Consider the following 105,078-nt stretch of genomic DNA (forward strand, 5'->3'; position numbering starts at 1 on the left):
GCTGCTTGCAATAAAATCTGCAACATGTGGTTCTCTGACATGCCACAGGAGTCAATGGGCACCATCTGGTACCATACTGTAACTTTAGTACCCATGGGCGTCCCCAGGGCTCCTAAGGCCTGTGACTGGTCACGAAGATGCTGAAGCGAACCAGACAAATGCCCAGGAGAATTGAGGCTAGGTGAGTATAAGTGTTTGTTATTTTCATTCACTTCCCCTGGGCATATACTTATTATACTCTGGGATCTGAGGAGACCCAAGAGTATAATAATTGCACCGACGCATAGGGCTGAACCTCCCAAATATTCATCAAATTTCGTGGGGTTAACTTGAAGTTGCTTTAGGGGGCTCTTGGGAGCATTTTATATTGTGTGGGACCACTGTAGGGAGCATAGTATACTGTGTGGGAGCCACTGTGAAGCATTTAATACTGTGTGTGGGCCACTGCGAAACATATCATACTGTGTGTGGCCACTGTGGAGCATATAATACTGTATGGGGGGTTCACTTTGGAGCACGTAGTATTGTGTGGGGTCACTGTGGAGCATATTACACTGTGTGCAGGAAACTGCAGAGCATATTATACTGTGTAGGGGCCACTGTGGAGCATATTATACTGTGTGGGGCCCCTTCACTGTTCACATCTCACGCCATCTATATTTATAGCAGTCATGCACTATTTTAACAGGCTCTAATAACATTGCATGGTGATTATAAAACAGATGCTGTGCAATGTAAATAGTAAAGGAATCACGGCACACCCAAAAGCACCACATTGTCTTCAAAGAGTTGATCAACAGGGGCCCTGGGTGTTGTACCCCCGCTGATCGCTTACATTTCTTAGAATGTTGGGACCCTGCAGATCAGCTGTTTCCACTGCATTAACTGTCACTATCAAGAATATTTTGTAGGGAGGGGGGGAGGAAAAAGTTTAGTTATGCCACTGCCAGTTCCTTTATAGTTGTGTGTGTCCCTACTTGGGGTCTTAAAGCTAGACTCCGGCAATTCTATAGTAAACACAGGTTCTACTTCTTGGTAGATGAGCTAGTGATGTTGTCATAAATCTAAGAAAGGAAAATGACACATAAAACTTTTCTGACCTTCATAAGTAGGTAGAGTCCAAGCTAAGCTTCTTACAAGATCCTACAGATGTGGTATCACACCCTAATTACAACCTCCTAGTGTGGAAAGAACTGACACACACACAGCAAAAGTACTTATACCAGATGATTATATATATATACTGTATATATCTCTATCTATCTATCTATCTATCTATCTATCTATCTATCTATCTATCTATCTATCTATCTATCTATCCATCTAAGTATTTGTACAGTGACGCAATCTTCATGATTTGGGCTGTGCAGCCACCACATTGGATTTGAAATGAATGAGATGCAATTGATGTCTATACTTTTAGGATTACTGCCAGCGGTTGAACAAAAATAACCTGCAGAACATTTAGAAATTGCAACCATTTTTCTACAAAGCCTCCTCATTTCAGGAGCTCAATTGGACAAATTCATATTACTATAAATAAAATGTTGATTTTAGTACTTTGTAGAGTGAATCCTTTGCAGACCATGAATGCCTGAAATCTGGAACCCATGGACATCACCAAACACTGGGTTTGCTCCTTTGTGATGCTTTGCCAGGGTTTTACTGCAGCGGTCTTCAGTTGTTGGAGGTCTTTTTGCCTTAAGTTTTGTCTTATAGAGATTGGCAAACTTAAATATTATTTTTTTAATTAGGCAGGAGAAGGTGAAAAAAAATACTCACCCATTCATGGTGCCCTTCCAGTGCACTCCAGTCCTGTTGCTCTGCTGTCTTCTTTTGCCGGAAGTCCTCACAGGTTGAGATGTCCCTTCTGCTGATTGACCTCACTGGTCACGTCAGTGGCATAAGGAAAGCACCCATGGACATTACAAGTAGTGACATCCCATGTCCTTCGCTGAGGCCGCTGTTTGGCCTCAGGAATCATATGCAGCGGAGTCTTCCGTCTGAAGAAAGCAGCGGAGATGCAGGACTAGACTGCACCAGGAGACATTGGAGCACTAAGGACAGGTGAGCATGTTTTTTAATTTGTTTTCATCTCCTCAAGCCTAATTATATAAATAAATATCTAAGACAACCACTTTAAGCAAGTGAAAGCCATACTCACTTGTTGAGATCCTGTGATTGACTTCTCCATTGCAGAATATTCCATTTCCAGGGCAACACAGTGGCTCAATGACTAGCACTGCAGCCTTGCAGTGCTGGAGTCCTGGGTTTAAATTCTGCCAAGGACAAAACATCTGCAAGGAACTTGTATGTTCTCCCCGTGTTTGTGTGGATTTCCTCAAATACTCCAAAGACATACTGATAGGAAAAAATGTACATTGAGAGCTCTGTATAAAAAAACAAAAAAAGAATATTCCATTTCTTTGCCTTAAAATACTTTTGGTTGAATCTGAGCAGAAAGTATATCCTGGCACACAGTATCGGATTGGGGTGTCTAGGGCCCACCAGTGGAATTGTTTCTAGGGGCCCACCATTAGGACCCCTGCAGACCAGTGTTACTGAGACAGGGCGACTAAAGTTAAAAACATGTCGGGAGCCATGCAGCTCACTCACCACACGATGTGCACCGCTACAGTACCTAAACCCACTGCTACATACTGTATGGAATGTGAGCAGCGTGGCTCCTAGAAATGTTAGGGCCCGTTTACACGGGCACAGAGGGGGAGGATTATGGAGCGTAATCCACATCATAATACGCTCCCTCACAATGGTGGTCTATGTAGACCACCAGGCTTCTTTTTTCTGTGAGCGGCATGCTGCCGTTCACAGAAAAAAAGAAGCAGGCTGCCCTTTCTTCAGGTGGATTCCACGGCTCAGTGAGCTGTGGAGTCCGCCTGGTGGCAGCAACCTCCGGAGTTGGCCCATTCATTTGAGCCGATTCCGGGGGTAAGCCGCGACTGCAACAGTTGTGGCAGGCAGGCTTTGACCCAAGAGTGACGCGGCTCAACGCGTCACTCTCGGTGCCAAAACCCGCTATACTGCCCCCCGTGTGAACTAGCCCTTACCATTACCTGTAGCCACGCTGTCCTGGAAGAGCTGATCTGCAGAGGTCCTGCCTGTTGTATCATCACAGATGTAATATTGATGGCCTATCCTAAGGACAGGCCATCAATATTAGAAAGATGGATTAATAGGGAAAGTATAACACTGGCAGGAGGCCTCTGTGTAAGTGTCAGGGCCCTGGAAAACTGCCGGCCATCTTTAATCATTCAAGTGCTGCCAGCAGCCTGGGGCCCCAAGGTTACAGATCCAGCCCCGGACCACTATCAGTCCTCACTTTGTCAATGCAAATGCATCGGCCAGGGGCCCGAACCAGCCCCTGACATCCCGATCGGGCCCCTGGTCAATGCATCTGCATTGGGAAAACGCGTACTGATAGTCAAGGCTCGGGGCCCACCGGGGGATTCACCGGTTCCTCGGCGGGCCTGTCCAACCCTGCCTGCACACCTCAGAATTCATAGGGCTGCTTCTGTCACATCAACAAAAACCACTGGTGACCCAGTGCCATTGAAAGCCATGCATGTCCATGGCATCCTACTGCCTCCACCATGTTTTACAGAGGATGTGCTGTGCTTTGGTTCAAGAGCCGTTTCAAGCTTTCTCCATACTTTCTTACCCATCATTCTGGTAGAGGTTGATCTTAGTTTCATCTGTCCAAAGAATGCAGTTCTACAACGGGGCTGGCTTCTTTAGATATTTTTTTAAAAGTCTAATCGGGCCATTTTATTTTTGATACTGTGTAATACTTTGTACCTTGTGTTGAACCCTCTGTATACTTATGAAGTCTACGCTTTATGTTAGACACTGATACACCTACTTCCTAGAGACTGTTCTTTACTTGGGTTTTTCTTAACCATGGAAAGGATTCTATGATCATCCACCAATGTTAGCTTCAGTTGATGTCCAGGCCTTTTTGGGTTCCCAAGCTTACCAGTGAGCTCTTTTTTTATTCTTACCAGAATGTACCAAATGTTTGATTTGTCCACTCCTAACATTTCCATTATCTCTTTGATGGATTTCTTCTTTTTTTCAGCCTAATGATGGTCTGTTTCATTTACATTGAGAGCTTCTTTGACCACATGTTGTAGGTTCACAGCAACAACAGCTTCCAAATGCAATTGCCACACCTGGAATCAACTCCAGACCTTCTACCTGCTTAATTGATGATGGAGTAACAGGGAAATAGCCCTTGCAGCCCATTAAATAGGTTTTGTAATAATTTGGTCCCTTGAAAAAGAGGCAGCTACATATTAATTCCAGGAGAAGGGTGGGCAGGTAAACAATGCCGATGAATATGGAAAAGTCTTTGGCAGGAATGAGGCTGCCTTTATTGGAGTCGGGGTGAGGAGGGGGGAAATCCTGCTACCATTGGTGCTGTTCTGCTGTATTTGTGGTTCTAGGGAGGTATTTAAAGTAACATGAACCACTCAGAATGGTATTTGACTCCACACTGTATTATTTATTCCATTGGTTCAGTAGAAAAAGTTTGAAAAGTCCTGAATTGGAGACAGTAGTAACCTTATACACACCGAACCCTATATACTACCTATATGTACTGTCCAAACTAACTAGACCAATTTCAAACTGTGCTTGCTGGTGAGATGCAGTTGACCGGTTAGTTTTGACATGCAGTGACCATATACTACACAGGTCTTTTTATGGTTGCCCCAATGCAACCATACTGTAGTATGTGGACACAATACATAGAATGTGTTATGTAGACAGAACATAGGATTTCATATATAGATAGTACAAAGAGTCTGGGAATGGGCAGTACATGTTTAGTATATAGACATTACGTAGTGTTTCGTGTATTGATAGTACATAAGGTTTGGTGCATGGCTAGTACATAGGATTTGATATATAAATAGTACATAGGATTTGATGCATAGATAATACAGTGGGTTTTGTGGATGTGTAATACGTAATGTAATACATTGGGTTTGGTGTATTGCTAGTACATATAATATGCTGTTTAGATAGCACATTGGGTTTTTGTATAGACAGTATATCTGGTTCAATGCACTGACAGTACATATGGTCTGTAGTGTATTGGAGATGCGTGGCATTTTACAAGGTTATTGCACAAAGTATATTCCACAGATATACTTGTGGTGAGTTACAATAAACTGTAACCACTGTAACTTTCTCACAGTGGAAAGAACCGTGTGACATAGAGACAGAACTGGTCTGTAATCATTTCCGCGCCCCCATAAGGCACATATATCACATATACTCTGACAGAGCAGAGGAAGCAGTACAAGAGAGAAGAACTGAGTCTGGTCTGATGATTGTGGCGGCCGCTGTCTATGTCCTGCTGACACTGAGCAATGTGAAAGGTAAGAGGCTTCACCTCTGTGAACTCAGGTATGGGAGTAGAACCATGGAGGGTCACCTATCACCTCAATCATATAGAAAGGAGAAGGGCGACAGTGGGTCTACTCTCCTCATGCAATATCCAGCTGAAAAATAAGAACACAAATAGAGCCAGTATAGATCAAGTAGTAGACATTACCTGCAGTCCTATGTAATACAGATAACACAGACTGATAACTCACTGAATACAGATAATGTAGTAGATGTCACCTGCAGTCCTATGTAACACCACAGATAACACAGTGATAACTCCCTGAATACAGATAATGTAGCAGATGTCATCTGCAGTCCTATGTAACACCCCAGATAACACAGTGATAGCTCCCTGAATACAGATACTGTAGTAGATGTTACCTGCAGTCCTATGTAATACCACAGATAACACACAGTGATATCTCCCTGAATACAGATAATGTAGTAGATGTCACCTGCAGTCCCATGTAATACAGATAACACACCATGATAACCCCCTGAATACAGATAATGTAGTAGATGTTACCTGCAGTCCTATGTAACACCACAAATAACACACACTGATAACCCCCTGAATACAGATAATGTAGTAGATGTTACCTGCAGTCCTATGTAATACAGATAACACAGACTGATAACTCACTGAATACAGATAATGTAGTAGATGTCACCTGCAGTCCTATGTAACACCACAGATAACACAGTGATAACTCCCTGAATACAGATAATGTAGCAGATGTCATCTGCAGTCCTATGTAACACCCCAGATAACACAGTGATAACTCCCTGAATACAGATAATGTAGTAGATGTTACCTGCAGTCCTATGTAACACCACAGATAACACACAGTGATATCTCCCTGAATACAGATAATGTAGTAGATGTTACCTGCAGTCCTATGTAACACCACAAATAACACACACTGATAACCCCCTGAATACAGATAATGTAGTAGATGTTACCTGCAGTCCTATGTAATACCACAGATAACACACAGTGATATCTCCCTGAATACAGATAATGTAGTAGATGTCACCTGCAGTCCCATGTAATACAGATAACACACCATGATAACCCCCATGAATACAGATAATGTAGTAGATGTTACCTGCAGTCCTATGTAATACCACAGATAACACACAGTGATAACTCCCTGAATACAGATAATGTAGTAGATGTCACCTGCAGTCCCATGTAATACAGATAACACAGTGATAACCCCCTGAATACAGATAATGTAGTAGATGTTACCTGCAGTCCTATGTAATACCACAGATAACACAGTGATAGCTCCCTGAAGACAGATAATGTAGTAGATGTCACCTGCAGTCCTATGTAATACAGATAACACACCATGATAACTCCCTGAATACAGATAATGTAGTAGATGTTACCTGCAGTCCTATGTAACACCACAGATAACACATAGTGATAACTCCCTGAATACAGATAATATAGTAGATGTTTACCTGCAGTCCCATGTAATACACAGATAACACACAGTGATAACTCCCTGAATACAGATAATGTACTAGATGTTACCTGCAGTCCCATGTAATATACAGATAACACACAGTGATAACTCCCTGAATACAGATAATGTAGTAGATGTTACCTGCAGTCCCATGTAATACACAGATAACACACAGTGATAACTCCCTGCATACAGATAATGTAGTAGATGTTACCTGCAGTCCTATGTAACACCACAGATAACACACAGTGATAACTCCCTGCATACAGATAATGTAGTAGATGTTACCTGCAGTCCTATGTAACACCACAGATAACACATAGTGATAACTCCCTGAATACAGATAATGTAGTAGATGTTACCTGCAGTCCTAAGTAACACCACAGTTAAAACAGTGATAACTCCCTGAATACAGATAATGTAGTAGATGTTACCTGCAGTCCTATGTAACACCACAGATAACACACAGTGATAGCTCACTGAATACAGATAATGTAGTAGATGTCACCTGCAGTCCTATGTAACACCACAGATAACACAGTGATAACTCTCTGAATACAGATAATGTAGTAGATGTCACCTGCAGTCCTATGTAACACCACAGATAACACACAGTGATAACTCCCTGAATACAGATAATGTAGTAGATGTCACCTGCAGTCCTATGTAACACCACAGATAACACACAGTGATAACTCCCTGAATACAGATAATGTAGTAGATGTTACCTGCAGTCCTATGTAACACCACAGATAAAACACAGTGATAACTCCCTGAATACAGATAATGTAGATGTTACCTACAGTCCTATGTAACACCACAGATAACAAACAGTGATAACTCCCTGAAAACAGCTAATGTAGTAGATATTACTGGCAGTCCTATGTAATACAGATAACACAACATGATAACTCCCTGAATACAGGTAACGTAGTAGATAATACTGGCAGTCCTATGTAGCACCACAAACATTGAAAACTCAGTAAAACATAGTTATAACCCTGAGTACACATATAGTAGATTTATGTTACATAGGCAGACCCAGGAGTGGATGTTCTTGATCATTACTAACTCCTTGGTGCATTTAAGTTCAGCAGGTCGTAGCTACAGTTTGGGGTTTGCACAGGGCAATGAGATGCTGACAAAATAGCATATTTTATGTTGCACAATAGATGTGATCCCCAACAAGTAAACATTTGCTTGTTTGTCGAATGATCTTTTGCACAAGCAAATTATCGGGAACAACCGACAGTTCTACAGTATGTAGCACATTATCGTGTTACTATGAGTCGTGACATTTAACAAACTCAGCTCTGCTACTCCTTCCATGAAGAAATTATTGCATTATGTAACACACAGTCCGCAAGGTCCCAAAGATGCAAGTACGTAGTTCTTGTCTGCGGTAGAATCCACCTAAATATAGCAGAACTGGCTTACTTCCTGCGCTGCTGCTCTACTCACTGTCACTTTCATTTTAGTAATATTAATAGTAATTAATAGTAGTAGTATAAGTATCTTTAATCTGGCTGAAATCAATTTTCCTTCCCTATTGAACAAGTGACAGGACTTGTTGCTTTGTTGTGAGGAATCCCTAATCAGGTCTTAAGGAACCATAGGATTCCGGGGAACCATGTTTAGGGCATGATTACAAGATTTAGGTGTGACGTGGACATGGTGCGGTTGTAATATGGGTGGATTTGCCAATTACCACATTATTCATGAATTTATTACATATAACATAACAGTAGCATTATATTGTGTGGAGCCAGAGTAGGGGGCATTATACTGCATGTGGGGCCAGTAAAGGGGAGCAAAGGAGTATTATATTATGTATCTATGGGGGGACCCAGTCTTTCCTAGTTACACCCTTGATGGTGCCCTAAAGAACAAAGCCTTAATACACTGTAACAAACTATCAGGGTAAATCGTAACCTCATAAAGTATTATGCAGAGTAGAAACAACTTCAACAAGTTGTGAGAAGTATTTGCAGCATGTTATAAGGCAGGAGCTGCTGACTGGTAAGTATATAGTTTTGTTCGAAAAGACTATATTCACATGATTATATATTTGCTCTTTCTATGGTTAGAAACAGTCATCTAGTCATGAGGGCAGTCCTATCGGTGACTGACAGCAATATCTCCATGCACAGTCCTATACTGAGGACTGTCAATCACTGATAGGAATAACCTCATGACTACATGCTCATAAAAGCATAGAAAGAGCAAAGATATAAATCAATAAATAAAATATAAATGAAAAAGCTGTAAGGAGATGTAAAAATGTTCAGGCTGTCAGACTATGGCAACAAAAAAATGTAAGTTTTAGATTTTTCTAAACGTATTAAAACATTACAAAAGTGGTATAAATTTGGTATCAACATGATCGTACCAACCCAAAGAATACAGGAAGCATGTCATTTTTGCTGCATAGGGAACACTGTAAAAACAAACTCATAAGAACATAGTATAAATGCAGTGTTTTCTAGTTTCTTCTCATTCTGAATGTCTGTCTAGCTTCCTAGTACAACATTTGGAATATTAAATGGCACCATTGCAGGGTAAAATTTATCCTGCATATAATGAGCCCTCATAAGACTCTATGAACATCAAAATAAATAAGTTCTGACTTTTGGAAGGCTGGGAATAAAAAACAGCAATGCAAAAATGACTGCAATGGGAAGGATTAGAGAATGACCAAGGAAGAATATGCAGATCATATTCCTAATCAGCAGCTCCTAAGGTACAGAAATAGCTGAATTCCTTCAGGTCTACACTGTTTCCATAAATCCCATAAAGGTAGAAAGGAGCTACGCAAAGAACATAGCATAGCGAACTATTGGATGCAAAGTTTTTCTTTGTATTTATAGTTCTTGAAATCAATTTATTTGCCCAATTTTTATACTTCCTTTTTATTATTCCACTATACTATTATTTGTGGGAGAGACCACAGCAGAAACTGCTTGATTATAATACAGCGCCACCACATGGGAAAGGAAGGAATATGGCATGGCAATGGCTGGCAAAGACATAATATAAATCTAGAAAAACCCTTTTACAATCTCCCGCCTTTTATATGCTGTCAACAATGTCACTTGTTCTCATGTTCTCTGTGTTGTGTCTGCATATTCACTAATGTCACTGGTTTCTAACTTCTTTGTGTTGTCAATGATGTCACCTGTTCCTGGTCACTTTGTTGTTGGTGATGCAACTTTTTTTCTAGCTTCTCTGCTCCATTGGTTTCCATATTTTCTTTGTTGTCAATGATGTCTTTGGGTGCAAGTTTTTCTTTGCACTCAATGTCACTTGTTCCCAGCTTCTGTGTGCTGTCAGTGATGCTACTGGTACTTCCTGAATTCTCTGTGCTGTCAATGATGTTACTGGTAGTTCATGACTTCTGTGTGCTGTCAGTGATGTTACTGATAGTTCCTGGCTTCTCTGTGCTGTCAATGATGTTTTACTGGTAGTTCCTGACTTCTCTGTGCTATCAGTGATGTTACTAGTAGTTCCTGACTTCTGTGTACTGTCAGTGATGTTACTAGTAGTTCCTGACTTCTCTGTGCGGTCAGTGATGTTACTAGTAGCTCCTGACTTCTCTGCGCTGTCAGTGATGTTCCTGACTTGTATGTGCTGTCAGCGATGTTACTGGTACGGTAGTTCCTGACTTCTCTGTGCTGTCAGTGATGTTCCTGACTTCTCTGTACTGTCAGTGATGTTTCTGACTTATATGTGGTGTCAGTGATGCTACTGGTAGTTCCTAACTTCTCTGTGCTGTCAGTGATGTTGCTGGTAGTTCCTGACTTCTCTGTGCTGTCAGTGATGTTACTAGTAGTTCCTGACTTCTGTGTGCTGTCAGTGATGCTACTGGTAGTTCCTGACTTCTCTGTGCTGTCAATGATGTTCCTGACTTGTATGTGCTGTCAGTGATGTTACTAGTAGTTCCTGACTTCTCCGTGCTGTCAATGATGTTACTGGTAGTTCCTGACATCTCTATGCTGTCAGTGAAGTTCCTGACTTGTATGTGCTGTCAGTGATGTTACTGGTAGTTCCTGACTTCTCTGTGCTGTCAGTGATGTTGCTGGTAGTTCCTGACTTCTCTGTGCTGTCAGTGATGTTCCTGACTTGTATGTGCTGTCAGTGATGTTACTGGTAGTTCCTGACTTCTCTGTGCTATCAGTGATGTTCCTGACTTGTATGTGCTGTCAGTGATGTTACTGGTAGTTCTTGACTTCTCTGTGCTGTCAGTGATGTTTCTGACTTGTATGTGCTGTCAGTGATATTACTGGTAGTTCCTGACTTCTCTGTGCTGTCAGTGATGTTACTAGTAGTTCCTGACTTCTCTGTGCTATCAGTGATGTTACTAGTAGTTCCTGACTTCTCTGTGCTGTCAGTGATGCTACTGGTAGTTCCTGACTTCTCTGTGCTATCAGTGATGTTCCTGACTTCTCTGTGCTGTCAGTGATGTTCCTGACTTCTCTGTAATGTCAGTGCTGTTGCTGGTAGTTCCTGACTTCTCTATGCTATCAGTGATGTTCCTGACTTCTCTGTGCAGTCAGTGATGTTGCTGGTAGTTCCTGACTTCTCTGTGCTGTCAGTGATGTTCCTGACCTGTATGTGCTGTCAGTGATGTTACTGGTAGTTCCTGACTTCTCTGTGCTGTCAGTGATGTTCCTGACCTGTATGTGCTGTCAGTGATGTTACTGGTAGTTCCTGACTTCTCTGTGCTGTCAGTGATGTTACTGGTAGTTCCTGACTTCTCTGTGCTATCAGTGATGTTCCTGACTTGTATGTGCTGTCAGTGATGTTACTGGTAGTTCCTGACTTCTCTGTGCTATCAGTGATGTTCCTGACTTGTATGTGCTGTCAGTGATGTTACTGGTAGTTCCTGACTTCTGTGTACTGTCAGTGATGTTACTGGTATGGTAGTTCCTGACTTCTCTGTGCTGTCAGTGATGTTGCTGGTAGTTCCTGACTTCTCTGTGCTATCAGTGATGTTACTGACTTCTCTGTGCTGTCAGTGATGTTCCTGACTTGTATGTGCTGTCAGTGATGTTACTGGTAGTTCCTGACTTCTCTGTGCTGTCAGTGATGTTGCTGGTTCTCAGCTTCTCTGTGCCATGAGTGATATCACTGGTTTCTAGGTTCTCTGCATTCGCTGTCATTGATTTCTGGTTTCTCTGCACTGACAATGATGTCACTGGTTCCTGAACTCTGTGGGCTCTTATCGATGTCACTTATTCTTCAGTTTCTCCTCTGGTTCTCAGCTTCTCTGTGTTGTCATTGATGTTTTTCCTTGATTACCACTTTTTTTGTGTTTTTAGAGATATTACTGGTACCTAACTTCTCTGTGCTGTCAGTGATGTCACTGGTTCCCATGTATCAGCACTGCTAGAATGATCACAAGTTTGTGTGTTGAGAATGATGGCACTGCTTCTTTGCTCTGCTATTGATGTAATAGATTCCTGGTGTCACTGATTTCCAGCTTTTCATCTCTGTTGAGTCCTAAATTCTTTCTGCCATAAGTGATGTTACTTTTGGATACCAGTGTTTTTGTGCTGTCAGTGATGTTTCTGATTCTCAGGTTCTTTGTATTGCTAAAAATGTAACTAGTTTCCAGCCTTACTTGTCATTGATGTAATTGATTTTTGGCTTCTCTGAACTGCCATTGATGCCACTGGTTCCCAGCCTCTCTGTGCTGACATTGATGTTACTGGTTGTTCCTAACTTTGCTTTAGTGGATACCACTGGTATAGGGGAATTTCAAGTTCTCTGTTCCACTGGTTCCTAAATTCTCTGGGCTGTCGGTGATGTTATTGCTGGATCCCAGTTTTCTCTGTGATGTCAGTGACGTCATCGGTTCCTGACTTCTTTGTCATGTCAGTGATGTCACCGCTTCCTGACTTCTCTGTCCTGTCAGTGATGTCACCGGTTCCTGACTTCTCTGCCCTGTCAGTGATGTCACTAGTTTCTGAATTCTCTGTCCTGTCAGTGATGTCACAGGTTCCTGACTTCTTTATCCTGTCAGTAATGTCACTGGTTCTGGACTTCTCTGTCCTGTCAGTGATGTCACTGGTTCCTGACATCTTTGTCCTATCAGTGATGTAACTGGTTCCTGACTTCTCCGTCCTATCAGTGATATCACTGGTTCCTGACTTCTTTGTCCTATCTGTGATGTCACTGGTTCCTGACTTCTCCGTCCTATCAGTGATGTCACGGGTTCCTGACTTCTCTGTCTTGTCAGTGATGTCACTGGTTCCTGACTTCTTTGTCCTGTCAGTGATGTCACTGGTTCCTGACTTCTCCGTCCTATCAGTGATGTCACTAGTTCCTGACTTCTCTGTCCTTTCAGTGATGTCACTGGTTCCTGAATTCTCTGTCCTGTCAGTGATGTCACCGGTTTCCTGACTTCTCTGTCCTGTCAGTGATGTCACTGGTTCCTGACTTCTTTGTCCTATCAGTGATGTCACTGGTTCCTGAATTCTCTGTCCTGTCAGTGATGTCACTGGTTCCTGACTTCTCTGTCCTGTCAGTGATGTCACTGGTTCCTGACTTCTTTGTCCTGTCAGTGATGTCACTGGTTCCTGACTTCTTTGTCCTGTCAGTGATGTCACTGGTTCCTGACTTCTCTGTCCTGTCAGTGATGTCACTGGTTCCTGACTTCTTTGTCCTATCAGTGATGTCACTGGTTCCTGAATTCTCTGTCCTGTCAGTGATGTTACTGTTTCCAAGTCTTTCTGTAGTGCCACTAATATATCTAGTTTCCAAGTCACTTAATGTTACTGGTTCTCATGTTTTCTATGTGCCTACTTTTTTGTGCTGTCAGTAATGTAACTAATCCCTGACTTCTCTGTGTTGTTGCTAATGTCACTGGCTCCTTGATTCCCTGCACTGGCAGTAATATAACTAGTTCCCAGCCTCCTTGCATTATCAATAGTATCTCTGATTCTCAATGATGGCACTGATTCTTGTATTCTCTGTGATGTCACTGGTCCCCAAGTTCTCTGAGCTGACAGTTGTGTCACGGGCTCATAGCTTTACTGCACTTTCAACTATGGCATAGTTCCTGGTCTCTTGTTTTCCCTGCTGAAAACAAGTCTCTGGTCTTTGGATTCTCTGTTCTCTTGATGAAATCACTAATTTCTAGCTTCTCTACGCAGTCAATAATGTCACTAGTTAGGAGTTTCTCTGGGCTAAGTGATGTCAATAGTTCACAGTTTTTGGGTATATCAGTGATGTCGTTAGTTCTCAGCTTCTTTACACCTTCAAGTTTTGTTACACCTACAATATGGGGGTTCCTGTAATGGAGAAATGTGTTTATCATCACTTAATGAGACATATATAAGATCTGAGTATTGTATTGTGTGAAGCACATCCTGTGTGTGTAGTGTGGGGGGATTCATTACCACAATGTTTCTTACAGCGGAATCTCACACTTCACGTCTGTATGTGGAGGAAGGAAAAAACGTCACCTTAAGATGTGTGTTTCCAGGGGGCAATGGTTCAGACTTACAATGGTTGACTCCAAGGGGCTACACCAGTTATTTTAATGGGGAGAAAGGTAAGTACAAAAATCCCTCTTAATTGCTGTTGTGTAAGTGTCCACGTATGTTCATGTATACAGGTGAGGTAGAATTTAAGGATTAATATGTCCTACCTGCAAACAGAGATACCTCAAATCCTACTGCTAGTTTATGGACACTTACACTCCTATGCTTTATACTGCAGTTCTGCTCTATTAGGGTTGAGCTAAGAAGTTAATCCATTTCAGTGTGAGTTTGTATGTTTGCGTGGGTTTCCTCCCATACTCTGAAGGCATACTCATAAGGAATTTAGATTATGAACCCTATATGAGCGCTATGGAATAAGTTGGTGCTATAGAAGTAAGCAAAATATCTTAGTATCTTAAGTAGTTTTAAGTTCTCCTATGTCATCAGAGGGTCCGGCCGCTGATCTATTTCTCCTCTGTGCATTACACTCCAGTGCTGCATGTTCAAATTGACTGTGGTATATAAGCACAAGCTCTGCAAGTTGGGGATGGACATGGATAGCTGAGGGCCCTGGGTAAAAATGGTTATGGGCCCCTTGTTTTCCAATATCTCATTATAGAGCACCCCCTTATCCGCTGGTAATAGTAGGCCATGAAGTTCATTAAAGAGAACCTGTCATCTCAATTATGGTCCCCAAATACAATGTCAAAGATGCCTTACAAATATATCCAAAGCATATGTAATACTGTGCTTAGACTCCCCCGTTCCTGAAAACGACATCCCCAAACTTTTTCTGTACTATATGTTAATGACCCAAATTGAGTCCACTGGGTGTTTCTAGCGGCACCTGAATCTGGCTCTCAGATCAGCTTCAGCACTATATTCACTATATTCTCTTCTCCTTGCGATGAAATCCCATGATCACGCTAACAATCCTCCGCCACACCTGCGCACACAGTTACCGGATTTTATTATTACGTTCACAGTTACGGGATTTCATTTCAAGAAGAAGAGGCTATAAATGTCAGTTACAGAAAGGGGCCTGGTTAGCGGGCTCAATTTGGGTTATTAACATACAGCACAGGAAAAGTTTGGGGATGTCATTTTCAGGAATGGTGGAGTCTAGGCACTACATTTCATATGCTTTGGATATGTTTAAAAGGCACCTTTTACGTAGTATTATGGGTTTGGGTACCATAAATGGAGTGACGCTAGGTTCACACTAGCGTTCGGGTCTCCGTTCTGTGGTTTCCATCTTCTACATGCAGAACACGGAAACCTGTCAGAGCAGATACGGCCGTGAGTGGTGGTGAGCGTTTTAAGCCGTGAAACCATTTTTTAAAAATCAGACACAGAGTACTGCATGTCCGACTCTATCCGCTTTTAAAGAAACCGATTTCGCGGTGGAGAGTATAAAACGCTCACCGCCGCTCAAGGCTGGACATCTTTCAAACCCATTCAAATTAATGGGTTTGAAAGAGTCCTGCAGGTTTCCGTCTCCTGCCTCTGTTTTGTGCAGGAAACAGAAATCTGCAGAACGGAGATCGGGCGCAGATGTGAACGAGCCCTGAAAAGTTCCTATTATCTTATGATTTACCTGCAATCTAACAGGCAGTAGAATTCACTGCTAAGTTGATAGGACCTTCTAACCTACTAGGCCCCAGTGCACCTGCACAGGCTGCATCAATGGTACTGTATGTACTCCAATGCTGCAGGTAGTCAGTCACTCATATGCACTTTTTTCCTGTATCCTCTCAGAATGTAATTCATTGCATTGCTGGGATTTATTAGATTATGTGAAATATATATCCTCTGCTCTTCATGACCTTTAGTTTTATAAAAGGAATATCACATCTACAGTAAGTACAGGGAAAGCTGAATACATCTCCCATTCTCAGGCTATGACTCTTCTGTCTTTATAATTTTCTCATTAAATAAATATGCTTATTAGGTACCTTGTCATTACAGTTTTAAAAGACATAAGACACCAGCTAGTAGAGTCATCGAGGAATCGGCTGATCATACGTTTGTCCAATATGAGCAGGGCAGATGAGGGGCTGTACACTTGTCTGTATTACAGCTCCCCAGTGCAGACCAAAAGAGTCCAGGTCTCAGTATTGGGTAAGTGACTTTTATCATAATGATATACAAAAACATGAATTCCGAAACGGACTGAAGTTGCAGTCATTCAGGTCACTTGTGACACCGCATTTCATAACATGAAACTTCTTCAAACTTAAGAAAAAAAAAGGTTCTGCAAATGAAGGCACAATGCAACTTCAGAGTAGCGGCCTCTCATCTTACTGGATCATGTGGTCACTGATGCTGAAAGTAAAACTCCAGACCTTAGAAAGATGAAGTTTCTGCTGGTGGAAAGTACCTGATGGGAAGATTCTTATCTGTTGGAACAAACAACATCCCATTAGGACTGGGTCACTACTATAGGGGATGCTGACAGAGTCCGGAAAGTAAGGCTGGGGCAATGGTTAATAGCAGAGTAACAAATCATATATAGAATTTTCCATAACAATAGGCAATAGAAAGTATGATAACAACAAAGTTGTCTCAGGTTGTCCTTAGCAACGGTCAAGCCAAAATATCAAAGTGACTAAGATAGTGGTATTTTTTATATATCAGTTTAAGTTTGTAACATTTTATATTCAGTATCATAGTACAAGTATGAGCTGTCTGTCCTAATGGGTTATGATTACTTTCTAGCTCCTCCATCTCCACCTTCTATAGATGTTATCAGAATCCCTGGGAAAGGCCTGAAAGAGAAAATTCTTCTTACCTGCACAACATCAGGTGGCCGTCCCTGCCCCAGACTCACCTGGCTGATCAACGACCACACAGAACTTTTTGGTGAGACCATTGGAATCATTTACTTTGCCAAGCCCCAGAAATCTGCCACAGTGACTTCAATTTCAGTCCCAATTTCTCCATAATCAACCACATTGACACCATAATAGCGATCAGTGGCATAACTAGGAATGGCGGGGGCCCAAGACGAACATTTGACATAAGGCCCCCAGACCCACTTCCCCTGCACAAACTGCATTCCTGCACACACTATTATGCCCCATAGTGCCCCTACACACACAGCATTATGCACAATAGTGGCCCCTGCGCACACTATTACGCCACATAGTACCCCTACACACAGCATTATGCACAATAGTGGCCCCTGCACACACTATTATGCCCCAGAGTGACCACTGCACACACTATTATGCCCCACTGTGGACACCCATGAACAATTATTATACTCTGGGGTCTTTTCAGACCCCAAAGTATAATGATTGGAGACCCAAGGGAGATTAAAAACAAAAAACACTGTTACTTACCTCTCCCTGGCTCCGCCGAACTCCCTGCAGATCTCTTCAACGTTGGATCAGACGTCACCTGACCCAGGTCGGCATCGCAACGCATAATGACGCTGGCCTGGGTCACATGACGTCACCAAACAAGCCAAAGCCGTCCGGAGCACAGGAGAGGTAAATAACAGTGTTTTTTAGGTTACTTCACCTCTCCTAGCCCTCCAATAACTATAGTCAAAAGTCTGAAAAGACTGCTGAGTATAATGATAGCAGTATTTGTGGTGTTCGCGGGCCCGCAGCCTTACTTACCGATCCCTGGTCCTGTTCACAGCCACATCTGCAGAAGGGGAAGTGCAGGCAGCCGTTAATAGGAGTTAGGATTGGTAAGTAAATAAGGCCTGTTACCTGCTGGAGTTACTCCATCATGTAACGGCGTATTTAAAAAAAAACAAAAAACATTAGGGGTCCGCCAGGGCCCCTTATGTCCCAGGCTCTGTGACAGCAGCTACCACTGCTAGCCCGGTAGTTATGCCCCTGATAGCAATATAGTTTGAGTAACTTCAGCCACAGTGCCTCCAGTGCTAACTAGTGTTCCCATAATAAACCAAAGTGCCCCCAGTCCCAGCTGACAAGTGACATTTAATATTAATAAGCCGCTCTAGGAGAATATTAATGTAATGACTTCTTTTTTCTGGCACTATAAAACACTATAAAACAATGCCAACATCCATACATTTTCTATTCACCATGATGTAGTGAATGATGCATGATGTTTCCAGGCCTTTATGGGTTCCTTTTCTGTTCTCAAGGTCATCACAATCGCAGGCTGGAGAGTGATGGGAAGTGCACAGCGGTCAGCACCCTGAGGGTCAGTGCAGCGTCACACACATCAAGAGTTAGATGTGTAGTGAGACACAAGATACTGACTCGAGGAAACCTCACTACCTCTTACAGCTTCCATACATTATGTAAGTCATGGCAGGCATTAAATAGACAGAATACTAAGGGCTATGCACTTGTGCAATGTACTTGCAATCAGTGGCGTAGCTAGGAATGGCAAGGCCCCGTGGCGAACTTTTGACATGGCCCCCCCCCCTGACCGACACCGAAAAGACCCCCGAGTATAATGATAGCAGCGGTAGCGGCTGTCACCGGGCCCCTAATGTCCCCGGCCCTGTGGCAGCTGCCTCTGCTGCTACGGCGGTAGTTACGCCACTGCTTGCAATCACTATCTATTCCCACTTCTGCCAGTTGAATTGGAAAATAGATATTGTACAGTCGTTGCCGTAAGTGTTGGTACTCCTGAAATTTTTACAGAAAATGAAGTATTTCTCCCAGAAAATGATTGCAGTTTATGTTATACACATGTTTATTTTCTTTGTGTGTGTTGGAAGAAAACAAAAAAAACTGAGTAAGGGGGTGTTCACACTACCGTCGGTGTCTGACAGGTAGTGTCCGCTGCTAATGTCCGTTCAAAATCTTGTGTGGACATTAGCAGCGGACACTAGCTGTGTCCGTGACATTTTGCATATATTTAAATGGACGTCGGGTGCGTTCTTTTACAGTCCGTGTCTGTCCTTAACTGTCCGTTCCCAAAGATGTCCGACTTTTCAAGTGGACAGAAAAAACCTACATGTCGGGTTTTGCTGTCCACTTGAAAAGTCGGACATCTTTGGGAACGGACAGTTAAGGACACCCACGGACAGTTAAGGACAGACACGGACTGTAAAAGAACGCACCCGATGTCCACTTATATAAATGCAAAATGTTGCGGACACAGCTAATGTCCACAGCTAATGTCCACACAAGATTTTGAACGGACATTAGCAGCGGACACTAGCTGTCGAAAACCGACGGTAGTGTGAATGCTCCCTAAAAAAGCATATTGACATAATTTTACACAGAAATCCAAAAATGGCCTGGACAAAATTGTGGGTGAATAACTTTGTTTCAAGCATGTGATGCTCATTCAATCTCACCTGTGTCAAGTAACAGGTGTGGACAACATAAAAATCTCCAGAGATCTTGATGTTCCTTTGTCCATGGTGCAAAACATAGTCAAGAAGTTTACAACTAGAGATGAGCGAACATTGTTTGGATCAGCCGTTCCGAACAGCACGCTCCTATAGAAATGAATAGAAGCACCTGGCACGGTGACCGGCTGCTGGCAAAGTGTACATGCCAGGTGCTTCCATTCATTTCTATGGGAGCATGCTGTTCGGAACGGCTGATCCGAACAGTGTTCGCTCATCTCTATTTACAACCCATGGCCCTATAGCTATTCTCCCTGGACGTGGATGGAAGAAAAAAATTGATGAAAGGTTGCAACGCAGGACGGTCCAGATGGTGGATACGCAGCCCCAATCAAGTTCCAAAGAAATTCAAGCTGTCGTGCAGGCTCAGGTTGCATCAGTGCCAATGGCAACTATCTGTTAGGAGACCCAGGAGGACCCCACCGCTGACACAGAGACATTTTGCCAAAATATACATCAGTAAGACAAAATCCTTCTGCAAAAACGTCTTGTGGACAGATAACACCAAGAAACAGCTTTTTGGTAAAGCACAGCATTCTACTGTTTACTGAAAACAGAATGAAGCCTCCAAAGAAAAGAACACAGTACCAACAGAGTTTCAAAGATGTTTTGGGGTTGTTTTGCTGCCTCTGGCACTGGGTGCCTTGACTGTGTGAAAGGCATCATCAGTTCTGAAGTTTACCAAAGGATATTGGGTCTCAATGTAGGACCCAGTGCAGTGGCGTAACTACCGTGGTAGCAGCAGTAGCAGCTGCCACAGGGCCCGGGCCATTAGGGGGCCCGGTGACAGCCGCTACCGCTGCGTTTTTTTTTCAATAGGCAGTTACGGGCCCTATTCACTTGCCGATCCTGGCTGGGCCGGGATCGGCAAGTGACACCGCGGGCCCCACAAGGGCTATCATTATACTCGGGGGTCTTTGCAGACCCCCGAGTATAATGATCGGCGGACCGGAGAGGTAAGGGAACATAAAAAACTGTTACTTACCTCTCCGCGATCCTGCCAGGCCTCCGTCCTACTGCTGTCTGACGTCACATGAACCCGGCATGCTTCCCGGGTCATGTGACGTCCGACGTCATTAACGAAGGACGCGAGAGGAGGACAGCACAGGAGGACAGCACAGCACAGGAGCCGGGGAACAGGTAAGAAGCAACAGTGTTTTTTTTTTTTATGTTTTTATTTCCCGGGTCTCCGATTATTATACTCTGGGGTCTGAAAAGACCCCAGAGTATAATAATTGTTTATGGGTGTCCACAGAGGAACATAATACTGTGTGTGCAGGGGACACTATTGGGGTTAATACTGTGTGTGCAGGGGACACTATTGGGGTTAATACTGTGTGTGCAGGGGACACTATTGGGGTTAATACTGTGTGTGCAGGGGACACTATTGGGGTTAATACTGTGTGCAGGGGACACTATTGGGGTTAATACTGTGTGTGCAGGGGACACTATTGGGGTTAATACTGTGTGTGCAGGGGACACTATTGGGGTTAATACTGTGTGTGCAGGGGACACTATTGGGGTTAATACTGTGTGTGCAGGGGACACTATTGGGGTTAATACTGTGTGTGCAGGGGACACTATTGGGGTTAATACTGTGTGCAGGGGCAAGTAAGGGACATAATAGAGTGTGGAGGAGGGGGTCGGTCGAGGTCTTCGGCGTCAGTTGGGATGGGGGGGGGCCCCATGTCAAAAGTTCGCTACGGGGCCCCGCCATTCCTAGTTACGCCACTGACCCAGTGTTAGAAAGCTGACAATCAGCTGTTTTCAGCTCAATGTATTGAACCAGAAGCAGATGACTCTGTACACTGTGTGCTGGTGGTTTTGCACTACTGGAGCTCAGCCCTCATTCTAGAGGAACGGAACTGAGCTTTGATAATATGGCATAGTCACTTTGTACAGAGTTGTTGTTCACCCACCAAATCAATATTGCTAGCATGTGCTAAGGATAGGCCATCGATATATACACTAGTATGGGATAACCACTATATGATGAGAGGTTCTTCAACTTTCTAAGGGCTTGTTCACACGGTGGAAACCTTTTCCGCTATGTGACTTCTCCACACAGCAGTGCATCAGCATCCCTTTGCAGCATCCCACATCCCACTCCGGAGTCTAAGATCGGACCACAGACTGCTGTGGTCCGATCTTAGACTCCGCCTCCTCACAGATGAGCCTCCGGCAGAACCAGCGTTGATTGGCCGAATGCTGTACACTGGCCAATCAACGCTGGTCAATGCATTGCTATTAGAAAGAGAGTCAGCTCTCTCATAACAGCAAGCTGCCAGCTCTCCTGACTAGCAAGGACGAGCCTGCTGCAGAACCAGCGTTGATTTGCCGAATGCTATACACTGTATAGCATTCGGCCAATCAACGCTGGCTCTGAATCGAATATTTACTGCGAATAGCTAGTAGTATTCAATCGAGTACAAATATTTAGAATACCGTAGTATTCGATCGAATACCTACTCAATCAAATACTACTCGCTCATCTCTAGTTATGGATTGGTTTTTTTTTTGTTTTCTGTTGACTTGAGCATAATTCTATACTTATATTTCCCATTCATTATTGTTGCAGCAATGGTGACAGACTCCCAGATCAATGAAAACACCCATCACCTACAGTCTGGTAAGGGGTTAAAGCAAATCTCTATTTTTCATTTTTCCACTATTTCAGCTTAAGGCCTTGGACGTTCATTTTTCATGGACATGCGTTGTCTGTGTTCTCCAGCAGCACATTTAGGACAGCACAGAGTGCTATTGTTTGCACATGAATCTTAGTATACATCCTTTTTTTTCTCATGTGCTATTGATACACAGTAAAAAATAAAGCATGCTCTTTTTAGGTCCGGTTTGCAGACCAATCACACCCATTAAAGTCTATGGGTTCGTGAAAATCGCAGACAGCACACAAATGCCATCCATGGAATATCCAATTTTCACACATCCAACACATTGTCTAGCAGCTATGTTAGGGGGCATTCACACGGAGTAAAGTGGTGCTGATTCTGCTACGATAACTCGCGGCAGAATCAGCACTGATAAAAAGACTCACATTGACTGGGCTCCGTTTGACGCATGGAACCCATTGAAGTCAATGGGAGTCTTTTTATCAGCGCTGATTCTACCGCGAGTTATCGTGGCAGACTCAGCACCACCATACTCCGTGTGAATACCCCTTACAAGTGCTTTCTTTATGTTATCTTTATAATTACTTTGCTACAGAATGTCCGCAGAGTTTTCCTCTACAGACTTTCTGCCTCTATTATACCTATACAGAAAACAACAGCATTTTGTAGGTATAATTGACGTGTTGCAATTTGCAAAAACACAACCTTTTTGAAATTGCAATTCCGCAGCGAGTTTTTAAAATTTTTTCCGGCTTATCCCATCCATTTTGCAGGTAATGTAAAATGTAGCGCTTTTGCAAAGTGGGACAGAAATAAAAATAGATGTTTAAATTTACCACAATTCAATATATATATTTTTTTCAACATGTCTTTTGTGGATAGGGGGTAGAACATTGATGAGTTCCCCAGTGGAGTTCTAGCTTAAGCTGCAGTTTCTGTAGTGGCCACCAGATGGCACCATCTAGTTAGTAGGAAGCCCAGGTTATACACTGTAGACAGCTGTAGACATCACTGTGTCAGGAGTAAAGATGATAATTAATTACAAAATGAGGCAGGAATTTTACAGATCTAATTCATTCTGACTACTAAATAGCTTATAATGACCAAGTATTAAACATACAAGGTTATGGCGGGAAGAGGTTCTCTAAGGCAGCATCATGCATTACTGGATTAGATACAGCAGCTAGCAGACAGTATCACTATTGATAGGTTTAGATCATGCCTAGCAGAAAGTATCACATACTTAGACGCAGCAGGCAATAGCACATATTAGGCTTAGATATATTAACTTTTAGATACATTAGCTTTTATATTAAAATTCGACTTCTGCATACACTATGATACAAAGCCATGAATGCATCTGCAGTTTAGAGTCTATGCGGAATATCCCTTTAATCAATGAATATTTTGGGGGTTGCCCTCAAATACTATGGCAACTGCTTTTAAGCTTTGTATTTCCTGGAACTCCCAGATCAGAAGGGGTTAATGTATATTATGTGCAGTTCTGAGGCCTGGCTAAACCCCCTGTCATTTGGCTCTCGGAGTCAGGAGGGAGCTGCAGACATGTCAGTGGTCAGAGCAGGGAGCCGGGTACAGAATTAGTGATAATGGTATTGGCATCACAGTCAACTCGTACATTTCTAGAGTGAAATTGCTTTCATTTTCTGCAAATGTGCTTAATCCCAGCTGGTGGGGCCCAAACCACCTGAAAACAATCAATGGCAGAACGAGAGCTGAACACCTAGAGCTCGCGCTGAACCCAACTCGCTTCACGCCACTTAAATCAATAGCAAAAGAGCGCTTAGTGCCTGCAAAAAACACAATGTATTTGGCATTTCAGGTTGGCCACTTTATGCATTAAAAAAAATCCCCCTGAGATGCTGGTTATGGTCTGTGTAATAGAAGCCGCTTACAATATGGAGGGTTTATTAAAGGGAACCTATCATCAGTTTCATGCTGCTCTGACCCCGGGCAGGCTAAAACAGTGATAGTACCCCTTATTGCAAAGAACTATATTTTACACTAAAACTCTGCAGCATTTTGGCAAAAACATAGTTTTAAATAGAATAAGAAACAGGGAGAAGTATCCTCTGGTCTCCCCCTCCCCCCCCCCCCCCTTGCTTAAAGTTACAAACCTGTCAATCAAGCCACAGCAGGCAGAGGGGGGGGGGGTCATGCCTGAGTCTTAAGGGGGGGTCAAGCCATGAATCTTATCTGGCTGGAAAACCCCTTTAAGGCTAAGGCCCCACGGAATGTCCCGCAGCAAATAAGCGCTGCGGGGAAAACCGCAGCGGCAACACATAGCGGTTCTTCCTGCAGCGCTTTAAACAGAAAGTTTGCAGAGTTTTCCTCTGCAGACTTTCTGCTTCAGTTATACCTATGAGAAACTGCCAGCATTGCCGTAGGTATAATTGACATGCTGCGATATCCAAAACCATGCTGGTGTTGGGAACCTGATGAAGAACACAGCTGGAAAAAGACGCAATGCATTTTTTCTGCGTTCCCTGCAGCATTTTTTAGCTGCGTTTCGCTACCTGGGGCCTTAGCCTAAAGGGAACCTGTTAGATTTACTTTACCCCAAAACAGTCATTGGCATTTGGATTCTGGTGTGTTAGCAATGTCCATAATATTGCCCAAGTACCAACTCTGTCCTCCGAAAATAAACTTTTACTTCACAGTTTTAAGTCATAGGAGTGGAGAGCTAATGAAACAACCAACATGGCCCCTATGCTATTGATGTCCCTCAGCCTTGCTAATGTCACACCATGCGGGCAGTCACAGCAATTACAGTATAGGGTTGGGTTGTGTTGGTGCTTGGAGAGCTTGACTTGTTTTGTAAGGCTTGGTTCACATCTGCGCTCGGATTTCTGTTCGGGGGGGGTCCACTTGGGGTCCCCCAAACGGAAACCTAATCCAAATAAAGAAGCAGATACCTTAGGAAACCCGTGGACCCCATTTCCATTTGTTTGTTTCCATTCAGTTTTCGCCCGAAAAGGGCGAAAAATGTGGAGAGAAAAGAGCACTTTTCTCTCCACATTTTTCACACAGAGAGGGGACTGGAATCCACGTATGGAGTGGCAAGTGCAGATATGAACCGAGCCTCAGCCAATGACTTGCAGGACCTAATTGGAAAATAGAATAAAAGTTAATTGCGGGTCTTGGGCAGAAAACCATTGGACAACACATAAGTGGTACTGAGGTTGGATTGGGGGTGTTAATCTCTTTAAGCACATCCAATTCATTAAAATCCCTTCTTTTCAATAGATGTATATTGTGTAATGGATTTAATAGTGGTAAAACATGCTACAAATCACACTGAAATATTTTAGGTTGGATGCAGAATGCGGTACATTGAACCACAGAAACTATCCTGATTCCAAACATATTATCCCATGGCTAGTAAGAGATCCCCAGTGGTTGGGAAGGGGCTGTACTTCAGTTCCACCCTAGCATATAATTGTTCTATCTTATATGGAGGTTCCACCCAGCACAATTCGGCATTTGCAGTGCTTATTCTACCTCCTCCTCCTGTACTTTCCTGATATTTAACCATCATAATATTCTCTTTTGCATTCTCTCCGAGAGCTTCAAGTTCAATTAAATTAATTTGTCATAAAACAGAATCCGCCTTTCATGTGCATCACCTTTAATGTGCACCAGATGGGGACTTGAATGCGTCTAGACCAGGCAGATAAAAGAACCTCGCTCCCGATGACAGCCCACAAACGGCTGATTGCATTCAGTAATTGCTCGGTTGAAACAAATAGTTAGTAAATTAATTGAAAGTAATTTGGCGGATCATAGAGCGGTGTACTGCAAGTGTTACGTTAGAAGCGACCAGCAGGAGTAACTACTAGTAAAGAATCAGCTGAATCTCCAGTGGAGACACAAGTGTGATAAATAAGCATTATTAGACAGTATTATTAGGCAGATTTTACAAATAATGTGCGTAACTTTATTACTTTCCTATGTATGTCTGGATATATATTTGTATGTACAGTCATGGCCATAAGTGTTAGTACCCCTGAAATTTTTCCAGAAAATGAAGTATTTATCCCAGAAAATTATTGCCGTTACACATGTTTTGTTACACACGTTTATTTTCTTTTTATGTATTGGAACAACACAAAAAAAAAACTGAGAAAAAAGGCAAATTGGACATAATTTCACACAACAATCCAAAAATGGACCAAAATAAAGTTGTTGGCACCTTTTCAAAATTGGGGGTAAATAACTTTGTTTCAAACATGTGAGTCTTGTTAAAATTCACCTGTGGCAAGTAACAGGTGTGGCCATTATAAAAATCCCATCAACAATCTCAAGGTTACAAGTCCATCTCCAGAGATCTTGATGTTCCTTTGTCCATGATGTGCAACAATGTCCTGCAGGTTCAGGGTTCATCAGTGCAAACTATCTGTCGAAATTTGAATGAAATGAAGAGAGATAAAAAAAAAGTTAGATTGCAGTTTGCCAAAATGTTCATGCGTGAGCCAAAATCCTTTTAGGAAAATGTCTTGTGGACAGAAGAGACCAAGTCAGAGCTTTTTGGTAATGAAAGAACACAGTACCAACATCAAATATGGTGGAGGTTTTGGAGATGTTTTGGGGTTGTTTTGCTACCTCTTGCACTGGGTCCCTTGACTGTGTGCAAGGAATCATGAAATCTGAAGATTACCAAAGGATTTTAGGTCTCAGTGTAGGGCCCAGTATCAGAATGCTGGGTTTGCATCATAGGTCATGGGTCTTCCAGCAAAACAATGACCCCAAACTTACTTCAAAAGCCCCCAGTAATGGATGGAAGCAAAGTGCTGCAGAGTTCTGAAGTGGCCAGCAATGAGTCCGGATCTATATCCCATTGAACACCTGTGAAGAGATCTTAGGGCTAATTCACATGGTGATTCCGCGGTGCATGTTCCGTCGTGGCTGCCGCGACGGGATGCCGATGCAGTGCACGGCATCCTGTCGCGGCTTTCCACTCCGGATTAGGCCCAAATGAATGAGCCTAGCCCAGAGGATGTTGTCGCAAGGCGGACGCTGCGGCTGAATCAGACGCGGAATCCACTTGAAGGAAGGGCAACTCGCTTCTTTTTCCTGTGAGCAGCAACATACCGTTCACGGTCTACATAGATCGCTATTGTGAGGGGGCGGATTATGACATAGATTCTGCGCCAAAATCCGCCCCCTCTTACCCCGTGTGAATGGGGCCTTACATTTGCTGTTGGGAGAAGAGAAGGCGCCCTCCAAATATCAGTGACCTGGAGCAGTTTACAATAGAGAAGAGGGATCCAAAATTCCAGCTCATAGGTGTAAGAAGCTTGTTTATGGTTATAGGAAGTGATTGATTTCAGTTATTTTTCCCAAAGGGTGTGCAACCAAATATTAAGTTGAGGGTGCCAGTAATTTTGTCCGGCTCATCTTTGGAGTTTTCTGTGAAATTATATAATTTTTGACTTTTTTTTCTCTGATTATTTTGTATTGTTCCAAAACACACAAAGGAAATAACCATGTGTATAACAAAACGTGTAATACTTTTCTGAAAACATTAACATATAACAAGTAGCAAACATGTAATAACAGTGTAATGAACACATTGGGACTATGAAAAAGGGAAATCACATGAGCAGAATTGCAAGTGAGAAAATATCTGATTTGAAATATCTCATGTGTAGTTGGATGTATAAAATTTTGCATCAATGCACAGCTTACCTAGCCTAAACAAGGAAATTACCCCAATCTGAGTTTAGCCAAGAAGCCAAGCTTGCTTGTAGACTTCTCTTATTAGAACCAGTTTATGACTTCACCAATTTGTCCTTCAAACTGGAAGACCTGTGATAAGAAAAAAGTGGGAGATTTTGAAACTCAGGGACATTGAAAACATTCCCCCACCGTGGGCCAATGTCTACCAGTCATATTGCCACGCAGTTGCTGTTCATTATAGTTTGTAAACAAATGTATACAATTGTCTTTTTCTGTAATTCTACCAGTCTCAAGTATCTCACTTCTGGTCGTAACATCTATTTTATCCTTTTGTGTTTTTATAATACGTGATAAATAACCCCTCACCTCAAACTTCCCTTGCATTTTATCTAACCCTTGCTCAACTGCTTTTATATTACTAGTCACCCTTTTCACGCTCATGAACAGACTGTCTGGGAGACTCCTCAACATCTTTCTGGGATGGTTACTGTCAGAACAAAACAAGTTATAAACAACTGTTGATATATATATATATATATATATATATATATATATATATATATATATATATATATATATATCAGTATATGTAGGTATTACATTAGAGCCCATGGCAGTACCCTGCAATTGAATAAAATAATCTTCATGAAACAAGTACTTATATTTCGATACAACCTCCAGTAATAGGATAAAGTTTTGACTTTCACTCGTATATGGGGAAAGCACCAACAAAGATTTCACCACTTGAATACCATGTGCATGGTCTATTGATGTACAGAGACTGGTTGCTAATACACTTCATGCAGAGGATGACATTATAATTTCCATCAACTTCTTAAGAGTGTGACTGCAATACTGTGTGAGGAGAGGGGATAGGAGTAGATATTTGGTCTCAATCTCAGCACTAACATTGCACTGAGAGGACTCTGCCCCCATTAAAGACAGTATATAAACAGAAAAAATGTAGAGGAAGGAAAACACACAATAAGACATCTACAGATTCCTGAAGACATCAGGAGGAAACCAGGAACATAAAACCAGTGCTCAATAAACAGCATTAAGAGAATCATCAGAATGTGAATCTTCTCTCACTTCTCCATAGAGTCTCTTGTTCCTATTCCTCTCTCTTCTTGCCCCTTTCTTCTGCTTTTCCTCTTCTCCTTTTCCTCTTCTCCTATCATCCTGCCCTTCCTCCATTCCTCTTGTTTCTCCACTTATTTTGCTCTTCCTCTCATCTTGCTCCTCCTTTGCTATCACTCTACCACATCTCCTTTTGCTCTTCCTCTTCTCTTCATCCCTTGCCTCCTCTTGTTCCTTCTCTTCCTTATCCCTTGTCTCTCCAGTTTCTTCTCTTCTCCTTGTGCTCCTCCTTCCAGGGCTTGTTATCGTTCTGTTCTCCTTTAAAGTTTATTTGTTTAATATTAAATGTTTAGAAACAATAATACTATTTTATAATATATTTTTATTTATTTTTGTATTTTTCTAGTAGAAGAAACATCTTCATCAGCTCCAGATACAACTGATGTTTATCCCACCAGCACAATCAATGAAATGTCATCCACTGGTAAAATTCTGTGATTTCTGGGGATTTTACAACATTTATTTTCCAAAAATTACAATCTAATAACTTTGTGTATCATTTTATAGAACACCTTATAGCTGCAGAAACCACAGGGAGGGACACAACAGAAGGAGTTGATGATGGATGGATATCTGCAGGTAATATCTCCATGTGCAGAATGACATCACACTGGAGACAGGGTTTTAAAATAGGAGGCATTGAGTAGACATATTCTCTACGAATCTGTTCAGACACAACAAAAGCTATGGCGAGCAATGATAAATAAATCAAGTGGACGTGAATGTTTTAATGTTTGGGCTGCTTTTGATGGAGGCATGGCCATGATGTGAGGAGGGTGGAAGGCCACAGAGTAATACATGTAAGGAACAGAGCCCAATTCAGCACAAAGTATTTCAGGACAGTCATTTTGTTGACCTTATAAGGGACATTAGACTGGCTGGTTATTTGTTATTTCTTGTTTTACTCATTGTTTGAGTTTGCTTGTTTTTAGAAATGTCGACATTTACTGTATTGTCTGAAGAGAACTCCTCGCTGGTTACTGATGTTACTATAACAGGAAATTCTAATAACACCACACACCGGGGTAAGTGACAGAATACGACCATCATCACAGCTTTTCTATAGTTCACAATGCCAAATCTTATTTCACTCGTGTTCATACAAGACCAGAGGATATCTCGATAGTTCCATGGGCACTGAAGCTTCTGTCCTTGTTTTTCAGATGTGGAGTCTTCCAGAAGGGAATCTTACCGTACCTTCATACTGGTCTTGGTGTCTCTAATGCTTTGTGTCTTGCTGGTGATTGTGTATTTGTTCCTGTTAAAGCTCAGAAAAGCGCATTATACCTGGAAGAAAGGTCAGAGACGTCTGGAGCTGGCACATTTTACAGATGTATGAATTGACATAAAATTACAGGAGAGGAAAAGAGGATAGGACACAATAGTTGGCAGATACTTGAGGCCTCCTAAGATCTCATTCATATACTGTAAGATAGAGCCACTCAAATGTCCTGCACAAAAAAGGCACCATGATGTATTAGACTTGCAGTGGTATTTTATAATGTCATTTTAAAATTTTTCCTCTCCTGTACCACATGTATAATTGCATGTGATGTGTGGTCCCCTGCCAGAAGCGCGTGGGCACCAATGCAAATTTTGTTATGTGGCCCCCACTTACCATGTGCCATCTATAGTACTGGTGTCTATATTGTAGAGAGGCCATTGGGTTCCCTTAAGTTCCAAGACCTGATGCTACCTCTGCACGCCTTATGGCTATAACCTTGGCTCCAGATTTAGTTTTACACTAAGACCCTATCGTGTGCCATGATTGATTTAAGTGTGAATAGTTTAGTAATAATAATTAATAATTATCATTATGATTGTTATTTGAAAAAAAATGAACAACTAATATATTACTAATATTAATAATGATTAAAGCTACGTTGTTATTATACATTTATTTCTAAATATTTTTCTATCAGTTATTTCTTCTGATTCTTTCTTTGTTTAACTGATTACAATGCGCACTATAATCTTCCATCATATGAAGCAGAGATAATTCAGGCGCACTAATTGTTGTGATCTTCACAGATAGCGCTCTCCTCCACTTAAAAATCTTTCACTAATTTACAAGGATGTATTTTATGGCCTTTAATTTAAAATTTGGAAACCGTCTCTTTAAGAATCAGGCATTAAAAGCCCCACAATGTCTTGGGGATGAGGTGCAGTAATGAGTGAGGCAGCGCGGGCCTTACCCAGCTCCCGACTCCACTAATGGGATTATAATTAATTAATGGACGAGGCCTGTTTATATTTCCACCTTTTAAAGGACAAAACTTTCGATTAAATCCACCAACCTGACACAATCAGCAAATGAGCTGAGTTTGTGGAAATTAATGAATGAGACGTGAAGTCGGGGCTGCAGCTGGGAATTCTATGCTCCGACCATGTCTATGTAGCTCACTCTGCATACACCTGCTGCTCGCCATTCTCTGCTGCAGCACACAATGGACTGATGACAAGGTTTCTCCTGTTCCATGAATTATCCACAAGCTTTATGGTTGGCAGGTTCTCTTATGGTGTCTGTATGGAAGTGGAATGTTCCAGGGAGAATGTTCTGTAATGAAGGGTTATAAACTTTACTGTAACTCAGTGACTCAGAGTCTATTTTATTTTGTCCTTTGTCCAGAAAATGAAACATCAGAACAGACACTGGAAAGCACGAGATCTCGATCTAATAATGAGGAGATGTCCAGTCAGAACAAGAACGTCATCGCAGCTACAGCTGCGCCAGGTATAGCGCAAGTTCTTATTGGTACCATGTCAGCCATTTTATAACTGCTTACCTCCCAACTTTCAAAGGACAGAAAGAAGAATGGCATGTGCAGGGGAAAATTTATCCCCGCCCGCTTCTACTTTGTTTCCCCCTATTCCTCGCACTAACATGATATTCCCCCACATTATAACGCCTGCCTCGAATTGCCCCAACAGTATAAAGTCCTTCTCCTGGGGCACCCACAGTTTAATGTCCCCCTCCAGTTACCCCTACAATTTATGTCCACCTCCAGTTGCCTCCAGTTTAATGTCCCCTACCAACTACCTCCACAGTTTGATGTCCCCCTTCAGTTACCTTCAGTTTAACTTTGGACTTTGATGGTGGGCATTAGCTCTGGGTCTCCGCTGTACATTATAGCAGAGACTTGGTAGCTATGGTGGCCGCCGTCTTTAGTTTCAAGGATACTTATTGTATAGTGGCTTAAAATACAAACATACAAGCGAGGAAATGACAGTAGTAAAAACAATCAATAATGCAAAATGTACATAGCATAATACAAAAATAGAACAATGTTAATTCAGACAGTAGAAATTACGAAGTTAAGGGAGTAAAAAGGTGAACAACCAGGAACGAACAGCCAGGAATAATAAAAGGGGTTATCAGGGCCAGAGAGCATATGTCAGGGGTAGGGGGGGAGATGAAAGGGGAGGCCCCTGCCCAGAAAGAAGCATAGTACGCATACCGAGGTGAATATTAATGTTGGGGACCTGGTGTTTGCCGTAATAGTATGGCGGATGTCGGAAAGGGGTTAATGTCTCCCTCCAGATATCCCCACAGCTTCCACCAGATTAATGTCCCTCTCCATCTACCCCCATAGCTTAATGTCTCCACTCTAGCTGCCCCCACCTTTTAATGTCCCCCTACAGTTGCCCCCAAATATTATGTCCCTCTACTGGTACCAACCAAACATGAAAAAGAACACTAATACTCACCTCACCTTGCTCCCCTACTGTTCTGTCTGCTGTTTCTGCTTCCGGAGGCTTCAGAGAGCTGCAGGCATGATGTGAGTGATATTATCACATTGTGCCTACTACTACTACTACTACTACTACTACTACTACTACTACTGTTCCCATTCACTTGTATAGAAGCTGAGCTGCAGGTAGCTCAGTGCAGTCACTACATGCAGAACAGAGCTATCTGCTTCTGGCTCTGTTCTCCATATAGCAGATGGTGAGAGCAGCTCATCAGCGGGGGTCCCATGAACAAGATGGATGGGTCATCAATATCATTTGCCTGGAAAAGCCCTTTAAAAGGCTGTGTGACATGCTACATAAATGAAACTTAATAATTTTATATTAGATAATTCTATAGCGTTCTAATAAAGAATTAGAAAATGTTTATGAACACTGATGTCAATGGATAAAATCTTTGGGGGTGGATTTATGTAATCCGTCTAAAAGAAAATATTTACACTGAAGGGCTAAAATTGCTTACTGACCTAATACATCTGACATCTGAGAGTTTGTTACAATTATATCATGCGTAGATAATCCTCTGTGAGCTAAAGACAGCCGCACAAATCTCTCCTGTGCCCTAATAGTGTATTTCAGTGTTATAAAGTAAGAAATACTCTCCTCACCAGTCCTCATCTACTTGGATTGTTATGCTTCCTGGTCGCCTGTCATTCTTGGCATCCCATCAGGGCTGTTTAAACACATTGATGGGCCCATTGCAAAGGTTTCATAAGTGAACCCCCCCCATCAGCACCACTTAGGCGAGGGATCACAGGACTAAGTGTTTCAGTCTGAAGGCCAGGCTGCTAACCTTACAGAGGAAATCAAGATTGAATAATATTGTAAGTTTGTAACAAACCCTCAGCTGTGAGAAATATTAGGTTATGTATACCATACCATTATTAATGTCCGTTGCTTTCATCCATCATAGGATGACAGCAATGAACATTAAAGGGTTTGGTCACTTTCAGACCAATATTGAGAGACATATGTTATTGTTTGTATAATGAAAAGTTGTACAATTTTCCAATATACTTTCTGGGGCTCTGTCTGCATCTGTCATTTAATGTCCTTTGCTCTTATCCTGTAACCGATGGAACAACGGACATTAAATAACTTTGGAAAGTTGGAGAATTGTCATTATAGGTAAGCTCCTGTAAATCTTGGGAGGCCTCCTCCTGTTATATTTACTAATAAACAATGTTTCTTAGGTAAAGATTAAATACTTGGTGTAGAAACAGTAATTAAGACATTTGCATGAAACGTGGCTCAGCGGGGCTGCCATTGTGTCTCCAGCACAGCTCCATGAGCACAGAGGTCACTGATATCAGACATTTGTTTGTATCTCCCTCCACAGCAAATGGCAACCATAAAGTCACTGGAATCCAGTACAACAACCAAGTGTCCATGTAAAGTGGCCGGGAGCCTGCACACCACAATCTGGAGAAACATCTTTACCCTGTACAGTGACTGTCTATGTGTTTTATATATGTATATAATAATAAAGTATTTATATAGATTTTTTTTTAAGGTTCTGAATATCTGTCGCTCATTATTGGGATTTTATGGATTACAAGTGGTTGTTAAGCCATGTAAAAAAAAAAACATAAAAAAAATAAAAATTCTCAGGTTTTTTTAGTGGATTTGTTAAATGGGTCTGTTTTATTTTTCAGTAAAAATGTGCAAAAGTACAAACAATGTGTTTGCATATGTTACTATGACAATAATGTTAAAAAATGCTATGCTGGTATATTATTATACATATTATATATATATATATTGTGGGGAAAGTAGCTCAGTACAAGCAGTGGTGCGAACCCAACCAGTCAGAGACAGGAACACAAATCTTGCAGCAAAAACTGGTTTACTTAAAAAACAGCAAAATAAATAAACCTTTACATCAAGCACAGGATAAGCAAAATATAATACAGCCTTAACTTCAGGCAAAAAGGCAAAACAAAACCCTGCTTGTCTGAGTGCTAACTAAACAGTAACAAAACTAGCTATATGTGTGGCTTACTACCAACCACACGACCAAAACAAAGTAGCACAGTATCGTCTCACCAGTCTCTCATTGTTTCAGGACAGACCCAGGCGCCTCCTCTACTCCCAGGATCTGCCCTGAAGTGCAGGCTTTGTAGGGTTTTATGGCCCAGTAACGAGCCTATGACCCACACCTGGGCTGCAGCTTATTCAAGATCCATCCTGGACCAGACATATGTCAGGAATCTGGGGGAAACAAGGGGCCACAATGGTTAGCACTGCAGCCTTGCAGCACTGGAGTCCTGGTGCTCAAATCCTGCCAAGGGCACAAAAGCATCTGCAAGGAGTTTGTATGTTCTTCCCGTGTTTGCATGGATTTCCATCCCATATTCCAAAGACATACTGATAGGGAAAAATGTACATTGTGAGCTCTATGTGGGGCTCACAATCTACATTAAAAAAAAAAAAAAAGAAAAGAAAAAGGAACCTGGGGGAAACATACCGTGACGCCAGCACTCTGCCTGTCACCTTCTCACAATATATAAATATATTTTATATTTGATTAAAATTGGGCAATTGTGGACATTATATTATAAGTGGCCACTGCAGGGACATTTAACTATGTGTTGGGAGACTGGAAGGGCATTTTATTGCAAGACAAGTAAGTAAAGAGTTATCATGCTGAGTGAGGGCCATTATAATGTGGGAGGACCATTACAGGACATTATTAGCGGGCTGTTTTAAGGGGGAAACTGTTATATATAAGGAGGGCGATTGTAAAGGGAAACTGTTTTATATAAAAGGGAACTATTATATATAAGGAGGTTATTATAAGGGGAAGACTTGTCTATAAGGGAGCTATTATTTATAAGCAAGGCACTATTATATATAAGGGGGAGTCTGTTATATATATGCGGAATTATTATATAAAAGGGATGCTGTTATAAGGGGAAATTAATATTTATAAGGGTGAGTTCACATGGAGTAAAGTGGCGCGTGATGTGGCACGTAGACGCCGCGTGAGCTTTTGGGGGCCGTATACGCTCCCATTGATTTCCGCAAAATCAGAGCCGCAAAATAGCACCACATATACGATCCTGGCTCCCATTGAAATCAATGGGAGCATATACAGCCCGCAAAAGCTCACGCGGCGTCTACGTGCCACCTCACGCAGCACTTTACTCCGTGTGAACTCACCCTAAGAAGGATATTATAAGGGGAAAACTTATTTATAACTATTTATAAAGAGGTCTATAATAGCTAGGTGGCATTATTACGCACATGTACAATATGAGTCTAAAGCTGGGAGTGGTACCTCGACTGTGGAAAACATCTTGCGTGGTACCAGTCCCAAAGAAACCCAACCCGATGGGCTACAATGACTACCGACCTGTAGCACTGACATCCCACCTGATGAAGGTCCTAAAGAGACTGGTCCCGACACACCTACGCCCCCTAGTGAGCTCCGCTCTGGACCCCCTCCAGTTTGCCTACCGGCCGGGCATTGGGGTAGATGACGCCATCATCCACCTTCTTCATAGAGCTCTCTCTCACCTGGAGAAACCCGGGAACACTGTGAGAATAATGTTCTTTGATTTCTCCAGTGCGTTCAACACCATTCAGCCAGGACTACTGAGGGAGAAGCTGAACCTTGGTGGTGTGGACCATCACATGTCCAACTGGATCCTAGACTACCTGACAAACCGCCCTCAGTATGTGAGAGCCCAGGACAGTGTGTCTGACACTGTGATCTGTAGTACGGGGGCACCACAAGGTACAGTTCTTGCCCCATTTCTCTTCACACTGTACACTGCTGACTTTAGGCACAACTCACCCAGCTGTTACTTACAGAAGTACTCCTATGACTCTATAGTAGGCCTTATCACTGATGGCGACGATAGGGAATACAGAGACTTAAACCGGGATTTTGTTGAATGGTGCCAGCAGAACCAGCTCAGGATTAATGCTGGGAAGACCAAAGAGATGGTAGTGGACTTTAGTAAACGGAGAGGTGCTCTGACCCCAGTGGAGATCCAAGGAACATGTATTGAGATAGTCAAGACCTATAAGTATCTGGGCGTGATCCTCAACAATAAACTAGACTGGGCTGATCACCTGGAGGCGCTGCACAGAAAGGGCCACAGCAGGCTCTACCTGCTCAGGAGGCTGAGGGCCTTCGGAATCCAGGGGACACTTCTTAGGGCCTTCTTCAACTCTGTGGTTGCTTCAGCCATCTTTTTCGGTGTGGCCTGCTGGGGGAGCAGTATATCAACCAGGGACAGAAATAGACTTGACAGGCTAATCAGGAGGGCCAGCTCTGTCCTGGAGAGCCCCTTGGACCCAGTACAGGTGGTGGGTGACAGAAGGATACTGTCTGTGGTGACCTCCATGCGGGAGAACAAATCCCACCCCATGTATGGGACCTTGATGGGACTTGGCAGTACTGTAAGTGACCGTCTGCTTCACCCCAAGTGTGAGAAGGAGCGCTATCTCAGGTCCTTCCTTCCAACCGCGACCAGGCTGTATAATCTACATCAGACCAAGCGAAGATCACTCCGCACAGAGAACTAATGATTATGACTCTGAAGTCTTCCTCTTTCTCTTCCGTTCTTCCTTAGCTGCTATGGACTCCTAGTATATCTTCTCTTCTCAGCATATGCGTGATTGTATTATATTACTGTGTATTATCCTGTACCTGTATTACTATGCTGCTGTAACATGCTGAAATTTCCCCAATGTGGGACTATTAAAGGATTATCTTATCTTATAAGGTGGACAAAATTGTTGGTCCCCCTCGTTTAACGAAAGAAAAACCCACAATGGTCACAGAAATAACTTGAATCTGACAAAAGTAATAATAAATACTAATTCTATGAAAATCAACAAATGAAAGTCAGACATTGCTTTTCGCTTCAACAGAATTTTAAAAAAATAAACCTCCTGAAACAGGCCTGGACAGAAATGATGGTTCCCTTAACTTAATATTTTGTTGCACCACCTGTTGATCAAACGATTCCTGTAACTGTCAATGAGACTTCTGCACCTCTCAGCAGGTATTTTACCCCACTCCTCATGAGCAAACTGCTCCAGTTGTCTCGGATGTGAAGGGGGCCTTTTCCAGACGGCATGTTTCAGCACCTGCCAAAGATGCTCAATAAGACTTAGGTCAGGGATCATAGAAGGCCACTTCAGAATAGTCCAATGTTTTTTTTCTTAGCCATTCTTGGGTGTTTTTAGCTGTGTGTTTTGGGTCATTATCCTGTTAAAAGACCCATGACCTACAACTGAGACCAAGCTTTCTGACACTGGGCAGGACATTTCTCTCTAGAATACGTTGATAGTCTTGAGATTTCATTGGACCCTGCACAGATTCAAGACACCCTGTGCCAGATGCAGCAAAGCAGCCCCGGAAAATAACAGAGCCTCCTCCATGTTTCACAGTAGGGACAGTGTTCTTTTCAAGATATGCTTCATTTTTCCATCTGTGAACATAAAGCTGATGTGCCTTGCCAAAAATTTCGATTTTTGTCTCATCTGTCCATAGGACATTTTCCCAGAAGCTTTGTGGCTTTTCAATAATTTTTATGTATTATTATTTTTGTCAGATACAGGTTATTTCTATGACCATTGTGGTTTTTTCTTTCATTAAACGAGGGGTACCAACAATTTTGTCCACGTGTGTACGTCAGCTATTATAAGGGCAAGCTTGTATTTATAAGGGGGTTACTGTTAAAGTGACTATTATTCATTAGAGGGAACTATTATTTATAAGTGGGTATTATTGTTAAGAAGGCTATTATTTATAAGAGGTCTAATACTGATAATGGAGACTATTATTTATATGGGGAACTAATATTATTAATAATGGGTGGAGGGGGCTACACAGTTTGACTAAAACTGGTGGGGACACTAAAAGGGGCCATTATACATTGTGCAGAAGACTAAGGGGGCAGTATATTGTGTGGTGTAGGTATGGACTTAGTGTACGGACATTATTACTATATTAGCACACAATGGAACATGATAAAAATTGGCAGCATCAAAAAGGAAATGGACAAGGTTAGGAGCACAGTTTATAAAAATTAAAAAAAACTTGCTGCTGTACTGTGTGCACTTACAAACATATCCATCTTTGTGCTCTTTTAAAGTTGGGAGGCATGTCTAAGTGGTGGTGATGGGGGAGTTGCACATTTCTGAAACCTTTGCACTTGGCCACAAATGTGTTAAAATGGTCCTGGCAGGATGCTGAGAATGGCAGGGGACCAGGAAGCATTAGAATGGGAATGGTGGGGAACTGGGGAGGTGAATATGACTTCTTATTTTATAACATTTTAAGCTTTTTTTTTTTTTATTATTGAGCTGTCTCGAAAACCCCTTTAATATAAAAATGATTGTATGTGTGTGGGTGTTGTGTATTCTGGGGGCAGCAGGGACTCTTTTTCCCAAAGCATGACCTCCTGTGGGAACTGGAAATGATAAATCTTGATTGTTTTACATGTAACATACAGTTACTGTTGCATTGCAGGTGAAATAACCAAAGAGAAAATAAATTCTCTGAATGAACCTGACTAAGGGAAGCAGATATCTATGTACATTTTATGCTTACACACATAATACATACCTATCTACCATATACTACAGTGTTGGCCAAAAGTATTGGCACCCCTGCAATTCTGTCAGATAATACTCATTTTCTTCCAGAAAATGATTGCAATCACAAATTCTTTGGTATTATTATCTTCATTTAATTTGTTTTCAATGGAAAACCACAAAAAGAATTGTCAAAAAGCCAAATTGGATATAATTCCACACCAAACATAAAAAAGGGGGTGGACAAAAGTATTGGCACTGTTTGAAAAATCGTGTGATGCTTCTCTAATTTGTGTAATTAACAGCACCTGTTACTTACCTGAGGCACCTAACAGGTGGTGGCAATAACTAAATCACACTTGCAGCCAGTTGAAATGGATTAAAGTTGACTCAACCTCTGTCCTGTGTCCTTGTGTGTACCACATTGAGCATGGAGAAAAGAAAGAAGACCAAAGAACTGTCTGAGGACTTGAGAAGCAAAATTGTGAGGAAGCAGTCTACCGTGCGCAGTGTCATCAAGACGTTTAAAGTCCATGGCACTGTGGCTAACCTCTCTAGATGTGGATGGAAAAGAAAAATTGACGAGAGATTTCAACGCAAGATTGTGCGGATGGTGGATAAAGAACCTCGACTAACATCCAAACAAGTTCAAGCTGCCCTGCAGCCTGAGGGTACAGCAGTGTCAACCAGGGGTGAACCTGTCCCTCCCGCCGCCTGAAGCGAACGAGAGAAAGCCGCCCCCCCGCCGGGGAGGGGCGGGGCTTAGCGGAGGAGGTGGGGCTTAGCGGAGGGGCGGGGCTTAGCGCCGTTCACAGGCATGAGAGCAGGCCTGCTCTCTGCCTGTGTGAGGGGGCGGGGCTTACCGCCGTTCGCAGGCAGAGAGCAGGCCTGCTCTCTGCCTGAGTGTGAGGGGAGGCTGCCGGAGCAGCGCTGCTTCAGCGGCCTCCCCAATCCACCGCTCCGTATTAAGCCAGTCCAGGACAGCTTGTCCTGGACTGGCTTAGGTAAGAAAAAATGCCGCCCTCCCTGAGGCCCTGCCATAGCGCCGCCTGAAGCGCTCGCTTCAGGTCGCCTCATGGGAGGTGCGGCACTGGTGTCAACCCGTAGTAATCGTCGGCGTCTGAATGAAAAGGGACTGTATGGTAGGATACCCAGGAAGACCACACTTCTTACCCAGAGACATAAAAAAGCCAGGCTGGAATTTGCCAAAACTTACCTGAGAAAGGCAAAAACGTTTTGGAAGAATGTTCTCTGGTCAGATGAGACAAAAGTAGAGCTTTTTGGGAAAAGGCATCAACATAGAGTTTACAGGGGAAAAAAAAAGGCCTTCAAAGAAAAGAACACGCGTGTAATACATTGAAAGCATAGGGAAAAAAGCCTCCCATTGATTTCAATGGGGAGCTGCTTTTTACGCACTCATTCTGAACGTGTTTTTACAATCAGAATGAGCGCAGTGTTACATCGTGTGAAGGCTCCCAAACATGGCGGAGGATCCCTGATGTTTTGGGGTTGCTTTGCTGCCTCTGGCACTGGACTGCTTGACCGTGTGCATGGCATTATAAAGTCTGAAGACTACCAACAAATTTTGCAGCATAATGTAGGGCCCAGTGTGAGAAAGCTGGGTCTCCCTCAGAGGTCATGGGTCTTCCAGCAGGACAATGACCCAAAACACACTTCAGGTCAGCACTAGAAAATGGTTTGAGAGAAAGCACTGGAGACTTCTAAAGTGGCCAGCAATGAGTCCAGACCTGAATCCCATAGAACACCTGTGGAGAGATCTCAAAATGGCAGTTTGGAGAAGGCCCCCTTCACATCTCAGGGACCTGGAGCAGTTTGCCAAAGAAGAATGGTCTAAAATTCCAGCAGAGCATTGTAAGAAACTCATTGATGGTTACCGGAAGCGGTTGTGCGCAGTTATTTTGTCTAAAGGTTGTGCTACCAAGTATTAGGCTGAGGGGACCCATACTTTTGTCTGGCCCATTATTGGAGTTTTGTGTAAAATGATCAATGATTTGAGTTTTTTTTCATTCTCTTTTGTGTTTTTTCATTGCAAGCAAAATAAATGAAGATGTTAATACCAAAGAGTTTGTGCTTGCAATCATTTTCTGGAAGAATATGAGTATTATCTGACAGAATTGCAGGGGTGCTAATATTTTTGGCCAACACTGTATATATATATATATATATATATATATATATATATATATATATATATAGACACACATACATAATACACTCACATACAGTATACATGCATATATATATATATATATATATATACATACATACAGTGGCGTAATTACTGCTGCAGCAGCAGAGGCAGCTGCCACAGAGCCCGGGACATTAGGAGGACCGGCGACAGCCGCTACCGGTGCGGGGTTTTTTTTAATAGGCCAGATCGGTAAGTGATGGCGCGGGCCCCACAAGCACTATTATACTCGGGAATCTTTTTGGACCCCCCGAGTATAACGATCGGAGGCCAGAGAGAGGTAAGATAACATAAAAAAACTGTGTTACTTACCTCTCCAGGCTCCGGGGAGGCTTTGGCCTACTTGCGTGACGTCATATGACCCGCGACGCAGGGCCCCGGTCATATGACGTCCTGGAAGATGGCTGACAGCGAAGGAGAATGTAGGGGAGTCAGGAGATAGGTAAGTAACAGTAGTTTGTTGATTGTATCCCTCTGGGTCTCTGATTATTATACTCTAAAAAGACCCCAGAGTATAATAATTGTTCATGTGGGTCCACAATGGGACATAATACTGTGTACTGGGGCCACTATGGGGACATAATACTGTGCTCAGGGCCCAATATAGGATATTATAGTGTGCGCAGAAATGCGCATGGGGGGGGCAGCGTTAAGGGTCAGTTGGTGGAGGTCTTTAGCGTCAGTCGGGGGGGGGGGGGGCATGTCAAAAGTTCAAAAGTTCGCCATGGGGCCCCGCCATTCCTAGTTACGCCACTATATATATACAGTCCTATGAAAAAGTTTGGGCACCCCTATTAATCTTAATCATTTTTAGTTCTAAATATTTTGGTGTTTGCAGCAGCCATTTCAGTTTGATATATCTAATAACTGATGGACACAGTAATATTTCAGGATTGAAATGAGGTTTATTGTACTAACAGAAAATGTGCAATATGCATTAAACCAAAATTTGACCGGTGCAAAAGTATGGGCACCTCAACAGAAAAGTGACATTAATATTTAGTAGATCCTCCTTTTGCAACGATAACAGCCTCTAGTCGCTTCCTGTAGCTTTTAATCAATTCCTGGATCCTGGATAAAGGTATTTTGGACAAACAATTCAAGTTCAGTTAAGTTAGATGGTCGCCGAGCATGGACAGCCCGCTTCAAATCATCCCACAGATGTTCAATGATATTCAGGTCTGGGGACTGGGATGGCCATTCCAGAACATTGTAATTGTTCCTCTGCATGAATGCCTGAGTCGATTTGGAGCGGTGTTTTGGATCATTGTCTTGCTCTAATATCCATCCCCGGCGTAACTTCAACTTTGTCACTGATTCTTGAACATTATTCTCAAGAATCTGCTGATACTGAGTGGAATCCATGCGACTCTCAACTTTAACAAGATTCCCGGTGCCGGCATTGGCCACACAGCCCCAAAGCATGATGGAACCTCCACCAAATATTACAGTGGGTAGCAAGTGTTTTTCTTGGAATGCTGTTTTTTTTGGACGCCATGCATAACACCTTTTTATATGACCAAACAACTCAATCTTTGTTTCATCAGTCCACAGGACCTTCTTCCAAAATGAAGCTGGCTTGTCCAAATGTGCTTTTGCATACCTCAGGCGACTCTGTTTGTGGCATGCTTGCAGAAACGGCTTCTTTCTCATCACTCTCCCATACAGCTTATCCTTGTGCAAAGTGTGCTGTATTGTTGACCGATGCACAGTGACACCATCTGCAGCAAGATGATGCTGCAGCTCTTTGGAGGTGGTCTGTGGATTGTCCTTGACTGTTCTCACCATTCTTCTTCTCTGCCTTTCTGATATTTTTCTTGGCCTGACACTTCTGGGCTTAACAAGAACTGTCCCTGTGGTCTTCCATTTCCTTACTATGTTCCTCACAGTGGAAACTGACAGGTTAAATCTCTGAGACAACGTTTTGTATCCTTCCCCTGAACAACTATGTTGAACAATCTTTGTTTTCAGATCATTTGAGAGCGGGCTGTCCATGCGCGGCCACCATCAAACTTAACTGAACTTGAATTGTTTTGTAAAGAGGAATGGTCCAAAATACCTTCATCCAGGATCCAGGAACTGATTAAAAGCTACAGGAAGCGACTAGAGGCTGTTATCTTTGCAAAAGGAGGATGTACTAAATATTAATGTCACTTTTCTGTTGAGGTGCCCATGCTTTTGCACCGGTCAAATTTTGGTTTAATGCATATTGTACATTTTCTGTTAGTACAATAAACCTCATTTCAATCCTGAAATATTACTGTGTCCATCAGTTATTAGATATATCAAACTGAAATGGCTGCTGCAAACACCAAAATATTTAGAACTAAAAATGATTAAGATTAATAGGGGTGCCCAAACTTTTTCATAGGACTGTATATATATATATATATATATATATATATATATATATATATTTGCACCGTTGTATATCCCTTTATACATATTTTTGCATACATTATACACAAGCACATTCTGCATATTTCTATACATTTACATGTGTAGCATATATACACTTCATACAGTACATTGCACATATATAGACCTTAAAAAATCAGTAACCTGTAAAGCCCCCAGTTACCCTGTGGCAGGTGGTGACATTAGGGAACCAGCTCCATAACATATGATCCTCCACCTCCTAAAACTACTGCTCCAATAACTTCATTCATTTTATTACATTGTTACATTGGTTAAGTTGAGCCATTACCATTGTCAGTCCCTCATATCCTCTCTCTATATTTTGCAGTGATAACCCAGCAGGTGGCCCCAGGGGGCAGCATTAGGCCGGGCCCTCTCTGCTCTGAGGCTGAGGCCTACACTCGCACCTTTTGTTCCAGGAGTTTGTTGTCCCTTTGGTCACTATAGAAACCTCAGCAGCTTAGAGCAGATCAGCGCTGGGTGCGTCAGGGCCGCTGTGAGCTGTGGGATCAGGTATGTGACAACTTATCTGATCTCTTCTCATTTTATATAGTGTCTGAAATGAGTTGTTATATTGTTATTTTCTTATCGCACGTACTAAAATGTAGTAGAAGTCCAGGTGGCAGCGGGGTAATACTGCAGGCACTTGTTACATTGATCTTGTATCTTTTCAGTATCGATCCGTTCTGTCTGATGATATATTTGTATATCTGCTTTCAGTTTTGATTTCTTTATATGTAATTTCTTTTTATTAAAGCTGTAGACTGTGGTGGGTTATAAATGGCTTCCAGGCTGAAGACCTTCCTCTATAAACTGGAGGAAGCAATGTGTAGCCTTAGCTTAGGGATAGAGTTGTAGTTGTGACAGTGTCATCCATTCCACTTACATATCAACCTTGCAAAACTTTGTTCCATAAAGGTTTTGTCACAGGCTCTTATTTTCTGGCATTTTTAAATCTGCATTGTAAAAGTGCCAATATTTTTAAAAATATAACATGTTTTATTGTCATTTTTAAATTTCGGGTTATTTTGTACCTTTTTTTCCCATATAGGAATATGCCACTAAATCCACATACCCAGAGCATGCTATATTTTGAAACAATGCAGGGCAGATTCTTTAAGAACTGAAGCCTCTCTTTTGGCATAAGAAAGTCACAAACCAGTGGTAAATAGTGTTATGTATAAGAAACTGACATCAAAAGAAATGTGGATAATGTGAGATCACCCCCTCCCCCCCCCACTGGAGTACCCCCACCTCTGGATAAGGCTGTTCACGTCTCTAACTAGTATTAATGTGTTTTCCACCATCTAAGGTAAAGTGATTCCTGACATCTGTAATGGAGGCTGACAATACTGTGCGATCTCTGCAAGGCCCTCTGTATAATGGCGGTGACTTGGATCTAGGCCTCAGTTCCGATAGTCTGGACAACAGTGATACAGACAGTCTGGATGAGGAGATGAAGTATCAGAGTGAGCTCCAGAACAGGATACATAGTAACCATGAGGTCATCTTCCAGACCAAAGGGGGAACTGGAGAGTCCCAGGCTGTAGTGACCGCTGGAGATACTCAGGAATATACTCAGGAATTGTCTCATAAAGGGAAGGAAGCAAAACCCAACATCAGGTAAGACTGTGACGTGTGATGTAATAATATGTATTTAATGCAATGTGTACATCACTGGCTCAAGAGCAACGTAACTAAATAGTCAGAAGATAGAAGTGTTAGTGTACTTCCAGGGCAAAAGCGCAAATAAACAACTGGAAATGAATACAGGTGGATGCCCATCAATCTATCTGTATCAGTAAAGTCCTTACTAGTTGGGTGTCACGTTCCCCCTTCTAAGGCAAACTTCTTTGTTCCAGGGGCAATAACTTCTGTGGCTGTGGCCCTGGGTCAGTATCGACCACCCTTCAGGGCAATCATCCTCACGTGGTGTTATGATACATAATAAACAGAATCTCCTTGCTTGTTAGATATAGAGTGAGTGAAACAATTCATTCCCTATCCCTACAGTGGTATAATCCCATTAAATGTATACTCTGCAGATCTACAGCAAATTAACTAACGTAAAGGGTACCTGTCATTTTAAAATACTGGGGGGAGGTGGAATGAGGTACAGGTACACAGAAAGCTGATCAAATTGTAAATGAAGGGGCACAGCACTCAGCTCAGCACTTCTGACATTTATTTTTAGCAATCAAAGAGGGTCTCAGTCCATAGACCCCCCCAGATCAAATTTTTTCACATGTAACTATATCTCAAAAGTTACTTAGAATAATGGGTACCCTTTTATCAATCTCTCTATTAGGGCAATATGCACATGTTGGTTGTAGATGGTTTGGAGTGATGCTCTGCAGATCCCTATAGTGACCACTTATGTAATAATCTGTAAAAAAAAGAAAAAATGTTGAATTTAGCTGGATTGGAGTAGTTTTCTGTCGATCGTTGGTTCATTGGTTCTAACTTATGTAATAATCGGCAAAATATAGTAGTATCCACCTCCCAACTTTCAAAGGACTGAAAGAGAGATAAGATTTTAAATCCACGTATTGTAAGCCATGATTCTAGCGCCCCCCCATGTCCACTGTAGCCCTGCCCATTCCCAATCATGTCCTTTTGTGCCCCCAAACAGAGGCTTGACACATAGAAAACTCCATGCAGTCTGTATAATGTCCCCTAGTAGCCCCTACAATATACCGTATTTTTCGGACCATAAGACGCACTAAGGTTTTAGAGGAGGAAAATAGGGAAAAAAAAATTTTAAGGAAAAAAAAATTGGTGAAATATTTAATAACCTAATAATATAATATTTCACCAATGTAAATAGAACCGGGGGCTTTCGGACACAGGGATACCAAATGTGTATGTGTTTCACAGTAATGTTTTTGTTTTACATGTATTCTAGGGATATGGGGGTGATTTGAACATATCTATCTAATCTATCTATCTATCTCTGTCTGTCTGTCTATCTATCTATCTATCCAATCTATCTATCTATTCAATCTATCTATCTATTCAATCTATCTATCTATTCTATCTATCTATCTATCTATCTATCTATCTATCTATCTATCTATCTATCTATCTATCTAATCTCATCCATGGATGGAAAGAGACACCCTGCAGTGGTGTGAAGGAGGTGTGGTTTTCTAAGCAAACTTGAAACCACGCCTCTTTCACCCGTCTGGCTCGTCCCTCCTTCACTGCCTCTCAGATCTGGCTCCTGCAATGATGCCACACAGGCAGGGAAGGAGGGGCGGGCCAGACGGGTGAAGGAGGCGTGGTTTCAAGCTTGCCGAGAAAACCACGCCTCCTCCTCCCGTTTGGCCCGCCCCTCCTTCCCTGTCTGTGTGGCTTCATTGCCAGAGCCAGATCTGAGAGGCAGTGAAGGAGGGACGAGCCAGACGGGTGAAAGAGGCGTGGTTTTCTCGGCAAGCTTGAAACCACGCTTCCTTCACCTGTCTGGCCCGCCCCTACTTCCCTGCCTCTCATATCTCGCTCCTGCAAACACGCGACACAGACAGGGAAGGAGGGGCAGAGCAGGCAGGCACAGCACCGCTCTCCTTTTGATTCTCATAGACAGGACACAGACGCTGCACACGCTGCATTCGGACTATAAGACGCACACAAAAAAAGTGCGTCTTATAGTCCGAAAAATACGAACGAAATTATAATGCCCCAGACAGTAAATCTTCCCTCAATCTGACCCCCATAGTTAAATTACCCCTTCACAGTGGCCCCCATAGTATAATGCCCCTTCATATGACCCCATTAACATGGCTCCCACTGTATAATGTTCCCTTAATATGGCACATCCAGTATAATTCCCCTTAATATGAATCTCATAGTATTATAGCCCCTTTAATATGACACCCAGTTTATATAATGTCCCCTCCTGGTGCCCCCAAACTATAATGCACAAAAAATAAGAAGAAGAATCATACCCACCTCGTCTGGTCCCCCTGCAGTCTGTGGACTTTCCTGCATGCACCTTGGGTTAAGTGGGTGCCAGGTATTGACATCACTACATCACCCTTGCCTGCTTGCAAACTACCAGGAGCAGAGACAGGGCCAGACGGCTCCCTGCTTCACCATTGTACGCAATTCACCTGCGTCCAGAGGATGCAGATGAGCTGATGCCAAAACATACCTTCCATTGACAATAGGGACAGTAGGACAACACCAGAAATCTGGGACTGTCCCACTGAATCTGGGACGGTAGGGAGCAATATTGTGCTCATCTTCAAAAGATTAAGTAATGTAATAATCGGCACCTGTTGGATGCAGAGGGAGTGGAGTAATATTCACCAATGTAATATTCTGCAAAATATGCACCATTTGGATAAAGATGAAATGGAGTATGGAACTCAGTTACGATATGCAGAATATATCAGTATGTATTAGGACAGAATGAAAAAAGTAATGCTCTGCATATATCTACAATGATCAGTAATGTAATAATCTGCAGAACATGTAAATATGCAACTTTTGGACGTGAATGGATTGAAGGAATTCTCCATAGATTTTTAGAGAGGTCTCTAGAATAAAGCAGTTGAACCTGTTGAATATAGTAGGAGAGCAGCAGTGCTCTGCCAGTCCTTAGCAAAGTCAGTAATGTAATAATTTGGGGTCTATGGCATCACATGGATCTGACAAGGAGACATTTCTTTAGAATTTGTGAGCAATAAACATCAGAGAGGATTTTTGCAGAATACTATAAAGAAAAATAGATAAATAAATCTACCCCCGGCTGAATGGCTTCTACAGAATAGATTTTACTTCCTCTGAGCTGAAATCCCTGCACTATGGAAGTGTTGAATAGACCCCTATAAAAGACGCGGCCTGAAAGACCCCCGCAGGGCAGCATTGCTCTCATGAAAACCAATGGAAGAGGATAATAAAAATATCGGCAGGACGCTCGACTCGCAATGATCACTTACACGTCCATTTTCTCTGCCTGCAGAGCTATTACATAATCCATGAAAAGCTGCACACAGGAAACTAATCACATATTCTGTACTAAGCAATGTTTGCTACCAGGTATTAAAATAGCAAATGGAAGAGACATTTGGTGTGTGATCTCCATCCTTCCCTCCATGAAGAGACAGTTGGTGCATGGTCCATGTCCTTTCCTCCAAGACATTTGGTGTGTGATCTCCATCCTTCCCTCCATGAAGAGATAGTTGGTGTATGGTCAATGTCCTTCCCTCCAATACATTCAGTGTGTGATATGTTTTCTTTACTCCAAGAGACTTGTGTCTGATCCACATCCTTCCCTCCAAGACACTTAGGTGTAAGAGCCACATTCGTATGAGCCCTTTGAGACACCTGGGTGTGGGATCCACCTCCTTTCCTAAATAGACACTTGGTAAGTCATCTATTTCCAGTCCCTCTCAAGATACTTAGTGCAAGATCCACAACTTTCTCTTCAAGACAGTGTATTATCTTCGTAAAGACATAACTTGACACTCCTAGGCCCCAATGCAAAATATGTAATAGGGGATCATTCCCACCTTGTGCCATTTAGAAGAGTGGTATGTTTTATGTAGCAGTGGGACCTAAAGTCCAGAGGCCAGTAGTGACTACTACCAATGCACCCCCCTATAGTTACACCCCTGGATCTGAGTACTTGACTCTGTCATACTTGGTGTGTAATACACGTCCTTCCACCGTTCCCTAACATATTTGGTTCGTGATCCAAATCCTTATGTCTGAGTTAGTGATCTATGTCTTTCCCATTGAGATACTTGGTGCAAGATTCACATCTTTTACTTCTTGAGACTTATGGAGCCATACTTTTCCCTCCAAGACATTTAGATTTATCAAATTCTTCCCTGTAATACACTTTGGTGCATAATCCATATCCTTCCTTATAAGGAAGACACTTGGTAACTGAGCCAGGTCCTTCCCTTTGAGACATTTGGTGTGTGATCCCTGTGGCCCATGTCATTTACTCTAACAAACGTGGTGTATGATCCATTTCCTCATAGACACTTGGTGCATAATCCATTCCTTTTAGGCACTTTGCATATTAGCCATGCAGACAAGCATCTAGCAGAAAGTGAAAAGCGCCGCCCCCCCCAAAAGAAAATAAATAAAAAATCTACAGATCAGGACAACACTGCATACCCATAACAACCACTACCTTTACGCAGCTATAAGGTTGAGCCCTTGTGGCATAAATGTAGCGGTTTGGCCACAGTGTTTTACAGTCTAGTGAATCCCATCCACACATTCCGGAAGAATATGTGGAACGGAAACCTGCGATTTCCAAAAACATTGCACTTTTGGAAATTGCAGCATGTCATTTATAACTACAGAAACACTGGCGGTTTTCCTATTGGTATAATGGAAGCAGAAAGTCTGCAGAGGAAACCTCTGTGAATGCTATAAAATCAAACCCCAAAAAGCAATGGTGGAATTGAGGTTTTTGTTTCATTCACTTCCATAAATAATACTTGTTATACATCTCTCAATATACTAGATAAAGACATAAATACAATCATACATATAATTAAAATACAGTTTGTCCAATGAGGCGCGATAAAAACCACATCTAATAAAATTCATACAGATGTTGCCTTCCTCAGCTTGCATTTAATAACTAGTTGCACTGAGAAAAATCACATAAAAAGCCATTGAAAGCAATGAAAAAAGTTGAGTTAGGCTAAGTGAAAAGCAGCAAAAACACCCTAAAAAAACGCTGCGGGAAAAAAAACACATCACAAACTTAATTTCTCGACATCCTGGAATACTGTAACAATTCAATTAAATTAAAATAACAATTCACATACAATAATATTAGTACAAGTTAAGTATGGCTTATTTCTATGATTTGGAATACAATTGATCTAACCAAATTTACCAGTTCACTAAGTCACCAACCCAAGTAAAAACCTCAGTGGCAGCCAGATTGAAAATCAGTTTGTGAATCACAAACTTTTTAGGATTTTTTGGGTTTATTTTTGGTCCTAGATATCTCTGTAAAACAAAAATTTCTATGTATAATAAAGGCAAATTGGGTTTATCAGACCATTTATAGTCAGGAGAATATCAAAGTAGCACACTTTCCCATCATATTACCATAATAAAGGCCTTTCATTTGGAGATATTTTTAGAACATATTTTACATGTATTATCCTTCTCCAGTGCGGAATACCCACCAAGCCAAGCGCTAACCACACATAAAAAGGTGATTGTTCCTTTGTAACGTGTGATATGTGAGGTGGAGCTTCACCGGGGAGCGTTCAATGCCTTTTATTTTAATGGCTGCAAAAGAAAACTGTTTTCTGCAGAAAGCTCCTAATCTACACGTGGTAAATAGAAATGAGTAAATGTGGAACATATGGAGAGCAATTAACGTCCTCCACAGCAAATTGCAGAGGGCAATGATGAATATTGAAGAGATAATTCAATTTAGTGATTAGTATGCCAGGCTGTTAAGTAAAGATGGGGACCGCTAATTATTACCTCGCTGCCATTCTCCTAATAATTTAAATAGGCAATTGTTTTCAATTTACAGGCTATTAAAAGTGCATGGAAATGAAGGAACCATGACACGTACATGTGAGTGCCAAAGTGCATGTCTTTACTGAGCGGCTTGTATGCAACAGGATGAATGTAGTCTCAGTGTTATACATACTGGCCCTGTTTTATATACAGGCCCAATGCAGTCACACTGTTCTCTTTACAGGCCTGGTCCATTCACACTGTCATATATACAGCCCTAGTGGATTTAACCTGCATCATTCATGTATATATAATAGTATGAATACATCAAGTCTGTGTACATAAGTGTGAAGACACCGGGTCTATATATATAACAGTGTGACTACATCATTCCTGTGTGTATAACAGTGTGACTGCACCACGCCTGGTCATATTAGGGTTCGTTCACTTTTGTATTCCATCCGTGGAGAGTCCACATGGAGACCCCCTAAACGGAATACAAATGCAATTGAAGCGTTGTGCTGTAAAACCACATGGGTTCCAGAGACTATAATGGGGTCCGTGTGCTTGCCGCGCAGAGTCCGCACGAGTCATGTGGACAGAAAAGTAGTTCATGAGGTACATTTCTCTTGTGACTCGTGCGGACTCCATGCAGAAAACACACGGATCCCATTTTAGTCTATGGGGTCCATGTGCTTTCATCGTTTACCGCTTACCAATGCGTTCGGTATTCCGTTTGGTGGGGTCCCCATTCGGGCTCCCCGAACGGAAAACCGAACGCAGATGTGAACCAGGCCTAAGTCCTCCAAAATTGCGCTTGCAATTGCGTTAGTATTCCGTTCGGGGGATCTCCATGTGGACTCTCAATGGACGGAATACAAAAGCAGATGTGAACAGGGCATAAGAGTGTGAATATACTGGTCTTGGCCTCTATGTACAGGTATAAATGTATGAATGCATCTATATAACTGAATTGGTACTCGCAGTTTTGCAGCAACTTTTAGTTGGTTGTCAGTAATCGAGACCAACCAAGTATCTACAGTTGCAATAGGTGGCACCCCATGCATCTGACACAGCAGAGTTATGGTACAGACCTCTGCACAGTTCACCAACCAGGATCTGTATAACTATTTGGTGTGAAATTGCCTCTGTGAGAGTTTGCCCTTAGCTCAGCAGGTAATGTCACTCCTCAGTTACATAGGGACATCTTCCAGATTGAGCCTGGGAACATGGACCTACCTGCAGTAACAGATTGCACATTAAAGGGGTATTCCCACGTCACATACTCACCAGTCTTCGTTGCTGTAAAATTTTCTGTCTTCCTGCTTTGTTGCGTCATCGGTGGGCGGGGTTACAAAGCCAGCGGCGAGATGCCGCTGGCCCTGCATGCACGCTCATAGATGGTGAGACCAGTCTAGCCATCACAATGTGAATACAGACCCGGCATCCGCTGTAATAGAGAGAGGCAGATGCCGGGGAGTGTAGACGCTGGCACAGATGCCTGCAACATTGCTATGCTCCTGCCCTGCATGAAGCCAGCAGCGGCAGGAGTGATGCCGCTGCTGGCTTCATGCAGGGCAGGAGCATAGCGATGTTGCAGGCACCTGTGCCGGCGTCTACACTCCCCGGCATCCGCCTCTCTATTACAGTGGATGCCGGGTCTGTATTGGTGGCCCCCCCCCAAAGGGTAAACTGCCCCCCCACCCTCCAGGCTCGCTCCCGTGCAATTAGCCCCTCCTCCCTCCCCCCTCAGAGCAGCAGATACATCACTTGACTTATGTCCAGATAAGTCAAGGGGTGTGTCAAGAAAAAATGAATAAAGTAAGATAGTGGACAAACAAAGCAGTTTTGCTGAAGCAATATATTTAGGAAAAGTCTTACATCCACATTATCAAGCAGTATAGATAGGATCCTTGTGATGGGACAACCCCTTTAAGGCTAGGCTCATACTTGAGTTGGGCTTTCCGTCGTTCAGGTCTGCTAGGGGACCTGAACCACAGACAGCCCGTCCGCTATAACAGCACTTACTCATGGATCCCATAGATGTGCAGGACTTTTCACTTTGCCAATTTTAGGTGGATTCTGCAGCGGAATATTTTACGGAGATTCATTGCATGGGGCCTTAACCCTCTGTTACTCTCCATCACCTTACAAATACCCCAGACTGGTATATATGACAGTATGAATGCACTAGAGTCAGTGGTGCCTTCTTAGTAGTTTAATCACACAGGCCCACCCGTTGCATTAACTTGGAATTGAATAAATTATAGCTGAAAACATAATAAACTCTTGTACAGCCAAATAATCTGCAGATGATCTGTGCCCATGTCTGTGCCCTGTCACCCGTCTTATCCAGTGACACCAATAACCTGCATATAATATGAGCAATTGCCACTGCTCTCCCATGTAGATCATGTAGGATGAATGCAGCGCATAGAGATAACTAATAACCAGGGACAAATGACAACGAGCCCCATAAACACAGCCTATCTCATGCCAAACACACAGGGATTAAATGTCGCTAAATGTTTTAATAGGATTCTTCAATAGTTTGGCAAAGAATGGGCAAATTTCCACCCCAGGAGCATCTGGCAGCGTTGCCTTGCAAGTGTTTACATCCATTTACTGCTGCTCTTGAAAATGATTCTTGTAGATGAGCGGCAGATGCTCCCGAGAAGCCATCTGTAAATTCTCGCCTCTTCTTGTCTCAATCCAAACTGTGCAATGAATCCATAGCTCTGCCATGTTAACAATGTAATGGATACACAGTGCAGCTTATGTATCATCAATCAGCTGGCAATAAAAAGAATTGCAGAAGTATGTTAGTTGCTGTATTTATCAATGGGTCGCTCTACCAGTTGAACTCTCAAAACAGAGATGTGGCTACGATTGCATTGGAATGTAAGCATTATTCTACAGTATTTTACTTGGTACGCAGCTACAAAGGTAGAGCTCCAATCTCCTGTGTCCTCCCAAAAGCTGCATACCCCTTATTCCTCTGTCTTCCTCATGTGCAGGAGAGCAACCTTTAAGTCCATATGCAAGTCTAATTCTTGGACCCCTTATAGTGACACAACAAGCAGAGAAGTCATTGCAGCTTTAGAGGCATCCTGTTCACCACCCCAGGAATCCCACTTTATAATCAATGGAGCAGAGAGAAAGAAGCAGGACTGAGCATGTGTATTCATCTTTGCAGATTTACTGAGCTGGACACAGTAAAAGCAATTCCTAGAAACAGCAGGTGGTGCTATTCTAACATTAACACTGCTATGTGGCAACTGGGAGTGTAATCTCTGGCAGCACCTGCAGCTCCATAGTAGTATGGTCACACAAACCTTCACAAGGTTCTCCTTATCGCTGTTGGCTCCCCAGCAACATTTATTCCCTGTCCTGTGGATAGAGAATAAGTGTCAGTATTCTCAATTCTGATACTATACCTTTACAGTTACTTTTTCAACCTGGGAAACTTCTGCAGTTTCAGAAGGTTCCTGGGCTTGTCCAATTAGCAGCTGAGGAGGCATATACACTGTCTACCAATAAGTATTTGGACACTTGTGGTCCGAGAGGCAATTACAGCCTCAACCCTCCAGGGCATGCTTTCCGCAAGGTCCCAGAGGTGCTTGATAGGGTTCAAGTCTGGGTTCTGGGCAGGCCAGTACAGTCGGTTAACCTGATTGTCACTGTACCAAGCCATGGTAGACCTCGCTACATGACAGCTAGCGTTGTCATCCTGGAAGTAACATTGGTCCGACCCATAGAACTGCCATAATGTAGGAAGCACACTGTTATCTAAAATAGTGCAATAGGCGTCGGCGTTGAGTTTACTATGCACTGGGATCAAAGGTCTATACCAGGAGAAACACCCCCAGACCATAAATCCCCCTCCGCAGAACTTTACTGGGAATCCAAATACTTATTGGCAGACAGTGTATAAGACCCCTCCCTCCTGATCCTGGTTGCTGACTAATTTAGGTACTCTAGTTTGGCTAAACATGATAGTGTGAATTGGATTGCTTTACAGACCCTTGGCATGTTTTTTGATTATTCATTTGCCTGCTGATTTTGGTATTGACATACCCATTTGGATTTGACCCTTGTCTTTCTAATGGATATTACTTTTGCCTCCTGATTCTGCCTCTGGCATCTTCTCTTGGTTTTGACCTTTGTACCTGGATGATTACTCTTCTGTTTCTGATCGGTCCAGTACATCAGTTTCAGGTTCTGGTTAAGTTTCACTTTGCAGAACATTTACCGGTAATACCTTTACAGTTACTGTTTGGTTACAATTCAGACTGTCAGATTCTGAAAAGTCCATCTGGCCTTGCGGCTAGCACTAGTGAAGGTGTCTGGGGCCCTGTCTCTGGTTCACAGTGCTGTACTTATTTTAAATAGCTTGTTCCTGCCATTGCTATTATTTTCCCTTGCATCTCTCCTATAACCATAAGTTTCCGTAATAGCACAACCCATTTAACAACAGCTTTCGGCGGTTTATAAGATTCTGTTAACTGTCCAAGCTAATGAAATTCATAGCTAACTATGAAAGGTAGGTTCAGATATAAGGGGGTGCTCTATGCTCAGATACAGGAAAGCAAGGGGCCCAAAACTGTTTGTGCACTGGGGCCCTTGGCTGCCTTTGTCTGCTTTTGATTGTAGAAAACTCTCAGCAGACGGTTGTAAACAAAGATATTCGAAGTGGCAAGGTTTTCAGATACAAAGTCTATTAGAAAGTCGCAGAACTTTTCATTACAGTTGTTAGGTTAAGCTCCCTTCTATTATAGGTGCAGAACAATGGAAGTGCCAGACACAAGCCCAGAAATCCCTTTCTCTATGATGGAGTCCATTGAGTTTCTGTTCCAATGTCTGTCATTTTGATAGACAAAATTTCTTGCACCCAGGACTTTTTTGGCCACTATTTTCAAAGGATTTTTCGATGGATGCCCCTAATAGCACATTTGACATATAGTAGATGTGATCATATCTTAACAGTTATGGGGGCTGTCCAAAATATATTCTATATGTTATTAATATAGGAAGGCTTGTCACATCACAGAGGATTGGTCCGCATACAGTCTATTGTAGAGACACATGAATGCTCTCAGCTCATCAGTAACACATCTAATATATAGTAATGACCTGAGAACTGGGTTCTGATCATCTGTGACACAGTAAGCTATATAGCACAGTGAGCGCTAGCAATAAAAGGGTAAAATCTATAAGATTATTAAGGCAAAACGCATTTCTGACTGTAACAGTTTGAGGCGTAAAAATTCAATATCACTCGTGTTGCATTAAAACCATTTCTTAACTTTAATTAAACGATCACTTCCCTTAATGGCTGCGGCTGCAGACAGGCTTATACCACTCACATTACAACGACGGACAATTAGAAAGTGAGACGCAGTCAGACTCATTCACCTGGAAGCAAGAAATTACTCATTATTATTATTATATTTTGAGAATTTTATTACTATATTTTCCAGCAATAAATTAACAGAAACTGAAAATAAAAACATTCCATGCGGTGTGAGGGCATTCAACATCATTGTCTCTGTATCTAGTTGGTAATCTAATTGGTATGATCCATTTCTCTGTGATGCTGGGAACCTGGCTCCTTCCACTGTGTAACTGTTTGTGACCTCCCACAAGAGCGCCACACTGTTCTCCTTAAATAGTTTGTGCTGGAGGAGCCCTGCTCCTACTACTGTGTAAACCTAGATCTATGGCCTCCTATAAGATCAATGCTTTGCATAAACAGATGGGTCAAATTTACTAATATCATCTAAAAGCTAGACAGTCTTAAACTGTACCAGATTTTTCAAGTGTCTCTTTCAGATGACTGTGTGCTTCTGGCTGGCCGTGAGTTAAAGGCATAGGCAGTGCACGGGGACTTGTGGATGCTGCCTGTGTACTGACCATGGTTCCACGGTCTCTTTCATGAAATGGATAGGAGCCACGGAAGCAAGGGCCGCAAAATAGGACAGGAATAGGACATGTTCTATATTTTAGAGCCTGGACTATTGGCCCACACATGTGACTTTGTGAGGCCGGGGCCCACATAGTGTAAACGCCATGATTTGCCAGCGATGGAAATAGTGAAATGAATAGTAAAATCCTTTAACTGCTATTACACGCTGCCTATGGCAGCATGTAATAGAGCCATACTAATGATAAGCATGGGAGTGTTCACTAGTCACCCAGCTGTCAGGACACTTGATAAGGTACTTGATAAATGTGGCACACAGCTTGCTAGACAGTTTGTTTTTTTTTGGTGCAAATTGTGCCAGAATTCAGATTTTCCCCTTTCAGGGTCACATGACACACTCTAATAAACAGGAAACGTCCTGTCAATAAGTAGTTAAGAGGACCTGGGCTTATTTCTTTGGTTACTTGAGTGTAACTTTGACGTCTCCATCAACAAGTAGATACAACTGTACATATAATGTACATATCTATACAGATACTCAAGTATAAAATAGTAGAATTTGATGGAAGGATTATGTCAGTCTGATCTCTTGCTAACTTTCAATTTAGGTCACAAGAGATCCGCACATCTTATTCTGAATTAAGATATGACCCGGACTGGAGAAAGCACCAGAACCTGCTCCACACACCTGATCGGGATGAGGAGGAATTTCTAGATGTGTCCTCTGTTGATTCGGAAGAATGTTCACCTGATGAAATGACCTTAGGAACCTCAGAAGACAAGAATAGTGAGGATGGTCACTCATTTTGGAAGCCCCTCACTGAGGTCCTCTCCAAAAACAAGGAGATTGCAGCTACAACAAAACCAAAATCTAAAGAAAGTGGCCAAGTAAGAAGATATGGAGCTCACCTAGATACAACAGAGAAGAAGAAGGTCATGGCACAACACCAGGTGACTCAAAAAGACATTATAGAAAAGAACAAGGCTACTTTGGGAGTGCGCAAAGAGAAACCCCAATCTTACCTTCACTTTCACAAAAAGAAAACTAAGGAAAATAAATTTGGGCAGGTAAGACCACTAGGATTGGCTTGTGAGCACCTGCATGCAACTTTGTCTAAATGAACAATGACACTTGCCCTGCCTAATGAAGCTAAAGGGTTCTCTGACAAAAAATTCGACCAAATTCTGACAACTGCCAGTTAGAGATAAACAAATGTGAGTTTTAAGTATTACCATTTGCCTATATTAGGCTATGTTCACATTCGTGTTGGAGTCTCCGTCGCAGTTTGCATCCAAAATCTCTGGAAGAAAAAGTTCTGCAATTCTGACATTTTCAACCAGCACTTTCATTTTAAAAGAACAGACACCCCACCATTATAGTTAATGGGGTCTATCAGGCTCCGTATGTGACTGCTGTTGTGGCGGTCCACCCATATGTGGTACTGTTCCTCTGATGGACCAGAGCAACATAGAGGCTTGTGTGAACCTAACATCAGTTTGGACTTTAACCCAAATACCTGAATAATTTCCTGGACCAAGTTGCCTGACAAGAACGTATTCCATTATATAGCTGTAATGGAGTCTAGCCACAACTCGCTACCTGTATGTGGAGATAATGGCTGACATGACCAGCCCTAATCCCATATAACTATAGCCTAGACCCAAAAACAGTTCCATCCCTGTCCATAGGTTGTGTGTGGTATTGCAGCTCTTCAACTTCAACAGAGTCGAGCATCAAATAACCGACACCACCAATGGATAGGTAGCACTTTTTCTGTAAGAAAACAACTATTGTAATCCCGGGCAAACCCTTTTATAGACATATTCCCATATCATTATTTATATTTCTTGAGGACATCTGTTCCAAGAACTGAATGGAAAGTGCATGTACACATCTCTCCATTCACTTGTATAGTGACTTACCAAAATAACTGAGCAGGCAGGCTATTTCTGTAGCTCCCATACAAGTGAATGAAGATACATATGCATGCTCAGCCCCTCTCCATTCACTTTCAGGAACAGATAGGGCTTCGATCTCAAGATAGACGCAGGTTTTAACTTTGGGATCCACATCTATCCTATAGATATAGCCATATATACTGAGCTGGGAATACCCCTTTAAATTTTCCTCATCCTGAAAAAGCATCTCCACTTGAGTAAGGCGAAGGGAAGAGACAACCGCTCTGAACGTATATTTCTGGCTCAGTACTTTGGTTATCACTTTTCTGCATTTACCATAAACGTCGATTACTGAGCATCACAGTCTCTTTCAAACACAAAGTAGCGCAAGCCGTCTACATCATCTTTTCCATATTTCTGAATCCATTTACAGTCTACGTAGTAAATACTCCACAAAGCCAACCCAGCTTTATTAATCCAGACTTCAATCAACAAGCGGACGCCCGATATTCCCTTATCTAAGTTTCAAAAAAATTTGTGTAATATTTCCCGAGAGCTAAGATTACCCAAATTCCGCAAAAGCATAATTGTTTCTTTCACTTCACTGTTTTTAGATGCTAAGTGAATTTGTGGGTTTGTTTTTAAGGCTCCTAATATTCCCTATAACATGAACTTTTTAGTGTTTTCCTATTGTCTAAGAACCTTATGTTTCTTTGAGAGAGAATGACAAGTAGACAAGCAATCTCACTCAGCCGTACTCAATGCGACTTGCTTTCCTACCTACAACATCACTTCAAAGGCAGGAACATAATGTACAATTTTTTAATGGCCCTAGACCAAGGCACTCAGACTCTATGTGCACTAAGGCTTGGCTCAGTATAAACACCTCATCAAGATTGTCTGTGCTTCTACAATAGTAGCCAAATGCAATTCGAGAAGCACAAGTCTTTGATGTCCCAGCTCCTAAGGCCGTTTCCTAGTCTGGGATAATGACATGACATGATTGCGGTCTTTGTTGTACCTTTTCTGTAGAGAAGCAATTATGGGCCTCAATTTAACAGAATAGACATTACACAGCTTATGATGCTCAAAATGCAATTTCATTTGATCATTTTCTCAATTTGATTGGTATTAATAGAACAGTTCACAAACAGGCAAGCAGAGGTTGCGTCCTGTTCCTCTTTTCAAAGGGCTAATGCAGAAGTATGTATCATACTGGCCCCGTAAACTACATCTCTACTGATACAATGTATCTTTCAAAACAACACAAGCTCAGAAAGACAATAGGACCAACCAAGGTGGGAGTGACTGGGGAGGTGGGGGTGCCTTCCTGTTACATAGATTGCTCTGACCAGAACAGCTTAATGGATAATAGGTGCTAATTGTTAGTTTCCGTGGTGAAAACCACTGCGAGTTACGACCTGATCACACCATGGATTCAACTGGTGGTGGTGATCCAAGAAATGGGGCTTGCAAATGTCTATTGGATTACCATTAGGTGGAACCAATGGTCATCAGTTATGGACTGTATATTTCTTAGGGCCAAGTTCCAGGAAAAGTCATTGGGGCATTTTGCCAGTTTTAGTTACCCAAATGTATAGGTCAGCCTCATTCATATAATGTTCTAAGTTGGCGGCTTCTACACTATCTTAGTCTCCTACAAGACCATTGATAAAAGACTAATCTTAGCACATAAATCTGCATAGTTATAGACGACAGTTTAGGGATTTTTCCAAAGTGATTATACCCTAATGGTGGGTTCACACAGGGTTTTTTGGTCAGGATTTTGAGGCCGTATCCGCTTCAAAATCCTGACCAAAAAGACAGCTCCCATTGAAATTAATGGGAGCCGATCAGTTCTTTTTTCCTGGAGCCGGAACAAAAGAAACAAGGATGCTCAATTCTTTCAGGCAAATTCGCCTCGCGACATCCGCCTGAAGACACTCCCTAATCCGGAGTGGAGTGCGCAACTGGATGCTGCTGTAGTGCACCGGCATTCAGTCGCGGCTACCCATTTTTTTGTCCTTAACCTGGAACCAGAGGTGGCCTCCGTCTCAGGTTCCAGACCAAAAAACCCCGAGTGAACCCCGTGGAACCTAAGGTGGCTTCTGCCTCAGGTTCCGGACTAAAAAACCCCATGTAAACCCAGCCTAAGGAGTGCAGAGGTGTCAGTCACACCCAGGCTGTAGTTCCTGAGGTGCCCCTCCATAAAAAAGAAGGCACTGGTAGGTGGGGGAGCTGTTACAGAATTTACATTAGTAAAATTACATATATTGCCCAGCGTAATCTCTCAATTAAAGCTGACCGCCATACATATTAGCATATCAACTGACTTTAATGTGTGTACAGCATTCACCTAGAGATTTATTAATTATAATAGAGTTAATTATTTATTATTGGTTTTAGGGGTTTTTTAGTAATCTGATTTTGACATAATTTTTTTTTTGTATAGAACAATAGAAAGTCAGACGTGCAGCCCATGGAGGACATATTACATATGGGGGAAAAAGTGAAATTGCCTGAAGCCATAAAAGAATCCAGGATATCTAGCAGCCACAGCCAGAAGAAAAGAACAAATCCCATATATATGGCGAGTACTTTATCAGACGTCAATACTTCACAATGGGATGGGATGTACTCTGGGAAATATTACAGCGAATATATGGCCATCCCTGCTTATCCAGAGAACTATAGGAATTCTTTTATAAGATTGGATGGTCCCTATTCTTTACAAGAACATCTCCAAATCCACAATGAAGGGTTATATTACCAAAACATCAAACCTTCGGAAATGAGGTATGATCTTCATAGAATGGAAGACCTTACCATGGGAGGTGCAGAAGACTCAATGGAGAAGCATATGTATCCCAGGTGAGAAGACCTGTTATATCTAACATAGGTTGTGATATATGATGTCTAGTGCAGGCAGGGAGCATGACACAGCCATTCAAAGAACATGAAAAGGAAATCCCTGTGTCATTCACTAGGAAAAAGTTGAGCAAATTTACTAATTTATTATTTAGAAAGCACTGTTGGTCTACAAATGTGTCAGATTTGTCAAAATAAACATATCTTTATCTCTCTCTATATATATAAAAATGAATTTCGATTCTCTGTCTGTCTGTTCTTACACTATTGTTATCAAAGATATCACAGGAAAACACTTACTTGACCCGTTTTTAGCCTATAGCAGCTTGCAGGTCCTTCACTCTTAATAGCCTCACTAATATAGAGGAGGAATGCAGCATTCACTCACTACTGTTTTCTGTTATCAGCCATTATCCCAGGACAGCACTCACAGGACCCATATCTGTATTAGGCAATAGAAGTTCATAGGTCCTTCACATTTAATAGCCTCACTGACATACCCCATTATCAGAGGATTGCAGTAGTTGCTCACTATTGTTCGATAGATAGATAGATAGATAGATAGATAGATAGATAGATAGATAGAATTATTTGAGATCAGTACAACACAGGATTTGTAGCCATTATATTGCCACAAACATGGCCTTTATTATACAGTAGAAAGTTGTCCTTCATCTGGTGCAGTCAGTCAGGATTTTTCAGTTTATACTTTTTATCGTCTTATCTGCCAGTAGCAAGTTGTGCACTTTACTATATAATCTTACATGGTAAGGTATAGGGGAGCAGTTTTTTACATCAACCAATCAGATTAGTATTTTCATTTCTTTGGGCAGATGACAGCTGACACCAGATTGGTTGCTATGAGCAACTGCCTAATTTTACTCTTCCATGACTTTATGCTTTTTTAGCATGTATTAAAGGGCTTCTCCCATTATGGACACTTATCCCCTATCCATAGGAAGGCTGAGTCCCCAAGTGATCAGGAGGATGGGGGACTAAGTCCCTCTAATGCCTCCTTGTGAATGAAGCACCAGTGTGCTTGTGTGACTGGTGCTCCTTTCACTATTGTGGGACAGCCCCAAAGACCTTAATAGAGGGGCTTAGGCTAAACCCCACGTTGTAGAAATGCAGTTTTTTGTTGCAAATTTTGTTGCAGTCTTTTGAGCCAAAGCCAAGAGTAGATTGAATAGAAGGTAGAAGTATAAGAACTTCCTCTATATTTCCCATTCCTTTTGTAGCCATTCTTAACTTTGACTTAAAAAAAAAAAAAAAAAACCACAACAAAATGTGCAACAAAAAAAAAAGTTGTGTTTCTGCAACGTGGGGCCTCAGCCTAAGTCTTAAAGAGGACCTTTCACCATATCCGGGCACAGGCAGTGTTATATACTGCCAGAAAGCTGACAGTGCGCTGAATTCAGCGCACTGTCGGCTTTCCCGATCCGTGCCCGGTGTAAAGCGCTATCGGTCCCGATACCGTAGCGCTTTACAGTCAGAAGGGCGTTTCTGACCATTAGCCAGAGACGTCCTTCTGCCTCGCGGCGCCAATCGCGCTGTGCTGTGGAGCGGGGAGGAACGCCCCCTCCCGCTCCTGATAATACTCGTCTATGGACGAGCTGTGTGAGCAGAGGGAGAGGGCGTTCCTCCCCGCTCCACAGCACAGCGCGATTGGCGCCGCGAGGCAGAAGGACGTCTCTGGCTAATGGTCAGAAACGCCCTTCTGACCATAGAAGAGCTACGATACCGGACCGTAAGCTCTTCACACCGGGCACAGATCGGGAAAGCCGACAGTGCGCTGAATTCAGCGCACTGTCAGCTTTCTGGCAGTATATAGAACTGCCTGTGCCCGGATATGGTGAAAGGTCCTCTTTAAGGTTTTCAGTCATAACTCTTAAAGAGGGATGGCATCTGTTAGGTGATCTTCCTGACTTCGGTGGAATCCTTTGTATCTATACCTTATACCCTAGCAATGTCAGGCACTTAGTGCTGTAGTTCGCATTTAACTTTAGACTTACTCCATTCAGTTGGAAGTCAGATAACTATAAAGGTTTTCCAGGTTTATGACAATCAAACTATCATTTCCATAATTTTCTAATATGCTTAGTGTTTCAGTTCTACACCATTTTGAAGATTCCTGCATTGCTGTCAGTGAATGAAAACATTCATGATATACACTCAGGGGTAGATTTCTAGTCTTGCTCATGTATAGGGGACCTAAGTATATATTATTCATGACAGAAGAAAGTTCTGTTAAATGTGGTCATTTTATGTGTTCAATTTGAAAATTTAAGAAACTGCACCAAATGCAGCGGGAAAACTGCATGTATTTTTTTCCAATGCAGTTTTGATGTAGTTTTAATTGCACTCAGCTGCACTGTGTGAATGCACATGCAATCATTTGATTTGTAGGTTGTCCCATTGCAGTGATATTGGTTGCCATTAGTTTCAGCTACTGATATCACTGTACTATCAGGAGGGACGGGCTTTACAGCCTATTGTCATTACTGAGTGATGGAGCACATCCCCTTCAGAGTAGAAAACTTTACAAGTGTCCTCCACTGCCTAGTGATGACGCTAAGCTGTAAAACCCACCCACGTGACAGATTAGTGATATTTGCAATGGATAACTTACAAACAAAAGTGTGCTGAATTCAGCTCAAAGGCAGCTTTGTAAATGTGCCATGAAAGGACCCTTTAATAGACACCATGGTGAATGGATGTTGTAATCTTAATGTACATTAGTTGCAGCTATTATCATTATTAATCTTTCCTTTAATTTTATATTGAGGTTTTCGCAAATTGGTGCTCAGTTCCAACCAGAACCCCCAGGAATCACCAGTAACATCTACAACGACATCTTCATACCCAACCAGATTACTCCACAGTCAATGGAACCAACAATGAAGTCTCAAAATTCCAGCAATGAACCTGAAGTCTGTGCCAAGGATGAAATTAGGAGTGAAAGAACCAAAATGTGTCCTTCAGGCGTGAGGAAGCCATCCGAAAAATATCAAAAGGTAAAATAATTTAAATATCCAAGATAAGATAATAGCAAGTGTATAAAGGGTTATTAGTAGGTATATAAACTTCTATCCATAAGTGATTATAACAGCGGCTCTGATGTCACCACAACAGTGGCTAATACTCATCTACTAAAGTTATATTGTAAACAGAGGAATAACTTGAATCTTCTGTGGACCCCAGTGCAAAGGGTCCCCCATCCACCATGAGCTATCTATAATATATCTATAACACTGATATCTTTTTATGTTTTAAATAGGCCTTTGGGCTCCCTGAGGATCCAGGGCCCAATAATGATTTCTGCCTCCACACCCTCTATAGTTACACCCCAGACTGTACATAGTAGTAGTTGAGCTCAGTCTTTTGCAGTTGGACTGAGAATGTCTTGGAGTCCAGGCTGTGATCAGTGATGTCACCAGCTATGTGATGTCATACTACTGTCTGAGTGTTTATCAGGAAGTAGTAGGGAAGGGCCTGTGGCAATAAGTGAATGCCCAAAGCTTCAGCTCGCCCGTTATTCTGATTTATTTTGCCAGTGTTGCTGTCAATAAGGAAGGTAGTGGATGGCATGCAAGGTGATAGTCATAGAAAAGGGGTATAGGTTTAGCCTGAGCTGAACCCCTTCTTCATGGGCCTATTGAAAGCTGCATAGCCTTGCTCTAAAATATGTTCACTCGGTACAATGCAATTCTAGGACAAGTCTTACCCTTCTACCACTCATCACCAACAACATTTGGTCTTAAGTAGCTCATGCACCGACATAATGAGATGTTCACGATAAATCTAAGTACACTTCACATTAACAACGCCTACACTTACCTGAAACAACAGGGCAGCTCTGAGGCTGCAGTTGTGTCATTACCGGCTGAACACTGTCATGATCTGCTTCCATTGTAACATATGGTGAATTAAGTAAAATAACTGCACAGAAGGATTTACATGACAGTACAGTAACAATGGCATGGTATATGATACACATAGATTACTGAGGCGGTACAAGGACCTGCAGTTTGCACTTTAGACCAATACCTTTTACTTTCACTGATACACTGTAACGAACTATCAGGACAGAAAGACATGCGGTGCATATAGTTCTCCAAGTAATAGGATACACAATTTTGCAGTTTTACTCAAATCTTTGTGCCACCGTACCTGTAGTCTTGTTACATCATATTTGTTTAGGGTGCAGTTGCTGTGAGATCTTTACATGTGCTGATCTTCAGACAACTACCTCTGACTAATTCAGTAGGGGGGCTTGCTTTTGGTTGTTGGTTCAATTCACTGTTACTGCACTTTGTTGTACCTTACACCCTGTGGCTACCCATCCCTCTCCCCTGCCCTCATCTTATACCCCTCTTTTCAGTAGTCACCTCACTTACATCACTGATAAGATAAGACAGGATTACTGTAGAAGGCAGCACTTTTATAGATAACACCCATAGTGGTCTATCATACATCCACTACTGAAACTAGATGATTTTATTATTTATTTGTATATAACTATTATGGTCTAAAGAAGGAGGTGGTACCTATCCGAAACATGTCATACTGATTACCATATTTTTCGGACTATAAGACGCACTTTGTTTCCCCCAAAATTTGGAGGAAAATGAGGGTGCATCTTATAGTCCGAATGACGCCGCGCTCCTGCCACCGCTGGTTTTCTGCAGCAGCAGGAGCGTGGCAATACTGCAGGCCCTGTGCCGGTGGCTAACAAACTCCCCGGCATCAAATACCGAAGCTTATGCCTGCAATCAGAGATCGCAGGCACGAGCTCCGACAACTCCGCTGTAAAAATTACAGTGGAGATGCCCACCGGAGAGGTCCTCTTCCCCCCCACCCAAAAAAAGTTTAAAGTTAGCCGGCCCCATACCTTTAAAGTTGCAGGCCAGCTCCTGCGCGGCGAGCTTGCAGGAGCCAACCTGTTCTGGTGACAGCCCGGAGCCTACTGAAGGCTCCCAGGCCTGTCATCGCTATATTACCATTGCGGCTGGTCTATGACCCTCCGCAATAGTAATGTATAGAATCTCCCATAGATGGCAATACACTTGTATTGCCGTCTATGGGACTTGCAATCAAATGATTGCAGGTTCAAGCCCCCTAGGGGGCGCTAATAAAATAGTAAAGAAAAAAAAAAAACTTAAAAAAAAAATATCATAAAAAATAAAATAAATAAAAGTTCACCTCCTTTCCCTAGAATACATATAAGAGTATAACATTACTGTGAAACATACATAACAACAAAGGAAAACACCCAGCTACAACAGATAACCAAAAATAGTAAATTTTATTTATACATTAAAATACATGAAACGGACAATAAATAATACACAAATAACAAATACGGAGGAATGATTGAACCCAAAAGAAATCTGGTGGTCAAGAGGTATTAAAATAACCATATGGCAAAAAGTGTTAGGATCCCATGTAATGCCTATGTAATGTATATAACATCATATATATGTAGGAAATCTAAAGCCTGTGCGTATAGTCACCAAGTGGTGTAATCACCACATCACTGCTACAACCTTCCACATAGTAAATACCAAAGAACACACATGGAATCCCCTGTAAACGTATTACCTATACCCTCATGAGAACCAGATCACTCCCGACGCACGTTTCGCTCTATCCAGGGCTTGACAAAGCAAAGCAATTAGCAGAGATACTGCTGCTGCCAAGAGCAGTTTAATATAGTATATGAACATAAATTCATAACAGTTGTGAAGCCATGTCATTTACCGGGATAAAAAGTAGCCTATGTGTTAATCCAGGTTACAAACTATCTATGTGTCAAATTTCATCCAAATACGTTTAGCCGTTTTTGCGTGATTGAGTAACATACATCCAAACACACAAACACACAAACTTTCACATAGTAGGATTAGTAGGATTTACACACACACATACACACACACAGTATACGGTAGTAGACATGTGAATAGAAAGTTTTCTTGAAAAAAAAAAGAAGAAATATATATATATATATATACAGTCCTATGAAAAAGTTTGGGCACCCCTATTAATTTTAATCATTTTTAGTTCTAAATATTTTGGTGTTTGCAGCAGCCATTTCAGTTTGATATATCTAATAACTGATGGACACAGTAATATTTCAGGATTGAAATGAGGTTTATTGTACTAACAGAAAATGTGCAATATGCATTAAACCAAAATTTGACCGGTGCAAAAGTATGGGCACCTCAACAGAAAAGTGACATTAATATTTAGTAGATCCTCCTTTTGCAGAGATAACAGCCTTTAGTCGCTTCCTGTAGCTTTTAATCAGTTCCTGGATCCTGGATGAAGGGATTTTGGACCATTCCTCTTTACAAAACAATTCAAGTTCAGTTAAGTTTGATGGTCACCGAGCATGGGCAGCCCGCTCTCAAATGATCTGAAAACAAAGATTGTTCAACATAGTTGTTCATGGGCAGAATACAAAAAGTTGTCTCAGAGATTTAACCTGTCAGTTTCAACTGTGAGGAACATAGTAAGGAAATGGAAGACCACAGGGACAGTTCTTGTTAAGCCCAGAAGTGGCAGGCCAAGAAAAATATCAGAAAGGCAGAGAAGAAGAATAGTGAGAACAGTCAAGGACAATCCACAGACCACCTCCAAAGAGCTGCAGCATCATCCTGCTGCAGATGGTGTCACTGTGCATCGGTCAACAATACAGCACACTTTGCACAAGGAGAAGCTGTATGGGAGATTGATGAGAAAGAAGCTGTTTCTGCAACCACGCCACAAACAGAGCCCCCTTAGGTATGTAAAAGCACATTTGGACAAGCCTGTGGACTGTTGAAACAAAGATTGAGTTGTTTGGTCATACAAAAAGGCGTTATGCATGGCGTCCAAAAAAAAAACAGCATTCCAAGAAAAACACTTGCTACCCACTGTAAAATTTGGTGGAAGTTCCATCATGCTTTGGGGCTGTGTGGCCAATGCTGGCACCGGGAATCTTGTTAAAGTTGAGGGCCGCATGGATTCCACTCAGTATCAGCAGATTCTTGAGAATAATGTTCAAGAATCAGTGACGAAGTTGAAGTTACGCCGGGGATAGATATTTCAGCAAGACAATGATCCAAAACACCGCTCCAAATCGACTCAGGCATTCATGCAGAGGAACAATTACAATGTTCTGGAATGGCCATCCCAGTCCCCAGACCTGAATATCATTGAACATCTGTGGGATGATTTGAAGCGGGCTGTCCATGCTCGGCGACCATCAAACTTAACTGAACTTGAATTGTTTTGTAAAGAGGAATGGTCCAAAATCCCTTCATCCAGGATCCAGGAACTGATTAAAAGCTACAGGAAGCGACTAAAGGCTGTTATCTTTGCAAAAGGAGGATCTACTAAATATTAATGTCACTTTTCTGTTGAGGTGCCCATACTTTTGCACTGGTCAAATTTTGGTTTAATGCATATTGCACATTTTCTGTTAGTACAATAAACCTCATTCCAATCCTGAAATATTACTGTGTCCATCAGTTATTAGATATATCAAACTGAAATGGCTGCTGCAAACACCAAAATATTTAGAACTAAAAATGATTAAGATTAATAGGGGTGCCCAAACTTTGTAATAGGACTGTATATATATTTTTTATTTTTTATTTTTATTTTTTTTCTTAATAAATGATGCCCTAAAAAATTGGTCTCCTTAAGAAAAAAGGACATTTTTGCTGCAGTGTTCCAGGTGAGATATAAATAGGAGACATTATAGTAACTTGCTGTGTGTGTCATATCTCTCTGCGCCAACATTATCACTATTAACTTCTCGCCAGCTTGAGTAATGAGATGATAGCCCCATCATCTGCAGCGTTGTGATCACACGCCAGAGATTATAAGACAGAGCTGCAACCGTAAAACTACTAATACTCAGCAAATTATTGTATCGGGGAAATTCTCACTTCCCCCACTTGGGTTCACACATTTCTGATGTACTCATGTAGAGTCAGACAAGAAAAGAGTGCGAGAAAATGTGATAGATACAGGATAAGGCAACAAGCTATAAGGACAGGGTGTATTTAGCTCTCTTACGATATACTGATACATTGTAACAAACCCTCAGGATGTAAATATATAATATAAAATATGGGGCAGATTTATTGGGTTAAATGCACTAGAATTCTCATGGAATATGTACCACTATCTAGCCTATTGCTATATACCATTTATTATATGTTTTAAATAATTTTTCCATCTTGTCCAAAAGGGGCAGAACTTATCCAAAAGTGGTAAGGCTTGACTGAGAAGGGGTGGACTTAAAGTGGTTGTCTCACCAAAGCAACGTACTCCATATCCACAGGTTGATGATAAAAATGGCAGATTAATGAGGTTACCACTATTACCACCACCAATCAGAAGAATGAGGGCATTCCCCAGTCTGAAAGGAGTGATCAGAAACGTTACATGGCCTCATTCAGACTGAAGAGTAATGCAATCCATTTCTCATGACTGGTGGGGGTTCCAACACTGGGCAACCACCAATTTGCAACTTATTCCCTCTATACAGTATAGGGAATAAGTGCCTTTGGTGGGACAACACATAAGTTGTATTTATGTGTGCCAGAAATTCAAAGCATAAAATTGAGGGTAAGCCAACTAACTGGTGATATAAACTTAGACTAGGTGCTCTACAGGTTCCCCAGATTTATCAGTGCTGAGGTGATTGGGCCACAGCAGTGACTTGTGTGTGCTGAGTCCCCTGATGTCATGGCATGCGGCATGCCTATGTGGTGTGGTTCGTACTGAACTTGCTTGAGCGAAACAGGGATCCGAGCTGCTGAACCAGAAACGAGGACTGTCCATAGACTATATACTTCTGGGTGGTTCACTCTTAACCATTATGACTGTATGGGGGGGGTTAAAAATTTTTTTTTTTTTTTTAAAAAGACTATAAAAAAAATTTAAAATAATTCCACAACCACACCCACATCACAGGTTCCGGCCTTGTCTCCGACAGCTTTCAAAACTGCATGTACGAAAGGAAGATATGTGTCCAGTCCTGAACCAGAGAAAATGACCCTGTCCTAAAGTGGTTAAAAGTAGACAATTTGTTTTTCATGGCCGAGAAACAGTCACAGTCAGCAAGGCAACAGAAAGCGGGCCACCGCAAAAAAGCACTGTGGAAAAAAAAAAAACATGGCAGAAATGTATCGCATTGTATCCCCTTGCTCTTTTTGCATCAATTATAACTATAGGGAAACCATCGGTTGTTCCACAATGGTTTTGGAAAGCTCAGCATTTCCGCTACGTGTAGTTTTCTGTAATATGTGAATGGGATTCAACTTAACAACCAATATAGCAGGCATTACATATTCAGTCTTGGCCAAAAGTTTTGAGACTGACACAAGTTTTGGTTTTCACAAAATTCATTGTTTTTATCTCCTTTGGTCAGATGTTTCTATGGTATACTGAAGTACAATTCTAATTAACAAATACAAATGAATATCGAACCCCATTATAGTCTATGGGGAAAAATGCTTCGTTTCAGGGAAACCCAGAATTCGACTCAGGAGGGTCACCAAATCCACTATGACACCCCAGGAAATGATGCCAACACCCTGGAATGCAACTGGGACAGCAGGTGAAGCATGTCTGGGGGCATTTAACATGCCCAAATCACTGTATTACGTTGGGATCCCTGTCAGCTTGCGATATGCGGGAGCTGACTTTTTCCCATAGGAATGCATTGACCAGCATTTATTGGCCGAATGCCATACAGAGTATAGCATTCAGCCAATCAACTCTGGTTCTTCCGGAGTCTCGTCTGTGAAGAGGCAGAGTCTAAGATCGGTCCACAGCAGTCTCCATTCTGGTCCGATCTCAGATGTAGCAGTGTTGAGCACACCCTCAGATGCAGCAGAGCTGAGTGTGTGCTGAACCCTGCTACATATGAGATGTAGCAGCGCTGAGCGCACAATAAGGTCTGCTACATCCTCAGATGCAGCAGAGCTGATTGTGTGCTGAACCCTTCTACATCTCAGATGTAGCATCACTGGCTGTGACTGGAGTATAAGACATGATTCAGCAGAATAGTGACTGCAACTCTAGAGGTGACTGGAGTATAAGACATAATGTAACAGCAGAATAGTGACTGCAGCTCTAGAGGTGACTGGAGTATAAGACATGTTGTACAGCAGAATAGTGACTGCAGCTCTAGATGTGACTGGAGTATAAGACATAATGTAACAGCAGAATAGTGACTGCAGCTCTAGAGGTGACTGGAGTATAAGACATAATGTAACAGCAGAATAGTGACTGCAGCTCTAGAGGTGACTGGAGTATAAGACATGATGTAACAGCAGAATAGTGAGTGCAGCTCTGGAGGTGACTGAAGTATAAACCCAGACTATAAGGAGCAGAGTATAAGGAGCAGAGGTCCCAGGGAGATGATTAAACATACTCACCTCTCCTGGCTCCAACACCCATCTTCTGTCCTCCTCTGGTCTTAGAGATGTCATGAACAACACAAAATGATGCTGTGTAATTTCATGTGGGTTACATCTGTGTCATTTCGTGGCATGAAGCTGACATGATTGGGCCTCTACGTTCTTTGACGTCATTCAGAGACCCCAGAGTATAATAGTAGTTCCGGGGCCATAGTAGGTGTCACCCAACTTTCCTTGAGTTCTGAATCGACCACGTTAGTTTTTCACTCCATAGGTGCTACGTTGTAAATCACTGGCTCATCCTGATCTCACTGGTACTTCTGATATATGAGATGAATGCAGTTAATTCAATCATCCACATGGAGGGATTGCACCACACTGGTTGCAATGGTTATTATGCGCAGGTTTTCTGTGTGTCTCCAGGCTTCACTTATCCTCCTGAAATATCCCACCTGGCCTTTGATGAAGCTATTGATTTGGTCTCCGGTCGAGGACCTTGTTCCAGGTTATAAATTGTTGCAGCCTTTCAATGGATTTCTTGTTGTGCTCAGTTGTGCTCCTTTCACACTCTTTGAAAAGACGGCAGCAAAGAACAGAAGCGGCAATAATTAATAGAGAGCGATTATGCTGTGAGCACGAATATCTGGAGGACATGGAGGCAAACCAGCGAAATACTCTCCACCCAGTGAGATAAAATGTCATTCCCCAAGCAAAAAGGCATTGTGAAGCTAATGAGACCTCGGCGCTCCCGACATTAAATGATTAAAGAATTAATTTTTCCTTATAATCCTTTGTTTCCGAATCCTTGAGCATTTCCGCTTTAAAGGGAATGTATCACCTGCTTTTTCATTTATTTTTTAAACCCAGCTAGTGAAATATATCCCTTTATTGTAATCTGTTTTAATTTTATTTTCTGATGAAAGATTTTTTATTGTATTCTCTGTACAAGATTATGTGGGCTGCGAACTTGCCTAAGCTTATCCTCTGCTCTTTTAACAGGGTTTAAGGATATAGTTTACAGTATAATCATGGCCATTGGCAGTCATAGTGTGGGGCTGACTCATTGAGGTCTATGGGAGAATTCCCTAGACATGTTCTGCACAGGGAGGCTGTGACCTCATCATTGTCAGTGGAGTTATCTATACAGGTGTTACTGTCTATTGTAATCCTGCCTGTCTTACCTACTATGTAAGGCCTGATTCACATCTGCGTCGGTAATCCGTTTGGGGAATCCGCATATGGACCCCCCGAGCAGTCTACTGATCACATTGGCAAGCGGTGTGCATTGATAGCACACGGACCTCATAGACTATAATGGGGTCCGTGTGCTTTCTGCACGGTCTCCGCACAAGTCATACGGATTCGGAAAGTAGATCGTGAAGTACTTTTCTGTCCGCATGTTCCGTAAGGAAACCATGCGTAAAGCACACGGACCCCATTATAGTCTATGGGGTCCGTGTGCTTTCACTGCTCGCCACTTGCCAGTGCATTCGGTAGTCCATTCGGGGTGGTCCTCATGCAGATTCCCTGACTGGCCAGATGTGACCCAGGCCTGAGTGAAGTGAATGTTGAAAAGAAAACCCTACAAAACTGGCAAGTTCCAGTCTAGACTTAATCCCCACAATGAAATTCACAGCATATAGTAGTTAATATATATGTAGAGAGAGAGAGAGAGGTTGATATATAAATATGAAAAAAAAATTAAAATCTTAAAAAATATGCTTAAAATAAAAAGTTGGTTGAAAAGAATAGGTCATTTTCTGGTTCCCTTTAATTTCCAAAAACCATCGGCCACAGAGTTGTAGTCTTCATAAGCTGTAATATTCTTTCACCTGTTTCTTATGCCATTTTTCTGGTATTGTGCATGTAGTGTATAAGGACATGGTGGTGGTTTAGTGCCCTTAAATCTAGTGACAAGCTCCATTTCCCTAAAAATAATAGATAAAACCCGGGCAACTATAGGGAAGGACATGCAGACCCCAAACCTGCAAGGTGACAGTGTAGCACTCAATTGACCATTAGCCCCTGATATATAGAGGCGGTGGATGGCCTGCAGGAGTCAGAATCCCAAACCTCATATATAAATCTCATTTTGTGTGTATAATTATAAAATAAGACACAATGCAGCAGACTGGAGAATGGATATGATCAGCATAGCCCGCATATCACTAAACACTGCCGAAAAAATGAAATTCTTGCCGCTCTGTAATTCTCCACATGCCAGGCAGCCTTTCGCTGGAGATTATTGACTTACATTAATGTGTGTTATTGAGTGTTCCTGCCTGGGGTGTTATTACAGCTGCCAGGCACATCCATTGCTGCCTCCACCCTGAATGGTGATAGCAGCCTCCAAAATACAGAATATTCATCTGGTATTTCTAGAAGAATCAGACTCAACTTATTACTGTTTATAATGATAAGTGATTCTATAAGTGTATCACACAAGAAATATATATATATATATATCTATATATATATATATATATATACTGTATATTATGTGACTTTGATGCTGAGAGTAATAAATAATTTATTGGATTGTTTTTAGAGGTTGAAGAGTCTTCTTAATGAGGAGGTGAAACTAGGAGGCCTCGGACCAGTGCACACCATCAGTGAAGAGAAGGTGAGAGAAGAATGTTACTACAAGACAAAACTAGACCTTGTTCCACCCATTCCATTGTATACCACAATCTATCAGTACATACCGACCTCCAGCTCTATATACTAACTTGATTGATGACTGAGTTCACACTGAATTTTTTGGTCAGGATTTTGAGGAGGAATCCGCCTCAAAATACTGACCAAAAAAACAACTCCCATTGAAATCAATGGGAGACAGTAATTTCTTTTTTCCACGAGCGGTCTGTTCCGGCTCCCAGAAAAAAGAAGCGAGATGCTCATTCTTCAGGCAGATGCCGTGGCCAGTTGAGCCCTCCCAACTAGGCCCATTCATTTGGGTCTAATCCAGAGCGCAGTGCGCGACTGGATGCCGGTGCACTGCCTCCACCTCAAAAAAACAAAAAACTCTGTCTGAACTCAGCCTAATACTCTCCACCACTATATACTACCCTCCACATCTAATTACCAACTCCTACCTCTACATGGTAACCTCCACCAGTATATACTATCCTCTATATATACAATCTATGACCTCTATCTGGCCATCACTATAAGCTAACCTTCACTACTAAACTTCATTTCATTCTCATGTTGATCCACCCATCTAAAGATATTGCTTATATACATCAAATAAGTGATGACCACAGAAAGGGCCATGAAAGGCATTTATGGGATAGTAGTTCTTATAAAATGGATTGGCTAGTTCCTTAGCCATTGCAGAGAGACGGCTACACGTGTGTGATCTTTCTCCAGTAATGTCTATGGGAGAAATAACAAAGTGAGTGAGTGTGCTTTTCATTTGTCCCGTAGACATACATTGTATTTCCATCTACCTATCCAAGTCTCAAAAATCTCTATTTCTCGGTATCGATATTTATCACTATTGATAAACCTTCTGCTATATATGAGGATGATGCAGCTATACTGTTTGTCAAGTCCATGATATATGATTACAATAGTACAGGGCTGTAGGGTGCTGTGTACATGAATTAGATAGGGTTTCAGATAAGGAGGAGATTTATAATCTGGGGTCAGATATTCAACAGATTTCTCACCTTAGCATAACTCTTTTTTTTTTTTTTTTTAGAAGGAACAATTAAAACAACAAAAAGAATATGCCAAAGTAATCCAAGAGCGGAACCGCAGTAAACCGGCGAAGCCTAAAGAAATCCAAGTCACACCAAACGACAAGAATAAGAGCACAAGGCAAAAGGTGCGACTGTTATGTTGTTATTATTATTACTTTTGTGTTTTCATATATATCGATTCTTTCATTATGATTGTTCATTATGTCCCTTGTTATCTATTATTATTTTACTATGAATATTATTATTATTTATTATGGCAATGCAATGACTGACTGACTGGCAATAAAGGAATCCTCTGAATGACTGACCTTTATTAAGCAAACACCCTCACAAAAACATGAAGTTCCTCTATTAGACTTTTATGTGTACTCAGGGTAATAGTTTTTTTGCTGCCCCCACCTATTCACTGTTACACCAAAGTTTCTACATTACAGCTATATCTGACTGTTATCCTCCTGGCACTTATTTTCCCATGCTCGCAGATAGGTATCAGGCTATAACCTGGTAGAGATACAGTATAGAACTAAGCTCCATCCAGAGTATGAAAGATGATCTCTGGACTGCAGCCTGATCATCATTGATCCCTATGAGTAAGAGGTATCAGTATAACATTATGTATCATGGTTTAGGCACTTTTCATTGACACTTTGTAGCCAATGTTACCTATAACACAAGAACATTTTTAACATTTATTGCAGGGTAACAATATTCGGCAGTATGTGATAGGAGCTCCCATGTCAGAAATTCCTTTATGAAACATTTTGGGGTACAAAGTTTGATGCAATATCTACCAGTATTATTGGGGTGCACAGATAACTCTGATCAAACCTCATTCTGTTGTGTGTATATTTTTCTTTAAGAGCCTGGAATATGCCAAATATGTTCCTCGACCACAACCTCCACCCAGAGTGTCCAGTGAGAGAAGAACAGACGTCCCAGCAAAGCGAACCATGAGTTGCGACTCTCTCTTTCCACAGATGAAGCTTCTTGAGGATCTGCAGGCAAGACATGAGAAGGAGAAGATGGCAGTGGCTGCACTAAATGCCCTCCATATTTTATAAGTAATCTGTAACATATATGTACAGCCTTGTGATAAAGTCACCCTACCCCATGCAGCAGAATGGTGGCAGAAGAAGTATTGTTACATTATGGGGTCTCCCCTTCAAAATAAATAGACTGGGTGGGGCTGACAACCATGAACCTGGAAATGTGCTTGGTCCTATGGTCACTTAAGACCCTCACATGATGAACTTCAATGTACAGGATCTGTACAAAGCATTGAAACCAAAAAAAATATCACTTACCATAAGTGACTTAAGAGTTACTTTTGTATTGATTTTGTCTTGATTTATTTGATTGATTTGTTAATGTGTGATTTGTGGACATGCTCATTACATGTGAAAAATAAAATACACAATGTTTGCAATTTTCAATTAAAATTTTTATTATATTTAGTTAAAAATCAATTTTAGGGAGCCTTCACACGGAGTAAATGCGCGTGTATTTTTGCAAAATACACGTGTAAAAATACACGTGTAAAAATAAGGGAAAGTTCACACGAAGGAAAGTGGAGCGCAATCTGGCACGTATACACGTGCCAGCAGATGACGCGCCGCAAAATCACGACCGCAAAATAAAGCGGCGTATATGATCCGAACTCCCATTGAAATGAATGGGAGCATTTTGAGCGCGTCATCTGCTAGCACGTGTATACGTGCCAGATTGCGCTCCACTTTCCTCCGTGTGAACTTACCCTAAGACTCCCATTGACGTCAATGACATTTTACAGGCGTATTTTTACAGGTGTAAAAAATATCATTGAAGTCAATGGGAGTCTTATTTTTACACGTGTATTTCGCAAAAATACACGCACGTTTACTCCGTGTCAAGGCTCCTTTAGGCTAAAGCCCCATGTTAAGGAAATGCAGCGTTTTCCTGCTACAGAAACACAACAGAAAAAAAGCTGCATTTTTGGCCAAAGCCCCATGTAGCGGGCCACAGCAAAAAAGTGCTGTAGGAAAAACCTCATACATTGCGGGGGGGGAAAAAACACTTCAGAAGAGCTGCAGTAAACGATTGCACTCTATAGAGAGTAATGCATTGAGCTGACCCTGCCTTTTTCCGCTGCATATTTTAGCTGCGTTCTGCAAAGTGGGATCTTGGCATAAAGTTGAGGCCCCGTATTGCAGACACACAGCTTTTTTTGTTGCAGATTTTTGCAGTGATTGTTATGAGCCAAAGCCAAGAGTGGCTACAAAAGGAACTCACTATAAAACAGATCTGTGTGGTGTAAATAGCGAAAGGGTGAGAGCAGGCGTGTACCATGGATTTCTGCCGCCTGAAGCAGATGTCAGAGAGCCCCCCCCCCCCCCGAGGAGGGGGTGGGGCCGAGCAGAGGGGCCGAGCGGAGGGGGCGGGGCCGAACGGAGCGATCGTCTTTAGCAGGCAGAGAGCAGGCAGGGAGAGGACCTGCTCTCTGCCAATCCACCGCTCAGTGACGGTGACCCCCAGTGCCGCACCTCCCATGAGGCGACCTGAAGCGACCGCTTCAGGCGGTGCCATGCCAGGGACACGGGGAGGGCAGCATTTTTGCTGACCTAAACCAGCCCAGGACAAGCTGTCCTGGACTGGCTTAGGGTCACCCAGGCGTGTACCATGGATTTCTGCCGCCTGAAGCAGATGTCAGAAAGCCCCCCCACCCCGAGGAGGGGGTGGGGCCGATTAGAGGGGCCGAGCGGAGGGGGTGGGGCCGAATGGAGCAATCGTCTTTAGCAGGCAGAGAGCAGGCAGGGAGAGGACCTGCTCTCTGCCAATCCACCGCTCAGTGACGGTGACCCTAAGCCAGTCCAGGACAGCTTGTCCTGGGCTGGTTTAGGTCAGCAAAAATGCTGCCCTCCCCGTGTCCCTGGCATGGCACCGCCTGAAGCGGTCGCTTCAGGTCGCCTCATGGGATGTGCGGCACTGGGTGAGAGTGTTTGCAAAAGCACCAAGACCTCCATTCTCTTAGACTCTTAGGACCCCGCATATCAGATGTTTGCCAGAACACGCAGCTCCCAGTATTGTTTCCATGTTGGGCATTGCTCATTCACCATATACTTGATAACTAGAGATGATAACTACAAGTGGGCATGCGCAGTCGGCTCTGCCCAGACCCGATGCCTGGCAGAGTGAATTCAGAGCCGGAAGACGCCGCGGGGAAGCTGCACGGAGAAGACTTCTAAAGGTAGGAGAAGAACCAGCATTGATTGGCTGACTGTATAGCATTCGGCCAATCAATGCTGGTTCTGCATCGAACTTTTCCATTCGAATAGCGAGTGATACTCGAACGAGTACGAGTATTTCGAATACCGTAGTATTCGATCGAATACCTACTCGATTGAATACTACTCACTCATCTCTATTGATAACCACTGTTGTGGGTACTATAGTTGTATGGGCCATGTTAATATTCCAGGAGCTAAAATTAAACATTGTCTCAATTATAGAATACATTGTCCAAAAGCTCAGATCCTGGACTAATCTCCCATTTACTATGATGTGATGTAAAAATACTTTCAAAATGGTACTGGAATTGGTAACAGTGGGCTGGTGCTGGTGCCTGGTCAGTGCCAATGTAGCTGCTCTTCTGGGCCCAGCCTGTCTCCTCCTGAACTGCTGTGCAGACACCAACCTCTCCGTGTCACCTGAAGCCACCCACTGGCAATAAAGAAATACATGGACACTTACTAAAGTTCTCTTTATTGAGGTAGATGTTTAATTCACAATGAATGGAATTCTTCTGATTTCATGGAGGGTGTGCCCCCAACTACCTGTTGTCTTACTCTTGAGATTCCTCAAGTGTGTCAATTCATAGAAACTAGAATACTAAGGCTGGGTTCAGATGGGATTTTTTGGTCCGGAATTTGACGCAAAGGCTGCCTCAGGTTCTGAACCAAAAAACAGGTAGCCACGACTGGATGCCAGTGCAGTGCACCGGCATCCATTCATGGCACTCCTCTCCGGTTTAGACCCAAATGAATGGGCCTAGTTGGGAGGAAGTGTCTGCAGGTGGACATCCGGCCGTGGCATCTGCCTGAAGAAAGAGCATGTCGCTTCTTTTTTCCAGGTGCGGCAACATTGATTTCATTGGTTCAAGCACAAACTAAAGACACATCTTTTCAGACAGGTCTATCACAATTCCTAATGTAAACCCTTCCGTACCGTCATTAGAATCCCCAAAATCTAACCCTCCTCTGTTCCAGCTCCCACATTACCCCACATGATATGATGCCATTTCAGGCTAACTCTATATGTCCAAGCACCATCCACATGTTAAAGGACACGACTGGTGACGGCTAAAAGTTTTATGTTTGTGTAATGACAGTCACCTCTATTACAAAAGTGTCTGACCTCTGCATAAGCAATGCCGCCCCTGCTACCTCTTGTGTCACCCCCTCTACCTCATAGATTGTAAGCTCTTATGAGCAGGGCCCTCAGTCCCATTGTGTGAAATGACTTTCTTTGTTATGTATCTGTCTGAATTTGAACCCTAAAAATTGTACAGCGCTGCGGAATATGTTGGCGCTATATAAATAAAATGTTATGTTATGTTATTATTATTATGGGAGGCGGGTTTTTTTGTTCAGAATTTTGAGGCAGATTCCGCCTCATAAATCCTAACCAAAAAACCATGTCTGAACTCAGCCTAACAATGATCTGAACCAGTGACATGAGCATATAACACAATATACATTTCATTTCAAGCAATTGACAACACGCGAGACACCAATGTAACAATAAACCTTTCTTGCGCCAATATACTGCCCTGAAGCCTGTTAACACTGCGTTCCTGCTATAACGACTTGTGCATTTGAAACAGGGACTACTAGCCAAAAGTTCACGATATGCATTCGCAGTACCCTAGAGTACTCTGGCAAAATTACTATACCCATATAGAGGCCATACTCTTTTAATAGCTGTTGAGCAATCACTCATTTAGTTTATATCTATTCCTAATGAACCCCCCAAACACCTGTATGATTGGTTTGACTTAGCAAACATTAGTTCTGAATAGGGAAAAGTAAAAAAAAATGTGGAAAATCTAATAAGATGTAACTTTACGGTGACTTCTCTTCTATACCTTAGATGAGCCATGTAGTGTAACTTCATGGCGACTCTTCTCTCATTCTTCAGTTCAGTCAAGACGGAAGAGAAGTTGCCATAAAGTTCTGTTTGAGGCTAAGGCCCCACTAAACGGGCCTCAGCAAAAAAGCATTGTGGGAAAAACTGCAGCGGCAATACATTGTGGTTCTTCCCACATCGCTTTTCATAAAAAGTCAGGAGATGTTTCCTCTGTGGACTTTCTGCTTCAATTATACCTATAGAGAAACCGCCGGCATTTGTTTTTGAAAATGTGGTTTTCCAACGCTCTTTTTTCCACAATGTGTGGATGAGATTAAAGGAACCTCATTCACTTTGCCAGTTCTTTGCCAGAGGTTTTTTTCTGTTACATCTCCTCAGCCAGCGCCGCACCTCCCATGAGGCGACCTGAAGCGAGCGCTTCAGGCGGCGCTATGCCAGGGCCTCAGGGAGGGCGGCATTTTTCCTTACCTAAGCCAGTCCAGGACAAGCTGTCCTGGACTGGCTTATCACCGAGCGGTGGTTTGGGGAGGCCACTGGAGCAGCGCTGCTCCGGCAGCCTCCCCTCACGCTCAGGCAGAGAGCAGGCAGTCTCCGGGCCTATTCTCTGCCGGTGAACGGGGCTAAGCCCCGCCCCTTCACTCGGCCACGCCCCCGATCCACCCGACCACGCCCCCGATCCACCCGGCCACGCCCCCGATCCGCCCCCTCCTCCGGCGGGGGGGGGGGGGCGGCTTTCTGCAGTTAGCTCGGGCGGCGAAAGGGGAAGGTTCACCCCTGTCCTCAGCAATATGGGGCCTTAAGCTTTGGATGAGGCCATGGGTGGATAGGAGTAACCAGAATCTTATTCACTTTGCTGGTACTGTAAAACGCAGCGTTTATTCCACTGTGTTTCTGCAGAAAAAAACCTGATGCATTTCCGCAAAATGACTGGCTGCATTAAAATGAATTGACGTGAATGGGGGCTATTCACGGACTGTTAAAATATAAATCATGATCTATTTTTGTCTGTTTTCACAGAATTCTCCATGCACTGAAATGTATGAAGGATCCGTAAAAATGAGTGCCCCACTGGTGTAAGACAATATAACAATCGGTACGGAATAATATGGTCTACTTTACACGACCATAGTGGTTTTTAGTGTTCGCAGAAAAAATGCGCTCGTGTCTTGGCCCATAGACATGCAAACATGTGTCCTTACTTAGAGCTGCAATTGTGGATCAATCTTGCCTTACAGCTACATGCACAAGTAAAAGTGCGTGCTGTGTATTTTTTGCAACAAATTCGCAAGTGGATTTTTGTCACAGATGTGTTGGAATTTTTTTTTTGCTAATTTCACCCTGCCCATTTAAATTGGTGAAATACAAAGTAAGGCTGCATTCACACTGAGTAAACGCTAGCTTATTCTGAATGTAAAACACGTTCAGAATAAGCGGCGTATAAAGCAGCTCCATTCATTTCTATGGGAGCCGGCATACGATCGCTCCCCATAGAAATGAATGGGCTGCTTCTTTCACTCCGAGCAGTCCCATTGAAGTGAATGGGATGTGCCGGCGTGTACGCTCCGGCATGAGCAGAGCTAGCCGTATACGCCGGCACATCCCATTCACTTCAATGGGACTGCTCGGAGTGAAAGAAGCAGCCCATTCATTTCTATGGGGAGCGATCGTATGCCGGCTCCCATAGAAATGAATGGAGCTGCTTTATACGCCGCTTATTCTGAATGTGTTTTACATTCAGAATAAGCTAGCGTTTACTCAGTGTGAATGCAGCCTAAAAATCCATACATGCTACAAATTAAAAAAATGCTTAATTTGTCAATTTCCATGCAGTAAAAAAATCGCCATATCGTACATTTCCACATCAAAATCTGTGTTCATATGGCTTTATACTTATCCAGTCATATGATTGGCTTAAAAAACTACCATAAAAACTGCATGCATAGTATGAGTCTTACTAGGAATTCCATGGGTGGCTAGTATTAGCCTGGCCTAATAACACATGAGACCCTAATGCTTCTTCAGATATGAAGAATAGTTCAAGTAACCTATGAATAACGGATACATGCTATGGCTATTATTTGTGTGATACTAAGGCCAGGTTCACATCACATCTCTGATGGAGACTCCACAGTAGATTCCTCCTAAAATTGGCAAAGAGAAAAGTCCTGTAAACCAGCATAAACCTGGTAGACCCCTCTATGGGGTCCACAGGCAGGGGTGTAACTTGAGGGGATGCAGTTGCATCAGGGCCCAGGACCGTTAAGGGGCCCATAAGCACTTGCATCAGTATTGAGATTGTAGCTTCCATCTGGGCCATAAACCAAGGAGAACCACAGATTACCCTAACCACACTAAGGTGGATTAAACTCCTTAGCACCCATAACCATCACTATCTAGAATTCACTGTAGGGATGAGGTAGGGGGTCCTGGACAAAAGATTGCATCGGGGCCCACAAGACTTTAGTTACACCACTGTCCACGGGTGTCTGCAGGTAACTGCTTTTCAAGGGAACAGGCTCTCTGTCTTTTGTCCCCATGCGGACCCAAATGACAGAGACCCAAACGTTAATGTGAATTTATGCAATCCTGTCCAAAAATCCTGACTGTGAGACCTGATAACAACTGGATGTTCCCTCTCCCTGTTGATGTTTTCCCCTTGTCTTCTCTACCCTTGTGTTTTCTTGTCTAGTCTTGTCCCTCCTTGTTGTTGTCTGTGATCTTTCCTTATGACTTTTATCATTTGATACTGTTTTAATGGTGTATTGTTCTGCTACCTTAGGGGGGCGTTCACACTACCGTCGGTGTCCGACAGGTAGTGTCCGCTCCTAGTGTCCGCTCAAAATCTGTCACGGACACTAGGAGCGGACACTAGCTGTGTCCGTGACACCTGTCATTTATTTCAATGGGCATCGGGTGCGTTCTTTTGCACTCCGTGCCCTTCCTTCCCTGTCCGCAAGTGAAGATGTCCGACTTCTCAAGCGGAACCATGCTTGCAGGGTTTTTCTGTCTGCTTGAGAAGTCGGACATCTTCACTTGCGGACAGGAAAGGACGGGCACGGAGTGCAAAAGAACGCACCCGATGCCCAATGAAATAAATGACAGGTGTCACGGACACAGCTAGTGTCCGCTCCTAGTGTCCGTGACAGATTTTGAGCGGACACTAGGAGCGGACACTACATGTCGGACACCGACAGTAGTGTGAACGCTCCCTTACTTGTATACTTTTTGGAACAGATACAGGTTTTATCATCCTTGTTGTTTTTCTTTATTGATCCTTCATTCTAATTATGGTGACGATTCTTTATTCTAATTATTAAATCAATAGATAATACAATAAAAAGATCAGTAACTTGCTGATGGTTTCCACAGAGTAAGGGTATATTTTTTGTCCAAATCATAATAAGAGGAGAAACTTAATTTTAACATGGTAGGTATCGAAATAATCTGCTAATCTTCCAACCAAAGACTGATAAATTGATGGTGTGAATTCCTGTCTCCTCCCTGGAGTCACAAGTCGAAATATATGGATATATAAACGGTATATATGTATGTGTGTGCATCTATATGTCAATATGCATGCCATAAAGTACAGTAACAAGGTGTCAGTCACTCAGGGTCGGATACGTCTGCTGAGTGTTTGTATCTAATCTAATTTTGATAGTTAATTCAAAACGTAAAATAATATTATTGAAAAAGCCTCGTAATTGCCTCAAATTGTTAATGGCCTAATTTTAAATTGCCATTTAAGTCACAGTGCACGACTTAGAAGGTAATGGAGTCCTGCTGCTCTGCAGCCATTTTAGCAACACGCTGGAAATCATTTTTTAATCCTGAGCCTGCAGGAGCTACAATCTCCCAGGGTTAATGCAAAATGCATTAACAATTAATGGTTGCTGGACCCGACCTGGTGCGGCCATATTGTAAACGGCTCATTGAAAGCAGCACCCGTCCTAATAGGTTTCGTTTTTTTATTTTTTTTATATAGTTTTTATTTTTTTTTGCCAAATAAATAATAGCTTTCTCCTGGTTTGTAACACAAGTTATTTTCTTACAAATTTCACAAAAGCCGTAAAGGCCTCGTTCTCGAGGTCCCCGCTGTGGGATCAGACGTACGAGATATTGTGTTTTACCAATAAAAAATATTCTCCTTTTTTGACTGAATAAAATGTGTCTTTTCTCTCTGCAGCAGATCACAATTGGTTTTAATACATTTTAAGCGGCAACAAAGTCTTAGAGGGGGGATTCATTTACACACTTTATGCCTTGTTCATGCTGAAATTTTTCCTATAATTTTTTTTTCATTTTTTAAGAAAAAAAAGGGAATATAAATTATACAAAGAAAAAATAGACTTTGCATTAAGCTTAAAATTATTTTTTAAAAGTCCTTTAAAATGTATGTGTGAACATAGGACTGAAGAATATTGTATACCATTATCTTAGGTGGACTGAGTATTGAAACAGGTTCGGAGTACGGAGACGGCTGCATTTAGGTGGATGATTTTTTTTCTTATCTTCCGTGGTGCCTTCTGGAACTACAAAGGATATAAATTAAAACATGTGCAGGGACAAAGAGCTCAGTGTGCAGTCCAAGGAAATCTCAGACTGTATATTCAAATGTATTCCCAGGATAAGGACCAAGGCTCCACATTTCGGAACGCCTTAGGGTAAGTTCATGCGTAGATTTTTGGCTCCGAACCTGAAGCAGAGGCTGGGTAGCCGCGACTGAAAGTTGGTGCACTGCATTGGCATCCAGCCGCGCACTCCGCTCCAGATTAGGCCCAATGAATGGGCCTACTGTAGCCCAGAGGAGGGTGTGTCTTCAGGCTGAATCTCAAGACGACTCTGCCTGAAGAATGAGCATCTCGCTTCTTTATTCTGGGAGCCGGAAGAAACATCTCCTGGAAAAAACTCCTGAGCGGCTCCCATTGATTTCAATGGGAGCCGTCTTTTTGGTCAGGATCTTGAGGTGGATACAGCCTGAAAATCCTGACCAAAAATCTCTGTATGAACTTACCCTTAGCCTAAAAGTGGAGCACCATCTAGGACAGAAGTTAGTTTGTACAGATTATGCCAATGTAGGCTTAAGCCCAACTGACTTTAAGGCTAAGTACACACGTAGTATAGCGCAGCTAAAAAAAAATGCTCCTGAAAAAAATGTGTTGAAAACCTGTAGGAATCTGATTGAATCCATCTATGAGTCCGTTCATAGTTTATATAGATATATGTCTGTATGATCATTGGCTAAAAAGTCATGAGAAAAACAAAGTATATTGTTTTTAAAACCATGTCCATAGGGGTCTTAAAATTAGATAATTGCAACCTCAGATGAACAACATTACACAACAAATTACTCCATTACATTATTTATTTAGCAGCCACTAGGCAAAAATGCTGAAGCAGTGTGTGAAAAATTACACACCTCCTTACTTCTTCCATATGAGCTAAGTAGGTACGGAGCAGGCAGGAGCTGTTAATCAAATACACTTGATTACTAGATCATCAGCATTTGTGACCACCTCTATAAAAGCAGAAGTTTGGTCAGTTTGCTGGTCTGGGGCACTGAGGCATGTGACAATGCTCCAGACCAAAAACAATGTTAAAGAAGAAGGATATGAGCAATGATCTGAGAGAAGCCGTTGTTGCTAACCATTAACTTGGAAAAGGTTATAAGTCCATTTCCAAATAATATGAAGTTAGTCTTTTGAGTGATAAGATAATTCACAAGTGGAAAAAAATTGAACACAGTGAACAATCTTCACAGGACAAAAATTGCAAAAAAAAACAAGAGCTACATCTGAGGCTTTACATGTCTCAAGACCTGGGCGCCTTGCAGCGAGTAAGTTGACCATGAACTTCGTGTGCATACAAAAGTATTTTAGAGTCAAATGTGAAGCCATTTATCCAACAGCTAAAGCTTGGCTAAAACTGGTCATATAACAGGACAGTGATCCCAATCACACCGGCAAATCTACAGCAGAATGGCTGAAAGAGAAATGAACCGAGTTGTTGCATTGGCCAAGTCAGAGTCCAGGCCTCAACACAATTGTACCAAAATACTGTGCCAGGATAATAAGAGAGCTGTACATAAATAACTGCCCATAAAACTCAATGAACTGAAGCAACCAAACATGGTTCTACAAGCTATTGATTCATGGGGTTTACTAAGTATTTCACATATGGCTTCTCCATTTTGCCTTCTGAAGACCAGATTTTTTTTTCAATATCTCCTGATGCCTCAAACCATAGAATTTAAAAAGGATGGAATTTGTTTGAGTCTTCGCAGTTATCAATCTTCTCAATGTTCAGCTCTGACACAAACCAGTTGGAACAAATTATCCTTTTGTCCATGGAGGAAATACAACTAATTGTTCCATTCACGGCACATTACAATGCAAGCTCCTCCATTGTTATCATGGCTGCCTGACATGCCGGGGGTCACAAGGTTAAGTCTGAGAAGTTGCCACCTCTATGGAGATGGGGTCTCCTCTCTGTGTTCAGGGAAGATTTATTTACTTTGCTTACTTATATAGTGCCAACATATTGTGCAGAACCTTACACACATTGCCAGTCCCCGTCAGTTACAATCTAAATTCCCTTTCAGTACGTCTTTGAAGTGTCAGAAGGAATCGGAATACCCGGAGGAAACACATGCAAACACAGGGAGAACATACAAACTCTATGCAGATGTTGTCCTTAGCTGGATTTATTTTCTTTTAAAGGGATTCTACCATTAAAAACTTTTTTTTTTCTTGTTGACACATCGGAATAGCTTTAAGAAAGGCTATTCTTCTCCTACCTTTAGATGTAGAAGAAGAATAGTTTCACTACCTGCGCCGGAAGAAGACGCATCAAGACGACGTTTCAGAAGAAGATGTAGGCGGCGCTTAAAAGTTCTCTCGCAGCATTGGGGATGCCCCCAGTGCTGTTTGAGCACTGAGGCCCGCCCCCAGTGCTGCAAGAGAACTCATTTGCATACTGATGGAAACCAGAATTTTAACCGAACGGCGGGGCGAAGAAGACATCTAAAGGTAAGAGATGAATAGCCTCTTAACAGCAACAGTGAAATAATTAAAACACAGCTTTTAATACCACAGCTAATATACCATAATATAACTTACAACCCCTCATAGGAAGCAGCCTTAGGTGGTCCAGTATTTCCAATAAAAACTAATTTGCAGGAAGTGGTGTAAAATAAAGAATAATTTCTTTCCTTGGAATATCTTTGTGTTAAGCCATGACCTGTTTTATTGCCTTGGCTGGCATTTTTTGGTTAAAAAAGGTAGCAACCCTAGGGTGGTGATAGGGGGCCGTTATAAATTTAGCATTTAGGCACAGGAGCTTCAGGTTACATTTCTGATTCTATTCCATTCAGTTTGTTAATCGTTCCGTAGATGGCCCTAATCTACCGCCAGTTCCTAAGAGTAATAGTGGAAGAGTCCATTTTGACATATCTTTGCCAGGTCATGAATGGAGTCACTAGTATAGCCATTCCAGTATTTATTATTAAAGGTGACTCGAAACCGCAGCTCTGAGTTCACAGAGTTTTGTTACCCCCAAACAGAGGGAGTGTTTCGTTCAGCACGGTGCTGACATTCATAGTGGAGGAATGTGGAAAGGTTACACGGTATGGATTAACTGCATAAAACTCACTTGATAAGTAAGAGCATTGATTCCTAGGTCTCTGTTTGCTATAGCCAAGCTCTACCATAATCAATACAGCACAGCGATGAGATATGAACAATCCCGATTAACCCAGGGATATTACCTCTTATTTTCTCATTTAATACAACAATGCAGCTCTGAGTGACTATTGTGAGGCCGGACGACGAGACTAGCTGCTGCTGCAGAGCTCAGAGAGGGCGCCCAGCCAGCTGGTTACTCTGGTGGGGAAATGGAAAAAATAATGAACATGGCAAATTGTAAGGTCAGTTTCTTTAGAAATCAATGAATTCATGAACTGCAATTGTGAACTGGTTCTCTAAGTATCTAGTTAAGCGGGAGAACAAGTTCCTACATTGTACTTAGATGCTTGAGCTGCGTACACACATGGGGAATTGACTGTTTGTAAAGGGCAAAAGCTGACCATGTGTCTGAACTCACACCACTGCAATATGTGCACAGAAATACTAATATCACTTCTGTAGGCTTACATAAAAAGGTAGCAACAATCATATTGCCTTATATGTACCTGAATAAGTATGTAATGATACTGCCCCCTGTGTTCAAGAGTATAATTACTATGATACTGCCTCCCAGTGGCATAGGGGCCCAAAGAACCCTCTACAGCACAAGAAGTGGCCGGTATTATAGACAGCACATGGTTAGTAAGGGCCCATTATGGAGATTTAGCATTGGGTCGCAGGGGCTTCAAGTTACACCTCTGTTGCCTCCTATGGTGACCACATATACCTGACCTCATGTCACCACCAATATCAGCACATAATAAGTAATGGATTGCATTATAGACATTATTTTTTCTTTTATTAAATCGGCTGCTACCTATTTGATTATTCCAACAGGTAACGGGCAATATTTTACTCACCAATCCCTGTTTCTGTCCAGGCCTGCATGCACTTTGGCCTCTAGAGGGTACTGCACACTACTTACAGATGCTGAACAACATCAGGATAGGACGAATAACTGTATACCACTGTATAGGTGCCAAAATATGGGGATAATATTCTTTATGGGGAAAAAAAAAAAAGAGACAATATACTCTATGGGGGACAAAAAAGCCAACAATATTTTGAGTGGGGGGCCAAGAAAGGGGGCATTATACTATTCAGGGGTCAAAAAAGGGAGCGAGCAATAAACTATATGGGGGCCCAAAAAGAGATCAATATACTGTGGAAGAGGGGCAAAAAATTAGACAATATGCTGTGTGAGGCTAGTAAAAGATGAAATATACTTTGGGGGGTCAGGAAAGGGGGCAATATATTGTATTGGGGCCAGTAAAGGGGGTGTTATAGTGTTTGGGGACCAGTAAAGTGGGTTTATAATGCATAGGGGCCAGTAAAGTGGGGGCAGCTCTGGTAAGAAGGGAGTGTAGCCTAAAATTTTTGATTAGGGGGACCCCTTAGACATGCTTTTGCTTGGGGCTCCTGAAATGACAAGTCTACTCCTGGTTACTAAAATACCTCTCCTATAAACTGCTATAAATACTATGTACAAGAATATAACTAATATAATACGGCTACAACAGTATGTACACCAGGGGTGCCCAATACGTCGATCGCGATCTACCGGTCGATCGCAAAGGACATATGGGTCGATCGTGGGATGCAGCCAGGGATCCCCGGTGTCTGCTTGTTCACAGCGCAGGCTGAAAGTCATCTCCGGACACTTGCAGGTGGGGCCGCCACAGCCCTGACTGCGAACGAGTGCAAGGCCCTCTCAGCCTGCGCTGTGAACAAGCAGCACCCCGGCTGCTCCCTCCATCCCTAAGAGCGGGGAGCGCGTCATCCCCCGGAGCTGCTGCTGCCCGGCCTGCAAGTGTTCAGAGTGCTTGTTCACAGCGCAGGCTGAGAGTCATCCCCAGATGACTCTCAGCCTGCGCTTTGAACAAGCAGACACCGGGGATCCCTGGGCAGCCGCCTTGCTTCCGTGTTGTGGGCATTCTGTGGCTTCCCATCATGCTGAGCGAGGGCCGTTACTAGGCAACCACAGAATGCCGCTGCCTCCTGCTCTCACGCTCCGCCCCAACCTGTCCCCGACCACTGTCCCCGCCCACAGGCCCCACCCACAAGAAGTGGGTAGTAGATCTTTGGACTTGGTCATGTTATAAAGTAGATCACGTGCTGAAAAAGTATGAGCACCCCTGATGTACACAAATATAACTTTTATTATACTGCTCCTTCTGCATGTACAAGAACATAACCTCCTATGCACAAGAATAACACTTCTGTAATACTACATCATATGTACAAGAATAGAACTACTAATATATAATGTTGCCCATATGTACAAAAGTATAACTACAAGTTTACTGCCTTACATCTTGATATACAATAAAATACACAAAGATCATTTTTATACCAAGATCAAGAGTCTGAGAGAAAATATGTTATTTTCAAACCCAACAGGCCAATAGTGATGAGATTCGGTGATATTGGCATATAGGCTGGTATAAGTGTTGGGGCTTGGACAGATGGGCGTTTGTCATTGACGCATTTTCAGTCTTTTGTACTTCAGGTAATTACCATCAATATAAAATGAGATCAAATGCCTCCCCTCACAACCATCGGCAGCACATGTTGGACGTCCACCCTATGAAAGGGCCTTGTTTGAAGCTTTGTTCCGAAGACATTTTGAGAATTTCCCAACAATATGTAAATACTCCCGCCCTTTGTAACAAATCTCATAATTGAAACATATGATGGGGGCGACCTGTATAGAGAGAGGGCAGAGCGCGGCCAACAAGAGCGAAAGGTGATCAATTAAGAAATTAAGTAGTCTTCTCCTACACATGGGCCGGCTCCCATTCTGTGGTAATAATAGGCCCATCAGCTCATTTTCAGGGTTTCTTTGCCCACTTTAGCCTGGTCTTCACATCAAAGGGTCCGCGGCCGCTCATCTCCTGGAGCAGAAAAGCTTCACTAATTTAGACCCTTAATGTGTTTTGCTAAAAGACGCTTTCAATTAAATGAATTCTATAGCCTGGAAAATAAAAGGAGCGAGCGGCTCTCCGGCAGCAATGATTTCTCATTAAATCAATAGGCCAATATTCATCCCGTCCTACATCTGCGCCTAAATGCTACAGAAGAAAAAAAAACAGAAGAGGTTTCATCAAAGAAAAATGAAGGGTTAAATTGAGCCTATGATTTAATTAAAATATTAGACAGAAGTAAATAGGTCTTTGATATTCGCCTAAAGATTGTGCTGAACGCGGCACTTGTGAAAGCGAGAGTGATTATGATTTCATTAACTCGACACGTTCACAACATGAAATTACAGCTCATTATGAAATGGAGATAAAATGTTCTACCAGGAAGAAGTGCACTGAGGTTACTCTGAGATTTAAGGGCGTGATGGGAGTGGTGATGGTGGCAGGGGAGGGGGTTGTGGTAATTCAAGGTGGCGGGGGAGGGGGTTGGAGTAATTCAAGATACAAAAATCATTATTTTCTAGCTATTTGTAACATTAATTACATTTGTGACTAAGCAGAGGACGAATGGGAGGTAAATTGAAGCTTCATTACAGGCGGCTCCTGGGCTGGTTTCAAGTACATGAAGGACAAATTGTCACAACTCAGCCCCTGTCAGTAGATTTTAAAGGGCAACTCCACCCTAAGCATTTATTTTGCTTCATTATTTATGTTTTAATCCACAAAAACTTTTCAGAATAGAGAAGAGTAAAGGGGTGTAATAAATGTTAATATTTTATTATATTAAATACACTGTTTACCAATAAGTATTTGAACCCCTGTGGCAGAATAGAAAAACAACATTTATTCATATTCAATAGTTGGTAGAACCCAGCAGATGCTTCCTTACGGATGATATTGATCTACACAATACTCCTGGATATCTGATGAAACTCCTGGTGTATGTGAGCCATCAGTGGGGTGCGGTTTCTCTGGCCAGCACCTGTCAGTCTCCTATCTCCAGTTTCAGGGTTCTGCCGACTCGGGGCACATTCCAACAATCACCGTTCACCTTCCACTTCGTAATCACATAAACCACTGTTGATTATGAGTAATTCAGTTTGCTTGCTACAGTATGTCCCTTAAGGGTTCACCATTTATGTGGTATCCCACAATTTCCCCTTTCTCAAAATCAGAAAACTCTGCACTAAGTGGCATCTTGCCTGCGACTAATGCCAATGCTGTTTCCTACACGATATTTAACGGTGGAAGGTGTGACGTACATCACAACTGCAGATATCTTCATTTGCATGGGTGTCCAAATACTTATTGGTAGACAGCATAGAAGGATAACTTTGAAACTTTTGGGCCCTAATACAAAATGTAGACCAGAGACCCCACCTGCCACAAGCAAAGCACCGAGCAGCACATAGTGTTGTATTACCTTACAAATCCAATATTCAATCAATATAACAAATGAGACTCTCAACTTGATCGGTTGTGAGTTTAGCCACAACCACCATGAATTGCACTGGAACCGATTACAAGAGGGTTTCTATCTGGATTAACCAGCAGCAATGTTTCACCATTACCTGATGGCGTCTCTTCTGAAGACAACAAAGACCGCAAAAAAGACCCAAATAGAGTCAAAAATGGCAGGAGATGCACTCACCCCATGAAAAAGTAGATCCAATGATCCAAATAAAATCCAATGAAGCGTTATTCAAAATTTCTACGCTATGCGTTTCAGGGTACCATGACCCTTTCTCAAGAGTTCCATACATTACAACAAGATACAGTACTTATGCATGTGTAGCGCTGTATCTTGTTGTTATTTATGGAACACTTGAGAATGGGACATGGTACCCTGAAACGCGTAGCGTGCAAATTTTTAATAAAGCTTCATAGGATTTTACTTGGATCACTGGATCTACTTTCATCACTGGGTGAGCGCATCTCCTGCCATTTTTGACGCTATTCGGGTCTTTTTCATGGTCCTTGTTGTCCCCATCTGCCATGTGTCATTTATAGCACAATTATCTTCTGATATGGCATATGGGTATTTGTCCTCCTCCCAAATAAAATGATATTTACCAAGGAAGTACTTACCACAGAGATAAGCTGAATTGACAGAGGCATAATTTGAATGGGTAGAGAGCATGCAGTCACATCCAGGTCCAGGAACCTTTGGGACCCATAAGCACTGGTGTAACTATAGAGGAGGCAGTGGTTGCAGCTGCCACTGGACCCACAAACCGGATGGGGAAGGATAGGTCTCCCTCATCACACTAAGGCTTATTACACCTCTTTAATCTCATTTTTGACTGTGTTCCATAGCTGGGAGTCTATGCAGTACGTCAAAATATAGTCAAGGGGGTACAATTCCTGTGGAGAAGGTATCAACAGGGGATGAGAATAATGGGAAGCCTGTATACACAGACATGTTGTGAAGTCATGTCTTCATGGTGATCTGGACCCAGATAGACAAGAAAAGGAAAATGCAAATGTTTCTAAATGTATGGATGGGATGTAGTCATGTGAAGTTGCACAGGGGGGCGCAAGCTAAGCTTTTGCACTAGGGCTTGTAAGCCTCTGGTTAGGTTGGCCACTTCCACTGATGCAAACCTGGCAGGGCTTCCAATTATGGAGATATAAACTATATTGTCATCAATGACAGACAGTAGGACAATTCCCTGTCCTGTTTGAACAGGGCTTCCTAAGATCCCCATATATTATTTTTTTTAATATAGGGCATATAACCCACCTAGCCATTTCCTTATTCATTTGCCATACAGTCTTGTATGATCATGTCATTGATGTCCGTCAAATTTTTTTTTTTTACGCCATTATTTCATCTTCTCAGACTCAGTACGTAATTTTTATAGAATTAATGCTGTTATGAAAGTCTTATCTAATAATATTTTTAACAAAAAGATGTCTTTTTCATCAGAGAACATCGACTTTCATGATCACCGCAGTGGTGTCACATGTGCCTCTAGGACTGCAAGGAGGGTGGTAATTTTCACCCTTCAGATGGAATAATAACAATAATTATCTATATTACACCCTGTCATTACACAAGGTCGCAGCAGATTTTCTACATCCACTTCACTGTAGACATAGATCCAAGAAGCCTCTCGGAAGTCTGGAATTATCTCTCCAGATAATTGCTACTTACAAGCAGTGAATTCAATGGTCTCAGAGGCCAAGCTCACAGGGTGACGGTTCCCGACCATCGATACCATCAGTCTATGAACTGTAACCTGGAACGTGTGTTTGCGTCTTTTACTACAAGCAGCTGGGCGACTAAGACCAAGTGTGTTCTGGATTACTGGGAGCTGCAGGTCCATATTAGATACTGTTGTGTAACTTGGTCAATGACTCTGATTCCCTAGTGTCTATTTCCTAAAATAAAATGTCTCTGAAAGAAGTCACTAAAAACCCCAAGAAGGATCCACTTAGCAACTGATCACATCTTAGAAGGAAACCTTCTGTATAATGTAAAGAGGAAATCAGTTCTCCTTAGTGAAAGTGCCTGTTTTGGCTATCTTTGTATAAGATCCTTATGTCAATAGTGAAAGATAGTTGGATATAAATATAGGACAACATAAACATATACAATAAGCTCTCATGAAGTCTAGAGGTCTACTTTCTACTATGAGCCCCATTGATTCCATAGCCATTTAAAAGAGCAATCCTGAAAATCTCTTTTAGGAGCCGAAAAATTTTTGGGATGTCAAATCATGCTGGCTCAGTGTTTAGCGCTGTGCCTTGCAGCATTGGAGTCCTGGGTTTGAATCTGACCAAGGGCAACATCTGCATGGAGTCTGTATATTCTCCCCATGTGTATATGGGTTTCTTCCCATATACCAAAAATATACTGCTAGGTAAATTGTCTTCCTGTGAAAACAACTGACCCTTGAGGGTGTTGGGCATGAGTGCCTGTGTGGCAGCAATGACTCTACTCCATAATGCTCTCTTTGAGTTTCCATGAGAAAAGTGCATTGCATTCATGCAGTAGTGCCACAAACAGTATCATGTTCCCGCACATAGTGTAATACTCTCCCCATCAGCCCCCATACAAAGTATAATGCTCTTCCCAGTGCCCCACACCTACTGTATAATCTCCTCCCTGTGGCACCGCCACAGCATAATGCCATCCCTAGTGCCCTTATAGGTATAATGCTCCCAAGTGCCCCAAACACACTTTGTATATTGTTTTCCACAGTGAATCCACACAGTATATATAATGCTTCCACTAGTGCTCCCCATAGTACATATAAAGCTCTCTTTTTTGTCATCATCAGAAGCCGTGTATGTGTAGACAGAATGTCAGTCTTCCCTGTGAGGAGGATTTTCTTTGAACAAGACTATATAATCATTTATCAAATCCCTCCTGGCACCTCTCAGAGGTCCCCACACCCAGCTCCACCTTCCTGGATCCTTTGTACAGTATTCTATTGAAGAAGATATAATAATATGTGCCTTACCTAAGGAGGCAGCTGTGCAGTAATATATTAGGTGAGTCCCTATAGTAAAGAGCGGAAGAGTTATAAAACTCCCTGAATCCGTGCATGCATTGTGCAGAGTCTCTGTTTTCTTAAGACATTCGGCATCATGCTGAGTCTGCTCGTAAGAAGTGACATGGAGAAACCTATCCATGTAGAGATGGGTGAACTGGTTCATAATAAGATGAGTTTTTTACAAATTTACTAAAATTTTGGGTCCACTGGGCTGTCACAACTCCCTTGTGACATCAGAGAGTGTGGAAAGTGTTAAGATGTCAATCACGCCCAGGAGGAATGATTAAGAAATGGACGGTGTGACTAAACTGAATCTTCTCCCCGCCCATCGTGACTACTTAGGTTCATTTACATCTGAAATTCAAATATTTATAACATTATTCTGTTACAACAAAGGGAATTACTTAATCCTACACATGATGGGGCCAGTTTATGGTGGAAAAACCACCTGACAGGTTCCCTTTCAAATGAAGCAGAAATGTACATGTTGGAATATCCCTCCATACAAATACTGAATAATATACAAGGCTGATATCACATGCAATATGTAATACTGCATAATATGCTAACATTACATACAATAAGTGGATAACATACAAAACTAATATGAACCACAACCACCACATAAACATACAGAGTATAATACACAAATGTATATGAAGTCTGCATTACTGTATACACAGCTTAATCACATTATTTTGACCACCTCCTACTTTTGACGTTGCCACCGTGTAGCCCATGAACAAAGTGACATGTTGTTGGCTGACTTGGTGGGTAAATATGGTGTACGGTAGGCTGTCTGAGCACGTCATTCACTGTTGTAATAAGGGAGGATTATTGTCTTTCAGGCCAAGGGGTGCAGTATTTCTGTTGGGATAGCAGATGCAGTTCAGAGCCAAAGAGAGACCCAGTACTAGATACACCGATTTAAACAGTCAACATGGTGCTGTGTCCAACACCCCCTGGGCCGCACCAACTCCAACCGCACAATGGTGTTGACCAGAGCCTCAGATGGTGGGGATAGATTTGGCTTCACTGCTGGGCGGAGCGGACGGCATTGTAGGTCCAAGGATCCAGAAGGCTGAAACTGAGGAAGGATTGTTATCTGAAACGCGTCTGTCTGACGCAGGCTTTTCCTGTGCATTGCGTGCTGTTTTATTTACATTGCGATAACAAGAAATAAAGAAGACTTATATTGGACTTTCTTATCTCGTTGCTGGATGATCCTTGTATTCTATTTTGGCTGAAACGGGTGGTCAGCAGGTGGCAGCAGAGAATAAATTGTAATCGTACAGTCCAGGTCGTCAACAAGAGGGCAACGCAGTACAGTTAGAAATCCAAAAGGAACATCAGGTTGGCCGAGTTGGGAACAGGAGCAGTAGTGTAGTACAAAACGGTGTTCAGGAAGAAGAGGTCTAGTGGCAATCCAGGGTCATAAGCAGGAGCAAGTACAGTACAAAATTAAGAGGCAAAGGCAAGGTCAAAGGTCAGGCAAGGGGTCAGAACACAGGCAAACAGATAACTAGAGAACACTTACTACCAGTACAAAAAGTACAACTGAATAGCCAGCAGTGGTCCAGAGCCAGAGCCCTGCTTAAATAGGCTAGGCTAAAACCGGAAGTCCTCTGTCCGGCTCAGGAGGAGACTGGCAAACTCTGTACATCGTTGCGGAGGTTCCAGCCTGCCTCCCGAGACCTGGAAGCGAGGATTTGGGAGCATAGTGAAGAGAGGTCCGGTAGCCTCCACACAGCACCGCAGAGGCTCTGGTCCTCCCCGTAACAATTTCTCAAACAATTTGTGAACTGTTCATGTGCTGCTGTGGTGAAATTGTATCATAAGTGGACAAATGGAACCATTGGAAATAACCACATGCCATTGATGTGAGAAGCAAACGTTGGCTATGAAGGTGGATGAAGGCCAGTCTGCTACAATGTAGAAGATGACACTAAAAAAATGAACCAGGGCTGTCAGATGTGTATCTAAACTAACAGTTCAGCAAACCCTGCTGTGTATGTGACTCTGAAGCAGACGGATGGTCACTGCACAGAGGCATAGCTAGCGGGGGGGACGGAGAGGGTGGCTGGCCTGAGCCCACTGACTCTGTGGGGCCAACACCGGGGCTGCCATTAAGGCTTTACTTTTAACTAGATCGGTGTCTGCAACCCATCCTGTATTGTAAACCACAAGACACTTCAGGCCTGCGGTTTACAAGACACCGAGACCAGACAAAACATGTCTGCTCTCGGCACAGGCTGGCGCAATGATGTCATAGCATCGGGCCTACTGTGCCAAGATGCAGACGTCCTATGCGTGGACCCTGCACGTACAGCATAGGACCAAGAAAAGGAGGCTCCATTCACCAAAGAATCGCAGGTAGGTAAGCATAACTGTTTTTTTTGTAGCACAATTGTGGATGTTTTAATAGTATAAGGGGTTGTTAGGAGGGGAAAATATAAGGGAGGATTCATTAGGGGGCATTATGATGGTCGGGGGTTCATTTATATAAGGGCTATTAGGGGGCATTACAGGGATGGGAGATCATTTATATAAGGGGTCATTAGGGGCGCAGTATTTATGTCAGGGGGCATAATATAAGGGAGCAATCTATTTAATTAAGTTGTAACTTGGGCTTTATTAAGGCTAAGGCCCCACGTAGTGGGCCACAGCAAAAAAGTGCTGCAGGAAAAACTGCGGCGGTAACGAATCCTGGATTTTCCTACAGCACTTTTCATAGAAAGTGATAGCCTTTTCCTGATCAGCTGTATGAAGGGGTTATGGTGCCTGTTTATATCACATGTTGTCTGTCTATAGTGACCGTGTGATGTAATTATAATCTTGTAACATAGACGTGTATAGAACGAGGCTGTAGTTACATTACATGGCCACTATGAGATGCATGATACTATATAAACAGAGAAGCGGTCACGGCGCTTACACAAGTACCACGGTTCATTCAAACAGCTGATACTAGAGTTCCCAGGTATTGGAACTCTACTAATTTTTGTTATACTTTTTAATAAGGAAACACCTGGGGCATTAATAGTAAGGGGCACTATTTAAAGGGGGTGCACAGGGAAGTTATTAATCTCTTTACAAAGATTGAAAGAAGTGGTCATGGCCGTCCAGATGGAAGAGAAGTGGAATGGAAATGTGAACAATTAGTAATAGACGTCACCGGTAAGTCACAAAATTTTACCTTCCCTGCACTGTATTCACCTAAATTGTCTGCATATCCTCGTGTAGAGCTTATATCTACCCCTATATGGTCAATATAGCTAAGTTGGGGACCCACTTGGACATGTTCGCCCCTCCCGTGCTCAATTCTAGCTACACCTCTGTCACTGCACCTATGTTAACAAGGTGCATTGGAAAAAAAGGCTTCAATTTGCGTGGCAGTAACTGAATTGGACAACCACGGATTGGCAAAGGGTTGCCTTCATATTTTCTACATCATGGAACTGATGGACATAGTTGTGTGAAAGACATCAGAGAAAAAGCACCATGCAACTGTTGCTGGAACAAAACAAGATGGCGGCAGCAATGTTATGGTATTTTTTCTTGGCACTCTCGGGATCCACTCATCCAAGTGAACTGATTTGAGTATGAAACTATCCTTGCAGATGACATACACTCATATATGCTGTTTATCTTCCCTGGGTTAGATGGAATCTTCCAGCAAAACAAGGCGACATGTCACATGGTTAATGTGCGACAGTGGTTGGAAGAGCATGACCAAGACTTGCAGGAGTTTCTCTGGCCCCCTTATATCTTAGACTTTAACCCAATTAAGCATTTGTGGGAACACCTCAATCTTGTTTGTTGATGCTCTCCCCATACAACCTCCAGCGAATGTGGGGTACACTACAGTCAGCATGACTCCAGATACCTGAGACAACCTACTAGCACCTTACTGTCACCCCCAGCCCGTCCTGCTCTTATCCACACGGCACATGGTGGTTACTCTGGATATTAGCCGGTGGTCATAATAATGTGACGGGACTCTGCATATTATACAGTTGTTATATGTGATGTCAGCATTGTGCAGTTACTACATAATGGGGTATTACAACACACACCTTTCTGATTAATTCAGGTCTATAAATTGCCTTTCATTGTTTCTTGGTCAATTCCATAGAGACTTAGTGGCGGGGCAGTTCTGACAACTCCATTCACCTCCTTCTGGCCCCTTTATTGTAACAGGGGGAGCCAGGCACATAGGACCTCCATTTTGATGATCGGTAAGTCCCAGGGGTCAGACCACTACCGCTTTATTGGTGAAAACTTACTATATCTAAAATACCCTTTATGTCAAGTACCCACAGCTGAAACAGTTTATACCAACAAGTTCCGCTAGTCCTTTGATCATATGCCATGATGGTTATTAATAACATAGCATGTGAACAGTAACTTTAGAGTCATTGGGGTACTTGTAACCCTGGCTTAGCAACCAGCTTCTATGACATTCATACCCCTACTAGATAACCTATAAGGACTCTTTCACACATGATTTTTTTGTCTCAATGCTGTTTGTGAAAAAAAAAAAAAAAAAACAGCACACACAGCGCACGTACCCATCATAGTGAATGGATCCATTCAAATATCTGTTTTTTCATGGACCAAGAGAAAAAATAATCATGGTGTGTAGTATTTTCTTTTGACTATTTGATTTGGACATGCAAGTCTATGGATCTGTTTTTTAAATGTAGATTGTGAGCCCTACATAGAGCTCACAATGTACATTTTTCCCTATCAGTATGTCTTTGGAATATGGGATGGAAATCCATGCAAACACGGGGAGAACATATAAACTCTTCGCAGAAGGCTTTTTGCCTTGGCAGGATTTGAACACCAGGACTCCAGTGCTGCAAAGTAGCAGTGCTAACCACTGAGCCACCATTTGGTCCCCAAGTCTATGGATCTGTGTCATCCATGTGCTATCTGTTTTTTACCCTTTTTTCCAAAGATTCATTGCTAATGTGATGCTGCAGAATACAGTAGACGGTATCTGTGATGAACGATGGAATACGCCAAGATATACAACATACTGTACATGTACAATGTACAATACACCAGAATGTACAACGTCTATTTTGGTTTTATAGCCTTTAAAACGGATGGTCAATGTGAAAGCAGCCTAATGCTATATTCACATGGGCATTAGGTTTGTTTCCTCTTCTGATTTATCTCAGGGGATGTTCACACTACCGTTGACGTCAGTAGTGTCTATAGCTATTGTCCGCTACAAAATTTTAGCAACAGGCACTAGCTGAACCGTCAGAAATCCATTAAAATATCCATTTATTTCAATGGGGTTTTATCTTGTGTCCATTAATGTCTGTTTACACTCAGTCATATGTCCATTTTTTTCGCAGACAAAAAATCCTACATGCAGGAATTTTGCGTCTGTTAAGAAAAACGGTTTTATGATGCATGTCAAGCATTCATTATCTTTTAACATTAAAGTCTATGGGTAACAGACAGGTGTCCATTAGTGTCCTTTTTATTAATGTCCATTTTTTTGTTTCTGCACATGGAAGACAGTGGTTGCCCAGGGACACTATAGACTATAATAGGGTTCTCCGGGTGTCCGTCACGGGTACATAATTTTTATACTGAAACTGGCAGAGGGAAAATTCCTCAGTGCAGGACTTTTCTCTCCACTAATTTGTCTGTGGTTTCTGTGGCGGAGTCTCACATGGAGACTCCAGCATAGTGTGAACCTAACCTTAGGCTGATTTCTGGCAGATCTGTGCTGGACAGACATATGGACAAAAAACATCAGATTAGATCAGACATCATTATATACATGGTGTTTCTCTGTTATCCTGCAGTGAATCTACCTCTCTTCCTGTGTACCAATCATATCAGTTAGCATTATATATTGTGCAATATATATATATATATATATATATATATATATATATATATATATATATATATAATGACATCATCTGTATGTATTGATACATGTGATCTCAGCACTGCATATTAAGCAGTGACTGTGTATCATGTCAACTATGTATATTATACACTTACAATATGTCATGTCAGCACTGTATATAATGCAGTTATTATATGTTATATTCAGTGTTGTATATAATGCTTACAAGCATAAGGCAGCTTTTATTTTTCCAAAGCTCAATTACAATTGAAAGCAACCAAAAAGTATTAATTTCAGACAGTTTCATTAATCTGCCCTAATTATGTGATGATAATCTATAGAATTATTGTACATAATGTTAACATTGTATATTATATATTTATTATTCTATATTATGCATCTATGGTAGGTGATTTCATTATTGCATATTAGTTATTATAGATTACGTTGGCATTATACTGTATATTATACAACTATTGTATATGATTCAGCATTATATATACTGCAGATATTCTATATAGTATGCTGTTATTGTACAGTATGTGATGTCAACATGGTATATAATAGAGTTATTTTATTGTATGTCATCATTGTATGTTATGTACCTATTGTGTGTGATATCAGCATTGTACATTATGTATTTATTATATGTCCTGTTAGTATTGTATATCATACAGTTATTTTTTATGGTGTCAGTTTTGTGTATTCTGTTGTTATTCTTTACGATGCCACCTTTTTATAATAAACAGAAGTAAGAAATCAGGAAACTTTATTATGCCATTATTGTATGTAATATCACTGTTGTATATTACACATTTATTGTATGTGATCTCAGCATTGTGTATCTAACAGTATCTATGATGTATCTTTTATAGTATCACTATTATTTAAGTGTTCGTATAGACATTGTGTATTGTTATTATTATTTAGAATATCTGAATTGTATATTTAACTATTAATGTTAATGATGTCAGAATTGCATATCACACAGTTTTATATAATATTAGCATGTTACATTATATATTGTATGTGATGCCCGCACAGCTATTATTATGGTGTCAGTAGTATTTATCATTCAGTTGTATATGATATAAGCATGGCGTATCATTTAGGTACTGTATGTGATATCAGTGTTATTTATTATACAGGTATTGTATATGATGTCGATATTATCTAATGCGTTATTTTATTGCATGCCTGCATTGTATATTATGAAGGTAACATAATTGATGTCAGCATTATATTTTGTTCATTATATATTTTTTTTCGTTTTCTACCTTATTTCATATACAGTCGTGTATATACCCCATAATAGACGAACTGACTCTGAATATTATTATACTTTTATGTTTGGGATTCATTTCCTTTGAGGATTCATCTAATAACTCGGTTGTAATACGTAGATTGTTATAAATAGGAAACTAAATGCCGGAGATGATAATATCGCAGTCCGCTGGATTGTATAGATATATTGCACGATCGATTAATATCTCAGACTTGTCACACAATCATCTTCCAAAATAGATTTATTTCAATAAAACGCTGTCTCCATAAATCCTCTGTGTCCTCACATAGAAACAATGAACATTCCGGGATAATAGATACAATGTAACAATCGTGTAAAACTGCCAGATCGGGGATTAGAACGGGGGTAGGGGGTTTAATTCTTTCCCCCTCCTCAGTAATAATCCTGTTAAAATAATAACCGAGTCCCTGGGAAACAGAGAATTAATTGCAACAGAAAACAAATAAATAAGAAGCTGCATCTTGTAAGGATGGAAGGAATAGCGACCCCCTGCTGCCCCTCACCACCTATCACCCCCATGCTGCCCCTCACCACCCAATAACCCCTGGACTGACCACAATCGCTTACAAGTCTGACTCTATAAGGGGAATTCATGTGTCAGCCATCAACTTTCCACCGATGTGACAATTACATCCCAATACAATGATATCACCCTCCATACTTCAGTGACCACAATACCATTTAGTTTTTATAAACTTAAAATGTCAATTCATGAAAATTATAAAAATAATAATAATATTAATGATAATAACAATTATATTAGCATGAATATACATAGAAATAATAAAATTATTACCAACTACACCAGTAGTAATAATAATATTTAATTATGGAATTTGTTATTTTAATTGTATTATTTATTTATTATTTAAGTTTATATAATATTTTTTTTTTTGGGGGGGGGAGTTCAATGCCCACTGTATATAGAGTCGCCTTGTTTGGGATGTTTAGATTCTATAATGTAAACTGTAAATAAATAGATTAATAAATAAATAAAATATAATAATATAACACAGGCAAGCAAGTAAACAGGTGTAAGGATAATTCAATGGGAAACATAAATTATTCCGGTGAGACATATAAATGTTGTGAACTGAAAAGGAACCGAGATGCTGAGTTATTTAAAGGATTATCTTATCTTGTCTTATTTTATTTTATCAATGCGTCTTTGAGTGTCCAAGGAAACTACAGGGGGATCAGAGGAGGACTAGAGGAGAGTTGGGGAGCCATGAGGGAGCAGGAGAAAGAACAGGAGAGGAGCAAGAGGGGAGTAATAGGGGA

The 105,078-nt window shown here is 42.0% G+C and overlaps 2 protein-coding genes across 2 annotated transcripts; both read left to right on the plus strand.

Annotated features, from left to right (window-relative positions):
• Positions 1-5,350: 5,350 nt before the first annotated feature.
• CRTAM (cytotoxic and regulatory T cell molecule) lies at positions 5,351-34,366 on the plus strand. The gene is made up of 12 exons (XM_075280096.1): positions 5,351-5,402; positions 14,305-14,442; positions 16,340-16,492; positions 17,090-17,233; positions 18,498-18,656; positions 22,300-22,350; positions 29,556-29,612; positions 29,708-29,767; positions 30,121-30,213; positions 30,352-30,486; positions 31,818-31,922; positions 34,278-34,366. Exons 1-12 carry the CDS (start codon positions 5,351-5,353, stop codon positions 34,331-34,333), a joined length of 1,203 nt encoding a protein of 400 aa, XP_075136197.1. The 3' UTR covers positions 34,334-34,366.
• An 11,070-nt stretch (positions 34,367-45,436) lies between these two features.
• JHY (junctional cadherin complex regulator) lies at positions 45,437-77,445 on the plus strand. Its single transcript, XM_075280080.1, has 7 exons — positions 45,437-45,743; positions 58,101-58,560; positions 61,844-62,262; positions 65,126-65,273; positions 75,226-75,300; positions 76,384-76,509; positions 77,245-77,445. The coding sequence occupies exons 1-7, from the start codon at positions 45,457-45,459 to the stop codon at positions 77,443-77,445; spliced, it is 1,716 nt and encodes a 571-aa protein (XP_075136181.1). The 5' UTR covers positions 45,437-45,456.
• Positions 77,446-105,078: the final 27,633 nt, after the last annotated feature.

Source organism: Leptodactylus fuscus, chromosome 6 (assembly GCF_031893055.1).
Source record: "Leptodactylus fuscus isolate aLepFus1 chromosome 6, aLepFus1.hap2, whole genome shotgun sequence".
Taxonomy (NCBI): domain Eukaryota; kingdom Metazoa; phylum Chordata; class Amphibia; order Anura; family Leptodactylidae; genus Leptodactylus; species Leptodactylus fuscus.

Coding starts and splice junctions, on each gene's coding strand:
- CRTAM (XM_075280096.1), top strand. CDS start 5,351: ATGATTGTGGCGGCCGCTGTCTATGTCCTGCTGACACTGAGCAATGTG. Junction 16,493..17,089: donor AGTCCAGGTCTCAGTATTGG/GTAAGTGACTTT, acceptor ATTACTTTCTAG/CTCCTCCATCTCCACCTTCT. Junction 18,657..22,299: donor TTACAGCTTCCATACATTAT/GTAAGTCATGGC, acceptor TTATTGTTGCAG/CAATGGTGACAGACTCCCAG.
- JHY (XM_075280080.1), top strand. CDS start 45,457: ATGGAGGCTGACAATACTGTGCGATCTCTGCAAGGCCCTCTGTATAAT. Junction 45,744..58,100: donor GAAGCAAAACCCAACATCAG/GTAAGACTGTGA, acceptor CTTTCAATTTAG/GTCACAAGAGATCCGCACAT. Junction 75,301..76,383: donor ACACCATCAGTGAAGAGAAG/GTGAGAGAAGAA, acceptor TTTTTTTTTTAG/AAGGAACAATTAAAACAACA.